General features: G+C 44.7%; 1 protein-coding gene across 1 annotated transcript; it reads right to left on the bottom strand.

The window, feature by feature from the left end:
• Positions 1-226: 226 nt before the first annotated feature.
• Positions 227-73,193, bottom strand: PELI2 (pellino E3 ubiquitin protein ligase family member 2). Its single transcript, XM_083736782.1, has 6 exons — positions 72,644-73,193; positions 43,163-43,292; positions 14,533-14,634; positions 10,242-10,439; positions 8,584-8,772; positions 227-6,277 (listed from the first exon to the last, which is right to left on the bottom strand). The coding sequence occupies exons 1-6, from the start codon at positions 72,718-72,720 to the stop codon at positions 5,711-5,713; spliced, it is 1,263 nt and encodes a 420-aa protein (XP_083592908.1). The 5' UTR covers positions 72,721-73,193; the 3' UTR covers positions 227-5,710.
• Positions 73,194-144,179: the final 70,986 nt, after the last annotated feature.

Here is a 144,179-nt window from a genome sequence, read left to right on the forward strand (position 1 = left end):
TTCAAATATCGTTCCCAGCATTTTAAATGAATTAGGGTCCACTAAAGAGGTCTGTCCATCCATGATCTAGTAAGAGGGAGTTCTCACTTGCTCTTTCACTCTCACACAAATATTTATTCAACTGGTCACACAATGTGGCGCTGCCTTTAAGCATTATTCACAAAGCAAACACTGAATTCCTCTGACAGCTCTGAAGAGTGAAAAAGAATCAAAAGGAGTCAGGTGGTAATACTCGAATACCTTTTATTCCCCCCCCTCCTGTAAAATGGCTTGTACTTCCAAAACGTACAACAGTTAAATTGTGTTAATATCCATTCACATTGATGTATATAAAAGGCCAGCTTTCACAAACATAACTCAGAACGTTCAACAGCTGGTAACACTTTTGAAGTAAACATTGCCATTACCCCCATTCCCAGTGGGCTCATGGGAATGAGATGCAGTTCTGAAATTTGGGCTTGGGTTTTTGTTTTGTTTTTAAGAAATGTATTTAGAGCATAGCAAAAATATACTTTTACTTGTTGGATCATGCTACAATTTTATCCAGGTGCCGAGTTCACAAGGAGAATGTCAAAAAGTCATGTGTGCCTTGAAATGCGTTTGCAGAGGGCTTGCTGCTGAAATCTCGCTCAGATACATGGCAAACTACCATAGGAGTCTCAGGAAAATCCATAGCTCACTGGCAAAGGCATGGGCTTTGCAGGCAAACAGACTCAGATTCCGTCCCTGGCACCATTGTTGAAAGAACCTTGAAGATCAGGCTGGGCAGGGGGCATCAGAGGGGAGAGCCACTGCTTGTTCAAAACAGTACTCAGCAGGTATCTGGAAACGTACGTCAGAGCCTGTGTGCTATGGTCTGAAACAAGACTGAAATGGTATTGCCATTGTTGGGGAAGAGATGTGGCAAAATAAAATAAAATAAATGCTTTTCACGACTTCTGGGAGACCATCTCACCCCTCAGTCACCTCCTGTTTATGGCTCAGAGCAGATCAAGTACTTTGATCGCTTTTCTTTCTCTGAAATAGGCTTTTCTGACAAAGTTAAACACCACCACCATTCCGGTCAAGAAACAGCACAGGTTGGCTAGGTTAAAATCCCAAATCACTCAGATTCCACAACTACCCACTGCCCTGCTTTGCTCTTCCTTCCAGATTGCCCTTCAAACAATTATCACGTGCATTTTCGGTGCCAGCAAGATCAACAGCTTTCAAAAACTAGAAAGTGCTCTAAACAACACAAAGTCTTGGGGTAAATTAAATACCAGTTAATTTATCGCGGCATAAGCTTTCATGGGCTCATCAAGCCTGACAAAGTGTGTTTGAGTCTCTGAAAGCTGATGCCGCAATAAATTTGATATTCTTTAATGTGCCCCAAGACTCCTTGCTTGCTTTGCTGCAAAGCAACCACCTCTCTCAAAACAATGAATGCTCTTTTTCCCCCCCCAAGCAAGCTTCTCAGTGAAGCCAAGGAGAAATTTGCATAATTGACTTGGGATCGATAGGAATTTTTGTTTTTTGTTTTGCTTATTTTAAAGGGAAATGGTTTGCTGATCTCTGCAGGGGAAAGTTACACCTCAAGAACAATTTAGGACTGTTCACTAAATTTTTAAGGGACCAAAGTTGCTGCTGGGCTCAAATTATTTTCCAGAGTCGTTTGGATCATGGGGTTGATATGACTGGTTAAGGCACGCCCATTTAAAATCAAATTTGGGGCAAAAAGGAGCACAGCGGCTAGAGGAGTAAGTTATTATGGATTTTCTAAATTAGGCTATTCTCTAAAAACAGGTGTACCAAAAAGGGTTATCCAGAACTGGAGAGCCAACTTCCATGGAACATGTAGGCATCATAAATCAATCTTAGGCAGTTCAAAATGAACTTCCTCTCTACAGACATTAACTGTTCCTGTACTTTCTACCTAGAAATAGTGAGAAAGACATACAAGCATCAGCAGGGAAAGACGTTTAGAGCCAGAAGGTGGAGTTTAGCCAAAGCTTGTTTGGAAACAGCTAAACCAGAACAGTTCAGTGGGGAAAAAAGTTCTTATTGTTTTGATGCTTTCAGAGACAGATGCACACAACATAGGTAAAACTATCGTTTACTAAACCAATCAATGTCTTACAACATGGAGGTATGAAAGCTTTCAATGGCAAAAAATTGTGAAGTCTACCTATGCCCTACACGCCAGCCATATCACTCACTCGTGTTAGCCGCAATGAGACTTCGTTCAACAAAATCTGGATTGATTCAGAAAGAACTCAACTCCTCTGACTTCAGTCTTTCTCGTGCTAATCAGCATTGGAGCATGGGTCCGGATTCAATGTGCTCTCAAACACTGACAATCATGGCAGCACAACAGCGATCTTGTACACTAGTTTTGCCATTCACGGTAAAGTCTGGGATAATCTAAACTTCAACTAGGAAGTATAGGAACTGCGAGAAGAGCAAAAAGCAATGCAATTTGGACAACTCTTTGGATATACAGAACACCAGAAAACTTTATGGAAATGAGCATGCCAGAATAGTCAGTGCTTCAGAGCTACTGAACACAGCCTGAGCATTATGGAAACCTGGGAAATCTTCCAACTGTTCCAACATCATTCTCTTTCTCACAAAAATGCAATGAAAACAGGGGTGAATCCAACACTTTTGACATTAATGTTACAGTAAATCAGTTCCTCTTGTTTCTCGAAGCACCCACTAGATGCACCTGTCACCGTGCGGAACCTAGGTCACAAAAAAGGATTCAGAATCACAGGTTGGACTGTCCAATGGATCCTTCTTCAAAGAGTCTGGAAAAGCTTCAATGTAATCCACAACTGAAGTGGGAACAATCTCTAGGTATACATTCACACATGGAAGGAAACCTAATTGTGGGAATATTCTACACCTGAGCAGGGCCTGAGTCATCGCTACTGTGTTTGTCTGCCCTTGGAGTTGGCAAGCAAGGCAGATTTCAAAACTCTGATTTTATGATATTTTGCCAGTCGGCAAAAGGCCTCTTGATAACAGAGCCTGGAGAGCAGCAGACAGAAGAAAGGAGGGGTCTGAGGCACCTATAATAAAAGATCAGGATGGGGTTACAAACCGTGACACAAAAACAGGGTTATCGTCAGAATTTGAGCTACACATTTGTCTTGAGGAATATCAAAGGTGAGGAGCACTCATTTTAAAAAGGCACTAGGACAAAGTGTTTATAAAACAATTGGCCCTATTTCCCAACCTACTGAGTGGGGCAGGCAAGCTACGGAGTATGGCATTTGACAGAAAATGCAGCAGAGTGAGTGAAACCTTTCCAAACAAAAGAAATTGGTGCATCAACTTAAAATGCTGAACTTTTTTATACAGCAAAATTGTATTAAACAGCAGCAGATAAAAACAACATGCCCCATCACCCAGTGGGCAATGAACATCTGAAAATGTTTAAAAGGTTAACTATAAAACAATATTACATCCAAAATATGAACAGGCCAGTTCAAGTATATACACAATATATTAAAATCATATAAATTATATATTTATACAAAGGGCACACACATAGCAAGGGGTTGCTGTGAATTTAACAAAATGGAGAGCCAAACTGCAAGAATCACTTCAGACGTGCAATTAATTTTTCCCTGTGGGTTCTTTTTTCATGTCAACATTGAAGAACTAATACCTCTGATACCACAAGTACGGTGGTGGGGGGGGGGGATGGAGAAGCATAAAAATACCCCAAGCAGATGAAAATGCGAATATGGTAAGGGCATTATAGTACATGAAATCCCAGTCAGTTCACAATGAGCACTGAGTTGCCTCCTTTACCACAACTCCACCCACCCACTTCAAACCAGGAATTTCAAACCACATAGGGGATGAATTAATTCTGGGTATTTAATAGTAACATTTGGTGTTTCTCTGAATCTCAAAATAGAGAAAAGGGGGATGGGGAGGACAGATGGCAAACTGAAAAGATAATAACCTGTGTTAAACTACTGCAGGATGTTTGCACATTGGACAGCATCATAGAAGGAAGCTCAGCAAAACAGCTTATTTTTAATTACTGATTTCAAAATAGCTACCAAATATTTAACCATCTGTAGGAGGATTCTTGGTGACTCGCATGTTTAAGACTCAAAGAGTGTCCCAAACCAGCCATCACATCTTGGCCAGCGTGTCTTACGTTTTGCAAGAGAGCAGACCGAAACCTTCTTGCTGATGTAGCAAAGCAGCCACTTAAATAACTAGATTTATAACAAGTCAGTTTGCTCAAAGGGGCCAAGACATGCAAGGGGAAAACGCTATCAAGTGGCAATAAAGCCAAAAAGGCAGAATTAGAAACGGACAGAAAACTGTGAACATGGCGAATGTAACTGCATATATGTAAAAAGTAACACAAATTGCATCAGATGCAAAGCTGAAAAGGGGTGATATCATATTGTGCCTTACCATCCCTGGGTTTTCATGAAAGCTGTTTTCATGTTATCACAAATCCCTGTGTTCCCACATTGGTGAAGGAGCCAGTTTTCATTGGCTTCAACCCCTGGTGCTGCAGCAACACCAGAAAATGATGGAGCCATGTAGGCAAGGCCAGCCTTGGTGGGAAGGGCATGCACAACACGGCACAGCCATATAACAAAGTCATTCAAACACACAGTTAAGGGCACAGGATGAAGTCATGGGAAAGTGGCTCTTGCAACACTATGACAACATATGAAGGGGCCCAAGGTTGGTCACAAATTAGCTTAATGTTGGTGCGAAATCTATGAAACACATGGCAGGATGGTAGTACAGTGGCTGTCAGAGAGTTGTGCTGCCTCAGGAAAGTCAGAAGAAAACTAATCTTTTTGTACATAAAAAAAGTGACCTAACACATCTGTTGGACCAGATAACCCGTATCTTAAATCTTCCCACATTATGTTTCACGCGTAATGCTGAATACAGGAAGAACATGCAAGGGTAACTTCTGTGTCAAAAAGACATTAATATGCGAAGTGACAGCGATCTCCAAATTTCAAGTAATTTTGAGTATTTTTTCTTTCTTTTTGGACAGCTGCATTACACCACACTGCAGAATTCCATAATATTTTTGTGCTATTGTTTATGAAGCCAACCTTTCGTGTTCACGGCTTGTTTAATGCATGTATCTAGTGAACATTCACCCAGGTTTGCTCACACATTCAGTACATCCTCTTTGAGAATGAACTATTCAAGTTAATTATATTGCAAATTAAAAAGACAGAGAGAGAGAGAGAGAGAGAGAGAGAGAGAGAGAGAGAGAGAAGGACAGACAAATTACATTCTGTATGCTCCTTTTAGCTTGAAAAAATATGTGTCTTAAAGGCTTGTCAAAGTTTAGAAGAAAAGCATTTCTGTTAAAAAATCCAAGATTAAAAAATCATTAAGACATTGGTATCTTTTTTTTCTGCTTCTGATCAAGGGTACTAAGAAAAAAATATTACAAATATACTACAATTTTACCAAGAAGATGTCATCATGAACATGCTTCTGTTGAGCATGCAATGCCACTGATATCTGTTTGGTTCCAGGTATCAGTGTATCACCACACTCCACATTACTCCCAGCTGGTTTCTCCCCCCCCCAACCCCGAAAAGCCCTCATTAATAACAATCCTATAAAAAGGTAAAATCTAGAGTTAGTGGCAAATTCTTTATCTTCACAGTAAATTGTTAACCATGTGAGCTTTATCGTGGTCATCTGTAAAATGGTGTCGTCAGTCAATTGGACCCTGAAAAATAAGTTTGACACAGTTCTGATCTCCGGACAGCTGGGTAGCGCAGAAAGGGCAGGCAGCATGGAACGCATGAGTACCATGTGGCAGTGGGATCTGGGACCAGTATTTGGCAGATTTCTCCGAGCACACATGCCCACAAGGGGTGAAAGCATACGTTGGAGGACCAGCATCAACATAAAAGCCTGCCTCGCACCCGAGCCAGAGAGGCACATAGGGACCAACGGTTCTGCACATAGGACACTCACGCTCGTTAGCTTCTGTGTCGCTACGGTGCCCCCAGTTGTGATAGCCATGGACGTGGCCACAGCTGAGGTAAGCCCAGGGCTGTTTCTCTTCCACCACTTCCTTGCGGTTGATGCTGGGAAACGCCAGCGTGTTCAGCCCCACGGGGCACTGGGGTCTCGCTGCATTGATCTCTTGCCGTAGAGCCTCTATGTGTTTCTGAGTCGGTGTATGAAATAAACCATCTGCTGTTCTCCACAGGAGTGTGGCTCCACACAGATCAATGAGAGAACCATCTTGCAGGACGTTGGTTTCATTTTCTACCTAAAAGGGCAGACGGAGATGGAGAACGGTTTGGCAGCTAATTCATTCTGAAGCGAAGTGACCCCACCCCACGCAATGCATTTTCCACACACACCCCTTTTCTGTCAGCCTCTTGTACATCCAATGTAGCGTTCAAGTTCCTTCTGTTCTCCTACATGGATTTTATGTAGAAATGTTGATGCAATAGCCCCTCCTCTACATCAAGCTGCTACAGATTAAACAAAAAAGCAAATCCAAATTCCTTTCTGTCCTGGTATCTCCATTTCCTCCTCAACTGTTGTTGTCTTGCTTACCGCTAAATTAGGCAAAAGTAATGGAACTTACAATGCAGATGTCACTCAATGTGTCATGTAAACTGATGTAACTGCATAAACAAGAGTAATATCTTTTGACAGATCCTGCAGGATAGCCATGATACTATGTTGTTGTGGCAAGGGTCTTGTGGCCTCTTATTAGTCTAAAAACATTCACTGTAACAAAGCCCACTTTGTCAGAGGCATGACATGGCAAGTTGGCAAGAGTATAGTGGTACCTCAGGTTAAGAATTTAATTTGTTCTGGAGGTCTGTTCTTAACCTGAAACTGTTCTTAACCTGAAGTACCACTTTAGCTAATGGGGCCTCCTGCTGCTGCCGCGCCACTGCCATGCGATTTCTGTTCTCATCCTGAAGCAAAGTTCTTAACCCGAGGTACTATTTCTGGGTTAGCAGAGTCTGTAACCTGAAGCGTCTGTAACCTGAAGCATCTGTAACCTGAGGTATCACTATATATGCATGCACAGTGAGTCTGGCCACAATTGCACACAACTGTGGCCAAAAAGTGCAAGAGATCATCAACAGGCATGTCTTCACACATTCAGAAGAAGAAGAGGAGTTTGGATTTGATATCCCGCTTTATCACTACCCGAAGGAGTCTCAAAGTGGCTAACATTCTCCTTTCCCTTCCTTCCCCACAACAAACACTCTGTGAGGTGAGTGAGGCTGAGAGACTTCAGAGAAGTGTGACTGGCCCAAGGTCACCCAGCAGCTGCATGTGGAGGAGCGGGGAAGCGAAACTGGTTCACCAGATTACGAGTCCACCGCTCTTAACCACTACACCACACTGGCTCAGCTTATTAGGAGACGAGGCCAGAATTACTTCAAGATTGCCACACGCATTGTGTTCAAAACTAAAACTCTTCTGAAACTTTTGTTCTTTTGGCACACAATTCATCAGCAACAAGTTTGGATTTAAATGAAGCAGAAAGGTCATACTGCAGACTCTCACAGTCATGGTCAGAACCATCCATCACAGAAACTGCAGGCTGAGAAGAATGCAAAGCAGCATTTTCTGCCTAGCATTCAGGAGACATTCCATTTTTGGAGCAAGATGGATTTTTCCCTCCCTTATAAGGCCAGAGGATAGGACAAAACATTAAGCCACCATTCAAGTTAACCAGCGACATACCACAAGGCAACCACTGTGAGCCCAGTAAGGGACAATTCCCAGTGGTATGGAAAGACTTGGCTACCATCATGCACACTTTGGTAACATCAAGATGAGATTACTACAACATGCTCTATTGGGGCTGCCACTGAGGCTACAAGTAGTGCAAAACATCAAGAGTGAGGGCACCCAACAGAATTATTACCCCAACTTCAGTGGCTTATTAGCTAAGGTAAAGGTAAAGGTACCCCTGCCCGTATGGGCCAGTCATGACCGACTCTGGGGTTGCGCGCCCATCTCGCTTAAGAGGCCAGGGGCCAGCGCTGTCCGGAGACACTTCCGGGTCACGTGGCCAGTGTGACAAAGCTGCTCTGGCGAGCCAGCACCTGCGCAGCACACGGAAACGCCGTTTACCTTCCCGTTATAAAGCTTATTAGCTACTTTTACGCTTTATTGAAAATGGCAGCATTGAGCTTTAGGCCTAGGATCAGTATATTTTTACTGTAGTTTTACAGTTTGTTAGAAGCTGGCCAGAGTGGCTGGAGCAACCCAGATGGGCAACATATAAATAATAATTATTCAATTATTATATCTTAAGGGCTGTTATCTCAATAATTAACTGTGCTACCACACTTTCAAGGATTGCCAGCCAGGTCTTCCCGGCCCATTTCTCCTGGTGCTAAGACCCTTTTATTTAGGAGATCTTTAGGACTAGAGGATTAGAGTTTTGTTTACTGTAATGTTTCTGTTGCTTTATTCCTTATACTATCTAGGTTGCATTTTTAATTATGGTTTCTTTTCATATGGAAGCCAATTTGAGTAATATGGAGAAATATGCCTAGAAAGTTTTGAAATAAAGCTATCATGAACTTCCCAACTTACTAGTTTGCCTCTTTGCTGAGCAGATCTTGTTTCACGCAGAGTATACACATCACCACAAACTGAAATTTCCCGCCAGACTCCCGGTTTTGATTCTTCAGTGAACCCTCCTTTTGGATGCATGACTAGAACGCCATTGGTTGTTAATCCATCCATGTGCCCATCGGGATTTTTCCATTTTGCTGCTTTTTCCTATACAGAAGGCCACAGGAAGAAATAAAAGATAAATAAATTACTCAGCCTTTCAAAACTTGTAACGGTATTCAAGATTGCAACCACAAGTAAGCTTCCCAAAGAAAAATAGCTATAATAAAGGAAGGGTTGCTTCGAATTCTAAACTCAACATTTAGCACAGAACAGCAAAGTAAACATCTGCACACAATTACAACTATTACTAATAGTTTGGCTAATAAAACAGCTTGCCTCTATATCAGAAGGGACAGAAAGAAAATCACATTAGTGTTTAAACTCCTAAACAGCCTAGCCCCAACTATCTGAAAAACTGCCTCCTTCCCTACCCTCAATCTGTCTTCCATGTTCCAAGCCATGGATCTCTTCACAAGTGTACACATCATTTACATATATTGCTACTCTTCCTCCCTTCCTGTTTGATCTATTCCATTTGAGCAGGTTGTACCTTTCAATTTCTACATTCCATTCATGAGTCTCACCCCAACAGCCTATATTTGCCATCCTATATTAAGAGCTCAAGTTCTTCTTGCTTGTTTCTCATACTCTGTGCATTTGTGTAGAGACAACTGAAACCATGAAACACACTGCTGCTGCCTCTATAACACTCAATAAGGAGTCACCTGCCACCACCACCACATGACTCCTCCTTCCCTGGGAATTGTTCTGTATGCTGTACCTTCTGCTGCCACCTTGATGTTTCTGAGGTCTGCAACCACTGTTCTTGCTTCTCTGGCCAAGAATCAGTGTCTGAGGTGAGAGCATAGAATCAACTTTGTAGCTCCAGAGACACAGCATGGCTCCTGATAGTCCTACTTTTTGTGTCATGTTGCTCCAGAGTATTGTCTCCTGAATTGGGCAATCTTCCTCCTCCCTAGGGGTACTCTGCCTACATCTCTGTTCCAGAACAGTCCACTCTAGTCTAGCAAGAATGTCCTCATGTTACCCGGTGGCTTGAAGTGTGGACAGGTGGGCCTCAAGTTACTGGACCTCCTCTTTCAGCGTGGTAACCAAGCTTACAGATAGCAGTTCCAATACCTCTCAAGCATATGGAAGGATGGGCCTTTCTGCAATTCCACTAGCATCCCATCACCTCCTCTATCGTCAATTTTGCCCAACTGGGCACTTGATTCCACATTGCAATGTGGGTGAGATTAATCCATCCTACTTCCAGATTTACTATGGTAACATTAGCTCATGATGCAGCACATAGTCTTGCATGGAGAAGATCCCAAATTGATATTCTGGAATATCCAGTTAAAAAGATCAAGTAGCAAGTGATAGGAAAGATTTTGGACTGAGACACTGCAGAGCTGCTGCCACCCAAGAGTAGACTATGCTGGGCTAGATGGAAAATAATCTGACAGTTTCCTATGTACTATGTGTTAATATTAAGAAAAAATAATCTGCAGTTGAATGCCAGCAAACAGAGGCATGACAGAGAGGCTTGCAGAGAAGCTACATGTACTTACCCCAAGGAATATGTTTTTAGAAGAGTCAAATCCTGCTGCAAAGATTCTGGCTGTGTATGGTGTGTTCCTATCACAGACAATGCGGCATGCAAACCTGGAGATGGTGCTTTGGGTGATCTGAGTTTCATCACCATTTTGACTGCCAGAAATTGTATCTGTTACAACAAAATCTATGGGGCTCTCTGTCGATCTGCCAACCTGAAGACATTGAAAACATATTTTAGAGAAATACCTTAGATGATATGGTTACATTATACATTACGTGTAGAAAGGTTGTTTGCTAAAACACAATAAACTGACTGACTCTTTGGAGAACTATGCAATGTGAGAGCATGTGAAACCTTAAATAAGAAAAATCTATGGGTAACTTGTACATCTAGGTAGATTCAAGTATTATCCAGAAATCAATAAACGTAAGTAGGCATCTTGCTCTCATTCTAAAACTGTTTTAGTTACATGGGGTACCTTCAAAATTTGAATGACTTGTAATAAAAGCAAGCCCCTCAGAAGATCCCCCTGCTCCCCACAAAAATGTACAAAAGCTTTTGTCTGTTTTTAGATTTAAAAGATCCACTCTACAAACCAATGTTAAGTAATCCTGAATTACTTTTTAGACACCCTAGTATACAAATTTAACACAATGGCTTCAATTAATGAGTTCCATTAGCAGAAGGCCTTCTCAGTGGGACTTTCTCCCTCCTCTCCTCGCATGGTTCCCACCAAAATAGTTCCTGGTCTTTTGGGGGGAGAACGCCCAGAACAGCATGGTGCATTGGTGGATGGTGGCGGGGGGGGGGGTCACTCTATTTGACAAGCTGAAATTGCTTGCCATGGTAGAACAATCCCTTAGCACAAGAATGAATTTCTCCTAACGTCTCTTAAAAGGTAAAGGTAAAGGACCCCTGACAGTTAAGTCCAGTCGCGAACGACTCTGGCGCTCATCTCACTTTACTGGCCGAGGGAGCCAACGTTTGTCCACAGACAGTTTTTCTGGTTTGTGTGGCCAGCATGACTAAGCCGCTTCTGGCGAAACCAGAGCAGCGCACGGAAACGCCATTTACCTTCCCACTGGAGCGGTACCTATTTATCTACTTGCACTTTGATGTGCTTTCGAACTGCTAGGTTAGCAGGAGCTGGGACCAAGCAACGGGAGCTCACCCCGTCGCAGGGATTTGAACCACTGACCTTCTGATTGGTAAGCCCTAGGCTCAGTGGTTTAGACCACAGCGCCTTTCACTAAATGCTAAGGAGGAAATCATTTCACCCAGAGAGGGAGCTATATTGCAGCATGCATACGTGTTCATGGCTCCACCTTTCTATTAAATATTTTAGGAGCACAGAATGTAAGAAGGTGACTTCTACTGAGTCAGAACATTGCTCAATCTTGCTCAGTACTGTCTACACTAACTGGAAGTTGGTCTCCAGGGTTTCGGGCTGGAGTCCCTTCCAGCCCTGGAGTTACTAGGAATTGAATTTGGGACCTTCTACACAAAGGGCAGATGCTCTATCGCTGAGCTATAATCCTCACCAAATTTTCTGCTTCATTGGTATTACTTGACTACTTTTGGCATCAAGATGTCAACGGCTGCACTTGAATGTTTCACTTATTAAAAGAAGAGGTATTAGTGGTGTGTTATGGCATAAAAACTATTACAGATTGCTCAGCTGCAGAAACACTGTGATGGGTGAAAATGAACGTGGCAAGCCCTGAATTTCTGTTACCGCTTTAACTGCAGTAAAAGTAATATATATTTGTCTTGCTCTTGAAGAGACTAATGTTGCTTCTTGGAGCTATGCCATAAACCAGAATTAGGAACTTCCTAGACAACAGCAAGGAAATCAACAGATTTTAAGTTGGGTCTCTGTGCATCTAAGAATTGGAAAGAAACATGCGGCAAATTAAATATCATATTAAATATCTGAATCGCTTGGATTCTTTCTTCCAAAAAAGAGAATTCTATTTAAAGCTGTCTTCTAATGTCTGAAATTGACTACCAAGGTACAGGGTTGTGCTGTTTTGCTGTATCATTTGAGTTTATGAAACATTCTAACTGCAAAATTCTGCCGGATTTATTATTTGCTAGAAATATTTGCTGTGGAAGACAGGGTAGCGAAGATAAGCCTTCTTGCTTTATTCTACTAAAATGCTAATCAAGCACCTCTGTAGAAAAGATGAAAATATAGTACAGGTGACTTTCAATTTACACTGGGATTATGGTCCAGAAATAGCGCATAAAGCCAAAATCGTGTATTGTCAAAACACATCGGGTTCAATGGTGGGTGGGATTGCCAAAGTTTTTATTCCCGGGTGCCTGTCCCTTTCCACCCTCTTTTTCTTTTAAAAAAATGCTTGCGGGATTCGGGGGGAAACTGGCTGGCGGCTGTGAGAACAGGGTAGGACTATATGGGCCACTGGCAGATCCAGCAAGATCTACTTATGTTCTTAGTTCAACAGTTAAGGAATTACCAGCCCCTCTATGTCTAAAGGCCAACTGTAATAGTCCAACATTTGTAAGATAAATCGCCTAGAAAGCTTCACATATTGTCTGCTATTCGAACTAGCATAACACAACCACTTCACTCCTTGAAGATATTAGATAACTTTGGTTCAAGTGGGGTAATCAAAGCAAGACCACAGGGTGATCGAGTAAAGGGAGCCAATGTGGAATATTGTATATGGTGAGTCTTTTAAAAAATGCCCCGTGGAACATGTGTACTCTGTATCCACAGGGCCTCTTTTAAAGGACTCACCCTGTATTTCTCCCTGCCCCAAAACAAATCGAACCCAGCTGAAAATCCTACAGTTTATGAATCAATGAACTGTCAGCTCATTTTAGACATATTTATCCCAAACATGAGCCTTGCATTTTCAGTACAAATTGGCATTCTCAGAAAGCCCAGATATGTATAAAGGTAAAGGTAAAGGACCCCAGACAGTTAAGTCCAGTCGCGAACGACTCTGGGGTGGTGGCGCTCATCTTGCTTTACTGGCCGAGGGAGCCGATGTTTGTCCAGTTAGTTTTTCATGTGGCCAGCATGACTAAGCTGCTTCTGGCGAAACCAGAGCAGTGCACGGAAACACCGTTTACCTTTCCGCTGGAACGGTACCTATTTATCTACTTGCACTGGTGTGCTTTCAAACTGTTAGGTTGGCAGGAGCTGGGACCAAGCAACGGGAGCTCACCCCATCGCGGGGATTCGAACCGCCAACCTTCTGATCGGCAAACCCTAGGCTCTGTGGTTTACACCACAGTACCACCCACGTCCCCTTAGATATGTATAGGATCGCATATTACTAATAAATAAATTAATAAAATTTGTATACTGCCCTTTATCCATAGATAGATCTCAGGATGAGTCACAGCATAGAAATACAATATTGTGTGGCATAAGATAGTACTGTATACATCATGACTGTGAATGGACCAAGGAGACCTAATCCCCTAACACTAGTGAATCTAAAGAGAAATGGACCCACATGGTTGAAGAATAGGACAACACTGGGAGCTCCATGTAATATACTGAGTTTTCCAAAAGACAGGCAGGTTTTTATATTAACAAACAATTTTCTAGTACGCACTGTGCTTTGAAAGCACAAGAGATCTCTCATCGCTGTGAAGCACATACGGATGTGGCAGAAAGTATTTTAACTGAAACAATGCGTTTAAGTAATGGCTTTGTTTGTGCTCCTGGAAGAAAACCAAGAACCTATTTTTGAGCATCTGTAACTCAGTATATTTACTGCTGAATGAATATGTCATTGGAAAGACCTAGAGAGCATCACTAAATGAAAATATAAATAATGCAGCCACCACCAGTTCCCACTGGGAGTGCTTTCAAAAGAGCAAGAGTGGGACACAGTCCAGGCTCAAGATTATTATTGAAAGGCCTGTAGAATGCCTTTACACTTTTGCCAATAACAAAAGCCAGTAGTGAATTTTGAAAGGATGACACACTGAGCAAAAAAAGAGCTGTGACAGTTCAGAGTAAGATAGTGGGAAGGCTTTTCAGTGTCAGAAAAACAAGTATGCAAGTAGTTAGTGTGCAGTCACATATGACAACAAAGCACATACTTTGCTGCATGTACGTGTACCAAAGCTTCCCAGTGTGCACTTCTAAAACCAATGTGCAACCTGCAGGTAAGGCCCTTCCTTCAGAGAGAGCAACATCTGAGAATAAACCCTGTACTCCAGGACACCATTTCTGTAAGCCATTTCAGGACATCGTCACACAGGAAATACGCTATAAAAGCCCACAAGCAGCTGTTTTTAGGTCATGCAAATGCACTTACCTGAAACATATCTGTATCTTTGTCGTGTGTATATTCCACTACCACCGTCTGGCTTCTTGACAACGTGTAGGATATACTGTGCTGCCCTTTACAACTGATGGCCTGTGGAATAAGACAGTTCCTGCTTTATTTAAGTAACGTCTGAGTCAGGGAAAAGCACATCACTTCAACATTTGTAAATGCTGTTACAGCCATTACCGAGTTTCTCCCTATCCTGGCTAATTCAATTTGTTTATGCGGTTTGCAGCAAGTGTGGCTCAGCCGCAACTCTGGATCACAACAAAGAGCATTGCTAAGGGAGTTCCCATGCAAGGTGCGACCCTCCCCCCCCCCACGAGCAAAGCTCTTGTTTATGAACAGAAAATTACGAAGATCTGTCCTTTAAAAAACAAACCAAGATAGAATCAAGACAAATGAATCTTGAATGCAACCATGCAAGTTTTACTTTTCACACTTTCTCTCTTTTAGGCACACAATTTTTTCAAATGACCCACTTCCATAATCAAAAAAGAAAAACAGCCTGTTTTCTTTCCCATGTCTACCAAATCTAACCCAGATGCCTCGAAGGAGCAGTGACGTTCAAAGACAGGTACTGTATCTTTTCCAGGCCTATTCTGCTTCTAGAGAGTCCTTAACTAGAGATATCAGGGACCAAACCAAAAAGCATCCATGTACTGAGCGACAGGTGAAATCAGATTTGTAAAATTTGCCAAAGACTGGTCAGATATTTTAAAAGCATTTTTAGAACAAAAAGGTATTTTCATCAACTTGCTTGATAGCTGAGCTAATCACAAATGAAATTAACTTTTAAAAAAATTATAAACAAATAACTTGGGATAGCAGTCAGCTATGTTTTATTCAGAGTAAACTTATTGAAATCAATGTTCATTAAGTTCAATTGGTCTACTATGAGTAAAACTTAACTGACTACCACCCATAGCTTTTAACTATGTTCTGGGAGGAATTCAATGTGATTGTTCAGCCAGGGGAGGCATTATGGCTTACCAGACAGAACTATTTCACCTTTTTCCTCCCGCATGCTGTTGCAGGGATTTTTCCAACTTCCCCACACCCACAGTGGGAGGGGGGAGCCCCATTGCACAAGAGGAAATCTTCTCATAGGACTTTCACTGATGGAACCCATTAGTTGAATCCCACCCTTTTCTCCTTTGGCTTTTATCCAGAAATACCAGGGTCATGAAATTAAAGCAACAGTGCCTATGAAAAGCAGAAATGATTTTTGAAAGCAATTTTACTAAGGCAGCTTCTCTGAAGCACAGTTAAATAAAAAGCAGTCAGGTGGCATTCACTGACCAGTCTCTGACACTGAGCTAAGGACCCTCCCATAATAAAGGGGAAAGATGAAGCCACAGTGGTGACAGATATGCTTCAAAAGCTGGAACTTTCCATAAAAGAGAATAGAGTCTGGCAGCCAGTTCACTAGAGATAAATGACCCTAAATTCTGTTCTGTCTCTGCCTGTTTAGATATTTGATTAGAAGTGGAAGAAAGTTGAAAGAATATCAGCCAACACTCAGGGCTTCTCAGCTACTGGATGATAAAGGCCATTTCACTGATTTTTATTTGTTTGGGTGCACACCTAAGATGCATTAAGCATACATCTAACAATGTCAAGTACAACTGCAAAAAACCCCAAATAGTTAAGAGAAACAGACACTTCATACAAAGCACAACAGTCAGAAAACCACAACGGTCTTCTTGTTGAGCACGTACATTGTGACAAACCAATTCTGTTGCTGAGTAATATTCTAAATGGCCCCAAGTGGCTACGCAAACAACGAAAGGATTGTTTAGGACTGGAGTTCACACAAGGAACTGTGAAATATTCAAAGACATAGGAGCCAACTCCTAGGCTCTGAGGTCTCTTCAGCCCCCCACCCCCATATTTGAGGTGGACGGGGCCCCCCCAAAGTTAATGGACACTGCCATTCAATTGGTATATGTTTGCTGCATCTTCTGATGGGTTTTGCAGGGCAGGGCTTACCTGCCCCCCCCCCATATTTTATTCAAGTTGGTATCCTTGCTCAATGAAAAGTCTTAACGTAACATTCTGAGATGCTCCAAGATAGTACCAGAAGCTCCTCTTTCAGGGGTTTCAGAATGTTACTGAATTTGTGTGTGGTACTGAGTAAAAAATGCATCAAAAGTAAAGAACGGTGAGTACATCTGAACCTGCCTTAGCTTTAAGTTCAATTTTATTTTTATTTTTTTTAAGGGGTTCTCTCCTCCCTAAGACTGTGCCCTTTTGATTTCTGCTGCAGTAATAAATTGGGAACAATAAAGGGTTACCATCTGTACAGGTCAGAAACAGACTTCACTTTGATGAAGGCTTTACAGATGACTTGGCTTGATAAAGGGTGCAAGGGACTGGGAGACTAGTTAAAAGACCTTTGTGTCTACAGAAGCTACTAGCCCACATGGAAGGGCAAACTGCAACGAGACACCTGCTTATAATTAGAAAAGGGGTCAATGCAGCTTTACCAGGCATAGTAGCCTGATTTACATATTCAAGGACTCAAGTGGCTTGTTAGGAGTGAATGGCCAAAGTGCCGTAACAAACTCTGGATCCTAGGCTGAACACGCTTAAGAATAAGGGCAGCACAGTAGAAAACGAGCAACCCAGTGCTATACACAACTGGAAAACAAAATAAGACGCTAAGTGAGAGTCTGGCACAAAATGCTGCTTCGGTGAAAAAAATCCATTTTTATTTTTCTAATGCTCCCATCCCATTTAAACTGAGAATTTGGAATCATTAATATGAATGACAATTGTTCAAGCAAATTTGACTCCTTTTCCTCTAGGGAACTAATTGGGGCAGGATATTCCTAATAAGTTATTTTTAGCTCTGCTGCCTAGGGTAGCAGAGTGGAATTCTGTCCTCATTAGCTTGTGAAAGGCCATGGCAGACTTCCACACAAATCCAACTGGTGCAGGAGCTGACATTTAAGACCTGGTGAAAACTTCTCATTTATTCTAAATATCCTCTAGCACATCGCTAATGTTCAAACTCCACTTCTTAAATGAATATTTGGTTCTTGTTAAAATAACCACTTGCAGATTTACTTTTGTTATTTTCCTAAACCCTTTATATGTCCGTTGGTTCTCTAGACCAGGGGTCTGCAACCCGCGGCTCTGGAGCCGCATGTGGCTCTTTTACACCTTTGCCGCGGCTCCGGGGCGGATACTAGCGAGGGGAGGAGGCACATTGTGCTCCCCGACACTCCCCACTGTGGCGGGCGCTGTACTGGCTGTGACGTTGCATGGGGGCGGTGCGTGCGTTAGTTATGCACCGTCCCGACGTCACCTTCCCGCCCGCCCGCTGTCAGATCGCGGCTCCAGAGATATATTTGCTTTAAATGTCGCAATGGTTTTGCGGCTCCCAGTTTTTTTTCTTCGGAAACGGTTCCAAGTGGCTCTTTTTGTCTTAAAGGTTGCAGACCCCTGCTCTAGACCAACTGTATAGATTTATTGTTAACTATTACTAACAGATGTTGTTCAGCCAGTCATTTTGCTTAACAGATAAGAAAGCTGTGGTATTTGGAATCATTAAAACTGAATTATGAGCAGACCTGTAGAACAACTTGAACAAAAAATTGTTGATTTTTGTAACAAAATACAGGACTAATGTAATTAAGAGTATATGGTACCCCATCATGCAGAAAGAAAACTGCTCAATGTTCAACCAAAAAAAGCCAATTAAGTTCACCAAGAATTTTGATACATTATGCATTTATGGCTACAAGATTCCTAGTTATCAAAAATCAAGGTCTATGCCATTTTTCTTAGGACTTGTCTTCACTGAGGAGCCACTTCGACCAATGGGGTGGGCACATGCCTGTGTTAGAAACTGGGAATAGAAATGGCTCCTGGAACCTAGGTTATGGAAGCAAAAACAGAATAGCTAGTTACCATTCCCCACCCCCAACCCCGTTCAGCAGCACTTTCTATTTATTCTTTCGAAATGCATGAACTAATTCACTATTCACATCAGTGACACATGGTTAATATCATATTTTCAATAGCAATTCTTAATTGGACACCACAGACATAAAAGGGGCTCAGCCCCTGCAATGGCAGCCAAAACCCTAAGTCATGAGAATAATGAATATTTTCAAATGCCAGCATATGTGTGTGTAGGACGCGTTATGTAAAGTATTGTGCTGGATTTAAACTTAGTTTAAACAGTACTACTTTTATAACAACAGCAGCCCTTTCACCCTAGCCTTAGTCATGCACATGCAGCTTTAGTCACTGAGGTCCCCAATCCATGCACGTTTTACTTGGGAGTCTCCAGTGCCACTGCAGAAGCCTTCCCACTGTTATTGGAGAGGTCCCAGCATCAGCAAGATGCTGCTCCTTTAATCTGGTGGTAGCAGGTGGGGTGCATAGCTGTCAACTTACAGATTTAAAAATAAGGGACCAGCAGCCTCGAAAATAAGGGATCAGCAGCCAAAATAAGGGATTTTAGTCAACCAGCAGCCAAACGAAGCCTCAAGCGGTGGTTCCCACAGCGCAGCAACCCGGCAAAGGGGATGCAGCAAGGAAAACCACCGTCACCTCTCCGCTGGGAAGCGCTGAGCAAAGGTGAGTCCCCAGGCAACACGGCCGATTTGATCGGCACAAGGCATGCAAGCTCCACCCGCCAGTCGTTCTTAGACTCCTTATTGGGTGAGCAACGCAGCCAAGCAACACAGTTGGAGCCTCCCTCCTCCCTGGCCGGCAGGGAGGGAGGGAGAGGAGCTGCTTCCTTTGAAACCCGGGAAATTTAAGGGACATCATCAATAAGGGACAGCAGCGGGACATGGAGCTGGGATAAGGGAGTTTCCCGCCAAATAAGGGATGCTTGACAGCTATGGTGGGGTGCCCATGAGGTGCCACTCCATTGGGGTTCCACCACCTAAGTGTGCAGTGTGCCTTATGGTTGGGCTGGCCCTGGCATTATCAAGTCTAGTCCCCTTGCTAAACAGCAGTCATTGGAAATGGGAGGGCGGTGAAATGGACAGACGAGGGATGTCACCATCTATCTTTGGACTGCCACCACTTTATATGTAGAGAAGACTGCTACTTTGTTAAACACACACCAGATGAAAATTAATTGGCCAGAATTACTGCTTCTATGTTGTAAGACAACAGTAAATCTGGGAAGTGAAATTGATCTGTATTGCCAATAAAGCCATTAAGTGTAATTTTCTGGTAACCTTTAGCAAAAGAGAACATTGCCATGGAAACCTCATGAGCTTTGAGTGCCGAGAAGGAAGCCCATCTGAAGCAGAATATTAGAAACCATTTTTAAAAGAATTCCTACATGCTTTTAACCACACACCTGGCCATCTTCAGTGTTTTTTCTTGCAAGATAAGGTCTTTTAAAAAATAACTCAGCTAAGCATGTGCATTTTGGAAGCGCTTAAAACACTTTGAATCCCACTGAGAATTTAATGCTGCAGAACATAAAGGTGAAAAATATTTTTAAAAGTAGGACTAAGTCAAAACTACTCATTATTTTAAAAAAACATTTTGGCAGTGCCTTCACCCCCACCCCACAAAATCTCCCTCCCTTGAGAGTTTTTCTGCACTTCTGGTGAAAATGTCCATATACAGTACATTTAAATTGCTCTCACCTGCTCACAACAACACAGCCAAATTTGTTTAGTTATGTGGTGTCTATGAATTTGTGGTTGAAAATGGGAGAGAGCACATTCATTGCAGTGATATTCATATTAATTCTAAATTGCATTTTTATTTTCAATTGAGAAAAAAAGAGTTTGAGAGCACACTTTAGGGTGTGCTCAATTTCTACATATAGGAAGTTTTATTTTTATGTACAATTTTCCACCCAGTCTGAACTGTACTTGTCCCCAACCTCCCAACATTGCTGAGGTACACCATGCAGTTATTCTGAACAGGTAAAGTGGCTATCCCCTTTGGAATGGCTGCACAGAAAACTTCAAAGGAACTAATTTATAAAATTTATACTTTACTTGCACATAAATGTCTGACTTAAATCCAGAGAAGATTGATCAATTATTCCAATAACAATTGCTCCCCAACCAATTCATTGCACCATCGGGCAGAGACAAATAGTGAAAAATGAATTGCAGTCACCACAAGGTACATAGCAAATGTTGTCTGTTGAGTCCTCTCACCACAACACATGGTTTCGTGCAAAACTGAGAGAGTCAATTTTGGATAGGTGTCAAAGCCAGTTGAACCAGCATAGTGCAACTATCAATATTCGCTTCCTTTAACTCACTGAAAAAGACTCTCATAGCTGGTAATAATCAAGACCAAACATGTCAGATTAGATTTCATATTATTGAGCCCAAATAGCTATAATGCCAAATCCTTCATTAGAACTATGAATATACATACATTCCACTGTAAACTGGGATCAGAGCAGGAAAAATAAAGTGATGGTTTGTAAGTTCTGTAATACTGCTTTCAAGAAGTTCAGAGTTTGAGTGGGTAAACAGCAGGCACTCTCACTGGTATAGCACGCTAATGAGATAAGACCCATCAAACAACTCCATTATTTTCGGACACTACAAACTCAATCTGACGCAAATCTATTTTGTATTGACAGCCAAAGATACTCTCGATAGGCACTCTGAGACCTTTAAACAGCTTCCCAATCTCTCTCGTGAGAAATGAGCAGAGACAAGAATTTAACCCTTGCCAAAATGCTATCGATTACGCACACAACTGGCATCCCTTAATGCTATGCAATAGCAAAACACAAACGGGGGGGGGGGGGAGAGACAGCTGGTTGAAGGCTGCTTTTTCATGAAAAGAAGAAGAAAAACAATGGGGAAAGATATCTTCCTTTTGATTGCCAAGCACTGCAATTTAGCACAAAACAGCCATAAACTATATTACTATCAGGGGCTTGAAACAGCAGCCGCAGGGACCTATCACAGGTATTAAGATCCAGCTCCTACCCCTGCTTCCAGGAAACATCACTCTGTATCTCAACAGGGTCATTCATTCACAGAGGCAGCTTGAGTGTTCTCATACTGTATATGCCAGCCCTCCCCAATCTGGTGCCCTTCAGATGTCTGGAATACATCATCCCATCAAGAAGGCTGCTATACAACCCACTGAACATCTTGAGCTCAGTGTTTCCTTTCTCAAATATTTATGACTATCTGTCAGCCAACCAGAACATTTACTTTCTGTCCCACGGAAAATAGCGCCATAGGGAACATCCACACCACACATTTAACACACAGTTTCCATCAAAGAATCCTGAAAAATTTAGTTTACCCCTCACAGAGCTACAATTTCCAGCACCCTAAACAACCTTCAATTCTCAAGATTCTTTGGGGAAAACCAAGCGATTTAAATGTATGGTGAGGATGTGACCTATATCCCCAGTAGCACCTAGTTCTTTCTTTTGGAAAGCCTTGTGTACTTATATCTTCAACTCTTGTTCACGAGATTCAAATGTAATTATAGAGGGTCAAACAGAAGTCCATTAATTTTGCAGATGTTCTCAACTCTCTCTTCAGATGACATGTGAGCACAAGTTTTGAATTACCACCTTAGGTTGTGTAATCATGCTTTAATGGTGAAAGTAATTAATTTCTATGTGGTTTTGTCTAGGAAGTATCTAAAATACAAATAGGAAAACATTTAAATCAGCAGTCTTCCAGTCTTTCAGACTCGGGATCCCCCCCCCCCCCATCATGACCTACTCTGGTCCTTCTCCCCCATCCTACTTGTCCTCGTATTAAGCAATATAAACAAAAAGGAGAATGGCACTGGGGTGTCAATTCTCTGCCACAGTTCTACCAGCTGAAGACCAATTAAGTGGTCTTGATAGAAAATTAGTCCACCCTGCTTCCTATAGCTTTACGTATTTGCTCTCAGGCACAAACATCCAAAATGCAACAGAAACTCTAGCACTCAACTAGGCTGTCTGCTAATACATTAGTACAGTGGTACCTCAGGTTAAGTACTTAATTCGTTCCGGAGGTCTGTTCTTAACCTGAAACTGTTCTTAACCTGAAGCACCACTTTAGCTAATGGAGCCTCCTGCTGCCTGCTGTTCTTAACCTGAAGCACTATTTCTGGGTTAGCTGAGTGTGTAACCTGAAGCATATGTAACCCGAGGTACCACTGTAAAGAGCTCAGAAGGGGAAACCTTTCCTTAAATTCACTCTGCAGCAGGTCTTGGGCAGCCTCATCATCTTTTTTAAAGGAAAACAAAAACAACAACCAAAACCCTCAAAATTATGTCATCTTATAACATAAAGTTAGCACTACTAACATCTCTCTATAGTCCTTGCTTTGGGTAACCCAACACACTCCTAACATTTTTGGGGCTATGCATAATAATGTAAGCCTTACTCTTTGCCCTTGGTACAATTCACCATTATCTGTTACTAAATGATTTTGGCTGTGCCTGCGCAATACAACCAAAACTTATTTAATATTATTGTACTAAATAATTTTATAAACAGAACAATTTAGCCATAATGATATAGAGTTAAAATCTTTATGGCGTACAGATAAAAGGTCTTCTAAGTTGAAGTAAAACGACGTAGTATGAAAAGACATGCTGGTGTGGGACAAACAAATGCCTTTGAAAAAGTCTCTAAATGTCACTGATGCTGAAAGAAAGCCCTCGGTTCTGCTGCTCAAAAATAGACCGAAAACTCATTTGTGCTTATGTCAAAGTGACTTGCCCATAAATCATCATGCTCGGAATAGGTTTTCAAAGCCACTTAATGTTCTTGAAGTTAAGTCTTACGTTGTGCTATCCCCAGGCTTTGTTAACTCTGCAATATCGGCTGATATAATATACCTATTTTGAAATGTCTGGTTACATTGAACAACAAGTAAAGTAATGCATAATGAACATTAAATATACTGCCTAGCCATAATTCACCACTGAAGTGCCTGTTCATGAGATTTCAAAGACATTTGGTTGGCCACTTTTAGGAAACAGAATGTTGAGCAAGGTAGACCTTGAACAGATGCAGCAAGGAAATTCTTGAGTTCTGAGCGAAAATGTCATTCTGCTGGCACAACTGGATGTAGTCTTCCTCTTATCTACCCTGCGTGCACCCAAAGTCTCAGGAGAGCCTACCCCCAATCCTCTGGAGTAAATTTTGAAGGTGTACAAGGGAATGAAAGAAAGGAGAGAAGTCTTGTTGCACAAGTAGATGTCTGTCACTTGAGTGAAACAGCAGAACAGGATACAACTCCTACTACTCTAGGGTTGCGCGCTCATCTCGCTTTATTGGCGGAGGGAGCCGGTGTACAGCTTCCGGGTCATGTGGCCAGCATGACTAAGCCGCTTCTGGCAAACCAGAGCAGCGCATGGAAACACCGTTTACCTTCCCACTGGAGTGGTACCTACTGATCTACTTGCACTTTGATGTGCTTTCAAACTGCTAGGTTGGCAGGAGCTGGGACCAAGCAACAGGAGCTCACCCCATTGTGGGGATTCAAACCTTCTGATCGGCAAGCCCTAGGCTCTGTGGTTTAACCCACAGCGCTAAGGGGTAAATTTGTCTTTCATGGATAATAGCCATTTTATATACCTACAGTTAATTAATTTCCCCAATCCTTTTTAAAAACCAAGTGAGTTGGCAGGCACTCAGAAACTTTTTGTCCGCTCTACGTCTTTTGAGAGGAAACATTTCCTCCAGCATAATGTCACAGCTTCTTTCAAACATAGGATAACCATCTTATTCTTCTGAAAACAGTTAAAGCCCAACATCAATAAAGCAAGACAAATTCCAATTGTTAACAAAGGGGACATTCATGAGGTTTAGCTAGTGTGCACATCTATAAAATCTGAGGCACAGTACATCTGAAATCTTGAGAACAAGGGTAGTTTCTGACAAATTTGAAAGAAAATACATTCAACCTATATGTAACTTTTCTTACAACATATAGTCTTCCCCCATAATTTGGACTTCCTTGATTTGTCAGTCTGAGATAACAGAAGTAAACACTGTTACTATGAACGTGACAAAAATTGTAGAGGTGTCGAAGACATAGGTAAGAAACCTATGCAGTTGGCAACCAAAACAAGCAGGATTAATTAACAGTGCTTCAGAGCTGTTTCAACACTCCAGTCAAGTACATGGACTAAAAGAGCTGGTACTACTAGGCAAGTAATTTGCCCAGTATATACCAATGAATGAGTATTAGAATGAATCAGTAGAAGAGCTGTCTGGCTGTTTTGTGGGGATTTCGTAGGATTATGCATTAAATATGATATCTCAATTCTAGTTAAGAATTTGATCTCAACCACAGTAAGCAAATTCTCAAGAAAAATTACTATGGCTGAAGCTTCCAGAACTTTGCAGCAGCTGTTTACACTATTACCCATGTCACTGAGTTAATTATGCTCTCATTACAATATAGCACAGCAAGATGTCTCTTGAATATAGCATCTACACAGGTGCTTAGCCTTGCTCATGAGTAAGCCATAAGTATTTTATTTACCTTTGTGTAACCACACAAAAAATCAGAGCCATGTTCAAAAAGAAAAACTGAATTTCTCATCTCAAAGTTATAGAGATATCTGGAAACAGCCTGTTTATAAAGGGAGTACAAGGCAAACCCAGTTTAATAGAAGCATCTCAGATATCCTTTAACACTAATAATTTCCAAGTTTTAATTCTCACTAGGTAGCTTAATACACATGTTCTTCTACACACATAACTCCAGATTGCCTTTAGTTCATAATAACAGATAATGGATGCCCTGTGCTTCTAAAATAACTGTTCATTTAGCACAAGTTGTACTTAATCTTGTTTCAATGAAGCTATTTGTACAACACCAAAACTGCATCCTGTGAGTTGTTTATCTGAACTGATGGTGGCCAGAAGAGATATATTGGGAGTTGTGGCAGGAAACTCAATGAAAATGCCAACCCAGTGCGCAGCAGCTGTGATAAAAGGCAAACTCCATGTCACGGATCACACTTGGAATACTGTGTACTGTTTGGGTCATCACAGCTTGAGGAGGTTATTACTGAGTCCACAAAGGGCAACAAAACAAAGGGCTGAAGCATTTCTCATATTAAGAACATTTGGAGCTTTTTCATTTATGGAAAAGGTGAGTGGAGGTGGGGGACAGGATAGAGGTGTATTCAACTATGCATAGGGAGGGGGGTGTGGATAGAGAAAATTTCCTCGCTCTTACATAATACTAGAACCAGGGGTCATCCAATGAAACCGAATGCTGGAAGACTCACAACAGACAAAAGAAGGTACTTCTTCACACACGACTTGGATGGCTTTTAAAGGTAATTGGACAATGACACAGAAGGCTATCAACAGCTGCTAACTTTGATGACTATATACTTCATCTGGTATCAGAGACAGCATGCCTCCAAATACCAGCTGCTAGGAATCACTAGTGGGAGGGAGTTTTTGTACTCAGGTCCTGTTTATGGATTTTCCATACACATCTGGTTGGCCACCACAAGAACAGAATGAAGAACTAAGTGTGCCTTCAGTTCGATCTAGCAAGGCATTTCTTATTCTCATAGCTCACTACCACCATTTGCTAAACATGTCTGATGAGTGTATTCTATGGACGTCCAACTCCCCAAAGACTGCAATCTACTCCTGGGGGAAAAAACTGGCAGTGAACTACTCATGGGGGGGGGGTGGAGTTCAGAGTTGTTGAGCTTTTTTAGGGGGGGCAGGTCAAAGTTGTTGAACTATTTTTAAAAAGTGAATATGCAGAATTTAAAAAAAAACAACAACGACACTCATCCGGAAATCAACCTGCCGATCGCGGTCGACCTGTTAGACACCCCTGGTGTATTCCAATAACTGTTTGTAGGCTGGTTCTTTATGGCTGAAGTCTCCCCTTTTTAAAATAGAAAAGAAGGACATACGTAAATCATCAACAAGAAGAAAACGAAATGTAAACATGATTATTTGCCACTTCACAAGCAGGTTGCCAACTGCAACCCACACATACTGTGCTTTCCAGGAGGTTTTCTGAAGGTTAGGAGAGGAGGCAGCGGCACTGGCATGACTTTGCATAACAAAGCCCTTCAGGAGAAAGAGACAAATTAAAGCATTAAGAGCTTCTTCATTTATTTTCTACCAGTATATAGCCAACTGGGTCTTTGCCTGAAATAAGCTTTACACAGCACACACTGATTCCTGTCAGTTTACTGAGATGAGCAGAGAAAAGAAGGTGCAAAAAGGTCTATGTCCAAGACGGGAGATCATGCCTCCACCCTCTCCTGACCTAGAAAAGGTGTATCAGTGTCAGCAGACATGCAAACTGATCTGAGGATGGAAAGAGGCACAAATACTGCACATCTAGAGAAGAGGAGAAGCTGGCCAAAATCATTGCTCCACAGCCAGAGAGATTCCTCCACTTGCTCACTCAGCTAATTTTCAAACAGTCCCATCAATTCACTGAAGTATTGTGGCTCCTCAGTCTCTGAGGAACACCAAATGTTCCAGAAGTAGTTCAAGGATGACCAAGAAACAGAAGGGCCACACAACCTTCCCTTGACCTCTTCCTCTCCACCTCCACCAGATTATTCTCCTTTTTACTGTCTAGCTATCCCCCCTCCCCTCAATTTATTCCCTTATGACCACCCCACGCATTCTTTCTAAAGGGGCAGTGTTCTTTGTTTGGATCCTGTCTCTCTGCAGGAAACCATTCTGCTCTCTCCTCCTTCCTTCATCCCTATGTTCAAATGCAATGGCCCCTTCTTTTCTTGTCTCCCCAAATTTTGTAGGATAATTCCCCTTTTCTTTCAAATCTAAACCTCCCCCACCCCGTCCCTTTTATGATGGCAGCCTATTTCCCCCCTTTTGGATTTTCCTGCACCCTAAAAACTTGGCCAGCTTTGTGAGTGGAGAGATTCTTGATAAGCTGCTGCTTCTGTAATCAAATTTAAAATAACTGTTTAGTGGTGTCAAGAATAGCTAAGCTACAAGAGTGCTTATTTTTTATTCTAGTTATCTGGTACCAGCATTCAGAACCTGGTAGTTTTCTTCATGAACCGAGCCCCAAAGATGTTTTATATCTCTAGTGTATAGAGTAAAAATAGAAGAAAAAAACCAACCCCAGATCAAAAAGCAATTCAGTAAAAGATAGTTACAGCCTAGGCTGAAGACATTTTATAGTACAGTAAGACTGCAAATGTAAATAATGGTTTGGATTCTTCCCTTTGTTCACCGCCTGCCCCCCCAACCCCAAAGAGTGGATTTATTTTATTTGTAGCAATGTGTATCAGTAAAGGGAGCTCTCTGCCATTTATCATACAGATGACTTATCTGGCTGGAAGCTAGAATTAGAAGAAAAATATGACAGAAAAAAATGATAGTTTTGAGCAATGGCAGCTATAAAGCACAGCATGCATCCTACACTCTTCTCCTTAAGTGAAGCAACATCAAAATCTAAATAATCTCAGCAAAGATAGCAGACTGGGAGGTCGGATGCTTCAATATAGTCACCTGAATTAAGTTTTTATATAGACCTTCAGCCTACTAGTTCTTTCAAAAATATTCTACTTACACATATTGATACCCTATACCGAGTCAAGCTAGCCTATCATTGTCCTGTTAGCTCAGTACTGCTGACACTGACTAGCAGCTATGTCTCCAGAGTCTCAGGTAGTAGATAACTGTTGATGCCAGACTGAACCGGGGAATTTGTGAAGTAACATCATGAGCCAGTGTTAAGAAACTCTGATATATACAGTTAGTTAATTGACAAATGGCACCTTAAACCTAGGTTGCGGTTGCCACAACGGTATGTCTAGGTGCCAGTTCCACCTCACTCGGGCTTATCAACATCATCATCAACATCTGCATTTCTATACCTTGGTACCTCGGGTTAAGAACTTAATTCGTTCTGGAGGTCTGTTCTTAACCTGAAGCTAATGGGGCCTCCTGCTGCCGCTGCGCCCCAGGAGCTTGATTTCTGTTCTCATCCTAAAGCAAAGTTCTTAACCCGAGATAATATTTCTGGGTTAGCGGAGTCTGTAACCTGAAGCGTCTGTAACCCAAGGTACCACTGTACTGCTTTGGATTTTAAAGCAGTTGACAACACATTAAAACATCAAATAAAACAATCCAGAAGAAAACAAATTCAAGCTTCCAGGAAAAGATTTCCAATTCTTCTTGAAGTGACATTTTGCTTTCCCCCATACTTGTTCACCTGCTAGGAAGCCAGTGGGTTAGACTCAAGAGTGTCAGATTAGGAACTGGGAGATCAGGGTTCAAATCCCCCCTCGGTCAACTGGGTGACCTTAGAGTCACTAGCAGTCTCCTAACCTACCTCACAGGGTCGTTAGAGGGATTAACTGAGAGGCAGGGGTGAACCATGTGCTCCTTGAAGAAAACGGTGGGAGATAAATGCAATAAATAAGCTCTTCTGCTTGATGGAGACATCAGTCGCTTGGTATCCAGAGGTCTCCACATGGTCACAAATGGACCTGCGCCTGGTGCCCGGCTAATTTTTAACACTGCCCTGAGCTGGCAAATTAATAACAGCAGGGCGAGGGGAACCAAATCCAGAAGACATTCACCCAGGAGTTCTTAAAGAATTAAAGAAGAGGAAGAAATTGCTGGTCTTCTAATAAAATAAGCTCTATATCCAAGGACTGGCCAGTGGCTAAATTAACACTGACTTTTAAAAGGGATCAAGGAAACTGGTGGAAACATTATTAAAGATAGAATAAGTCTTGCTAGAGCAGAACCAGCATGGATTCTGCAAGGGTTATTCCAGTCTCACTAACCTATCTGCCCAAGGCCAAAGTTCTTATGATGCCATCTCAGTTTCATATATGAAGAGGCCAACTCAAGAGTGCCATAAATCTGGCACCAAGCAATTCCAAACTATGATCCAGTTGCACAAACACTAGTTCTGTGGGGTGCTTTGGTTCTTCTATAACAGACTTCCTCAACCTCGGCCCTCCAGATGTTTTGAAACTACAATTCCCATCATCCGATTGGTTCCCAAACTACCGAGGTACCACTGTATTCTGTTGTTGTTGTTTAGTCATGTCCGACGCTTCGTGACCCCCTGGACCAGAGCATGCCAGGCACTCCTGTCTTCCACTGCCTCCTGCAGTTTGGTCAAATTCATGCTGGTAGCTTCGAGAACACTATCCAACCATCTTGTCCTCTGTCATCCCCTTCTCCTTGTGCCCTCCATCTTTCCCAACATCAGGGTCTTTTCCAGGGAGTCTTCTCTTCTCATGAGGTGGCCAAAGTATTGGAGCCTCAGCTTCACAATCTGTCCTTCCAGTGAGCACTCAGGGCTGATTTCCTTCAGAATGGATAGGTTTGATCTTCTTGCAAGCCATGGGACTCTCAAGAGTCTCCTCCAGCACCAGAATTCAAAAGCATCAATTCTTCGGTGATCAGCCTTCTTTACGGTCCAGCTCTCACTTCCATACATCACTACTGGGAAAACCAAAGCTTTTACTATATGGACCTTTGTTGGCACTGCTGTATTCTAGGAGACCTCAAACAATTAAAATGTCTAGTTCTGTTCAATTAACCAGAAAGTGGTTTTTAATGCAATGGTGCAAGCTGTTGCCTGGGCCTTCCTGGCTTCTAGTTCCTATCATATTCTGCTCAGAACTTTCCACTGTTGACTCCCAATCAACCCAATCCTCCATGAGAAACCATTGGTGTTACATGTTACATGCCTTTTTACTCAAGCTATTTTCTCATGCTTAGTTGTGATCTTTTAGAGAAAGAGACAGCCTTCTGGTTTCTGTTAACCAAAGGGGTACAAGAAGCCAGAAAGAAATAATAAATAAAATTATTAAGCGCCCAAGTATTATTCCCTCTCTACATCCAGAAATCTGCATGACCACAAGAAGGCTGCAGACCATGGAATGTGAAATCCATTGGAGAGCGGCCATTTGCCTTTCACAATGCCAACAGAGTTGAAATCAAAGCCCATTTCAAATGTTCATTATTATATTTCTTTATAAATCACTTCCCATGAAGCATCTCAAAGAGATTTCACAATATAGCATAAAACAATTTTGCCTATAATAATTAATACGGGGGGCAGCATTATAGCAGGTTCCATCACTCCACATACATGTGTTCAGAGTAAGGTCAAAGAATACCCTATGCATACAAGTATAATTACACAGAATATTTTCTGCACAGTTAGAAACCCTCTTTGAGAACAATCGTATGTGTGTGGGTTTTACAAAAAATATATATATATAAAATACGTAGAGATTAGAAGCAGAACTTGCCACTTAGATACAGCACACCCACATAGTGCAATAACTGCATACACTATGGATATCGGGAAAGGATAAACACACATGTATTTTAGCTCACATGACTGCAGAGGAAACTTCCATGACGAGCAGTTTTTACTCATACCTGGAGATGACCCACCAACTGATAATCCCACTTTTCTTCACTTGACACAAACTATAGGTTCTGGTCCAGAGAAAGAGAGTTTCAAGCACAGACTGTTTTAGATATATTTTTATTACATTATTTATTTATTTATATATATTATTACTATTATTATTATTATTAGATCAACATGTTAAAGTTGCAGAAGTCCACCTACAAACACTGCAGCATTTTTCTCAGCAAAGAGAAATTTGGATCTTTCTCTATAACTTCTAGTCCCGAGGTGTGGGGTGGGAATCTCCGTTCTGATCATAAAGGGGGAGTAAAGAAGAAGTCACCCTTTCTTGTATACTGGCTTATTAGAAAGAATCCTGCTCCTTAAGGCCTGTAATTCTTTGAGGACAAAATGAGTGGCTACCTACTATGTACTAAGGAAACATCTAGTTTGGCTCTTAACCTCTCCAAGTTCAAGAGCTGTTTAATACACATGTAAGAGGCCAAAGATTATGACATTTTACCAACAGGTTAGCTTTCAATCAGGAAAGTTCAGGAAGATGAAGAAACTGAGAATATAGATGACCTCCAAACACACTTTGATCAAGTGAAGCACAGTGAAGAAGGGGGGAGGGGTCAGAAAAGCCTTAAGTGTCATTTCCAGCTGTTTTATTTAAGACAAGAGGAAGGCCAATAGTGCCTCACTATAGAATGCCTAAATGGAAATACATAATAAAAAACTGCACATATAAAAACTTCAAGGCACTGTGAATGCTAAGAGAAGGGAAACAATTACATGAGAATGGTGTTGAATGTAATTTTCATCGAGACATCTCAGTAATGAGTTCCACCACTGACTTCCAACTGGATGATAAATGCACCCTTTGTAGGATAAGGCAAGGCCTGAGAATCCAAAAATGTGGTTGGAATTTCAAGTACAGTGGGACCTTGGTTCTTGAACTTAATCCGTTCCCGGAGTCCTTTCGACTCCCGGAACTGTTCAAAAACCAAGGCACAGCTTCTGATTGGTTGCAGGAGCTTCCTGCACTCAATCAGAAACCACATTGGACGTTAGGCTTCCGAAAAACGTTCGCAAACCGGAACACTTACTTCCAAGTTTGCAGCAATCAGGAGCTGATTGTTTGACAACTAAGTCGTTTGGGAACCAAGGTACCACTGTATCCACCACCACCTCTGCGAGCAACCCAAGAACGTGGATCTAAAGCCTGTTTCTCCTGAGCTGAGAAGCCCCATGCAAAATCCACCTGAGAACTGAAACACACCAGCACTGGCCCGTATCTGGCAGAACAGCAATGCGGGAAAAGCTACTGAGAACACCTTTTTAAAAAAGGTAAAGAGACCCCTGACCATTAGGTCCAGTTGTGGCCGACTCTGGGGTTGTGGCACTCATCTCGCTTTATTGGCCGAGGGAGCCGGCGTACAGCTTCTGGGTCATGTGGCCAGCATGACTAAGCCACTTCTGGCAAACCAGAGCAATGCACGGAAACACCTTTTACCTTCCTGCCAGAGTGGTACCTATTTATCTACTTGCACTTTGACGTGCTTTCGAACTGCTAGGTGGGCAGGAGCAGGGACCGAGCAACAGGAGCTCACCCCGTCACGGGGATTCGAACCACTGACCTTCTGATCAGCAAGCCCTAGGCTCTGTGGTTTAACCCACAGTGCCACCCGCGTCCCAAGAACACCTTTACCTGGTATTTTACTGGTTTTAATATTAAGAAGCATGCTTCATGTACTGTTCGAATAAATGTGCAGCTGTTACTTAATTATTGCAAGAAAAAAGGACATTCTCCCTGAAGGATGATGTTCCTATGGCAGCAGTATCACATTTGGCCAGCATTTAAACACAACAATATCTTGTCACTGGGAAAAAATGCAATCTTCACCAGCAAATAATGGGAAATACGGAGCAAAGTGTATTTTAAGGACTTTGGAAGCTAAACATTGCCCTCCTCACACTGCCTCTCAAGAGGGACACTTGAAAAAAATCTGTTTTTCTTCTCTCCCACGCCCCTTCAATTTATCTACTCATTTTTAGTTTCTTTCATAAACAGGAAGGAAATATAACCAGAAAAATTGGTACTGAAAGGTCCCGATTTCAGTTTAACTTAATTAAGCAATGCCAAAGATTATTTGTTTTGATTTTGGCTCATTAATAGTTTTCCTACAGGAGCACTCTGTAAATGAAAAGGGGATGGAGGGCCCTGGTTCCAACCCCGATCAAACAGACTAGCCTACTAGTGTCAGGTGTGAGCCAGCAATAAATCACATAAAGTAAGTGAAATTAATTCTCTATTAGAAGAAACAGGCTCTGCTCAGGAGTGCCAGGCCTAATGAGAACAGCAAGTCTTCTTTGGTAGCTCTTGCTCCTAGGAGGCAGTTGTGGAGACAGGAGGTCCCCGCCTTCCCACAGCAGCCTAAGTCTCCTCCTCTCCTGGAACTTTCCCAAGCCACCTGAGACTATGCCAGTGTGCCTGCCTTTGCTCCTATCACTTCATACCTCTCCTGGTCTTGGGAGACTAGGGGGAGGGGAGCTTAGAAGGCAAGACACCTCTGCTTCTTCACCAGTCTGACTCATCTCTGCCTCTTGGCCTCCCTCCTCTCCTGCTTTAGCTTCTGCGTCCAATTCTGGACTTCTCTCTGCCAGATTCTCCTTGCTCATTAAACCTTATTACCTCTTCGGCTTCTGACATCTCCTCTTCCCAAGTCTTCTCCCTCTGATCACTCATCATTGTCCCACCACCAATCCCCAGGCTCTAAGCCTTCTTCCCTTGGGAGTTCACCAGCTGGTGCCTCCCATCGTTCCTTTGTGTCCTGTCCATGGCAACTCGTAATTTCTACTGCCACACATGCTGCTCCTTCCACATCACTCTTTGGGAAGATCTTCCTAGAGTTTGATGTTGCTAATTGCAATCAATACCTCCAAAATGTACAACCTGTGTGCTTTTACTCACGGAGGCCACAGCCTCTACAAATTTGTTCTTCAGGATTTGGAAAAGAGTGAAGACTGAAAGAGCTCCTGCATACTTACAGTAAGAGCCAATTTTGATGGCTGTTTCTTTCTTCCCCCACCCAACCTTGTGCACATAACCTCTCCTTTCTATTCTTAAGGACTTGAGTGATAACAGTTTATGGAAGGGGCCATGGGCCAGTAGTAGAGCACCTGCTCTGTGTGAAGTCCCACCTCTGCCTAAGAATATGGAAAGGTGCTGCCAGTCAGAGTAGGCAATACAAGAAAAGGCTAGGAGGACAAATAGGCTGACCTGGTATTAGGAATGTAAATCTATTTCCAGTCCATGTTACTTTTGCATGTGTTCCTCAATATTCCCATTTTCATACTAACTGTGTGTGGGTTTTTTAAATCCACATGAACATTTGCATTGTATTTGAATACTAATCTTAAAATGTATTTTTCTCACAACATACATGTCTAAACATATTCTCTCTCCATTTATTCATTTTAAGTGTATTTGATACTTTTTAAAAAGCCAAGAATTCCTTTGAAACATTCAGGAAGTGAAAAAGCTGGTAAATAACTAAGTTCCAATGTGTACTTTAGTCCAGGCGCAGATCAGGTCAATTTGTCTCAGAATTCACAAAACTTAACTGTTCAAGCACCCCTATCTGATATAAAGCAATTTCCTATGAGAGTTCTTGATGTTCGCTTTTATACTTGGAAACGTTCGTCATTTTGATAGATGGGCCACATACAATTTACCTGTGCACAAAGACACATGCAGACATACCACACTCCATGGAATCATGGAATGTCCAGTTACCTGGGAGCGAAGCAGATTTTGTTTTCACCAAAGGGACATCACTAAATGAAACACAAGTGAATCACAACTAAGTGGGCAACCATGAAAACCTGTTGGGGTGGGGACTAAACAGCTTCCTGCCCCTATTAACCCAGTCAATCAGATTTAGGCTGCCCCATGTTGCCTTCAGTTTCTTGGTCATGCTAGAGTACAGTAAGATATTGGAAACCAGCAGAAATAACTTACTTAGCCCTCTAAATACAGATCAAAGGAAACTATTGTGATGCCCCAAGCGGCTCACATAAGTAAGAAACCGACGGCAGCTTGTCATCTCAACCCAAGAAAAACACTGCTGACAGTGATTGATGATATGATAGAAGAGTGAAAAGTCAGAGAGATCTATCTTGCACCTTACTGCCTTGGTGTCTCTCTTTGCCTCAGCCACATCTGTTTTCTGAAATGTATATTCAACACAAAATTGTGAGCTCATTTCTAATGGCTAGGGCTTGTTTTCTCCTTTTTAAAAGTTCAAGGCCTCCTGCTGGTCTAGCTGCTATTAAGTAAAGCCTATTTTCTTCTGATTTCATGGTCTGACACGACAGACACCCTCCACCCCCCATTTACATGTATTTCAATAACTGCAGATATTCCTGGATGACACTGATTATCTAAATCCACTACAATCTGGGTTCAGACCCAGCTTCAGAACTTACTCAGCCTTGGTCGCCCTGATGGATTACCTTTATCGTGAGAGGGGCAGAGGGAGTGCAACCCTGTTACTTCCACTCAATCTCTCAGTGGATTTTGATACCATGGTCTCTCTCCTCATGGACTCAGTAGGATGGGTATCAGAGGCACAGTATTATGGTGGTTCTGTTCATATCTTCAGGGCTGTATCCAGATAGGAGGACTGGGTGAGTGCTCCTCGGTCCCCTCTGGTGTTCCTCAGAGAACTATCCTCCTCTCAGTGCTATTTAACATCTATATGAAGACACTGGGAGAAGTCATTAGGAGTTTTGGAGCAAGATGTCACCAGTACACTGATGGCACGCATCTCCACTTCTCCATAACAACTGAATCAGGAGAAGGTGTGAAAGCTCTGGATCAGTGTATGAATGCAGTAATGGGCCAGATGAGGGCCAATAAACTGTGCTTAAATCCTGGGAAGATGAAGCCTCTTTGAGTGGCTAGCTCCCATGTTTAGAAGACAGGCAAGTTGCCTGTTCTGAATGGGGTTGCACTTCCTCTGAAGGAGCAAGCACCACCTTTGTCTGGTTCACCAGCTATGGCCATTCCTGGACAGGGATAGCTTGACCACTGTAGCCTTTGTCTTGGTAACCTTTAGGCTGGATCACTGCAATGTTCTCCATATGGGGCTGTCCTTGTGTCTGGTTCTGAAGCTCCAGCGGGTGCAGAATGCAAAAACTGGTGGAAGCATATAGCCCCACCATATCTACACTCTCATGAGTACGGAAAGCAGAACAAATGCAATAATTCAAAATATAAATCCGACAGGTTCTTTCTATCTAGATTTTGTTTATATTCCGTGCTTCCTCAAAACTTAAAAACGTAGCACATACAGTGTTCTGAGGCAGTCTCCCATCCAGACTTTGACTAGACTCAGACCTGTTTAGCTTCATATCAAGACGGCCGCATTACGTGCTTTTAGAATGAGTCCTACCCGTCTGGAAGGAAGATCCCATTTTCAGTTAGGTCAATTTCAATATCTGAGCCAACACATCACATTTCATGCTTTGTAAGTTCAACTATCCACAAGACATTATCAAAACAGCCCTTGCTGTTTACATTCCTAAACATTCACCACAGTTGATGGGTGACATGATCGAAAAGATAATACAGGGTAAAACATGGTCAAAGGCCTGGAAACGATGCCTTATGAGGAACGGCTAAGGGAGCTGGGCATGTTTAGCCTGGAGAAGAGGAGGTTAAGGGGTGATATGATAGCCATGTTCAAATATATAAAAGGATGTCACATAGAGGAGGGAGAAAGGTTGTTTTCTGCTGCTCCAGAGAAGCGGACACGGAGCAATGGATCCAAACTACAAGAAAGAAGATTCCACCTAAACATTAGGAAAAACTTCCTGACAGTAAGAGCTGTTTGACAGTGGAATTTGCTGCCAAGGAGTGTGGTGGAGTCTCCTTCTTTGGAGGTCTTTAAGCAGAGGCTTGACAACCATATGTCAGGAGTGCTCTGATGGTGTTTCCTGCTTGGCAGGGGGTTGGACTCGATGGCCCTTGTGGTCTCTTCCAACTCTATGATTCTAGGAGTGCACATGAGCCTTTATCTTTCACTCACCGCTGTGCACTAACCTAAGCACTGGGTTACACTACACTGACTTCTGACAAGCAACTACCAACACCAGGTAACAATATATGTTTACTCCAAATCCAGGCATGTGTTTTTGCGCACAGATGCACACACACACACACACACACACACACACACACATTTTAGAACCTACAAAGAAAAGTGCAGACTTATTTGCTTCTGTGCATCTACCACATGCATGGAGAACTGCACCGGCCAGCACCACTCCCAACAGTCCCTAATGTCTGCACATTGAACAGAATGACAAAAAGGATAGAAATTTGATAATTAATTAATACAGAACACTGTGTATGTAGGTTCTGCTTTCTGATGTTCAACTGGAAGAGAGTTCCACAAAACTGGGTCCACAGTACTGAATGCATGGCTACTTGTAGTTACAAGCTGTGCATCTGAGTCCTGGGGGAGCACTAACAGTGACTCCCCCAGATACCTCTATACTGGAGCAGAGATATAAGTTATCAGGTGGTCCCTGAGGTATCCTGAACCCAAGTTGCTAGGGCCTTGTAAATTAATACAAGAACCATCTTGACCAGTTGCATATGAGCAGCTGGTGCAAGATTTTGAGTGCCTGGGTTATGTGCTGGTGATAGTCTGTCTTCATCAACAGTTCAGCTGCAACAATTTGCACCAGCTAGAGCCTCTGGATCAAGCCCAAGGGTAGCACCACACAGAGCACATTGCAATAATCAGGTCTTGCGGTTTCAGGTCATTAAGGACAGAATAAACAGAAAAATGCAATTTTTGTTTTGGCAAACAACTCAAAAATACATGCCGGACATTAAGAAAGAAACATGACACAGAGGCCAGAATGCATTAATATTCTGTAAAGTGAGAATTGCATTTAGTCTCTTGCAGATGCTAAAGGTCAATGCTGAAAGAGCTAGAGCAGAACCGAAAGTTTTAATGTTAGCCTGGAAATTATTTCTAAGAACAAAGCATGTTTCTTGTTCTTTTGTATTTGAGTTTGGAAATCATATGACTATGGAACATGCAAAAATAATTCCTGGCCCTCTTGATTTAGTTTCAGGCTCCATAAGCTCCAAGAAAAGCTATCTGAAAAAAATCTTTCAATTTATTTTATTATTTATTTTTTTAAATTCAAATCTGCTTTTGCACTTTGGAAACAGCAATAGCTGTAACCCATTTCATCACTGTTCTCTGGGCAGACATCCAGAAACCATACCTTACACAGCGATTTAAAAAGCACAAAAGCTCTTTCATAAGGGTTCAAAGAAAGTGCAAGAGAATTATGTTGAACCTGGCATCAATTTCCACTGAAATGCAAAATAATAAAGGATTTTAATTACCATATCTCACTTAACTTTTATTGTCTTTGTACTCACAAAAGCCAGTATTCTGCATATTAAATTCAAGGTGCATGATATGTAATCAGGATGAAGCTGTTTTTAGGTAACAAGGTGCCTCTGGCACTCTCAACAGGCTTTTGGCAAAGTGATTAGCTATTGTGAAATCCAGATGTTAGAAAATATGGTATTGGATGCAATTTCCCCTTTCTGTTACCCTCATGAAAACTGAGAGTGCAAACAAGCAAGGCTTGTGCACAGAAATGTTAATTTTCCTCTGATCTTAATTCCTCATTTTGACAATACACATGTACAAAAGAGTAGAATTTGTTGTATCTGATTCCCAAGAGAATAACCCTACAACATGGAACTGTGGATATGAAAAAAAAATCACCCCAAGTAGTTATACATGAAGAATGCTGTGTTCTCAGAGAGCTGTGCACTCCACCTAAAAGCGTGCAGCAAAGAACTCAAGTAATAAATAGTAGTGCAGCAGCAGCATCTATCCAAATCACCTGATAACATCAGAAACATTTAACGTATTGGTCTGAATATAAGCCGCAACCGAATATAAGCCGCACCTTTAAAATTGAGGGGGGGGGAGACAATACCAAAATATAAGCACTCACACCCGTTCCGTTTTACCGTATGACTGTTTCAGCAGCGATGTCGTAAAAGCCAATTTTTGTAAGGTCACGAATTTAAGCCGCACTTTAGCTTTTCACAGTAGGAATTGGGGGGGGGGGGGAGAGTATATGACTATGCCAGCACAGAACTTCTTTATATACAACTCCCATTTCCTGAGAAATTACTGGATCCTCAAATGTGCTCTTCAGGAGTCAAGTTGTAGTCGGTGCCTGTTCACTATTAATACTCTACCTGCTCTACCCCCCCCCCCAAAAAAAATACACCCACTCACTCTGAACAGTACTTGCACTTGAAACTGGAAATCCACAATAAGCTTATTGCCATTTGCTTCATATGTACACATCCCAAAGGATTTCTAGTTCTCTTAACCAGTTCTTTAATTTTTTTGTGGTATTTGTGGTACTTTCCATTCTTTCTCCTTTGGTTCCTCCACTCCCTTTCCGGGTCTGTTCAGACAATATTCCATTACTTGAACTCCTAAGCAGACTGCAAGATGGTCTTGGACTTACATAATAATAATAATTTATTATTTATTATTTATACCCCGCCCATCTGGCTGGGTTTCCCCAGCCACTCTGGGCAGCTTCCAACAAAACACTAAAATACAATAACCTCTTAAATATTAAAAGCTTCCCTAAACAGGGCTGCCTTCAGATGTCTTCTAAAAGTTTGATAGTTATTTTTCTCTTTGACATAATAATAATTTATGATTATTATGCATCAATCTAGCAAATTCTGTTAACAGAATGTCAGAAAGAACCCAGAGTCCAATGAGGATGAGATTTCCTGGTGTAATTGTCCCTATATAAGCATGGGGAAGCTAGGAAGTGAAAGGTGTAGAGTCGTCCAGGGGTGTGGGGAGAAGAGAACCAACTGGATTTCAAACAGGCACCACATTTTGGGCTCTCATTCATGCACAATGGATTTTCTCCTTCCTTGCTGTCCTTCTGCCAGCAGGAGAAGACTTTCTTGTTCCAACACTGTTTGGGGAAGAGACTGCTTTTCATGAAAAGGCTGGTTCCATGCTGTTTTTATTGTAATTATTTGTATGAGATATAGATAGATGATAGATATAGATAATTCTATTAATGTTTAATTGTTTTTAAATTATTCTCCTTCTGCATGTTTTTAGCTGTAAGTTGCTCTGAGTCAGGGAAAACGGCAGAGTATTATTATTATTAATAATAATAATAATAATAATAATAATAATAATAGCCTTTTATCTGTGAGAGTAGGTTTTCTGGTGCATTCGCCTTATATCAGAACTGCTAAAAAATATATCATTTCCCATAACATCACAAAGATTTATTCTTTATAAAGAACATTCCATCAATTCTGGAAATCTATATATTCTTCTATCTGAATTCACAAATGTACATACAGTGTAAGGGACGCAGGTGGCGCTGTGGGTTAAAGCCTCAGCGCCTAGGACTTGCCGATCGAAAGGTTGGCGGTTCGAATCCCTGCGGCGGGGTGCGCTCCCGCTGCTCGGTCCCAGCGCCTGCCAACCTAGCAGTTCGAAAGCACCTCCGGGTGCAAGTAGATAAATAGGGACCGCTTACCAGCGGGAAGGTAAACGGCGTTTCCGTGTGTGGCTCTGGCTCGCCAGAGCAGCGATGTCACGCTGGCCACGTGACCCGGAAGTGTCTCCGGACAGCGCTGGCCCCTGGCCTCTTGAGTGAGATGGGCGCACAACCCCAGAGTCTGTCAAGACTGGCCCGTACGGGCAGGGGTACCTTTACCTTTACCTTTACCTTTACCTTTACATACAGTTTACATATCACAGATTTCAGACCATCAACATTCTCTTTCTTTCCAGGATGCAGATATTGGTTCCTCTACAGAGTGAATATCATACAGAACCACTGTGTGTGTTCCATAAATAGTTTGCTATTATTTGGCTGTTTGGAGGTCTTGTTTTATTGAAAAGCAAACTAAATTAACATCTTACATTAGGAATGGCCAGGTTCAGCAAGTACGCATGGGGAAAGAGGAGGTATGCTTTAGATTCAAGCTGCTCGGCCATATTGTGAATTTCCTCACACCAGTCAGCTATAATGCAGTCTGCACTAGGGGAAACCCAGAAACTCTCCAGTCTTTCCTCAACTGTGACATCATTACGGAAGTATTGGCAACATCCCATGGAGAAAGATTCTGCTCATGGCATCATCCATGCCTTAACAAAATTACCAGATAAGGTTTCTGAAGATGAAGGCGAACATTACAAAGTTCCTTTTTGTTAAGCAAGTAGGTATTAAGAAAAGCAGGATATGAATGCAAGAATAAACCAACAACAACAGTTAGTCATCTGTTAAACCCCTACAGCAGAGGAACTGAGGATTCCCCTATTTCAGCTCATCCTTTCAACAGAAGAGCAGTGTCTTTCAGGGACTGCAGAATACCATGCCAGATCATGTTTAGACAGCTATTTTTTTTCTTGAGCCTTTCAGTTTTAATCTAAACTCCTCCCAATGGCATTACACAGACAGACAGCAGGACTCTAAACTCCTCTGCACATTCTAAGAAGGAGTCCACCTTTCCTGTCTGCTCTTAGTAAGATGAGAAATAAAAAATACTTGCAAACATGTTTAGATCCAGCATTTGAGAAAAACATTCGAAATTTATGAAGTACAGCTGGCTGTTGCATGGACTCGTAACATTCCAATAGCTATTATTAAATGTGCCATCACGGTATAAGAGTGAATAGATTAATTTGAGTACTCAGTTTCACATCCATATTGTTCCTTAATTTAGACTATCTTTATGTGTCCTTAAATCTGTGGTGATCCTCTCTTAATGCAATATAGTTGCCTAGCAGATGGATTGAGAGTATTTCAGATTTGGGGATACTATAATCAAATTCTGTGTGTCTGGGCAACAAGGTATGTTGGATTTTTCCAGTCCACTATCCACTGTCATTCAGACACAACCAAACACAATCAGCTTTTCAAGTCCCTGTCCACATGGCTTTTGCCTTGGGTATCAGAGACTTGGGCAGGATTTTAAAGAGAAAACATAAAACTCAACTACACTGATGAACTCGTCTTGCAAAAAGATATATCAGAAAGAAAAAAAAGCTATTCCTTAGTTTACAGTAGTGATATATTAGCTAAGTAGCGCATGACAGGGAAGAGAAATATAAACTGTATAACTAAGTAAGTTCTATATCTTGTCAAACAAAAAAATTAACCATGAATTGAGTTTTCAGAAAGAGGAGTGGGGTCTGGCTTTGGTTAACGATTTGCTATGAGAGAATGCAGAACACTATTCTTGATGGAACCGAAAAATTCTTCTCAATGAACAAATGTATTCCAACTGCAAAAGATGATACATATGTAGAAAGGCAAGCAAATGGCAAGGCAGAAAAACATAGGAGGGGGGAATACACCTAACCAGCCCCATCAGCGGAAGGCCTGTACAAGGACTTCTGCTTATTCAACAGGGCTCCCTTCTCCATAAAGAGAGAGAGAGAGAGAGAGAGAGAGAGAGAGGGAGAGAGAGATCTCCAAAAAGCATGCAGTGGGAGGAGAAGGGAATCATTCCATGGCAGACGAAAGTGATTGACTATATGGAATTGGCTGAGATGACTGGCAGAATCCGGGACCAAGGGGAAGAGTCGGTGGAAGAAGATTGGAAAAAATTTAAAGTATATCTTCAAAAATATTGTAAAATTAAGGAATGTTAAGAAGATGTTGGAAAAAGAAAGTTAGGTGGTTTTGGTAGAAATGATATAATGGATTAAGTAAAATGAGTTGATGAAATTGACGAAAGAGAGGACGTTAAAATTTAATATATTAAATTAAATTACTTAAATGAAAATTAGGTTGGAAGGATGTACTGAAACAATGATTTGAACTAGAATACCAAATTGGGAGGTGTGAGGAGGTCAAGGAAAGAAGTAAAGAAAAAAAGTCATATAAAGGTTTAATATTGTGGGGTTTTTTTAAGAGAATGTATCTTTATTCTTTCTTGTTTATCTGTTGTTGTATTTTTTTTCTTCTTTGTATTTGGTATTGTTCTTGCTTTTTTTTGTAACTTTTAAAATCTGGAATAAATATTATATTAAAAGAGAGAGAGAGAGAGAGAAGGGAATCATTCCATTGGGCAAACTGCAGTGCTCTCAAATGATTGGAAGATTGAATTCCACCCCTAATCACCAATACTCTGCAAGATCAGCATCCTTTTGCAAATTCAGAGACTTACCTTAGATGCTTGAGGTGTCGAAATCACATGAACTGTGCTGGGTTTGACGCCGTTTGCTTTGGGTCTCTTATAGAGAGCAAACCTGCTTTTCCTACGCCCCCTATCACCATTAGGGAGGGAGCCATTGTACCTAGGAAGACAAATGCAAAAGTTATTTGAGAGACTGTTTTATGTGTAGTGGAAAAGGAAGCTGAAAATCATAAAGAGGGCAGTGAGAGATGCATGGTCTAAGTCAGGCTTCCTCAACCTCGGCCCTCCAGATGTTTTAAGACTACAAGTCCCATCATCCCTGACCACTGGTCCTGCTAGATGGGGATCATGGGAGTTGTAGGCCAAAAACATCTGGAGGACCAAGGCTGAGGAAGCCTGGTCTAAGTAATAGATTCCTAAAGTGTGGACTGTGGACCATCAGTGGTATGCATGCAAACTTCATTCAGATGGCTCATGGTATGTTTGTGGGTTTGTGGCTAGGTGATGAGAGATGACATATCCAGAGTATTAACTATTTATACAGATTCTAAATTGTATTTTTGTTGCTCCTTTTATTGTATTACAATCTGAATTCTATAAATTTGAAATGGTAGTACATGAGAAATAAAACAAGTAATAAAAATGCAATTAAAAATTATACAGGATCCAGCAAAGTGCATTACATTTGCTACAGCAGGCAGAAAAATCATTACGTGGTCCACCAAAAGCCTCAGCAATGTTCAATGGCCCATGAAGAACAAGCCTGGGAACTGCTGGTCTGCTTCTATGGAAATGGAAGTACTCCTTCCATTTTCAAGCAATTTGTTAAGCTGGCTGGCATTCATGATCATACAGACTACTGTTCACTAAGCTTGTTGCTATTCTAAGTACAAGATTTGGCTTAATTCAAGTACTGTGTCTAGTTAAAACAGAGCAGAAGTTGCAGGAGACAGCTAATGCTTGCCAACAAAAGGCTTCAAAATTGTCCAGCCAGCCATACCGATATGAAAGCTCATGACATGCTGATTTAGCCATACCTGTTTAGCTAATCGAAAGCTCATCATGGAATAATGTTTCCAAAATCTCCCACAGGCACTCATCTGTCTGACACCAGCTCAGATATAGCCCAAGAGTAACCCAATTTCCAGGGAAATATGACTTGGCTGCTTTGTGCTGAGAACACGCTATAAATTACTTAGAACCAACACTTTGCAGTGGAGTTTTTAAAACCACACATTCCCTTAGTTCTCGAATAGCATTCAGTTTTTATTATGGATTTTAAGCACAGGAGCTGCTTTCAATAAGCACAAAACCTTGTTCTTCTTCTTATAATTATAATTATTATTTGAATTTATATACCGCCCTATACCCGGAGGTCTCAGGGCAGTTCACAGAACAAAATCAAAATATAAAACCACAAAATATATAATCTAAATAAAAACAACCCAGTAACCCCAATAAGATCATTTCCATTAGTGGCAGCTGCATTCAAGTCCCCTGTAACAACAAAGTGTAACCTTAGCTATGTAATGATAGAATCCTAGCATTCAGTCCCGAAAGGAGTAAGTACCAGTGGAAATTCTACATTCATATTTATACACACACCATATCCCAGTAGCAAAACACAAATTGAGCCACTCATTGGAATAAATGGGGCTGCTGAAGCTGGCACATATTACCCACATGGAAACCATCCTGCCCATCAACAGTCTGCTAGTTTAGCCCTGTCTATTATTATATTCGCACAATTTCATCACTCTTTACTATAGGAAGAGTGTAGACAATTATGTCGCTTTCACTCCCCTTCACTCATCCTACAACACAGTTCTTACAAAAAAACAAAAACCCTGTCAAAACACAATGATGCTAAATGTAAACACTATTTATGAATTAGCCCTTGCTGTGTCATATTAAAATAAAAAGTAACCCCAAATTTATCCTCAAGTCATCGCCTTGCACACAAACGAACTGTGTTTACACACAGTAAGATGTTCAATGCTTCTCCTTTTCGTCTTTCACTTTGCAGCAGTTATTCAGGGAATGTAGATAAAAAGCTCCACTGCATCAGGCAGAAAAATTATTAAGAGAAACAAGATGATGCATTTAGCACTTAAAAGACCTTCACAGTATTCCCATAAAAGAAGCAAGTTAAACTGAATGGAGTGCTGAAGAACACAACCTAAGAACGTAAGACGAGCCTGTTAGATCAGGCCAATGACACATCTACAAGCAGGACAAAAGCACTCTGCCGACTTGTGATTCCCAGCAACTGGTATTAAGAGGCATGCTGCCTCTGACCATGAGAGTAAAGATAAAGGGTAAAGGGACCCCTGACCATTAGGTCCAGTCGTGACCGACTCTGGAGTTGTGGCGCTCATCTTGCTTTATTGGCCGAGGGAGCCGGCATACAGCTTCCGGGTCATGTGGCCAGCATGACTAAGCCACTTCTGGTGAACCAGAGCAGCGCACGGAAATGCCGTTTACCTTCCCGCCAGAGTGGTACCTATTTATCTACTTGCACTTTGACGTGCTTTTGAACTGCTAGGTTGGCAGGAGCAGGGACCGAGCAACGGGAGCTCACCCCGTCGCAGGGATTTGAACCACCGACCTTCTGATTGGCTAGTCCTAGGCTCTGTGGTTTAACCCACAGCGCCACCCAAGTCCCTGACCATGAGGGTACAACACTGCTAAAATGGCTAGTAGTTACTGAAAGCCTTGTGCGCTGTGATTTTGTCTAAACCTCTTTTAAAGTCACCCGGGCTGGTAGTCATTAAGGCCTCCTGTGGGAGGGAGTTCCGTTGTCCATAGTTCATGTGCTGCATGAAGAAGTACCGTATTTTTTCGTGTATAAGACTAGGTTCCCCCCCTAAAAAGAATGTCAAAAATTGGGGGGGGGGTGTCTTATAGTCCGGGCCACCTCCCCCCATTTTCTTAAATCTGAGTCCCCCAAAATAGGGGGTGTCTTATACATGGGGGCGTCTTATACATGGAAAAATACGGTACTTCATTTTATCTATCTTGAATCCTCCAACATTCGAACAACTGATTCACAGCCATATTTCATTGCTGCAAATTCCCACTTTATCCATTTCTTAGTGTGTGTGTGTATCCTGCTTTATCATAAAAGTCAAAGTGGCTAACAAAGCATTTGTTTTTAATCATCAGATAGACCAAGAGACACACAGTGGAAGAATGTAAAATAAATAGTTCTTCAAAGAGGAACTCTTTCCCCACCAAAGGCGTAGTAACTGTAGCCAACTGGACGATGACCAAAGGGTGACTAATACTAAAACATGGACAAGTACAGAGAAATGTAAGTGGAAATATACAAAGAAAGAATGAAAATGTTGTCCCTTGAGGTAATTATCAGACAGAAGTTTCCTACAAGGATTCTGCAGTGACAGTCAAAACAAAATTGGATGGTGGGCCGATGGGGGCACATAGCCCAGGCTGAGAATGTTCCCAAATAAGGAACTACGTAGGCACAGAATCAATATGTATGACCACACCAAAACCATGAGGTACAACAGAGAATAACCCATACCACAGAGCAGCAAAACAGATTTGACACTAATACCTTCTTAAATAGCCATGGTTCTGACTGTGACGTTCAGACTTAAGGCTAGACTGCTTTTTCAATGTGGATGTGCTCTTTCCCAAGAGATTCTTCCCACACCGCTCTGGTAATATGTGGATGGGGTCAACTGAATCATCACTTCCCATTCAAATATTGATGGACTGGGAGAAGACAATATTCAGGGTAGAAGAGAACTATAGGACTGGTCCTAGTCATGTATATCCAAGATATACAAGTCACCACAGAAGCATGAGAAAAAAGGCAACAAGATATGGGCTCAAACGATGAAAGTTTTCCACTTGCTTTCCACATACAGTGGTACCCCAGGTTAAGTACTTAATTCGTTCCAGAAGTCTGTTCTTAACCTGAAACTGTTGTTAACCTGAAGCACCACTTTAGCCAATGGGGCCTCCTGCTGCCGCTGCACCGCCAGAGTACGATTTCTATTCTTATCCTGAAGCAAAGTTCTTAACCTGAAGCACTACTTGAGCCAATGGGGCCTCCTGCTGCCGCCGTGCCGCGGGAGCACAATTTCTGTTCTTAACCTGAAACTGTTCTTAACCTGAAGCACCACTTTAGCCAGTGGGGCCTCCTGCTGCCGCTGCGCCGCCAGAGTACGATTTCTATTCTTATCCTGAAGCGAAGTTCTTAACCTGAAGCAGTATTTCTGGGTTAGTGGAGTCCGTAACCTGAAGCGTATGTAACCTGAGGTACCACTGCACTTTGATGTTGGCCTAGCTCTGATCCCCTAAAACAATAGAGGACTCAGAATTATACTTAGGCAAAGCAAGTTCCATCTCCTTGGCCCCAATTCGCTTGCCTCAGAAGGAAGGAAGGACTGCTTACATTATCAGCTGAGTGATATCCTGCAACTTAAGACAATCTATATATAAAAGATTGGTTGTTCTAACTTTTCTGCAGAACGGGTATAGCAAAAAGGTAGGCTTAAAATGTTAGTTATGGGATCTTTTGTGTATTTCACTTACATCTGTATTTACCTACAGTGTGGGGCTGAATTCAGAGTTTACAGAATGTTGTCCTAATAAGTAAGTGGAATGTTCACAAGCTTCAGTTTTGGGTTGAGTTGAAATATCAGATTGACTTCTCTTTTTTTGCAAGCTGAAACCTGCCTGCATATTTTGCAGGGGCTGCTGGTTTGTTGTTGTGGGGTTTTGTTTTTTTTGTAGACTTCCCGTCTATAACTACTTTAATCAAAAATTATTCAAATGATTTCATATGATTTTTCACAACTCAAGGCATTATCTAACTACTTGATGCCTGGAGTTGTTGTTTCATACCTTTCTGGTTTTGAATGTGAAATGTCGTCAGCAATGGCATTACTTGCAAAGTGGTTTTTGATAGCTCAGTTAAGTGATATTTTATTTAGAATACTAATCTGCTTTGCAGCCTCGAGAGGCACTCTCATAGCAGTTTACGAAATGTTCTCAAAGTAAAATCATGCTAAAATCTAGCACAGTGGAGATGGGAAAACTGCGACCCTCTGGATGTTGTTAGACCAAGCGACATCGTATCCAGCCTAATGGTCAGGGCTAATGGAATAAAAGTTCAGCAACATCTGGAGGGCCACAGGTTCCTCCATTTTGTAGTGTAGTAACAGAAATTACAAGGTTTCCCTATAGGATTAAGATTATTCATGCAGCATTTCCTGCCATCATTGTCCTTTCCTGGTCATACATGTATGATTCTGCCTACAGATTCCAATCAGCGAAATAATGATTGGGAAAAGGAGGTTTTTCACCTGTATGTGATGTTCTTTAAAGTGTCATCTGTGCAGTCACATAGATAGGGATGCTGATCATATGCTGACTGTCATTTGCAACCTACCTAGCACTCAGGCTTCTTCCCTCAAGAGGAAATTTTTCCTCTTCAAGGGGTAGGAAAAACATATTTCTGCTGCATTCCTTCATGACGACCACAGGAATACCCCTTGTAAACATGGGAGGTGCTAGCAACAGAGATGGAGAGTGGGTTTGTGAGTACAACAAAGACTCCTCAGAGGACATCTGTTAAAGACAAGCAAACTGCATTTTCTTCATCAACATCTTTCTGAGAGGCAACATAATACAGGATGGCAACCCTGCAGCGGAAGCCTTAAACAGGAGTTTGGCTCTATTGCTGAGTTTGGCTCTATCACTGACTATACCTGCTGCTTTCATGTCCAAAGTGTAGCATTTTACAAGGGGTGGCAGGATGGATCAGGTAGCTTAGTTGCATAGTTGTGGAATAAATATGCCATTGCAAGTAAGGGAAAAGAGAGGAAGCCCTGCCTCTAAATAACCTTTGACAATACAGTGGTACCTCTGGTTGCGAATGGGATCCGTTCCGGAGGCCCGTTCGCAACATGAAACGCCCGCAACCTGAAGCGCCATATCTGCGCAGGTGCACGGTATGATTTGGTGCTTGTGCGCATGCACGAAGTGTGGTTTAGCGCTACTGCGCATGCGCGAGCAGCAAAACTCGGAAGTAAGCCTTTTCGGTACTTCCAGGTCGCCGCGGGACGCAACCTGAAAAACGTAACATGAAGCAAACGTAACATGAGGTATGACTGTATATGAGAGATTCTCCTAATACCAGAGGTAATATTTCTGGGTTAGCGGAGTCTGTAACCTGAAGCGTATGTAACCTGAAGCGTATGTAACCCGAGGTACCACTGTACCAGACTTTTAAAAGACATCTGAAGGCAGCCCTGTTTAGGGAAGCTTTTAATGTTTAACATACTATTGTATTTTAATATTTTGTTGGAAACCGCCCAGCGTGGCTGGGGAAACCCAGCCAGATGGGCAGGGTATAAATTATTATTATTATTATTATTATTATTATTATTATTATACAATAGAATCAAGAGCTCATTACCAACTTCTGGCTGGTGCATAAACTATAACCATTACTGGGCAGCGACAGACTTCTCATGGTCATTCATATATTGGTATCCTCATGATCAGAGAACTGTAATGATCTGTATGTGGCAGTACCCTTGCACCTGGTTTAGGAGCTGCAGCAAGTCGAAAATGCAGCTGCTAGAGAAACATAGTTTTACACATTTTACACTGGTGTTGAAAGACAGGCACTGGCTGCATATTAGCTAACAAGTTCAAGGTTTTGTGACTGACAGGATACTCAGGAGCACAAGAAGCTAACTTATAGTAAGTTAGACCACTGGGTATATCTAGCTTAGTATTGTCTACACTGACCAGCAGCAGCTCTCCAGGGTTTCAGGCAGAGGCTGTCTCCCAGTTCTACCTGGAGATGCTGGGCAATGAACCAGGGGCCTTCTGCAGGCAAAGCAGATGTTCTGCCAATGAGCTGTGTCTAAGAAATAAATTCGTTTCAGAAATTAACACAGCAGGGTTCTAAAAGCATTTCCATAGTCTGAAGAGGGACTATGAATGCACACATCTCTAAGATAAGGCAGATAAATACTGTAGGAAAACACCCTTCTCCGTCACTCTATGCACTGTAGAGAAAAAGAGCAGGGAAGAGGGGATTTAAAACCATTTAACTGAACTACTTTGGCAAGGAAGCTGTAATCTGAAGAGCTGGTGCTTCCCATCGTGGTTAATTATAAAAGGAAAAGAGACTGTGCAAAAGGCAACTGATAACTGTGGTAAACAATGGAGGCTATTTGTGGAATAAAAAGTAAAAGTCTTGACCACTCCACATCAAGGAACTCCAGAGTCTCAGCAACATCCTTCATAAGCATTCACATTTTAAAAACAAAATGATCTGGAACACAGGCTTTGGAGTCAAGGCAGTGCATCACTGGCCCATGCAACTGCAGGCATACACACAAGTGTGGGAAACAGATCTCCAATAAAACTCAAGCTCCCTTCACCCCCCCTTCACACGTGGGTGCTGCTCACCCGGTGGCCTGAACTGTGCCATTGCATTTTTCAGCATTTATAGTGGAAGTACATTGTTGTTGTTGTTTAGTCGTTTAGTCGTGCCCGACTCTTCGTGACCCCCTGGACCAGAGCACGCCAGGCACGCCTGTCTTCCACTGCCTCCCGCAGTTTGGTCAAACTCATGCTGGTAGCTTCGAGAACACTGTCCAACCATTTCATCCCCTGTCGTCCCCTTCTCCTTGTGCCCTCCATCTTTCCCAACATCAGGGTCTTTTCCAGGGAGTCTTCTCTTCTCATGAGGGGGCCATAGTATTTGAGCCTCAGCTTCAGGTTCTGTCCTTCCAGTGATCACTCAGGGTTGATTTCCTTCAGAATGGAGAGGTTTGATCTTCTTGCAGTCCATGGGACTCTCAAGAGTCTCCTCCAGCACCATAATTCAAAAGCATCAATTCTTCAGCGATCAGCCTTCTTTATGGTCCAGCTCTCACTTCCATACATCACTACTGGGAAAACCATAGCTTTTACTATATGGACCTTTGTTGGCAAGGTGATGTCTCTACTTTTTAAGATGCTGTCTAGGTTTGTCAGTGGAAGTACATACAGAAGACCTAAGTACAAGAAGCTGTCCTAGTATCTTCACAGAACTCTGAACTTCACTCACTTCTGCATAGTGACAGCACTGCCCTGTCACTATTTCATCACTTAACTCAGAAAGTGCACCCAGTCCAGACAGGGCAACTGGCACGTGCATCAGATTCTTCCCATGAAAATCAAGCAGCCACCAGAAAGAACCATGCTCACAAATGGTAACATTCTATGTTTAATTCAAACCCTGGTGTTATGGACTGGGTGGGGGGGAATGGGAGGGTTTGAGTATAATAAGCAAACAAATTCTCAGCAGCTTTTAATACCATTGACCATGATATTATTCAGCCTGCTCTAGTTGGGGTCACATGCCCTATGACAGAGAGGGTCTGTAGTTTAGGGTTCCTCCTGGATCCATAATAATAATAATAATAATAATAATAATAATAATAATAATAATTTATTTATACCCTGCCCATCTGGCTGGGTTTCCCCAGCCACTCTGGGCGGCTTCCAACAAAAGATTAAAATACATGAATCCACTGCTTTTACCTGAGGCACAGATAGCCTGGGGGACACAAAATACATTCCATCAGTTTAGGCTGATGACCCAACTACAACACTATCTGGGTAAGGATTTCTGACAGCAGTAATCTGTGTTATGGTAACGTAATGACTGGATTACTGCAGGGTGCTTTACGTGAGGCTGCCTTTGAAGACTGTCCAGAAACTGCAGCTAGTACAGAATGCAACCCCCCAACTGCCAAGTCTCTAGGCAAGCCAAATATAGCACTGACCCTGCCACAGCTGCACTGGATGCATGCCTATTTTCAAGTCCAGTCCAAAGTGATGGTTTTGACCTATAAAACCTTGTAAAGCTCAGTATTCCAAAATGCATCTCCTGATATGAACCTACAAAGGCCCTTTAGTCTTCAGCCGAGGGAAGTGTGGAAGATGGCAAAAGAGAGAGAGGGCCTTTTCAGTTGTAGCTCCCCTCTTGTGCACCATAATTAACATCCTTCAGGTATCAGGTAAAATACAGTGGTACCTTGTGTTATGTACTTAATCCATTCTGAAACTGCTCGTAACATGAGGCGTGCTTTCTCTAATGGCGCCTCCCTCTGCTGCCGCGCCGCCGGAGTGCAACTTCCGCTAGCATCCCGGGGCAAAGGTCGTAACAAGGGGCATCTATATGGTATTGTATTGTTCTTTTTCGTTGTTTTACATTCCTCTAATTGTGCAAGTTCCCTGGAAAAGTCCCTGATGTTGGGAAAGATGGAGGGCACAAGAAGGGGACGACAGAGGACGAGATGGTTGGATAGTGTTTTCGAAGCTACCAGCATGAGTTTGGCCAATCTGCGGGAGGCAGTGGAAGACAGAAGTGCCTGTCGTGCTCTGGTCCATGGGGTCACGAAGAGTCGGACACGACTAAATGACTAAACAACAACAACAATTGTGCAAGTGACTTGGAGAGTCTGTATGCAGTAAGCGACTTCTAAATTGAATAAATAAACTACTTTGTAAACTGCTTTGAGGGTTGTTGTTGTTTACAATCAAGCAGTGCATAACTTCTGTGAAATAAATAAATGCCAACAACGGCAAACAACAACTTAGTAAATAGAAGGCAGCTCCATTCAGAGGAATTATTGAACCAACAAGCAAGCTAATGTCCTGCCTTAATTTGGAATCATTACACAATGGTGGTCCCTTTGATGAGGATGATCACCATTCCTACTAAACCACGACTGCCCATGATGGTGTTTATCTAGTTTATGCTGTTTTTAATAATAATTTTAATAATAATAATAACAATAACAAAAAGATAGGAGAGGGGTTGGAACTTGAACCCACCTTTCCTAGTTGCTGAGGCACAATTCAAGCTGTGGTTTTAACTTGAAGGCCTAAGAAACTTGAAGCCTGAACAGTCAGTCATCTGTTCCTTCATCATTATCTCTGCTTAGGGAAATCCAACACCACAAGGGCGGGCGAGCAAGTTGGTAAACATCAGAGTCCAGGCATGTGAAGGTTACAGGTATAAACCGTGGAAAAAGACGCCCGGCTTCTAGTGTCTTGTCACCCGCAGGTCTCTTTGCTCCGAGTCAGACACAGATCTTTCACTGCCTCATATTACGTTTTCCCATAGCTTCAAATACGGGGTATCATTCACTAGACTATACTGAGTCTTCAGAAGGTAAGATGAGAAACAGTCCTGATTATAATCTCTCACTTTATGAGTGCAACATACAAATGGTGCATACCAAAAAAAGGAGCACTCAAGGCTCCCTGCCCCAACTCTAAGCTGTTCCCCCCCCCAATGCTTAGTTGAACTTCAACCTTAGCCTGATTGGTACCTTCTGGGCAATACAGTATCTCTAGGTATGCATTTAACTGCCAGGAATGTTTACATCATGATTTGCATTTGCACTTCCTCCTCCACCACCAATATTTACTGTGTTTACATCTTAGAGAGATTGGGAAACAATGAAAAGATCTCCATAATAAAAGCATGTGGAAATAAAAAGGCTGCATGAAGTGTCTTTAAACTCAGTGCCTGCTCCCAAGGAAGCCATTGGTTTCCCTATCTGACTGCTCTGCTGTAGCCACGAACTAATCTTGAGCACTCAGGAGGCTACATTTTAGGCAACTCGTTGAAAACAAAAACCTTGAAGCCTGACAGTATGATATGGTTGGAAACACCAGCCCACCTTGCTCAGTTTTATCTGATGCCATTCTCAAGCTAACGGTTTCCATTAATTACAATATTATATCTCAGTCGGGAAGTAAAGGTAACATGCACAGCTGAACCCTTATTAGCAGGAACTGTAGATTAGGGAAGGATAGGTTTCCCACCCTGTTTTATTTCTAAGTATTAATTCTAATTAATGCAGTATTAATTGTAAGAGCAATTAAGTAAATGAAGTATTTGTGCAACTGTAAATAGAAGCAGCAACTTCATTTTGCATACCAGATGGAATATACACAACAGATAATCACCAATCACTGATGCTATATAACCAACATGCAGGTACATATTTCCTTAACTCAAGAGAATGAAGATAAATACTCTGCTTTACCCAAGACCAAGGCTGTCCCTTAGAGTTAAATGAGTGGCATCAGTGGCCATGGCTGGTGTCCCCGCTGCCTCCCACATAGCAAGCAATAATCACAACCTCTTCCCTTCCAAAGCAAGCCAGAGGGAGGTGGCAAAGGCTGCATATGTGACAGGTATGCAACAACCCCTACCTACTCTAGCCGCCGACTCCTTGGGAACTTCACCTGAGGAATATTTTTAATTTCAGCACAATTTTAGCTTTGTTTTAAATGCAATTTAATTGTGCACATTGCTTAGAGAGCTCTTCAATTAAGCGTTTTATAAAACTTTCTCCATAAATAATTTCCTAGGTTGTTTAAGTTTTTGAATTTTTAAAAAGGACCGACATGTCCATTATTCACAAATACTATCAGTCACAGGAGCTACATCAGAAGTATCCTACATAAGAAACAACTGCAAGGATTTAGAATGTGAATGATTTTGTCGTTGCAGAAAAGGTATGTGAACAATTCCTCAGAACTGCAAAACCATTTTAGTTCAAGTTCTTGGTCAAGAAAAAACAATAGCCCGAATGCACTGAGATTTATTCAAATATAAGTTGACTGGCGAGCTGGGTTCTCAAGGATATTCCTGTACTAATCACAGGATTCTTATTCTGATGGAGGGATAAAAATAAAGTTCCATACAGACAAACCTGCAAAAAGAAGCGGGGGGGGGGGGGGTCCTGTCTGCTCCAAGGTTATCTCTCCTTCCTATCACTGCCCCTTTTCAATAATATAATATAATATAATATAATATAATATAATATAATATAATATAATATAATATAATACTGATTGCTGCTACTGCTTCACAACTCTTCTCGTGCTGCAGAGAGGGCTGTCTACTTTGTCTCCCACTGTGAACAAAGCATTTTTATCCAGTCAAATTTTAGGGGGAGCTTTATTCATTTAAATCAGCATTTTGAAATCTCAAGGACGGGATGAGGAAATGTGAGAGGGAATAGATGGCTTCCTAACTGCTTATTGTGATGGCCAATCTGCACTGTGCAGTCTCTTCAGCCCCAAACAGGAAGAACAGTTTCCCACTCCAGCTATATCTGACAAAAAACTGTAGGTCAGTCCAAAATGCAGGAAGTGTTTCCACAGCAAGCTCGCCATTGAAAGAATATCTGGGTGTATCCTGAAGGACATATAATACATAATGAAACACAACTTTTAAAAAGTAGAAGAAAGTTTTTAAAATTAGAAAATTAAGTGTAAGTTACCGTATTTTTTGCTCTATAAGACTCACTTTTTCCTTCCTAAAAAGTAAGGGGAAATGTGTGTGCATCTTATGGAGCGAGTGCAGGCTGTGCAGCTATCCCAGAAGCCAGAACAGCAAGAGGGATCATTGCTTTCACTGCGCAGCGATCCCTCTTGCTGTTCTGGCTTCTGGGATTCAGAATATTTTTGTCTTGTTTTCTCCTCCAAAAGCTAGGTGCGTCTTATGGTCTGGTGCATCTTATAGAGCAGGGGTCTGCAACCTTTAAGACAAAAAGAGCCACTTGGACCCAAGGAAAAAAACTGGGAGCCGCAAAACCATTGCAACATTTAAAACAGTGGGGAGTGTCAGGGCACACAATGCGCCTCTTCCCCTCGCTAGTATCTGCCCCGGAGCCAAGGCAAAGGTGTAAAAGAGCCACATGCGGCTCCGGAGCCGCGGGTTGCAGACCCCTGTTATAGAGCGAAAATACAGTAATTTACATATTCAGAAGGTTCCAGGAAGGTACTTTCAGGAGTGCAGAAAGAGGACAATCTTCTTGAGTAAAAAGTAATTTAGTTTAATGAGCAAAAGCTATTACTTGTTGTAAATAAAATACAGTCACACTTGGGGGGGGGGGGGTATTCAGGATGGAAAAACTGAATATTCCAGTAACACACCAGAGCTAAAATAGCTTCAGAAAAGTTGGGTGATTCTTTACTATGGTAAACAATATTTCAAGTTCAACTGGGCGCTATTAACGCGAGCTACCCATGTTGGTTCTTTGCATTAAAAATGAAAACCATACAATGTGTCCAATGGAAAGATAAATCATCTAGGTTTTTCATCTAGCATAGAGAAGAGAGGACAAACACGTCTGCGAAGCTCTCCACTCCAAGTCACTTAAAACAGGCAGTCTCAGAACACCTTGCTCATTTCCCCAGGAAATGAACAACTCACCCACCCAACACAACTCTCTTAAGGCCACCTGCCACTTCTCAACACAGACTTGCAAAACATTTGATGTTTTCTAAAGGGCACCCATGACAACATGTGAAGGTAGGTTCAACAAGTCCTAGGCCTAGCTAGATGGCATTTAGGATGCCTTAATCTGCCTCACTACATCTCCTCTCCTGATAAGCCTTTTGTAAACCAGACTAAGTTCCAAACTATTCTATCACTGGGAATCACAGTCCAGGTTCTGACCCATAATTTTTGTTGCAGAGGGGAGCTCGGTTTATGCATGCAGAAGGTCCTAGGTTCAAACCTCAATATCACCAATTAAAAAGCATCAGTTAACAAACCATCTAATCCAATAGAAGGTAGTTTCCTATGGCACTGACCACAATATTATCAAGCTCTATGTGACACACCTGGAATTTTGCCACTGTCATCTCCTAGCCATCTGTAGTTGCTCCATATCTATTACATGATCAACCATTTCTACCTTCCCCAACTCTAGACCGACGCACTGATTTCCTCAGCCAATCTCCACAAAGGCACTTCATGTATTTACCCCTCACTAGGCCAATGAACTCCACCCCATCTGTTTCAGTAGCTCAGAAAGGCACATGAAAGAGCAAGTAGCAAGCATTCTGAGCACCAGGAAGCCTCAATAGCCATAGCCAGACGCAAGGTGCTAAAGACAGTCAACCTGAAATCAGCCTGCAATCCATGTTCTGCCCACCCACATTTTGAATGAGTTGTTCCTCAATGTAAGCAGTTTTCCTCCCACAAGCCTTTCTGGGGCTTTGAAAAACAAGCACGATTACATATTCATTGTGTTTAATGAACAAGCCTGGAGGCCCTTTTTCTTCTGTATTCAAGAACAAGGTTCCTTCAACTGCCTTTCCGCCACCTCCCTCTTAGCAGTACTGTAAAACTGGTGCACTTTCTGGTGCTACAAGCACCACATCATCTGTGTAATCCCAAAAGGCCTCCACAAATTTGATCACCGAGAGCAATAGCCTCTGGCCAGGATGCCGAGCAAATTCCTTGCCCTCAATTCCCCATGAAATGAAGAGAATATGGGCAGGGGAATCTCATGCCACACTGAGCATGCAGAAAATGCAGAAGATTATGTCAGCTCAAAACTTCAGCATATTGTGAAAGGTGGGCAAGGGATCTCCCCAGCTTTGGAAAAGCAGAAGCGGCAAAACAGAAATAATAGATTGCCAAGAATATCCAAGAGAGTTTGTGGTTGCCAGCTCCCTATGCTTTTAAAAGACAAAAATTCAGCTGGTGAAACTTTTTCCATATTGTATCTCCAGAAATCTTCAGCTGTTGTATTTCGCCTTTTCAAAAAGAATAGAAGTCTGTCTGGAATAGAAGCTTCTCATCCCTATTTAGGGTGCTTTCAAGTTGCTTTCAACAATACGGCTCTCATTCCTGAGGGTATCCGAAAAGATGACTGTGCACCGCAGAAGCATTAATGGACTAGGACACAGCCATTCTTTGCTCCAAGAAATATTGCATCACACACTCTTACAGATTAGAAAGCAGTGATAACTTTTCTTATGAGAGGGCTTGCAAAAAAAATAAATCCCCTTTGAACTTTGAGAAGAAAAAAATCCACAGCTACTGGGTTCAAAAAATTTCCATCACATGATATGCTTCTTAGACTTAACAGTAATCTCTTAGACCAACTATGCCCAAAGGTTTACTAAGTCCACAAACACAATTTTGCCTTTGTTTTGGGCTTTGCTGGTAGTTTCAAACTCTGCCCTTGGAAATAAACCCTCTCTCACCCTCTGTATGGCATGTGACAAAAAAAAGATGCAACACATGTTCCATGTTTCTGTGTAAGCACAAAATGGTGACTACAGAACTGGTAGAAATGTAAAGTATTTAATATCTCAGCTTTCTTTTTTAAGAAGTATTTTAGCCCTTATGATTACAAATATATGTTTAAAACTTGTGCAGGCAAAATGACTATGACCGCAAAAAACAACAACACACCTATGAAAACACCACTATTAAAGAGACACACAAAAATAAGAGACCCTGAAAATAAATATAATGCAAAGCAAAACTAGGCCCCTAAAACCTCCATCTATATGTTACACGAAAGATCCAGAATTTGATCTAGCAACTTCTTTTTAGTGAAATGCAGTAATGGGGTTGCCAATTTGATTAGACATAGTGCTGGGTGAAAGGTGTTCAATACTTCCCCTTCCTAACATAGTTTTCAGAGTCAAAGGTCACACACCTCAGCTAATGTTCTGCCCAGAGGCCCAAGGACAAGCATCCACATAGCCACTCTCTGTGAAGAAGGACACCTGACACCACACAGATCCCTATATTTGAGACCTCATTTCATTAGTTTTTAAACTGGTGAGAAACAGCAGGAGCCCCCTCAAAGCAAGGAGAGAGAGAGACTCCTGCTGTTTCTTAATGTCAACCAAACACAACAAGTGCCTAGTAAGCTAAGCCAACATTTGTGGACATCTTTAAAAAGATAACAGTATTTACCCCCCCCCCCCAAAGCAAATGACAGCATGCGGATGATTTTGATTGGGGTCAAAAAATGAGCAGAAAGGGGTGGAAAAGCCCTCTTCCAGCACCCTAGTTCTTACCAAACATGGGTTTTTTTATTTTAAAAACAAGCATCAGATAATCAGCATGGTTGTTTTGTGTATTATTCTTTATTTCTTATTTAGTTTTTATCTTACTGAAAAAGGAATCGGTCTCAAGTACTCTGAAAGGGTTCAGGACAACCCAGTCAGATGGGTGGCATAAATAATAAAACACTGGCCCAGGGCTTGCATGGCTTCTCTCAGTTCAGATATTCCAGAGAAATAGAGCTCAGTATCATCAGCACTCTAGTGACACATCTCCCTGAATCTCATAATGGCCACTCCCACCAATTTCATGTAGATTGGCACCACCATAAAACCATGGCTAGGCTATGTTCAGGTGAAGAATAAATGGAAGTAGGGTGTAGCAAAAAAAGGCCACCCACTGAAGCATTAATACACACAACAAACACCCTAAACAAACAAAGAAACAGAACATGTTAATGGGCTTTCACACTAGCAGCTTCTGAAGATGTAAAAAAACCCATTATGCTTGGCTGTTAAATAAAGTATGGGCTGGCATTTAGATGATTATGAGATCCTTTGGACAGTGGAAAAACTTCCAAGCACCAGAAGCACTCAATTCCACAATAAACTCATGTCTGGAAGTTTCCTAAGCAAGCAGGTCTTTCCCTGCCTTCCTGCTAAAGCAGAAAGCTGGGCAGGGCTGCCACCTCAGCCTTGCCAGAAGACAAAGCCAACCATGGGAGCTACTGCTGGAGGGTTAGAGAAGGCGAGAGTCCTGCCAAATGATCGAGACACCTGCTGTATTTCCAGCAGCTGCACGCTGGGACTTGGCACCACTGTATCAATCTGTACACCTGCCTTTAAAAGTTCTTTCCCACTAAAAAGGGCCCATAATCCTTAAGGCGGAGGAAAGACAGAGGAAATGTAGAGGCATGCAGGCAGGCAGACAGACAGACACAGTCCTAGGTTTTCCTCTCAGAAGCAAAAAAGAAAAAAGATGACACCAAAACAGAAAAAAATAGAAAAAACAACTAAGGTACACTGAATATTATTTATTTAGCCCATATGCATGGCTTTAATCACCTTCCCCTACAGAATCTAGAGTTCACACCCTGAGGATTGAAATATTCTAAGCCAGAGGTGCGAGAATCTGACCTGTCCCACCCAACACGGGTCATTTTGACAGGCCGCCCACCTGTCAATCATGTAGTGTCACAATCTATTAGGTGACGCCAGAATACATATTTTTTTCAGATGCAGGCACAGCTCAAACCACACCTTTGCATAACATGCTTGAATTTGAGCTGGTGATAAAAAGGAATATTTGTGCTTACAGCAAGCCCCACTGTGGGAAGCGATCAGCTTCCCTATGGAGTTCCTGAGCAGGACTCCTGTAGCACAGCAAATCCCTCCAGAGCTTACTGCAAGTCTCACTGGCACTGACAGCAATCTTCACTTGCCAAGGAACAATCAAGAGCACATTCTGAGAGTCCCAATTGTTATCTTGCAATCATCCCCAAACCCGGCATTACATGTGACAGGCATGGAGCAGGCAGCGAGGTTTGGAGACAACAATTCCTCTTCAGTTCTTTGTGAATTAGGAGGACATAAGGCCCCCATCCACAGGGACACTGGGGCAGGGCATATGCACCCCCTACACAATTTGAGTCCTCATTTTTCTCTTGACACGAGAAGAGAGCTAAAGATATTGGGCATTATTATATATCAGTAGACATGAAATGTCCTGAAGTGATCCTGGAAAACCTACTAAGTTATATTAGCAACATACCAACTCAGTAATTTTTAGGTCTGCTGAAAAACTTTCCTCTTACAGTACATTTTGGAAGCCTCAAATCCTTTCAGAACTTGAAACTCAGGTTATGCTCTTTTTGGCTTGAGGCAGAGCAGGGAGAAAGTGTGACATTCTACTCCAGTTATTGCATTAGTAATTCAATACAGACAACAGGCCAGAAACCTAATGTGGTTACGGCTCATGAGTTCCCAAACCTAGGGGAAAATAGGTAGCAGAGAACAGAAGACCCACTCTATCTTGTCTCACTCTATCCACCTTGCACATCTTTCCCATCCCTCTCACATGTACACACCCCGCCATAGGAAACCACATACACAATGGCAGAAGGGAAGATAAAGGGGGTTGGGGGTAGAGGAAAGGCCTGCCTACCTGCAAGGAAGGAATGTCAACTTTTTTCTAAATTAAGCTGAATTAAGATGAAAGCTAACAAAACTTTTTTTTCCTCTTAAGGGGCTCACTATGGCAAGGTAAGTGAAGAAAAACCAACTACATGGTTTTAAAAACAGCTGAGAAACTTTCCACTATGTATATGAATTGCAAAATTTATACTCATAGTTTGCTGTTATCAAAAGTCACTAGTTGACTAGCATTATCAGAAAGGTTTACAGTGCATATTTTACTACCATATTTAATTTTACTTAAGCAGCAGCTAAGTTTGACTTTTCTTGGTAAGTGACTACAATTTGTTTATTTAACAAAATTTGTATACTGCTTAACTGTAATGAAAACCTCTAAGCAGTTTACATAGAACATAAAACGTGCATTAGAAATGTCAGGAAAACCAATGTTAAAAGCAAGTAATAAAAAGCATAATGATTAAGATATAGTGCTAAAAGTATAACCTAAAATTACAGATTAAAACACACATCAGTTCCACACATCTGGAGTACAATGAGGCGTATACTAAATGCACAAATCAGGTAGAACAACTACTCATATGCAATGCTGCCCAAGGCAGCTACTACAGTAGTAATGTCTAACTCAGTTACTGCATAAACCAAGAGAGCAGTAGAAATGTATTATGTAGTTCTATCAGAGATAAGGCAGAGAAATCATTCAGGTCCTTTGAGCATCTCAACAAGTTAGGAAAGAGCTCACCAATATGCCTTGAAGGTATATGCCTTGGAGGTATATACTTATCTGTGTGGTGTAGTATATAATACAGTTGTACCTTGGTTCTCAAACAGAATGCATTCCGGGAGTTCGCCAGATGTTCGGCTTCTGAAAATCGTTCAAAAACCGGAACACTCACTTCCGGGTTTCGATCGTTCAGGAGCCAATTTGTTTGGGAGCCAAGGCATTGAGATCCAAGGCACAACTGTATCCCCATTTGTACTGAAGAATAATGGAAAACTCACTTTGAAGTTTGAAGCCAAGAACAAACCCTGGCTACAGCTTGTCATTACTTTGATGCAACCCAGAGTATGGAACACATACAATGCTAAGAACAAACCATGGCTTAGTGAAGCAGCAGGAGGACTGAGGGAGGAGTAAAGTGGCTGTGACTTTCTTACTGTTCACTTGCTCCTTCATAGAATCATAGAGTTGGAAGAGACCACAAGGGCCAATGAGTCCAACCCCCTGCCATGCTAAATCATAGTTTAGCTTAGCATTGTGTGCAACCAGGCCATTGCTATATGTAATAAAATTAAACTTAAAGAGGAGAAGTCCACAAATATCTAACTGTAACAGATTTGCAAGGAACTTTTCAACGGGCTGGGCCGACTGCAAATTTCAGTGAAGCCTCCGGGACTCCTCCTATCCAAAATACAGCCTCAGGGCTACAACTTGTAGAAGACTGTTCAAGCCAAGTGTGTGTGAAAACAATGCTGTCATTTTCTGCCCAGAGGCAATGTTCAGTTTAAATCCATTCTCAGATCTCTTCAAAAATTCTAAATCACAGTTCAAGAGGAGTGAACTGCTAGAATAATGTTTAAATTTAAAAGGCTCTGTTTCATTTAATATTTATTTTCCCTAGTGCAGCCAGATCAGGGTAAAAGTCTGGCAATTTAAGTTCAGATAAGCTACAGCAAGGGAAGTAAGGGCAAAGACACGTGCAGAACAATCCTATGTTCTTCTGTGGTGCAATGGGTCAGTGTGTCTGGCTCTTAACCAGAAGATTGGTGGTTCAAGCCCACCCAGGGATGGCTGTGGGCAGGATTCCTGCACTGCAGGGTTTTGGACTAGATGATCCTCGGGTCCCTTCTAGCTCTACAATTCTATGGTTCTATGTATGTTTACTCTGAAGTACGGTAAATTCTGTTTTTGAAATAAAATTAATTTTCCAGGTAAGTTTACAAAGGTATAGTCTGCATTTAGCCAGGAGCAAGTCCTAGTGAGTTCAATGTAATCCTCTACATGTCCACTGAGAAGAAAATCTGGGATCATGCCCAGAATGATTCTTACTGATTACCATTAAAAAAAAAAATCAAATCTGTGGTATTGCATTATGGACCCCCCTTTTCCCTTCTAGGACACAGGACTGGTAAAAAGGGCAAGTCATTGACAGATTCATATATGGGCCCAAGAAAGAAAATAAGAACCAGACCATGCTTGGGAAAAAACCTAAATCATTTTTGTCTGCTCAGGGTCAGTTCTCACTTTTTTAAAAAAAGATAAATTCTTACAAGGCGCATTATGATCTAAAAGCAATTTATTGTGTCATGCCAGAAGTATAATACACACATACATTTATTACATCTGTCTCTGAGCAAAAAGAAACCTTGTGAGCAAAAAGTCCTGCCATACACATAGATTCTTTTCTTGGAATCAGCTGGAGGTCTTGCAATTCCCATCTATCTTCAGACTGATTGATGTACATGTACCCTATTTCTTAAACTAAATAACTTGAGAAGCAAATCCTGAGCAGGGAGAAGAGGAGCTCTTTCAAAACATCCAAGTAGACTGAATATTTTGTCACTGCAGATGGGGGAGGGGGACAGGAAGTGCGGTTAGTCAGCATATCTGAAGTATCTGCATTCTTTACTAAGACCTTAAGTGTAAAGGTCTTGGAAGCCACAACCAAATAGTACTTTCCTGCAGCATACCAGCTTTCTGGTTTTGGCATACAAACTATAGGGGGTATTTTTAGGAGGGGGAGGGCACAGGTGGTAGATAAAACCAAAGAGGAGACTGATTCAATGGCCTCTGTTCTCTTTCCAGATCAATTAATCAGACTCGCAGAAGCAAAGAGGATGTCTCAATGTTGGGGGAGGGGGGTGAAAAGAGAGAACAGTTAGCTATTACTATAAGGAAGGACATTACCAGCATATACGCTCACCAAAAAATAGCACTCCCACTGACCATCGTACTGTCAAGTCAACCAGTCAAGGTTTCATCACATGGCTGCCTTGTATGAATACATGCAAATGTACTGAATAGGTAACAACACTGCACAAATAAAATAAGAACACCTGTGTTTTTAATGAGTTTCATCAAAGATGCAAGTAGTACGATAAATGCTAGGGAGAAAACAATGGACCAAACAAAGAAATAAACTAAAAACGAAACACAGACAACTCAGTTGGATAATACACGTGTTTGACCTGCAGGAAAACAGAGCTTTGCCTCTGTTAGTGACCTATCCAGTCAGTAAAAATGCACCGTGTAACAGTTCAATAAAACACTAATTTCTATCAACACCTACTGCTCCCAAGCATCTTCATGAACGTACTCACACAAACCCAATCCATCAATACAGACTTATTCATTTATATTCATTCACTATATAGATTTTCGTTTCCTTCGGAAAACTTCATACAGAACAGAAAAGAAACCATAAATAGCAAAAGTAGACCACGATCCACTAGAAATAAGAATTCCAAAATCCAGAGCTGGGCAAAGCTTTTATGGGTCTACCTTCATATGTTATAGCGTCTCAGCTCCAGGCTGAGAAGAATAATTAAGAATATTTCTTACCCCTGAAGACCTATTTATTTATTTATTTGCATCTTTGTTACATTTGTATCCTGCCTATCAACCAAAAGGTGTTCAAGGTAGTTAAAACATCAGCAATAACAAGAACACAAGTTAAAGAACAATTTCAACACAGCAGTCCAGAAGGAAGTGAGCAAATGGAAAACAAAAGGTTAGGTGTTAGCAGCAACATAGAATTATCTTTCGGCATCCTGACTGGTGCTGGTGTTAGGGATTGGGTCCAGGTATGGCAAGCATGACTGGCAGACTGTGCAGTAATGTGCAGTGGCACTGGACTCTAGTGGGCATGTTGTAGTTCTTGCATTATGATGTTTAACTTTGTAATTTTAGGCGGAGGAGTGGGCAAGATGGTCTGGCTGAGCACAGGATACCAAATAGCTGGTACCTCTGGTTACGCACGCTTCTGTTTACACACGCTTTGGGTTATGAGCTCCACTAACCCGGAAGTAGTTGCTCCTGGTGGAAGTCGCACACCGGAGGCGCACTTTCACTAATGGCACCTCAGGATAAGAACCGTTTCAACTTAAGAACGGACCTCCGGAACGAATTAAGTTCATAACCAGAGGTACCACTGTACTAATGTAACCAGGGGCACAACAATTCCCATTTTAGCTGGACTGTAGCTCTAGAAGGCAGATTCTAAATCCCTTGAAATACATGTGCGCTGCATCGCAGTATTACACCTGAGGAACAAAGTCAATCCTAAGGAGCAGCTTTTCAAGTGCCCATTTAATATACTGTATCTTGCATAAAAATTGATTCTTTGAAGAGGACAGGATGCAGAGGGCTAGGGCAGTTTGAAAGTGTGTTTGTCACCTACTGTAAATATTTCAGTACAGTGGTGCCTCGCAAGACGAAATTAATTCGTTCCGCGAGTTTATTCGTCTTGCGAAGCACGGACTTTGGAAAAGCTTCAAAAATCACCAAAGCCTTCAAAAACCTCAAAAAAGGCTACCACACCGCGTGCTATGAGTTGCTCCTCAAAGTGAATGCACGGTTTTAAGAAAAAGGAAAGAAACTCTCAAGACAAAGGAAACAAACTTGCAAGACGTTTTCGTCTTGTGAAGAAAGCCCATAGGGAAATCCGTCTTGCGAAGCAACTCAAAAAACGAAAAACCCTTTCGTTTTGCGAGGCATTCGTCTTGCGAGGTACCACTGTATCCTCAAAGTATAAGAACTCTTTCAGAGCAATAGACCACCAGCAGTAGCTTTAGCTCTCCCCCTCCCTTTTTCTTTTTCTAAAAGCAAAGCAGCTAAAGATATGCAGTCTATTTTAAACATTTATATATACTATAGAGGCAAACTATTGGTTGCCACTTACTTATTTTACTGCCTTTACATACTGCCTTTCTGCTGAGGAACCCAAGGTGGTTTACAATTAAAACGTTAAACAAACAAATGGTACAAAACATTTTGAGGCTGACTTCAGGAGCTGATGTCCAGGTCTGAGCTTCTTTTCTGCCTTCCCTTATGGCAGAGAAACCTGGGCTTCCATGCTTCTGTTACTTATACAGTGGTACCTCGGATTACATACGCTTCAAGTTACATACGCTTCAGGTTACAGGCGCTGCTACCCCAGAAATAGTGCTTCAGGTTAAGAACTTTGCTTCAGGATGAGAACAGAAATTGTGCAGCAGCGGCACGGCAACAGCGGGAGGCCCCATTAGCTAAAGTGGTGCTTCAGGTTAAGAACAGTTTCAGGTTAAGAACGGACCTCCGGAATGAATTAAGTACGTAATCAGAGGTACCACTGTACATCCTACTGACTTTAAACCAGTGATTACTATATGAGGACAGAGATTGTTTTGCATCAGCAACATCATGCCAGAAGTAAAAGTAAGCATGCACACTCAAACAGCATGCTTAAACTCACCACCCATTTTGATTCTTGCATCCTGTGCTTTTCCATCCTTCTCAAGGATAAGCAAGGGGAAATAGATCCACATTTAAAGGCAAACCTACCTAATTCACACATTCTGAAACCATACAGAAACTGAAACAGTCATCCTTTGAAATTTCCACTCCTTCGCCAAATCTCGCAATGCAGTTCTCCAACCAAATAATGCATACAAAAATATAGTGAGGTAAAGTGTGCATAAAAATGCATATAATTATTTTAATAATAAATTTTTAAAATGGCACTGTATTGGGAGGGCAATTGCTTTGCAAACATGTGTATATTATGACAAATTTCCATTAAAAAGCTGGTGAAATTTCATGCCTTTGTTTTTTAAGCAAACTGATGTGAACATGGTGTGTATAACTGAACTTAAGATTGGGGAAATGAGAAACAGATTCAGCCATCCTTAATACTAAAATAAAGTATTCAACTGACACTGTGTGCTTTGTCGGAAGCATTTTAAAAGTCTTAGTACCTTGCAAAAGACTTTTGAGTAACCTTAACAGTTATGGAACAAAAAAATTCCTCCTGTGGTTAAGAAACAGGAAACACAGAGTAGGAAAAAAATCAACAGTTCAGTGCTATGCCTAGGGATTGATACTGGTGCCTATGCCTATTCACCCAAAGTTATATACTGGTATGTTTTAGAAATGTGCATGAACACACATACATGGATGAAGACTTGCTGACTAGCTAAGTCTCTTGCACTTCCTAGGTTTCATATCTGAGGCAGGCTGCTCTGCTTCCCAATTAGTGGACCAATGTATTATATATATTATCAGGAATAGGCAACTCTGCTGGATATTCTTACAAATCACAAAGATGGTCCTTCTCAACTAGTTGTTTTACTGGTCTGGCTTAATTTACAGGAGCATGCATTTTCTTCATCACAGTATCAGCCACATAAAAGTATACTGTACAAGAAAGCCTTTCCCACACATTTACTACCAAATTACTTATATTTACAAAGAATCAAGCTAGGCTACTGGGGAAAGGTCATTAAAATGCATTTAAAGCAGCAATAACATGCTATTTTTGGCAAGTGTGCACAGTTCTTCCAGCACAATTAATTTTTCCCAAGTTTACATTTGTACAGAGAACTATCCCTATACAGACATGTCTGAATGTGAAGCGGTCACTGAAGGGTAGAGATAACTCAATCAGACAGAAGGTCCGAAATTATTTCCTTTAGTATTACTACTCACTCACTTCAGTCTTCTTATATTTTTAAAGTTACATCCAGCACAACCCGTCTTTGCTATTTAAGGGAAATTAGCTAGTTTTATTTGTTTCTTTTTTGAATTATGGTGCTGGAGGAGACTCTTGACAGTCCCATGGACTGCAAGAAGATCAAACCTCTCCATTCTGAAGGAAATCAGCCCTGAGTGCTCACTGGAAGGACAGATTGTGAAGCTGAGGCTCCAGTACTTTGGCCACTTCATGAGAAGAGAAGACTCCCTGGAGAAGACCCTGATGTTGGGAAAGATGGAGGGCACAAGGAGAAGGGGGCGACAGAGGACGAGATGGTTGGATAGTGTTTTCGAGGTTACCAGCATGAGTCTGACCAAACTCCAGGAGGCAGTGGAGGACAGGAGTGCCTGGCGTTCTCTGGTCCATGGGGTCACGAAGAGTCCGACACGACTAAACAACAACAAACATTTGTTTCTTTGCTTGTTTGTTTATTATTAAACAGATCACTTTACTATATCTACAGTTCAGCAATTGTCACAACAAGATGCACTGTTATGATTACATTAACACCTCTAAACCACAACCCATTCAAGTTATTTCTAATCCTCCAAGGATGTGATTATCTCATTCAAAACCTTGTTACCTGGAGTTCTTCATTTTAAGGCACTGGTAATAGCATAAGATTACACAAAGATTACTTATTCTGTATTTTTTTAAAAGAATGCTGAACAGATGTTCAAGCTGTTCTGTGATTATTTCCTACTAATGATCCAATTCTGGGGGAAAAATAGCAAAATGCTATTTGTAGCACTGTACTGAATGATTAAGCATCTTGAAAAAAGAAGAGAGGAAGATGTTTTGAGTAAAACAACAACTTAAAATCTCCTCTTCTTTTTCCAAAATAGACTACTATAAATTGGTTCAGGCTCAAGCAGAAAACCTCACCCTCAATCTGCTCAACTGATTTTTATTGTCCAGATATTCTAGCCCTAATGGCACTTTGTGTTTCAAAACGTGGTTTGCGACAATCCAGCCAGGAGAGGATTAGATGTATCACTGGCATAGCTGAAGAACTATTTCAGTAAAAAGCATAAATCTTCTTTAATATCAGTGTTATTAATATTGGTGGCTGGTACTTTTATAAAATAATTAAAATTGTGTATCAGTTACGTAGATATAGTTTAAAATATCAAATGCTTCACAACACACAGCTGGGGGAGGTGGGCTTTCTGGGGGGGGGGGGCACACAACACAAACCCCTAAATCTAACACTGAGGACTACTGAGAAAGGGGACACACATTGCCTTTATTATTTCACAATGCAGTAAAATACAGCTACAGGATACATTTGTTCATAGAAAGCAATCAGTGACAATATCCCTTAACAAATGTTTTGAAACTAAACCAAAGTTCAAATTGCAACCAAAGTGTCCTGCACCTCTGTACTTTCAATTACTATTAAAAACCACAACAGCTAATTCCATTCCATTCCAGCTGTGACCAAGCAAGCAGCTGCAGCACAAAATGAATCTGTCCTACCTAATTAAATTAAAAATTTGGCATTAAATGGGAGTTCCAGAAATGACACAACCTGAACAGCACAGCTGAGGTTCCCCCTCTGCTTTCAGCATGCCACCACTCCAAGTAAACCACTCTCTGCTGTTAGCAACTTAACATGGATTTTTCCACCTGAAACTGCTGAGATAAACAGCTTTGCCACATCGCAAGCCTTTCAAGTATTTGAAGTCGTGTTACATTTTCACAGCGATTGCTAAAATAAACCATTCCTTAGTAACCAGATTTTGACAGATTCCTTGTGCTGCCAAACACAGAATAGTGTTAAGAAACTCACACTGCAGGCTACAAAGGTTTACCAAGAACAGAAGGCTAAAGTAAGAGCAGTTTTCTGCTGCTGGCTTTGTTTCAAGCCCACTGATCCCGTATCCTTTCGGATATGTCCAAAAACAGCTAATGCTTACTGGAGTGTACTCCAGAGCCTTATTTCCTAGGCGGGGTGGGTTTTCCATGCAGAGGACTATGTCTCACAGAGTGTTTCATGCTTTGTTTATTCGATCAAACAAGTTCACTTGCCCGCTGTACATCATATGCATGCTCAGCTATCGAGATTAAACACACTTGCAGGGCTCGCTGGGGCTCAGCGAACATGGGCTTAGATGCCTTACGTTCAGCATCAGTTTCTGTGGCACTCAGCAGCGAGGCTCCAAGCTAGAACAGCAGGGCTGAAGCATAACACCAAGCGGATTACACAAATAACCCCCTCCCCATGAACTGGCAGTGAAGGAGGAGTGTTGTCCATCTCTTATATATCCCTCCTCCCCCCCCCATCTGCCATCCACTATGCATCAGCAACACCACATAGCATCTGGGGAAACAAAACAATGTCTATCACAGTAAATAATACACTGCCAGGAGTCAGGAAGTGGATGGCACGAAGCCTTTAATTACAAAGAGCATCATAAAGGCAGGGAGTAGCCATCTGCAGACTAGGATCTGTGCAGAGATGGATAATCTCCTTTTGCACATTCCTCTGTATGTGATGAACTTAGAAAAAGAGAGTCTGTCACCACCTCTGCTGCTGTCATATTGCATACTTGGGAACGTTGCAAGTTTTCTTTGAGATCCGTCCAAGCTGGAAGCAGCTCCTGTATCTTACGACACTGATAGCTTTCTCCCTTGCCCTGAAACAGTGGCATGCCTGAGAGGGCTAAGCACACAGCCCTCAGCTCTACTGCTCCCATGTAACAAGCCAAGCTATTATGCCTGGCAATCCTGCAGGCTCAGCCAAGATAGGAGGGGGAATTCAGTCCTAGATACATATTAGGCCAGAGGCAAACACAAGCTCCAAGGGAACTGACTAAGCTGTGGGTCAAGGATTAACCAAAGCACATGTCCTCCTGACAAGCTGTGACTAACGTCTGCAGAAAGCAAGCCCCCCCCCCCAATTGTAGGGCCACACCACCAGTCCCTAACCCCAACACACACACAAAAGCCATGCTTATTGGCCAAAGTTTAAGAAGTCCGTTGAATCCCCTCCTCAATTCACCCTGGGGGTGTTTTCTTCCTGAACAGTGCACCCTCCCACATCCTTACATCCCAGGAGAAAATGAGGAGCAGGCAGCTGGAGGATCAGCCCCCCTGTTAATGAATGGGGGCTCCTCTTCTAAAGCCAAACATGAACGAATCAACTTTAGGATCTGTCTCTATCTGTTAACTTCAAGCACAAAGCATACAGGGCCCCAGGCGTGCTAGCACCTGCCTGCCCCTCCCTCTGCACCCTTTCCACCCCTCCCACATGCAAACTACTCCTACCCCTCAAGCACACTCACTAATCCTCCTGCCTCCCCCCTCTGCTTACTTCTCACACAGACTAGACCCCCCCCCCCTTTAGCTTCTTTCCCTTTGCAGGGGGTCTTCCTCCAGCCACCAAACTCCTCTTTACCTCCTCCCTGCCAGCTGACACACAAGACTCCTCTCCCCACAACGAACACACACACACACACACACACACACTCTCCTGGCAGATGTCTTTCCACCCCACCAACAGCCCCCAGAGGCTTTCCTGCTTCCAAAAATTAATGGGGGGGGGGGAGAAAGATGTAATTTTCCAAGGGAAAGCAACCTCACCCCCACCCTCACCCCAAGAGCTAAACACAATCTTTTCCAACCATCCTTTCCCAAGATCCATTTGTATCTCAAAGCAAACAAACAGTCGTAGTAACAGATCTATTACTACTATTTTATGCCATAGATGGGTGGGAAAGAACACAGGAGATTAACACATATCCTCCCTTGCACGCCCCATGACTTTAGGTGTCTCTCTCATGGGGCACGTCTGGGTCTCACTCCAGAGTCCCTTCCTAGGGGGAACCCTTCTTCTCTTCCCTCCCCCCCCCCGCACGTTCCTCACCTCCACCCCTCCCTTAATTGGGGAGAAAGGGATCCCCAATAAGACCCCCCCTCACCCGCCTAATATATTACTGACTTCTCTACACAAATGCACAAGGGTCCTGGCACCCCTGGTGGGCACTCTCTCTGAACAATCCCCCCCCCAAAAAAAAACACTGTGGGGGTGCCAGCAGCCCTTGCCCAACAGACCGCCCCCCCAGTTTTCTCCACGACAAACAAGACCCCCCCCCAAGTATCTCTCCACTTTATCAACACACCCAGGCCAACTCCAAGGGCTCCCCCCCCCAAAAAAAAAAACAGGGTCAGGAAGGCACCAAGGGACACCCCACTCCCAGCACCATGTCTCTCCCCCCCCCCCGTTTCTCAACACACCCTTCAAAAAAGAGGGGAGAGACCCCAATCTCTGAACAAAACCCCACCAACACAACAGAACACCACACTTTCACACGTTGTGAATTCACAAGAGGGGGATCCCTCAACAAGGCCGATCAATCACAACAGGAACCCCCATAGTAAATAAGTCACCCACCCCTCAAAAAAGACCCTCGAATTTAACCCCCCGTTTCTATCATACACACACACACACACACACACAATGGGGGTCCCCCCCCACAAACAAGCCTCTCTCTTAAAAAAAACACCACACAACACCACCAGGCAGGATTCCTCAGGAAACACGCACACACACACGTGAATGCGCGTTCACACGACACACACACACAATAGAGGGGGGCCCCACAAACAAACAAGGGTCCGCACACACACACACCCATCGCAACGGCACCACCGGCGGGATTCCTCGCGAAACACGCGCACACACGTGAACGCGCGTCCACACGAGACACACACAGACACAGAGGTGCGCGCGCGCGCGTCGACTCACCCGAGCACCACGAGCTCCCCATATTTGACGGGCTCCTTGTTGGGCGCGCAGTGCTCCTCCTGGCTGGGAGAAAACATGGGGCCGCCGCCGCCGCCTCCGCTATAATCCCATGCGGGGCAACAACAACAACCACAACAACCACAACAACAAAACCTGACGGGGGGCGGGTAAAACGAAGAATAATAATTTATTCTTGTTATTTATCTATATAAAAAAGAAGTCCGTCCGGCGTCTCTTTCTTCCCCTCCGCTTCTCGGCCCTCTCTCTTTCTCTCTTTCTTCCCTCAGTCAGTCGCTCGGTCGGTCGAAATCGTCCCCCGTTTCCCCCACTCTTCGCGCGCCCGCCCGCCGCGGACTCCTCGCTCTTCCCTCCTCAGCGAGCGCCCAGCGACAACAGCCCCCAAGTGCCAGAGGGGGAGGTCGGGAGAGACCAAGTCAGTAAGCGCCGCCTCCGAAGAGGGGGATGGGGAGGAGGCGTGGAATGGCCCCGCCCCCTCGGCTCTCCTTCGACATCCCCCCTCCGTCCCCGGCACAAAAGCCGCGATGGTATCGTCCGCTCTGTTATGTAAACAGAGGAGTAAAGGGGAAGGGAGGGGGAGGCGCTTAAAGGGCCCGCCGCCTCTTAAAGGCAATGCCGCCTTTCATAAACCATAGGGATAGGGTTGGGAGTGGGCGAGGAGGAGGAGCGCCCCCTATGGGCGACGTTGGAAACTGCGTGAAATTATTATTATTATTATTATTATTATTATTATTATTATTATTATTATCATCATCATCATCATCATCATCTATATTATCTATTATTAACTATCCTCCACCTGACGCAAGGCGGTTTGTAGGCAAGAATAGGGACAGCTAAAAACACAGCTGTGGAAATAGCCATCAAAACATAATTAGAAATTTATAGAATTAAAACTAGATACAGATATATATCTATATATGCAGGTGGCGCTGTGGGTTAAACCTCATAGCAAAGGACTTGCCGATCAGAAGGTCGGCGGTTCGAATCCCCGCAACGGGGTGAGCTCCTGTTGCTCGGTCCCAGCTCCTGCCAACCTAGCAGTTCAAAAGCACATCAAAGTGCAAGTAGATAAATAGGTACTGCTCTGGCGGGAAGGTAAACGACGACGTTTCCGTGCGCTGCTCTGTTTCACCAGAAGCGGCTTGGTTATGCTGGCCACATGACCCGAAGCTGTATGCCCTCGGCCAATAAAGCGAGATGAGCACCGCAACCCCAGAGTCGGTCACGACTGGACCTAATGGTCAGGGCCACCTTCAGTTGTCTTTTAAAAGTAAAATAGCTGTTTACACATTCTCCCATTGACTCTGGTTTGGAAAGCAGTGTCCACATTTAATTTTATTTGTTTTATTTTTTAAATTTATATACCAACCTTTATCCAAGGAGCACATGGCCAATTTCCAACTCTGTGATTCTGTGTTTCTCCCCAAACCAGCTTGGCTCCAAACTGAGAAAAGGAACAACCTAGCTGTGTTTTTTAAGTTGGTAATGTGTACACAGAAGAAAAGTTTTGGGCACCTGTTTAGAATAGCAGTAGTGTTTGGCTATCAGCATAAACCCCACCACCAGAGACTGCTTTCTGACCTACAGCGGATACAGGATTTAAGCAAACTTTCCTCCACCGCCACCACTCTTCTGTTCAGGATGTCAGCCGCCAAGCCTGTTTTTCAATAGAGTATACAGAAAAATCAAGGGAAAGAAATATCCAGCTGCGTGTAACCTGGAGTCTGCCCTAAGAAGGGCATCAAAGGCAGAGAAGAAGTGCCGGTTTAAATCCAGTGTGGCTTGTTTGGGGGATCAAGAAGTTCGGTGTGCAGCTGAGGTAAGTGACTTTTCTTCTCTAGGCTTTAATTTATCAGCTATTGGAAACGACAGTTTTAAATTCTCTGGTCTCAACCGCTTCCATTCTGTTTCATCTTCTGAGACGAAAATAAATTGTCTTAACTGCTGGATTCTTTGTTCTTCAGGGAGTTTTATTTATTTTTTTAGAAAAACACACACACTTTTTAAATGAACAATTTAAAGTGAAAATGTTTAAAGTCCATGTTCCCTCTTTGGAGTCATTTATATGCTGTTTTATCTTTCCAGCCTTAACAAGTATCCTGAGCTTTACAGCTCTTTCTCTTTAGGGAGCTGAGCAGGGTTATTATATCATTCTTTTCTCTCTTTTTTATGTAAAGGAACATTTTTCTCCATCCTTCTCTCTCATTTTTTGGTTTAGACTTGTGGATAAAAGCAGTTGATCAAATTATTAATGTCTGTTGGGCTACGTGACAGACAAGTAGATATCCCAAGCCGAGTTTATTTTCCTGCCTTGAGCGTCTGGGATGGGAACATTTGGCTTGTATGACTTATTTATGGGATACCTGATCCCTGGTTAGCTTTCAAATCAGGGTGGTTACATTCAGCCCTTGCTCCCTGCTACACTTAGGAATCATAGAATTGTAAAGTTGGATGGAACCCAAGAGTGATCTAGTCCAACCACCTGCAATGCAGGAATTGCAACTAAAGCATCCATGACAGATGTCCATCCAACCTCTGCTTCAGAACCTCCAAGGATGGAGAGTCCACTGTTAGAATATTCCATTCCACCTTAAGAATAGATGTGTGGATTGTTGTATGTCACATGTCTGTTTACACTCCAGTACTGCTTGCTGGGAACGTCTGTTTTGTGTATGTTGTTGTTGTTGTTTAGTCGTTTAGTCGTGTCCGACTCTTCGTGACCCCATGGACCAGAGAACGCCAGGCACCTCTGTCCTCCACTGCCTCCCGCAGTTTGGCAAACTCATGCTGGTAACCTCAAAAACACTATCCAACCATCTCGTCCTCTGTCACCCCCTTCTCCTTGTGCCCTCCATCTTTCCCAACATCAGGGTCTTCTCCAGGGAGTCTTCTCTTCTGATAAGGTGGCCAAAGTGCTGGAGCCTCAGCTTCACAATCTGTCCTTCCAGTGAGCACTCAGGGTTGATTTCCTTCAGTATGGAGAGGTTTGATCTTCTTGCAGTCCATGGGACTCTCAAGAGTCTCCTCCAGCACCATAATTCAAAAGCATCAATTCTTTGGCGATCAGCCTTCTTTATGGTCCAGCTCTCACTTCCATACATCACTACTGGGAAAACCATAGCTTTAACTATACGAACCTTTGTTGGCAAGGTGATGTCTCTACTTCTCAAGATGCTGTCTAGGCCTGTCATCGCCTTTCTCCCAAGGAGCAGGTGTCTTTTAATTTCGTGACTGCTGTCACCATCTGCAGTGATCATTGAGCCCAAGAAAGTAAAATCTCTCACTGCCTCCATTTCTTCTCCTTCTGTTTGCCAGGAGGTGATGGGACCAGTGGCCATGATCTTCGTTTTTTTGATGTTGAGCTTCAGACCATACCGTTTTGTGTATAGCTATTGCTTATGCTTGTTGTCTTTTTCCATGGGGTTTTCTTGGCGGGGATACTGGAGTGGCTTGCTGGTTCCTGCTCCAGGTGGATCACGTTTGGTCAAAACTCTCCACTATGACCTGTCCATCTTGGGTGACCCTGCACGGCATAGCTCTCTGAGTTATTCAAGCCCCTTCGCCATGGCAATCCAGTGATCCATGAAGGAGAAGGGGAAGAAATGGAGACAGTGAAAGATTTTACTTTCTTGGGCTCCATGATCACTGCGGGTGGTGACAGCAGCCACGAAATTAAAAGACACCTGCTTCTTGGGAGAAAAGCAATGACAAACCGAGACAACATCTTAAAAAGCAGAGACATCACCTTGCCAACAAAGGTCTGTATAGTTCAAGCTATGGTTTTCCCAGTAGTGATGTATGGAAGTGAGAGCTGGACCATCAAGGAGGCTGATCGCCGAAGAATTGATGCTTTTGAATTATGGTGCTGGAGGAGACTCTTGAGAGTCCCATGGACTGCAAGAAGATCAAACCTCTCCATTCTGAAGGAAATCAGCCCTGAGTGCTCACTGGAAGGACAGATTGTGAAGCTGAGGCTCCAAGACTTTGGCCACCTCATGAGAAGAGAAGACTCCCTGGAAAAGACCCTGATGTTGGGAAAGATTGACGGCACAGCTGGGGCAGATGAAGGCATCTGGTGCTGCTGCTGCTGCTGCACCATGGCGTTTCTTCTCTGTGTGCTCCTCCCAGCGGTAATCCTTCCTCTGGTCACTCCTGTGGATGCACAACCTGTCTGTCTCCAGGCTCTGCTGTCGTCTGCAAGGGATTCCCACAGGGCAGGGTTGGCTTTGCCAGCCTTCATACGTCACGTTCGCAGACACCTTTGTTTGAATAAATGCACAGTTCATGGTTACTATTCTGAATATTCTCTCCCTTTCTAATTTTTCCACTTGATTTTGGTCCTCCACATTTCCACATCAGTTTGCTGCAACAAGAAGTCCTTGTGAAAATTCCCCATCGTTTCAGTGCAAATTCCTCCTAATACAGCACACATTTGTATGCAATTTCCACTAATGTACACATTTTTGCAGCACAGCTTCCCCCTAATATAATGCATTTTGCTGTATTGTTTTCACTAATAGATGCACACTTAACCCTGATGCATAAGCATGTATGTACATATTACTTGGCTGGAGGGGAGGGGTTTTAGCTCCTTCTGGGATAGTTTGTCCACCTTTCATAGAATCGTAGAATTTTAGTCCCCACCCTGCACTCAGCTCTCACCTGTGGCTCCTAGAAGATGCCAGCATGCCACAGCGGCCACACCCTGGGAAATGGCTTTGACTGGCCAGCAAAACCAGGTGAGGGTAGCCGATGGCTTTCAAACCCTCTGTGAGTTATGGACTTTCAGGCTGGTGCAAAGGCTTCAGGAACCCGAAGGACTAGCCTGCTTGACTGAGGGGTTTTCGCTTTCCTTGACTGAAATGATCTCCAGCTATTCATTTCCCTGGTGCAGACCTGCCCCTGTCATTTCCAGAGATAAGGAAATGTGGGGGAAAGCAGCTAATCTTAAAAACACTGAGGGTTTTTCTGGCGTCTTCCGAGGGAGAAGGGAGAAAGATGAGATTTTATTAAAAACCAGGAGCTGAATTATTACAGATTTATCTTCTTTATTAGGCCTGGTTAGCGTTGAAGAAAGCTGTGCCTGTAACTCGCTGTCAGAGAAAGCAAACACGTTTTGGCAAGCAACGTGAGAAATCAAAGCAGCCGGCTGGCCTTCATTGAGCATCCCCACATTTTACTCCAAACGCAAACACCTCTTCTGCCTCCTCTAAATCAGTCTCACTTTCCATGTCCCACAGGCTGTCCCTAGAGCAAGAAGTGGGGAACCTCAGCCCCCAGGGGCTCCTACACGGCCCTCCACGTGCCTCAGCCTGGCCCCCAGGACACTATACAGCCCATGCCCCCTCTTCCAAGGTCACACTCTTCACCAGCCCCACTTTGCACCCTCTTGTCTGGGTGGGGTGTGTAGACTAGGCAAAAGTGGGCGGAGAAACATTGCATCGCAGGGGGTTGGACTAGATGACCTTGGGGTTCCTTGCAACTACAATTCTATGATTCTGTGATATGTGGCTATAATAATAATAACAACAACAACAACAACAACAACAACAACAATAACAATAATAATAATAAATTTTATTTATACCCCGCCCTCCCTCAGGGCGGCTGACACCCGATATAAAAACAATTGATTGAAATACAACTTAAAAACAAGATTAAAATACATTAAAATGCAGCCTCATTTCAGTAGAAACTCAAATCAAAAACTTTTTGGGGGATGAAAACGTCAAATCTTCACCAAGGCCAACTATCCAGACTAGTCCTACATGGGCCAGAAAAAAGCCAGGGAAGTCCGCAAATAGGAGTTCCATCACAGAAGGAGAAGGGAAAAAGGAAAGAGGGGAGGGGATCAAGTTGATTCCAAGCCAAAGGCAAAGCGGAACAACTCTGTCTTACAGGCCCTGCGGAAAGAAATCACATCCTGCAGGGCCCTGGTTTCATGAGACAGAGCGTTCCATCAGGCCGGGGCCAGTGTTGAGAAGGCCCTGCCTCTGGTTGAGGCTAATCTGACTTCCTTAGGGCCCGGAACCTCTACGGTGTTGCTATTTATGGACCTTAAGGTCCTCCATGGGACATACTGGGAGAGGTGGTCCCGTAGGTATGAGGGTCCTAGGCCTTGAGGGGCATTAATACAGAAGCAGGAGCCTTAGCTCAGGGGCAGAAAGAATGCTTGCCATGCAGGTTACAGGTTCAATCCCTAGTATCCCCAGATAGCGCTGGGAAAGATTCCTGCCTTAACCTCCCAAGAGCTACTGCTGGCCTGTGTCAACTGTGCTGAGCTGGATGGCATACCCTCCAACTGGGATGCACGAAAAACCAGGACCCGCGTCTTCCGTGGCAGGGCTCCCATGTGAGCCACGTGACCCATGCAAGATCGCGGCCCCAAAAAACATACTTTTGGATGGCTGGGCTCTCTGACGCGAGCACAGCACCCAAAACCACACATTTTGAAGATAATCTTTATTGATTTTATGATTACATACTATACATATACACATTACTTTACATTTACTCCTAAGAGTTGACTTCCCTCCTTCCTTCTTCTGCCTTTTTCTGTCTCTAAGTTTTTCGCATTGTCTTTATCGATTTTGTATATTGTTGTTCTTCTTTCAACTTTATCCATACAGTGTCTATATACAAATAAACCTTTCTGTATATACACTTCTTGTTGTTTTTCTATATTCATTTACAGATACAATTAGTTACCTTGATTGTATTTTACATTTTAATTCATATTGTCGTTAACATCCAATAAAGTTTCTTTTGATTTCCCATTATGAGGTTTATTTCCATTCTACTGATTTCACCTTATCCTATGTATAACATAAATTTTTCCCATTCTTTTTGAAACGTTTTATCACCCTGTTGTCGAATTTTCCCCATCAATTTGGCTATTTCCGCATATTCCATGACCTTGTGCTGCCACTCATCTACTGTTGGCAATTGTTGTTGTTTCCCACACCGGAGCCGTTTTGGGGCACCTCGTGAGATCGTAGCTCCAGAAGAAGCACCTTTTCAGGATGAGGTCACAGCGCCCCAAATGGTCACCGTGCTCTCGTGTGGAGAAACGGGGTGACCCGATTTTACCAAGACAGTTGAGGTGTATGAGATGCACCAATTGTCTGATTTGGTATTAGGCAACTTCCTATGTTCCTACAGTCCATGGACTTGTTCCAGCCAGCCAGCCAGAAACACCAAAGGAGAGTGGAGAACAAGGTTGATGAGGGCAAGTCCTGAGGTCCAGAGAGGGAGAGACCTGGATACCTTGATCCACAGTGTGGTGTAGTGGTTAGGAGTGGTGGACTCGTAATCTGGTGAACCGGGTTCGCGTCTCTGCTCCTCCACATGCAGCTGCTGGGTGACCTTGGGCCAGTCACACTTCTCTGAAGTCTCTCAGCCCCACTCACCTCACAGAGTGTTTGTTGTGGGGGAGGAAGGGAAAGGAGAATGTTAGCCGCTTTGAGACTCCTTAGGGGAGTGATAAAGCGGGATATCAAATCCAAACTCTTCTAATTCTTCTTCTTCTGCAGTCAAGTATTCTCGGTCTCCATTGTAGCTCCATCCTCCCATGTTGGCTGTTGGGCTCTCCTGGGCAGGAAGAGCTATAAACAGCTTCCTGTGTGGATGGGGACTCTTCCTGGGCAGCAACAGTTGTCCTCCCTTTGGTGCGTTTCTGCTCTTTGGTGCTATTACTTGGCCCTAGCTTCACTCTAGTAGCTGCCTATGGCTCAGCCCTAACACCCGGGGCGAGCCCTGCTACACACACAAATTTACACTTGCTACGCTTGCTGCAACTATCCTGATTTACTGGACAGAAATCTTCTTCTGCAGTACGTGCTGCTGCTAAATCATTGTCCCAATTTTATTCATATTCTGCTTTTGTGGGCACTTGCAGATGACCTACTTACTGAGCCTTCGTCCTGATTTGCTTGCACAAGACTTACACAGGGGTTAGACTATGCCTGGTGTTTAATTGAGCATTTGCCCTTATTTGTTTGAGGGGCAGTTATACGACTATGGGGATTCATCTTGAGTTGCTCATGGGGTTGTTGATGATTCATTCATCCCGTACTCTCCAGTGCGTTTTCCCCATCACTTTCCTAACCACAAAAAGTCCATTGCATTTTAAGTGGATTTGTTGCATTGGGGCAGCAGAGCACTTTAATTCATGTTGTTTGAGCAAATAAAATTTCTGATACTGTGCTGGTCCCAAGGGTTAACCATGCGGCGAGGTCCGAGTCCAGTCTGAGGTCGAGCGTGCGGTATGGAGGCTGTCCGTCAAGGCTGAAGCTGGGTCCAAGGCAGGGAGTCAGGTGAGGTCAGGAACTCTGGCAGACGATGAGGACAGGGTGCAGGCAGGAACAGGCTACCAACAATGTTGCTTCCGCAACCTGGGACTGGGGCTGGCTGGCTTTTATCTGCCCCGAGGCATAGGCCCACAGGGGACTTGCCTCTCCTGGCCTGGAGGCGAGCACTCCTCCTGCGGGAACTTAGTTCCCTCCACCTCTCTGCCCTGAGCCTCTGCAGCTCAGGAGAGGCTGGAGGGTCACCGGACCCAGAGGCAACCTCAGCTTCCCTTGACGGGGCTGAGAGTGGAGCACCTGCAGGCAATGGGTTCTCCATCCCCTCAGGAGCCAGAGCAGACTCAGCTGGTGCCTGCACCTGAGGATCCAGCACAGGTGAAGACCCTTCAGGCTCAGGCCCCAGCCCCGGCTCAGCTGGTTCTGGAGGCAGGGACTCCTGTGCAGGCTGGGATTCCTCAGGTTCAGCCTCCGAGTTCGAATCCCAGGCCATCACAGACACATTCAGGTGAACTGAATGACTGGAGAGTCCTTCTTTAAATTGGGTGGATTGCTGGAGTTTCCATCCTCAGGATTTCAATTCTCTTCTTCTCCCTTGATTTTCTAGAGATGGAATCTAGTTTTTGGGTGCCTCCCATACTAAGGAACCAAGTAGCCATTTAACACATTCCAGCTGGGGAGATTCCCTTAGAACTGCTAAAACCGGTAACATATTTTAGGACAATCCCAGTTTTCTGGTGTACATTATTGAACGAAATAACACTCTTTAATTTAAATCAGATATCCAGATGTGCTGTTGCTATGGGGGGGTTGATACAATTGAATGAGGGTGTCCCTGTTTTCCAGCTGTGAAATATTAGAGAGTATGCGAGTAATCACAAAGGGACATGTCTGGTCGAGTCAGAACAGTGACATTGATGTGGTGGCCTCAGAACCAAGGTTATTGCAAAGGGGCGTCTTTTTGTTGTTGCTGTTCTTGGAAACTCGTGTTGCAAAATACAAGCCTGTTGTTAGAAGCCAACACATCTGGAAACCACCCTTTTGGATCAGAGCTGGCTTGGCTAAAAAAAGAAGAGTTAAAGGCTTGTATTCTTCTCATTACTTGCAGAATCTACCTCAGAGATAACCCCAGGAGCCCAGGCATCCAGCACTGGGTTAATGTGGTTTTTTGTTTTCGAAAAGCTTTTGTCTGTTGTTTTGACAGTGACTTATGTGGAACTGTCTCTGCTACGGAGCTGGGGCAGCGAAGAGGGTGAGGCGGAATAATAGCCTCTTCATCTTTAAATTACATTTTCTCTACTTCAGAGCAGAGGGGCGGGGGGGGGGTGAGGGAGGAGAAGGCAGAGAGACAAGAGGCAGCCTCGCATCCAGAAAATAGAAATAAGCAATGGAAGGAGCGGCTGGAGAGGCACCAGACATTTGTTTGTTTTAGGGATAATGTTAAGGATAACCAAGTACAGTATTGCATTAATTCGATTGATTATTGATCGATCTTAACAGTTTACATATCACTTAAGGTTGACACTGAAGTGATCAGGCAGCGATATAAGGAGCCATGCTTGTACATTAAGGTACCCTGGACCCAAGTTGTTAGGGGCCCTGTAAATTAATACACTTTGAACTTGGCCCAGTAACAGACGGGCATCCTATGCAAGCTCTTAAGCCCATAAGTTGCTGGAGCAGAGGTACTTTGCCCCCACCAACAGTCTAGCTGCAGCATTTTACACCAGCTGGTGCTTCTGGACCTGGTCCAAGGGCATTAATAATATGAATAATCAAGTGCTTTTTTAAAAAAACGAGCTAGTCTACAAAGAGAACAGAACAAGGCCTTGTCTACAGCCTTATAATCTAGGGCACGAATGGGTAGATGTCAGACTTGTGGGCTATGTTTGGGGGGAGGGTGGTCTATAACACCAAGGTCCATCAAGAAAACAGTAGATGGGGGGGGGGCAGCGGCAAATACGCAGGAACAGAGGTTTTCTGAGCACATGCACAATCCAGGGAATTTTTTTCCATTGCAATCAAACCTTGGTTCCTGAACGGCTCCGTTTTCGAACGTTTTGGCTCCCGAATGCCGAAAACCCGGAAGTAAATGCCAAACATCTGACGCAGCTTCCGCTTGAGTGCAGGAAGCTCTTGCAACCACTCAGAAGCTGTGCCTCGGTTGTCAAACATTTCGGAAGTCGAATGAGCTTTTGGAAAAGATTATGTTCGACAACCAAGGTTTGACTGTACCAGAACTGAGTGCTTGCCCCTTTTGCAAAAATAAATAAATAAATAAATAAATAAATAAATAAATCCACTCTTGATTTCTTCTAGAACTTCCTTTATTTCAGCAGCCCGACTTAGAAGGAGATGGAAACTCCAAAAGGCATTTTGTTGTTGCCATTGCTGAATAAACGGAGAGTGTCTGAGAGCTACCCAATCTGCAGGAATGGAAAAGAGAGCATTAAGAGTTTGTGTGGAATTACATTCCAAGCTGCGCTTTGATCTTGCTCTGATTCAGCCTTTGCAAGGCAAAGGGGCAGGCTGACTTCTTTGTTTGCATACCTGTGGTCCACCAGAGCGCTGTAAATTTGCAAAATAGGAGTGCGTGCTCAGGACCTCTTAATGGCTGAAGCACAAGTGCTTGGACGCATCAGGCCAAGGCAAAGTTCATCTCGCCCAGCAAGAATTGCAACAGCTGGAAAACACAAAGTGGACAACTAGAAATTGGCTAGGGGTCCACCCACCACCCAACCATGACCTCCCTTCTATCTAGCCCTTGTTCCAGAGTTTGCTGTAAGCAGAGCCAAGTGAAGGCTTAACAGGCCAGTTCTCTGAATGGCATCTGTGCACTACAATGAACCCTGACAATGCTGAATTTAGGGCGGTATGGGCAGTTCTCCTGCACAGGGCACCAAAGTGAAGGGGTGTATCATGATACCTACATTTATACAGGTACTTACTGAGAAGATCCATAAAAAGCAACTGTACTGTTATGTACTGAGTTGAATAGGATCCAAAATGCAGCAGTCTGATTGGTCCTAGAACAATAGGATCCAAAATGCAGCAGTCTGATTGTTCCTAGAACAATAGGATTCAGAATGCAGCAGTCTGATTGGTGCTAGAACAATAGGATTCAGAATGCAGCAGTCTGATTGGTCCACAGGAGCCACCCAATCCAGCTCCAGGTGGAAGTGAATCCACAACCTGATTGGCCTACAGGAGAATCCCGGAATTAACCAATCATGTGGGGCCCATTGTGTAAATAATGTATATAATGCAGATATTGTGGGGGAACTTCCATTCCTCCTCACCACTATGAGCTGAAGAGAGCCAATATGGTGTAGTGGTTAAGAGCGGTAGTCTCGTAATATGGGGAACCGGGTTCGTGTCTCTACTCCTCCACATGCAGCTGCTGGGTGACCTTGGGCCAGTCACACTTCTTTGAAGTCTCTCAGCCCCACTCACCCCACAGAGTGTTTGTTGTGGGGGAGGAAGGGAAAGGAGAATGTTAGCCGCTTTGAGACTCCTTAAAGGGAGTGAAAGGCAGGATATCAAATCCAAACTCTTCTTCTTCTTCTTCTTCTTCTTCTTCTTCTTCTTCTTCTTCTTCTTCATAAAGAGCATGAAATCCACTCTCGACTCCAAGTATATTTCATGTACCAAATGGAATTATGAGATATCTGCATTTGCCAAATTTTGTCCTTGCTCAGAGCTCCATATTACCAGCCTGCCCCCGATCCCAGATTCTCGAACAACAGGCAGTGATGGTCACTAACGTGGATGGCTTTAAAACAGAGGCAAATTCATGGAGGAGAGGGCTATTAAAGGCTTCTAGCCATGATGGCTATACTCTGCCAGCGGTGAAATTTGGGGCTTGCAAATTTCAGCATCAACACTAAAATTCGGTGCCCCCTTTCCCAAGCAGTCTCTTCTTATGGTCTTAACGCACAGGCAGACATAGGGAGCTGCCTTATTCAGAGTCAGGCCAATGGCCCATCTAGCTCAGCATTGCCTAGAACAGCACTTCTCAAACTTATTTTGCCCTGCAGACCACTTAAGAATTGCTGATAGCTTTTGGTGGACCGTTTAATGAATTTTCCTTCCTGTTGTGGAAACAGTTAGATTTGCTATGCTAGCGGCTGCATGATGTGAAATTCTGTTTCTATAGCTTCTTTTATTTCTCATGTTGTGTTGCAAGAAATAAAAGAAGCAACAGAACACTTAATGTGGACATTAGAACGTAAGACGAGAGTCAGTTACATCATGGGAACTGCAGGAGAGAAACTGTGAGCAACAGAAGAGTGTTTCTAGGACTCAGGTAAAACTGTGACGCTCCCTAGTTATTTTTGCTATCGCATGCTGCCTGTTGTTTAAGTAATCTTTTGTTTCTAGCATTGAAAAGTGGGGTTTGTGTTCTTACATTTACTATTGTTTTGCTGAAGGACAGATCGTGAAGCTGAGGCTCCAAGACTTTGCCCACCTCATGAGAAGAGAAGACTCCCTGGAAAAGACCCTGATGTTGGGAAAGATGGAGGGCACAAGGAGAAGGGGACGACAGAGGACGAGATGGTGGGACAGTGTTCTCGAAGCTACCAGCATGAGTTTGACCAAACTGCGGGAGGCAGTGGAAGACAGGAGGGCCTGGTGTGCTCTGGTCCAGTAGGTCACGAAGAGTCGGACACGACTAAATGACTAAACAACAACAATTGTTTTGCTATGTTATTATGAAATTGTGACTATATTCTTGCTTTGCTATGTGATTATGAAATTGTGGTGGATGTCAGACTCTGTGGATGTCAGGTCTGCTTGAGGTGAAAACTCTCTCGTTCCTCTGGCTAGTCAGGCAGGTTGGAAACAGAAAGTCCCAATCTGTGTCTCTCATGCGTTGTGGGTCAACTTGTCCTCCCAGCGTGGCCTCCCGCAAGGAGGAACATTAACCATGATTTCCAGCAGTTGCAGAAAATTCCTCCTTGTAACTGAAGCAACAAATGCAGCAGTTGCTTAGGAGTGTTCTCACAGCTGCAGTCAATTATCGGCAAGAACTTTAAATATCTCGTGGTTTGTGCTTTTGGGATTACTCATGCCGACTTCCTAAAGTGGTGAAGGAGGCTTTTTGTTGAAGTTTTCCTCCGTACTGACATTTACAAATAGCTCTGGCAAAAGTGCCTCTCTTTTTCCGCCCCGCCTCCCCCTTTTTCTGTTTTGCCATTGGCATCGTTGCAGTGGTTACAAAAAAATGGAAAAATAAAAATCTGGCTTCTTGTTTTGACAGAGCAAAGAAGGGCTATGTTTAGGGTTCCCATCTCATGACCCAGCCACCGTCCATGTGCTCATCGATACTGATGCTCATCATTGCTGGTGAGAAAGCCTCTGATGGTGATTGGCTGAGCTGCCCTTATGTCACAGAGTGACAGGGCAGCTGCCATTGGCCGAACTGCTTCAATGCTGTGAAGGGAAGGGCCAAAGGTCAATGGCAGGGGTCGAGAAGGGAAATGGAGAGAGAACAGGCAGAGTGAAGAGATCCCTTGGCCTGGAGGTGGAGAGTTGCATCATTATTTAAAGATTGTAAGCTCTTCGGGGCAGGGGTCTATCATCTTGAACTCCATAATCCATTGTAATAGCACTATGTAAGTGAAAGCCTGCAGGCGTGCCATCCAAACCTATTTCAAAATGGCCCATCAACTAGCACTAAGGCTGCGTTCAACAGGTAGTCCTAGAGAGGTCATTTAGGATGGTGTCCGTTCCTCCTGAGCAAAATTCGTGGCTTCTTCCCATACAAAGATTCAACCGGAGCACAGGGAACCTGCTTTTGGGACCTGCTTTCTAGTTTGTCCTCCTGTCTTGATTGATCTTTGACCCAGTCAATGGAGGATGGTCCCCTAGAGTGCAAAGGGCATTGTCCCACAAGCTTCAACCCGCCCTCACCTACTTGCCTTCTTCCAAATGGTCCAGGGAGTGGCATTGCCTGTCAGTCTCCTCCTCCTCCTCCAACACAACGTTGCTTTCTGAAACTTAGCAGGAATCAGGGTGGTTCAAAACTGAGGTGCTCCAGGGAGCTCCCTCGGGGTGCTGGGCTCTCAGCCCAATAACCTCTTACCAAAACACTTACCCAAGAGAGTGAGACTCAAGGAGCAGCATGGTCTTGACGAGCCAAGGACATGCACAAGGAATTAATCCAGCTCTGCAAACCTAAGGTTAGGAAACAGCCCAGGGACAATTATTGCAGGGAGCTCACCAGTAAGGGGGAAACGGGGGAAAAGGAGCCAGAGACATGTATGCCCCACAGAGGACCTTAAGGTCCATAAATAGCAACACCCTAGAGGTCCCGGGCCCTAAGGAAGTTAGATTGGCTTCAACCAGAGCCAGGGCCTTTTCAACACTGGCCCCGGCCTGGTGAAACGCTCTGCCTCATAAGACCAGGGCCCTGCAGGATGTGATTTCTTTCTGCAGGGCCTGTAAGACAGAGTTGTTCCGCCTGGCCTTTGGCTTGGAATCAACTTGATCCTCTCCCCCTCTTTCCTTCTTCCTTTCTCTTTCTGTGATGGAACTCCTACTTGGGGACTTCCCTGGCTTTTTTCTGGCCCACGTAGGACCAGTCTGGATGGTTGGCCTTGGTGAAGATTTGACATTTTCATCCCCCAAAAAGTTTTTGATTTGCGTTTCCACTGAAATGAGGCTGTATTTTAATGCTGTGATGTTGTATTTTAATCTTGTTTTTAAGTTGTATTTCAATCAATTGTTTTTATATTGGGTGTTAGCCACCCTGAGCCCGGTCTTGGCTGGGGAGGGCGGGGTATAAATAAAATCATCATCATTATTATTTTGTTTCTATCAGCTAGAAGGCTCAACAGGGAGACCTTACATACTAGTTCACACCCTAACCCAGCCGATGGTAGTCAAGGAGTTTCAGGGACTTCTTTACTCATGAGTAGACCCCATACTCACAAGCCACACAATTACTCTGGGTCTGTAGATGCACACTGTCACTGCTCTTTGGCCTGGAGCTTTTGATGCTGGCTTGGGTGGCTGCTCTTCCTCATCTGACAAGGACAGCGAACTTTGGGCTGCATGAACCAGATCTTACATTGGAAGCTGCCAAGTCAGAGCCATTGGTCCATCTATCTCAGTAGTGTCTCCACTGGCTGGCAGTAGCACTCCCGGGTTTCAGGCAGGAGACTCTGTCATCTGCCTACCTGGGTTTGAACCTGAGACCTTCTGCCGCTGAGCCAGCCAATCAGCACTCTGCATAGCCAGACTCCTTCTGCAGATTGGAAGAACCTGCTTTTCCCAAGCAGGATGCAAGGCGGTGGTTTGCACATCTGTCCGGAAAAGGGCGAGGAGGGATTCCTGGTGTTCTCGCACTCTCAATCTACATGCAAGTTCAAAGCCTTCAGTTGGCAGTGCTCCTAATTTGCCTTGGCCGAGCCTTGAATTTAAAAACCAGAAGCACCCAGCGAGAGCCCCGCAGTGTCAGAATTTCCTCCCCTGCTCCTCGATCGAGCTGCTGAGTTTGGCCAAAAGCACACCTTTCTGCAAGTGAATTAAATCTTGATTTGAAGAATGCAAGCCACGGCGAAGTCCGAGTCTCCTTGGGTGGACTCTTTCCGGTGATTAATTACTCGCACAGGGACGCAAGCTTTCCTTTCTTTCTCATTTGAATTTAACCTGTTGCATTCACTTCCTTTGCTGGGAGAGACGAGAAAGACGCAAACTGTCCTATAGCGGTGATAGGCACCCAGATCTGAACCCTGTTTAGGGATAAACCACAAAAAACAACCCCACAGATTCCACTGAATGTGTTTTGCCCTGTGCATCAGACAGAATTTGCCGCTAACGAAGACATTTTTCATTGTGCGTTCATGATTGTTTTTGCCTATCATGGTTATCAGGGCAGTAATACGTGATCCTGTTTTCAGTAGGGATAGCACCTGCAAAGGTTTTTGGGGCAGAAAGATTGCTTCGTCTCCAATCAGGGCTTATCCTATAACTTCCTGCCCAAATACAGTAATTTTTATACCACAAATGTTCCGGATTAATAATAATAATAATAATAATAATAAATTTTATTTATATCCCGCCCTCCCCAGCCAAAGCCAGGCTCAGAGCGGCTAACATCAAATGTATAAACACATTAACATAAAATCAGGCAATCAATTAAAATACATCCTCAAATCAGATCAGGATCAGAATAGCTTCTGTCCTGACGTTGTTGCCTCCCCAGATGTCAATAATGGAATAACACCAGGGGAAGCACTGCCAGTGTGCTGTGGTGGTTAGAGTGTCAGGCTAGGATCTAGGAGGTAAAGGTAAAAGGTAAAGGTACCCCTGCCCATACGGGCCAGTCTTGACAGACTCTGGGGTTGTGCGCCCATCTCACTCAAGAGGCCAGGGGCCAGCGCTGTCCGGAGACACTTCCGGGTCACGTGGCCAGCGTGACAAAGCTGCATCTGGCGAGCCAGAGCCGCACACGGAAACGCCGTTTACCTTCCCGCTGGTAAGCGGTCCCTATTTATCTACTTGCACCCGGAGGTGCTTTCGAACTGCTAGGTTGGCAGGCGCTGGGACCGAGCAGCGGGAGCGCACCCCGCCGCAGGGATTCGAACCGCCGACCTTTCGATCGGCAAGTCCTAGGCGCTGAGGCTTTAACCCACAGCGCCACCTGCGTCCCAGGATCTAGGAGACCAGATCTCAAATCCCTGAAGCTCACTGGGTATCACAGAGTGTGCTGGTGAGTAGTCACTCAATTCACAGTTGACGTTAACTCTTTATGAGCAAAGACTTGGCTGAGCGTCAGGCATAATTAGCAACAGCAGCTCATTCTCGGTAGTCTTGCTGCATGAAATCAGTTGCCGAGACTGGAAGTTCCTTCGTCCTCAGAGCTGTCTAAGTCCCCGAGCAATCAGAGACTGCGTCTGTGTGCAGTCTGTAACTGCTCTGCCCATTTCAGCCCTCTTCTGATTCTGGTAGACCGGGGGAAGGAGAGCTTGTCTCACCAGGAGGGGGAGATCTCTTTGCTTCTTCACCAGCCCAACTCATCTCTGCCTCCTGGCCTCCCTCCTCCCCTGCTTCAGCTTCTGCCTCTGATTTTGGACTTTCTGCCACTGATTCTCCCTGCTCCCTAAGCCCTGTTACTCCTTCCAATGCCTCCTCCTCCCAGTCTTTAGGGAAGTTTTTGATGTGTGACAATGTACTGTATTTTTTGCTCTATAAGACTCACTTTTTCCCTCTTAAAAAAGTAAGGGGGAATGTGTGTGCGTCTTATGGAGCGAATGCAGGCTGCACAGCTATCCCAGAAGCCAGAACAGCAAGAGGGATTGCTGCTTTCACTGCACAGCGATCTCTCTTGCTGTTCTGGCTTCTGAGATTCAGAATATTTTTTTTCTTGTTTTCCTCCTCCAAAAACTAGGTGCATCAGGTGTTTTTAATCTTCATTGGAAGCCGCCCAGAGTGGCTGGGGAGACCCAGCCAGATGGCCTGGATACAAATAAATTATTATTATTATTATTATTAGTAGTAGTAGTAGTAGTAGTAGTAGTAGTATCATCATCATCATCATCCCTCTGACCACTCAACCTTGTCCCACCACCACTCCCTGGGTGCTGCGCCTTCTTTTCTTCTCTTAGGAATTCCCCAGCTGGTTCCTCTCACCATTCCTCTTTGTCCAACCAGTCCATGACACTGGGTGACTTTGCACCATTGACTGTCTCTCAGCCTAGCCTACCTCACAGGGTTGTTGTGAGGATAAAATGGGTAGAGAGAGAACCGTGGATATGCTACCTTGAGCTCCTCAGAGGGAAATGGTGGGATGCAAATGCAATGAAGAAATGATAACAAAGCCCAATGCCGTGCGCACAGTCCAGCATAAATCCACTACAAAGGCATAAATTACATATTGCGGAATGCAACCACCCAAAAACACCCCACCCTTCTGAAGGAGCCTGAAGGCGATGCACTTCTCACTAGCTGCACTGAACATGCTACAGTGACTTCCGTCCTGTTCCCCTTCAATCCGCAGTTGTGATCCAAAAGCCCTTGCAGCTCTCCCTTCCCGGGCCTCTGGCTAACACTCACTGCTTATAAATCCTGAAATGTTAAAAATGTGCAGCCAATCAATCATTTTCGGAATTCCAGTCCACCGAGAGAAGACTGAGAGCAACCAAAGCAACCCGCCACTTTTACCACGGGGAACAAGTCCCCAATTATGCAAAGGTCACTGCCTACAGATGGAACTGGAGGAGGTTTTTATTTTTCCTCCCCTTTATCATATCTGCATTTTAATTTTTATTTTTGGCTGGCCTCCCTGTGTGTTCTCCTACCCAAAATACAGAATGTGTATACGTAATGGGAGGGATTTGCCTTATGAGGTACAGTTGATGGAATTGGGGATGCTTAGCATAGGAGCCAATTTCTGGGGGTCGAGTTCCCTTTGCCGCTACCCCCCAATAAATAATATTTGAGGGGGCTGCCCCCCCAAACTGATGGGCATTGCAACTCAAATGGCATGTGTGCACCGCATCCTGGGATTCAGGGTAGGACTTACTTGGGCCCCCCAATATTTTATTCAAGTTGGCACCCCGATGTTTAGTCTGGAGATCTGGAGATGATATAGGTTTGAGTCCTCCCCTCCAGAGCAGGAGAAAACAAGCTTGCTTCCTCTTCCATGTGACAGCTCTTGAGATATTTGAAGATGGCTTTCATATCTCCTCTTAGTCTCCTCTTTTCCAGGCTAAACATCCCCAGCTCCCTCAAGTGTTCTTCGTACGGCTTGGTTTCCAGACCCTTGATCATCTTGGTTGCCCCTCTAGCTTGTCAACATCCTTCTTAAATTGTGGCACTCAGAACTGGACACAGTATTCCAGGTGTGGCCAGACCAAGGCAGAATGGAGTGGGGCTATTACTTCCCTTGATATGGATAATATTCTTCTAGCAAATGCTAGAATAAAGGTAAAGGGACCCCTGACCATTAGGTCCAGTCGTGACCAACTCTGGGGTTGCGGCGCTCATCTCGCTTTATTGACCGAGGGAGCTGACATACAGCTTCCGGGTCATGTGGCCAGCATGACAAAGCCGCTTCTGGCGAACCAGAGCAGCGCACGGAAACGCCGTTTACCTTCCCGCTGGAGCGGTACCTATTTATCTACTTGCACTTTGGTGTGCTTTTGAACTGCTAGGTTGGCAGGAGCAGGGACCGAGCAACGGGAGCTCACCCCATTGCGGGGATTCGAACCGCCGACCTTCTGATCGGCAAGTCCTAGGCTCTGTGGTTTAGACCACATGTCCCTAATGCTAGAATAGCATTAGCCTTTTTTGCTGCTGAGTCACACTGTGGACTCATGTTCAGCTTGTGGTCCACCAAGACCCCTAGATCCTTTTCACATGTACTGCTAGTAAACCAAGTGTCCCCTGGCTTATATTTGTGCTCCTGTTTCTTCCTGTGCAGGAAGATGTGGGGACATGAATTGTTCCACATCTACCAAAGGGTTGACTCGAGCCTGCCACTTTAGGCAGACGTCCCGAGTTCTGTGCTGCCCCCAAAGTTTGCAGCATCTCCAGCCAGCCTGCAGCATCTTCCTTCGCAGCCTTATCTGCAGCGTCAGATAAGCACATCTGCCGGATCCAATAAGCATCGCCACTTCCTAGCAGCAGCAGCCACCGGTCTCCAGCCTGCTTGCTCCCCCATTGTTTGTGCTGATGGACGGATCAATAGGCACTTGGTGGTGCCAAAGGGGGTGGGTTGCCTTTTGGGCTTCCCCCACCCCCGTGCCCTTCGCCCACAGAGCATGGCTGGCACCGTCAGGCTGCAGAGACAAAGCCTCTCCTTTTCCCTCTCTCTCCTTCTGCTTCTTGAAATGCACCACTGTTAACAAGGAACACTTTGAGCACAGAGGTGGGAAGCACAAAAGCGATGGCTGTGCTGGACTCAGAGACGATGAACCCAGATTTGTTCCAGCCTTGCCACCCCCTTTCCTTGCCCCACACTGCATGAATTTGGTTCTACACTGACCGTTTCTACCTTGGTTGCCTTCTAGCATGGGATCGTCTTTTTAATAAATAAAAAAATAACCAACATTATTTGTCTAACACCCCAATCTATGAGTAATAATAATAATAATAATAATAATAATATTTTATTTATATCCCACCCTCCCCAGCCAAAGCCAGGCTCAGAGTGGCTAACAACAGTAAAATAATACAACATTCTAAAATCATTTCAGTATAAAATCAGTTCAAATCAAATTAATGGCAACCATTGGGCCAGAGCTCCGCGAAGACTGCCGAAGGAGGGAGTCAGGCTGCGCCCTGGCCAAAGGCCTGGTGGAACAGCTCTGTCTTGCAGGCCCTGTGGAAAGATGTCAAGTCCTGCAGGGCCCTGGTCTCTTCTGACAGTGTTCCACCAGATTAGGTCCACAGCCGAAAAAGCCCAGGCTCTGGTTGAGGCCAGCCTAAACTCCCTGTGGCCTGGGATCTCCAAGATGTTTTTGTTTGAAGACCGTAAGGTCCTCCGTGGGACATACCAGGAGAGGCAGTCCCATAGGTACAAGGGTCCTAGGCCGTATAGGGCTTTAAAGGTCAAAACCAGCACCTTAAACCTGATCCTGTACACCACCGGGAGCCAGTACAGCTGGTAAAGCACTGCATGAATGTGATCCCGTCGCAAGGACCCTGTAAGGAGTCTCGCTGTGGCATTCTGCACCCGCTGGAGTTTCTAGGTCAGTCTCAAGGGCATCCCCACGTAGAGTGAGTTACAATAATCCAGTCTGGGAGACTCTGGGCGTTCCAAGTCCTTCTCCAGGGTCTGGGTTTCTTTGGATGAAGGTCAGCAGAAACTGTGATTTCTTTAGAATATATCAGGGGCAGACTTTGGTCTTTCAAATTTCAGCAGTGCCCTGTGCAAGGCCAAAATTCAAGAGCGGTGGGAGGCACCATCCGGGGACCCCAAGGGCGCAGCCACCGGGGTGCCTCCAAGATTGAAGGGGCCCAGCACACACATGTGATATAAAACATGTGACGCGTGATATCACACGTGTTTCCCGGTGCAACCTTCTGCTAGCTGTGGGTAGTCCCAGTGGGGCCCGTTGCAGCCGTGGGAAAGCCCAGTGGGACCCACTGCAGCCCGAGAAATATTGAAAGGGCCTGGCCCCCTCTTTGAAAACTGTTTGGGGACCCTCGGCCCCCCTAGATGGTGTCCCTGCCCCAAGGGAACTCCCAGAGGAAGAAGGTTCAGAGCCAGGGGACTAGGGGTGGGACACTGAGAATGGGCCAGAGGTAGAAGACTGGCAGGAAAGTCTGGGTGGTGGGCCCGGCCTGCTCCCGCCTCAGGGCTTCACCCCCAAATTTTCTTATATGTCTACAGACCAGGCCTGTGCCACCATCTTGAAAGTCCTCCAGCGATAGATCTGTGGCTTTGCACATGGAAAACCAGCACGCAGAACGGAAGGAAACCACCAACATACTCAATCTTCACATTCCATCCTGAAACCAGGAGGGCGGCCATGAAAATAAATGGCTCTAATCCCCCCGGGTGTGTGGTTTTTGTTTTTTTTTAGTTCATCCCAGGAATCTTTTTTCTCTTGCCCTGTCGTCAAAGCCCATGTGGTTTCCCTTGACATCTGAGCGGCTGCGAGGCAGCCAGGCATGATGGCCAAGAGAAGAAAGATTACTCGGTGCAACCTCCAGGGAGACCTCCTGGCCAGGGCTAATAGCGGATGCCGCAGCCCGGCCTAAACTCCAGCTAACTGCTCTTGGAACAGTTGTGATTTATCTATGGGCTGCAGCAGTGCTATTTTGGGGGGGGGTGTGCCGAAACTCCCTGCCTCAGTCGCCAACTGGGAAGCTGCTGCCGCTGCCATCTTGGAACCAAAATCGCGTGGTGAGATGCCAGACTACACCATCTTGTAAGGAGCTGTGCCTCTTATTCAAAGGGAGAACGATGTGTTCCACCTTGAGCTCCTTGGAGAAAAAGGTGGGGGATATAAATGCAATTAATAAGTTGTTTATATACCAATCTTCTTCTTTGGCGATCACTCGTAGCCGAGTAAGATTGTCTTCCAAAGACACGGTTTTAACAATGAGTCCGTAAGTGACTGTTGAGGCCAATTCTAGATCCACACGTCCTTCCACAGTGGGGACATTGGTTCCCGGGCAGGAGTTGATCATGGTGTGGATTTGCCAAGCATGCCTTCCTCTTAGCACGTTTCTCCCTTGCATCCTGAGTTCAAGCGTCTTCAAAGCCCATGACACCTTTGGTCAAGGCTGTTCTCCAACTGGAGTGCTTTTTTTAAATATACAGTGGTACCTCGGGTTACAGACTCTTCAGGTTACAGACGCTTCAGGTTACAGATGCTTCAGGTTACACACTCTGCTAACCCAGAAATAGTACCTCGGTTTAAGAACTTTACTTCAGGATGAGAACAGAAATTGCACGGCAGTGGTGCGGCAGCAGCAGGAGGCCCCATTAGCTAAAGTGGTGCTTCAGGTTAAGAACAGTTTCAGGTTAAGAACGGACCTCCGGAACGAATTAAGTACTTAACCCGAGGTAAAGTAAAGGTAAAGGTAAAGGTACCCCTGCCCGTACGGGCCAGTCTTGCCAGACTCTGGGGTTGTGCGCCCATCTTACTTAAGAGGCCAGGGGCCAGCGCTGTCCAGAGACACTTCCGGGTCACGTGGCCAGCGTGACATCGCTGCTCTGGCGAGCCAGAACTGCACACGGAAACACCGTTTACCTTCCCGCTGGTAAGCGGTCCCTATTTATCTACTTGCACCCGGAGGTGCTTTCGAACTGCTAGGTTGGCAGGCGCTGGGACTGAGCAGCGGGAGCGCACCCCACCGCAGGGATTCGAACCGCCGACCTTTCGATCGGCAAGTCCTAGGCGCTGAGGCTTTAACCCACAGCGCCACCTGCGTCCCTTTTTAACCCGAGGTACCACTGTATATATACCAATAGTCACACCTAGAACTTGGCCCCATAGGAAATCAGCAGCCAGTACAGACCTCTGAGCAAAGGTGTTACCTGCTGACAAGCAATATGATTAAGCAGTATATAAACCTTGTTGAAGGAATTAATAAAGAAATAAAAGCTGCACAGGAGTTCCTGGTTGTGGGAGGCTTCCAACCCCATTCAACTGAATGTAGTTAAAGTCCTCCTTTGGACTTTCCTAATCAGAAGGCAAACCCCAGGAGATGGGCCGGGAGTCACAGACCCTTGCAGCCCCCCACACAGTTCACCTGACCCCCAAATATGGCTTTTATTTCCTAAAATGCTTCTGTTGTTTATTTTTTTTGCCACAAGTGGATTTAAGGCCAAGGCATTCCTGGCTGCCAAGGAAACTCTAGAGGAACTCTGTCATGAACTATTACTAGGGAGCTTCGCACTGCTGCTTCCCAGCAAACCACCAAAGCCACAAAGTTGTGTTTAATTTGCTACCGGAGGGTTGAAGGAGGCATCGCTGCTCCATTATTGCCGAAGTGAGATTTCTGCACCATGTCTTGGAAACCAGCCATTGCTCAGCTCCAGGAGGAGGGAAGAGGGGACGAGATATCAAGTTCTCTGCAACAGAGGTCACAGGCATTGCTAAAGACAGCAAAGAAGGAATTGAAATGAAGGTGTGTGCACACACCCCCTGCAGAAACGGAACTTCTCATTTCCCTGGAAATGATGTCTGGGTTCACAGGAATGAAATTTGCGGACTCTTCAGTCACTGTTTAACGAGCATCCGTCCCAATCTGTTTGTAGGGAGGCTAGACAACATAGTGTCGAGCTCATGTTATCACTTCCCAGTGCAAGTTCCTGTCACTTTCCTTACTGCAAAAAGTTTGGGGTTTCTTGGAAGAGAGCATGGACTCTGCCTTAATTGCGCATTCTGAATTTTCAAGTGTGCAATCGAATTCCACCTGAAAATAGCAACAAAGTGGTTCCGACTTTCTCCATATTCTGCAAGCGTCTCATAGATCAGTTGGTAGTGTGTGAGACTCTTAATCTCATGGTCGATGTTGGTCAAAAGATTCCTGCATTGCAAGAGGTTGGATTAGATCACTCTTGTGATCCCTTCCAGCTCTACATTCTACGATTCTGTTTCATAATAATAATAATAATAATAATAATAATAATAATAATAATAATTTATTATTTATACCCCGCCCATCTGGCTGAGTTTCCCCAGCCACTCTGGGCGGCTCCCAATCAGTGTTAAAAACAGTACAGCATTACATATTAAAAACTTCCCTGAACAGGGCTGCCTTAAGATGTCTTCTGAATGTCAGGTAATTCTTTATCTCTTTGACATCTGATGGGAGGGCGTTCCACAGGGCGGGCGCCACTACCGAGAAGGCCCTCTGTCTGGTTCCCTGTAGCCTCACTTCTCGCAATGAGGGAACCGCCAGAAGGCCCTCGGCGCTGGATCTCAGTGTCCGGGCTGAACGATGGGGGTGGAGACGCTCCTTCAGATATACTGGACCGAGGCCGTTTAGGGCTTTAAAGGTCAGCACCACCACTTTGAATCGTGCTCAGAAACGTACTGGGAGCCAGTGCAGATCTCTCAGAACCGGTGTTATGTGGTCCCGGCGGCCACTCCCAGTCACCAGTCTAGCTGCCGCATTCTGGATTAATTGCAGTTTCCGGGTCACCTTCAAAGGTAGCCCCACGTAGAGCGTGTTGCAGTAGTCCAACGTGAGATAACCAGAGCATGCACCACTCTGGCAAGACAGTCCGCGGGGAGGTAGGGTCTTAGCCTGCGTACCAGGTGGAGCTGGTAGACAGCTGCCCTGGACACAGAGTTAACCTGTGCCTCCATGGACAGCTGTGAGTCCAAAATGACTCCCAGGCTGCGCACCTGGTCCTTCAGGGGCACAGTTACCCCATTCAGGACCAGGGAATCCTCCACACCTGCCTGCCTCCTTTCCCCCAAAAACAGTACTTCTGTCTTGTCAGGATTCAACCTCAATCTGTTAGCCGCCATCCAACCTCCAACCGCCTCCAGGCACTCACACAGGACCTTCACCGCCTTCACTGGTTCTGATTTAAAGGAGAGGTAGAGCTGGGTGTCATCTGCATACTGATGAACACCCAGTCCAAACCCCCTGATGATCTCTCCCAGCGGCTTCATATAGATATTAAAAAGCATGGGGGAGAGGACAGAACCCTGAGGCACCCCACAAGTGAGAGCCCAGGGGTCTGAACACTCACCCCCCACCACCACTTTCTGGACTCGGCCCAGGAGGAAGGAGCGGAACCACTGTATGACAGTGCCCCCAGCTCCCAGCCCCTCTAGACGGTCCAGAAGGATGTTATGGTCGATGGTGTCAAAGGCCGCTGAGAGATCCAGCAGAACTAGGAAACAGCTCTCACCTTTGTCCCTAGCCCGCCGGAGATCATCAACCAGCGCGACCAGACTTCTTCCTGGCAACTTGGTGTCCCTTTTCTGCTTTTGCCGGGGAATTTGAGGTGCCTTCTTTAAAAATTGAGAGTCTTGCAGTGAATTTAAGTAAAGGAAAGCATTATTATTATTATTATTATTATTATTATTAAAATTAAAAATAATATTGTATACTACCCTGTAACTACAGCTTTCAGGGCATTTCACAACACAACATAAAAACACAATATACATAATAAAAACAAGAACGACCCAATAATCTCCCCCCCCAACACATTTTAAAAGGGAATAGGATATCAATCAGCCAAAGACCTGGTTAGAGATATGTAAAAATACATAAAGAAAGCAAAAGAAAGCAGAGGGAAATATCAACAATATGACAATACAATGTAATTAAGGTTACAAAACTATGTAGTAGATATGTAAATAGATGAGCTTCTCATTTCCCTCTAGTATACATCAGTTCACATGTCACTATTGTTTCAGTAAATACGTTCCAAATATCATTATATCCGTCCATGCGCAATCTTCGTCTGAAAGATGCGCTTGAGACCTTGCTCAACCCCCTCCCCCACCCATTCTTCCTAGAATTAAAATCTCTGAGCCAAAGGGGGTAGATGCATCTCATATCCAGGGTGAAGAACATAAGAAGAGCGCTGCTGAGACACCACCCTGTTCCCACAGAGGCCAACTAGATGTCTCCAAGAAGCCCCCAAGAAGGGCAAGATAGATAAAACTTTATTTGCATTAGCCAATGGTCATAGCAACAGGCTGATTCAGGACTTTAAATTGTTCTCTTATATCAAACTTCCAAGAAGGGCAATAGTCAGTCAGTCAGTCGGTTTTATTGCACATAGCCAAAGGCTGCCACAATGTACACAGAATCATTCAACAATTAAAAGAAAAAATACTGAATTGATACAAAAAACCTAAAACATTTATATTAACAAGACATTACCTACTCTAAACAGAGCTGTAAAAGTGACTTAATATACAAATTGAGACATTAAACAATAAAATTTATAAGCTAAAATTATCATATGGCCACTAATATATTAAAAAATAATGTTAATTAATACAATGTGCAATTATATTCGGAGTTTGGTGAGAAAGATAAAATATAGCTTAATGTAGATAGGGTGAAATAAATTCATCTCCTTTACAGTTGGTGGCTATCCTGGCTATATAATTTGTTCTAATTTTCCTAGCGGCAGTTGCAAAGAGTGCTACATACTTTATCTGTGTCTGCGAGGGGATATAAAATCATGTCAGAGGGGTTCTGGCCAGGGGACCTTGTCATAGGTACTAAAAATCTTTCTCTTGCTTTATTATATAAGAAGAAGGGCAATAAGGCCAGAGACTTCTCCCACTGTTAGTCCCCAACATTCAATGGTCTACTTCCTCTCAGCCTGGAGCTTCCATACAGCCATTGCGACAAACAGCCATGGATAGTTTTATCTCATCCAGCCTTCCTCAAACTTGAATCCTCCCAATGTTGTTGGACTACAACTCCCGTCATCCTTAGCTACCACTTCCAGTGGTCAGGGATGATGGGAGTTGTAGCCCAACAACATCCTGGAACCCAAGTTTGAGGAAGGCCGGTCTGATTGTTTATTTATTTGATATTTATGCCATTTAAGCAATACAAAGTGTGGCATGAAGATCTAAACAGCAGACTGAATCCGAAGTAGCAAGTCGTGACTTGTTCCATCAGCGTAAGGATTTCTGTTTGTGTGACAGAACTTTCCCACCCTCTTCTCTCCCCCACATTCCCCCAAAATCTGTTGTAAGGGTTCTCCCAGCCTTCTGGAGCAGATTTGGGGAGGGCGGGTGGCGTATGTCAGGGGAGAATAGGAAGGAGTTCAGTAGCACAAGTGGAAATCCTTGCATTGATGGGACGTGTTTGCTGGATACCACCCAGCAGAAGGAGAGGGAGAAAACTTTCAAAGTTCATAAAATACAAAGATATGCATTTGCAATGCAGTTACTTAATACAGTGGTACCTCGGGTTAAGTACTTAATTCGTTCTGGAGGTCCGTTCTTAACCTGAAACTGTTCTTAACCTGAAGCACTACTTTAGCTAATGGGGCCTCCTGCTGCCGCCGCGCCGCCAGAGCACGATTTCTGTTCTCATCCTGAAGCAAAGTTCTTAACCTGAAGCACTATTTCTGGGTTAGCAGAGTCTGTAACCTGAAGCGTATGTAACCTGAAGCGTATGTAACCCGAGGTACCACTGTATAAGGTGGGTAATCTAACTGGTTGACTACTTCCTGATTCTTCTTTTTAAAAACTCACACTATTGTTTACCCAGAACAGTTAACATTATTTACCGTCATGGGTACATGTTTTTATTCCCTGTCCTGGGACTTCCAGCTCTCTTTTTACAGATTGCATTACCAGATTCTTCTGGCCGATAACTTCTCTAAACTTCGCTCCTTAATTAATTTAGCAACATTTAGACGTTTTTACTTCTTTCTTGCGAGTTCTATTTTACTAGGTTTTCGGTTATTTCCCCATGACTTAGCATCTAATATTCCAGCCTGCCTTGCAATATATATAACACTTGGTTTGAATGGCATCTTCTTGCATAACCTTCTGCATAGTTTAGTGAGTGCAGAAGATGGTCCAGTAGAATCTGGTGTCCAAAGATTTCATTACACATAGTAATAACCACCTGCCCAAAGACTTTCACTTTATTGGTGATGGACTACATGGAACTGGCGGAAATGACTGGCAGAATCCGAGACCAGGGAGAAGAGCCGGTGGAAGAAGATTGGAAGAAATTTAAAATTTATTTACAGAAACATTGTAAAATTAAGGAATGTTAGAAGGATGTTGGAATGAAGTTATGTGGTTTTAGCAGAAATGTTATAAAAGATTAAGAAAAAATAGATTGTTAATTGGTGAGAATGTAAAGTTACATTATATTAAGATAAATTATTAGGATAAAAACAAAGATGGAAATGATTTGCTGAAATAGCTAATTGAACTAGAATACAAAAAAGGGAGGTGTGAGGAGGTCAAGGAAACAAGCAAATGAAAGATAAGTTATGGAAAGATTGATTTGTTTTTTCCCCTCTTAATTGTTTTTATTTTTCTGTATTTTTGCTCTTTTTTTCCTTTCTTTTTTTCAATTTTGTAATCTTTCAAAACCTTAATAAATATTATTATAAAAAAAGACTTTCACTTTATTGCATCTCCAGCAAAGGTGGATCTGCTCCACGGTGCCAACACTTACTGCCACCTCTTCTTCCAACTTTAAAAGACTTCTAAAGAGTCCAGTGACACTGATGTGTCATTTTAAAACAGTTTTCTTTATAACTGCTCGAAACCAGAAACGTAGAACCTCTGTTAAATAAAAAGCTCCAAATTTGTGCCGTTATATTGCAATATTCTTCGCCATCCCCTATCACATATTGCCTTGCGGATTTTTTATTTTTACATCAGATAACATTTTACATAACCTTGAGAACATTTTTGGTTCGTTCTCTGTTAACAGTTTCCCAAATTCAACTTGTTCTCTATGTTATCATTTGCCTTTGGTCTAATCTATTTAAACAGGCCTTTTATTTGTATAACCTTGAGGGGGGAGGAATGACATTGCACTTTCTGCATTACTTTTTCATAGGCTTGAACTTGTGCCCAATCTTGATAAATCTCCAATCATTTCTTCTCCAGATCACAAATGTGCCCAATTTTCCTGGATTAAATTTCCAACCATCCATTCCTGATGCGATTGGTAATATTTGTTGTTGTTTAGTCATTTAGTCGTGTCCGACTCTTCGTGATCCCATGGACCAGAGCACACCAGGCACTCCTGTCTTCCACTGCCTCCCGCAGTTTGGTCAGACTCATGTTGGTCTCTTCGAGAACACTGTCCCACCATCTCGTCCTCTGTCATCCCCTTCTCCATCTTTCCCAACATCAGGGTCTTTTCCAGGGAGTCTTCTCTTCTCATGAGGTGGCCAAAGTCTTGGAGTCTCAGCTTCAGGATCTGTCCTTCCAGTGAGCACTCAGGACTGATTTCTTTCAGAATGGAGAGGTTTGATTGATTGGTAATATACGTGGAGCTAACTTAGATTTATAGATCTGTTGCACACCCTTTTGGGCAGGGAGGTGCATGGAAGGAGGGGAGAGAAACCCTGTTGTGAATTCATTGTGTGGGCTTTGTTTTATTGCACCCCATTAATCAATGAATCTGACCATTACAACACTCAGTATGCATTCAGATAAATTACAGTTCTTGGGGGAGAGAGACTTTCAAATAACAGCAGTGCTTCTGAAGGCCTCTTTTTAAAATAGTGTGTTCTGGGAGAGACATTCAATTCCATATTGCTTTTAAAAGCAAACCTACCTAATTCACACATTCTGAAACAATATGCACAGCCATCCTTAGAAATCTGCAGTTCTCCAATTTTTTTTCAGTGCAGTTCCCCAGCCAAGTGATGTGTAAAAGGAAAAAAAGTGTCGGCTGGGATAAAGTCTGCAGAAAAAGCATAACTAAATTGAAAATGGGATGCAAAAATGTGGTCCCTTCAGGGAAATTGCTTTGCAAAAATGTGTCTATTAGGCAAACTCATACAAAAATAATAAGGAGAAATTTGCACTGGAATGCTGACGAATTTGCATGAAGACTTTTTTTAAAAAAATGCGAACTGCTGTGGAAATGTGAAGAGCGGGATTTAAGGATGGGAGAAAGGAGAAACGGTAGAAATACTGAAATTTACAGATCAGCTCATCCCTAAGGACAACCTCTAGTTAAATGCTTGCAAAGTGTATTCTCTGATTAATCTGGGCAAAGTAACAATTGGAGGTGTCGCGACGGGAGCATCCTGCCTCCACTCCAGGCAAGTTGAAAAACCTCAAAGCTTTCCGTTCCCTTCTAAATGGATAGCAAAGGTCATTCCCCCTTGGTTTGATAAATGACACAGTCGTCTCGGCATTTGTCTTCCACCTGCCAGCGGTGTGTTTCCACTCAAGTTCCTGTTAATGAGTCACCCCCTCCTACCCCATAAACAAAGCGCTCTGGAGAAAAGCTCGCTTGGTATCTCCCAGAGATGCTCACTTGACACGCACACCAGGAAGAGAGAAGGCAAAGCGGAGCTCCCAGTCTTGGCTCAGCAAGGTGCCAGCAGCAATGAGGTTCAGGTGCATTACGAAGTTGGCAGCAAAAACAAATCCCAGCCTAATAGCACCACCACAACAACCTCCATGCCCAATCCCTGCCAAGAAAAGCGTCCCAGCACCTATAATGACAAGGTCCCCTGGCCAGAACCCCCCTGACATGATTTTATATCTCAGATAAGTATGTGACCTGGCATGCAGCACTCTTTGCAACTGCCGCTAGGAAAATTAGAGGAAATTATATAGCCGAGATAGCCCCCAACTGTAAAGGAGATGAATTTATTTGACCCTATCTACATCAAGCTATATTCTGTCTTTGTGACCAAACTCCAAATATAATTGCACATTGTATTAATTAACATTATTTTTTAATATATTAGTGGCCATGTTGCAATTTTAGCCTATAAATTTTATTGTTTAATGTCTTAACCTGTATATTAAGGTACTTTTATAGCTCTGTTTAGAGTAGGTAATGTTTTGATAATATAAATGTTTTAAGTTTTTTGTATTAACCCAGCATATTTTCTTTTAATTGTTGAATGATTCTGTGTACATTGTGGCAGCCTTTGGCTACGTGCAATAAAACTGGCTGACTGACTGACTGAGTCCCAGCTAAAGAGTCCTCTCCATTTGGATGAGCAACAGTTTATGTGGGTTTTTGCAACTGCAAAGTGCACATCGATAAACAATCCAAGGACAAGTTGCATCCTTTTTGTGTGCTTGAGAGAGAAATATACGGTATGTCTGTAGCACAACTCAAGGCACACTGGCTTACCTGGGAGCCAGCTGCATTGCACTGCATGCAAGTTGTACAATCTAGGCACGGGTAAAAACTCACTGGCTGGGGCTGGAGAACCCAGGCAGAAGGGTGGGTTATAAATTATTATTATTATTATTATTATTATTATTATTATTATTATTATTATCGGGGTTTGTTGTGCTGGTTTTCTTGGTGACAACAGAGACACACAGAGCTGGGCCTAGTCATGATGGTTATACTCTGCCTCCACATTCAAATTACAGATAGGTAGCCGTGTTGGTCTGCCATAGTCAAAACAAAAAGGAATTTTTTTATTATTATTTTTTGTTTCCACGTTCAAAGGCACCAGGCTTCTGAACAGAGGTGGCTTTGGGGGAGCGCAATCAGTTTGGTCTTGGGAGAAAAGCAATGACAAACCTAGACAGCATCTTAAAAAGCAGAGACATCACCTTGCCAACAAAGGTCCGTATAGTTAAAACTATGGTTTTCCCAGCAGTGATGTATGGAAGTGAGAGCTGGACCATAAAGAAGGCTGATCGCCGAAGAATGGATGCTTTTGAATTCTGGTGCTGGAGGAGACTCTTGAGAGTCCCATGGACTGCAAGAAGATCAAACCTCTCCATTCTGAAGGAAATCAGCCCTGAGTGCTCACTGGAAGGACAGATCCTGAAGCTGAGGCTCCAAGACTTTGGCCACCTCATGAGAAGAGAAGACTCCCTGGAAAAGACCCTGATGTTGGGAAAGATGGAGGGCACAAGGAGAAGGGGCCGACAGAGGACGAGATGGTTGGACAGTTTTCTCGAAGCTACCAGCATGAGTTTGACCAAACTGCAGGAGGCAGTGGAAGACAGGAGTGCCTGGCGTGCTCTGCTCCATGGGGTCACGAAGAGTCGGACACGACTAAAGGACTAAACAACACCAATGTGTTTGGTTACACTGGGTGCAGAGCCTTGGGGCGCTGCAAAGGGTGCCCCTGTAGAATGGAAGGTGAGAGGCAGGGCTGCTGTATTTTGGTATCACACAGGGAGCTGCTGAAATCCCCAAGGTCCACTACTGTTCTGAACACCAGGGTTTGCAGTACCGAAGTGAGCTTCCCAGAGCGCAAGCAAGCCTGGGCAGTGTGTCTGGAGGTCCTGAGCTGCCCAGACGACAAGACCACCTTCTCGGTCTTGCTGATGTGGACCAAAGAAAGCAGAGCAATGTGTTTGGCACCAGCTTGGCTGCAGGAGTTGCCAGAAGGAGACGCACAAGGCGCCATCCAACCATCTTAGTGTGGGAATGTTCTGGGGTGCAGGAGAGAATATATTGACTAATTATATCCTTATCCAACTTGTGCTAACAAGTTCCCAAAATATCAGCAGAGTTTATAGACATTCCCCTTTATGTTCGCAACAGTGACGTCTGCACAGGTTCGCTAGAACCTCTATAATAATTACTCTGGTAATTTCCCCTTTTGTTCCCTCTTAAAATACAAGACACGACACAGTCTTCATAAAAGTATAAAAGAGTTTACTCACGTTCTGTTCACAATATGATCCCAGAAGGCAGACAGCTTAAAAAGGTGACATACATTCAGAATCTATCTTGTAGCTAGATAGTCCTTATCTCCTCTCTTGGCTGGGAGCCAAGAGAGCATCCTTAGATGTTTCCTCATGGAAGGAAGATGGCAGAGAGAGGATATGGCTGCCTGCCCTGTGCTTTTATCATTTACCTGCACAGGTGAGGCCACACCCACCTCTGGTCACATGTGGAGGAAGTCCATCCCAGGAAGTTTACCTGCTTGCTGGACTGACATCCCTCCCCATGTTCTAACATGTGCATTCTAGGAATGTTGTCACTGACTGCTCCTGTGTTTACATCCCACACTTAGGGACTTCATTCTGGATTTGTGTAGGGTTTACTGTTTAGCCTTTTCTTCTCCCAAATATGTCCTGCAATGCAGCAGGTACAAACGGATTGCTCCTCAGGGCTTCTTCTGAACACCAGTTGCTGGGGGTCAGAAGTGAGGAGGCACCTGCTTGGCCACTGTGAGGACAGGGTGCTGAGCTAGATGGACCACTGGCCTGATCCAGAAGGGCTGTTCTCATGTGCTTATGTAGGTCCTTCTGCATGCTAGACAGATGCTCTACCAGCCTATGGCCCTTACTCAGACATGCAGGGGATTTGATCTGCGATCTTCTGCATGCAAAACCGATACTCTCTCACAGAGCTACAGCAATTCCCCTGCGGCTGTTTGGCTCTTATAGACCGTTGATAGACCCACCCACCATGCATTTGTCTGAGCCCACTTTCAACCCATTTTTTAACCCATCACATCACCACATGGCAGTGAATTACGCAAGCCATCCATTCTGTGAAGGGTTTTCCTTGGTTATCTGAGATCTACTGCCAGTCAACTTTATTGAGTGACCCTGAACTGTAGAATTTACAGGACAGGGAGGGGGGGCACCTATCCTGCTGCTTTCTCTATGCCATATATGATTTTGTCAATCTGTGTAAAACCTTCATGTGATTGTTTTCATGTGCCTTTGGGTATTTTTTTTAAAAAGTGATGTACATGCAGCCATTGTGAAACTTCCACCTCTGCACCATTTATTTCGGTGGTCATAGAATCATAGAATTGCAGAGCCAGTGTTTGTCCACAGACAGATTTCCGGGTCATGTGGCCAGCAGGACTAAACTGCTTCTGGCGCAACGGGACACTGTGATGGAAACCAGAGTGCACGGAAACGCCGTTTACCTTCCCACTGGAGCGGTACCTATTTATCTACTTGCACTGGTGTGCTTACGAACTGCTAGGTAGGCAGGAGCTGGGACAGAGCAATGGGAGCTCATTCAATCACGGGGATTCGAATCACTGACCTTCTGATTGGCAAGCCCAAGGGGCTCAGTGGTTTACACCACAGTGCCACCCACGTCCCTTAGAATCATAGAAGTTTAGAGTTGGAAGGGGCTGCGAGGGTCATCTAGTCCAACCGCCCTGCAATGCAGGAATCTCACCTAAAGCATCCCTGACAGATGGCCATCCAACCTCTGCTTAGAAACCTCCAAAGAAGGGGAGTTCAACACCTCTTGAGGGAGTTTGCTCCACTGATGTTTAGTTGGAATCTCCTTTCTTGTAATTTGAAGCCATTGGTTCGGGTTCATGGCTATATTCTGTTTCTAAACATGCTGCTGCTGTCTGCCCTGGGGATGTGGCGGGCATGTATATTTCATGCGCTTGCTCAAGAGCGTGGCTGAACTCCCAGCTCCCATCACCTCTACCATTGGCCATGCTTTCTAGGGCAGATGGGAGTTACAGTTCAGCAACATCTGCAGGGATCAGTAGTCACCCTTTCCTTTGCCATCTCATAAAGACTCCATCCTGAACAGTGGCGTAGCTGCAAAGATAGTGCAGGATAGTGCGCACCCCGGCAGTGGCGTAGCGTGGGTTGTCAGCACCCGGGGCAAGGCAAGTAATTTGCGCCCCCTAACCCGTGGATTTGCGCCCCCTAACCCTAACCCCCAGATGTTGCGCCCGGTGCGACCGCCCCCCTGCACCCCCCACGCTACGCCTCTGCTTCCTAGCCAGTCCTGCCTCAATGTGAACTCGCAACCCCTAGAGACCAGTGGCGTAGCGTGGGTTGTCAGCACCCGGGGCAAGGCAAGTAATTTGCGCCCCCTAACCCGTGGATTTGCGCCCCCTAACCCTAACCCCCAGATGTTGCGCCCGGTGCGACCGCCCCCCTGCACCCCCCACGCTACGCCTCTGCTTCCTAGCCAGTCCTGCCTCAATGTGAACTCGCAACCCCTAGAGACCAGTGGCGTAGCGTGGGTTGTCAGCACCCGGGGCAAGGCAAGTAATTTGCGCCCCCTAACCCGTGGATTTGCACCCCCTAACCCTAACCCCCAGATGTTGCGCCCGGTGCGGCCGGCCCCCCCTGCACCCCCCACGCTACGCCACTGATCCTGAAGGTATAGGGCCAAGAAGCCATGAGACTGGACTACCTGTCTTGGCCACAGCAAATACAGAACACTTCAGTTTCCTTCTGTTTTAACAGGAATGGGGACCCTGTGATCCTACAGATGTGGTTGGACTCCAATGCCCATCAGCCCCAGCCAATGGTAAGAGAACATAGGAGCTGGAGAGTCATAGGTTCCCCGTTCCTGTACAGCCATACCTTGGTTCTCAAAAACCTTGTGACTCGAACGTTTTGGCTCCCGAATGCCGCAAACCTGGAAGTGATTGGTCCGGTTGGCGGCCTTTTTTTGGGGGAAGCCGGGCATCCAACGCGGCTTCTGATTGAGTGCAGGAAGCTCCTACAGCCAATCGGAAGCTGTGCCTTGGTTTTTGAACATTTTCGGAAGTCGAACGGACCTCCGGAACAGATTCTGTTTGAGAACCAAGGTACAACTGTATTAGAGTGGCTGGGGAAACCCAGCTGGGAGGACGGGGGGGGGCATAATTATTATTATTATGAGTCGTAGTAACGTGGCATCACCTTTCCCAGGGATTCATCAGCATTTAAGTGCAAATTTCTCCCAATATGCACAGGTCGGTATACAATTTTGCAAAGTATACACATTTTTACAAAGCAATTTTGCCTAAGGGGAGACACATGTGTGTTATTTCCCCAGATAACCACGTTTTTTAAAATGCACTCTTTACCCTAGCATATGCACTGCTATACATGTTATTTGCTGGAGAAGTGAACTGCAAAATCCAAAGAATTTCAAGGGATGGCTACATTTCGACTTGTTTCTTGTTTCGCCAAATGAGGATGAGATTGGTTCACATTCCTCCCCTTGCTCTGCTTGCAAGAATTTACCTCTGCAATGTGGAGTTGGTCTGGCACAGCAAGCCACAAACCCATATCAGGTTCCTCTTAAAAACATTACATCTATCTGTGACCGCAGAGGGTTAAATACAAAGCCCACTTGGCTCCCCTCTGACATGTCGGTGTGATAGCGAAGGTGGGATAGCAAAGCCCTTCTTCCAAGAGGGACTTTCTCCAGCAGTAGACAAAGCGCAACCTTTTCAGGGGTCCCTCTGTGCTGATAAAGCTCCTTTAACTCCAGAGCCCAGGATCTGCATGTGCAGAGGGGGCAGGGGGGCGGGGGGGGGGAGAGCACAAGGGCATATTTTGTCCTCGCCAGCAGGGACAAGAATGGGTCATGTCTCTTGCCCATGCCCTGGCATATCACATTGCCGCCTGCTGTCTCCCACAACCAAACTCCATTAGCAAGGAAAGGGGAGACTGTGAGCAGCTTCTGTGGCTGTTGTTGCATGCCCCTTGCATGCGAAGACAGGCTCTGGCAGAAGAGACCCAAGAGGGGGTCCAAAAGTCAAGAAGGTGGTTTCTGCATGTGCTGTAGAGGGAAGCAAGGGGCAGATGGGGCTCGTCCACTTGGGATGGTGGCCCATCTAGGAGAAACCCCATATTTTATTCTTTTGCTAGTTACGCTGTTTCAAATGTGCCTTTTATATTTGACTTCACTTAGTAATGCCTTCTTCTGAAATGTTTAGGATAATTTTTTTTGTTAATGTTGCTCTGCTAAATGTGCATTCTGCAGTTGACCTCTGTACTGTTTTGTTTTGTTTTTAAATGTTTAGGATAGTGCCTCCCTCAGTTTGGTCAAACTCATGTTGGTAGCTTCGAGAACACTGTCCCACCATCTCGTCCTCCGTCGTCCCCTTCTCCTTGTGCCCTCCATCTTTTCCCACATCAGGGTCTTTTCCAGGGAGTCTTCTCTTCTCATGAGGTGGCCAAAGTCTTGGAGCCTCAGCTTCAGGATCTGTCCTTCCAGTGAGCACTCAGGGCTGATTTCCTTCAGAATGGATAGGTTTGATCTTCTTGCAGTCCATGGGATTCTCAAGAGTCTCCCCCAGCACCATAATTCAAAAGCATCAATTCTTAGGTGATCATTTTAGTTTCCTGTTACTTACATTTGAATGAATGTTAATTGTCTTTAAATATATACTTTATATTTTACTTTCTTCAGTAATGTTTTATTCTGGATTGTTCTATTTGATTTTTTAATGTAGGTTGCAAACTGCTTTGAGACCCCCCCCCCCAATAATAATATGATAATCATAATAACATTGCCATTTGAACCAATAGAACACTAAGGAGACAAAGTTAGCTGGTGAAATATACTCGGAGTCCTGTAGTGATTTCATGCTCTTTATTGCAGCTTGTAAAACAGTGGTTTAATTGCCCCCCCCCAAAAAAAAACCTCAGGCTTTTATATACATTATTTACACGATGAGTCCCGTCCGATTGGCTGATTCTGCTTCCCTCCTGGAGCCTGATTGGTCTTTTCCTGCAGGCCAATCAGTTGTTGCATTCTAGGATCCTACCAGCCTAATAGGCTGATTAACTTCCTCCTGGAGCCTGATTGGTCTTCTTCTGCAAGCCAATCAGTTGTTGCATTCTAGGATCCTACTTGCCTATTGTTCTAGGATCCAAGCTTAGTACATAACACTGCCTAGATGGCCCTTCGTCCATCTAGCTTAGTATTGTTTGCACTGACCGGCAGCAGCTCTATGGGGATGGGGGGGGGGGCTGAATGCAAATCGCCACTGAGCTATGCCCCCACACCAATGGGATCTTGGGTATTAATATTATAGAATAGAATAGACAGCTGTCCCATACAGGGATCCAACCTGCAACCTTGGCGTTATCAGACCATGCTCTACCTAACTGAGCTATCTTCAAAAAGAGCACTTAATAAAGAGCTGTAGGCTACCGCCCTCAGTTCTCCAGTACTGTTCATCACTAGAGAGCAGCCGCCAAACTGACCACTACTTCACAGGGATCCCGAAAGCCCTTTTGCGCTCTTTGAGGCTCATTTTTTTTTTTTGTGGGTCATGGATTGCCAGGTCCATGTGGATGATTAGCCGGCAACTGAAATTGTGCTGGTGCTCTCTAGCCCACAGATGAGCTGAGATTATACGAGGGGGGGCGGGGAGGGGCACCTCGTAATCAGATGTGGTGAAGAGGTGTGTGAGACGACTCAGCACTAATTCTTAGCTAGCGACGCAGCATTAATTTGAAACCTATTAACATACAAATAAGGATTTATAGGCATCTTAATGGGGCTGAATACATTACTGGGATTTGGGCAACGTGGGCTGACTTTTGCTGGAACGCAATTTTTAGCTAGGTTTCCCCATCCCCCACGCCAGTTTAAACATCCACATTCGAATATTTATTAAGATTTTCAATAATAATACAATGAAAAAGAAAAAGAAAAAATACCAAAAATACAAAAATAAAAATAATTAAAAACACACAGAGTTTCCATTACTTATTTTCCTTTAACTTATTTCCCGGACCTCCTCATACCTCCCTTTTTTGTATTCCAATTCAGATTGTTAGTTCAGCAAATCCTTACCATTAAATTTTTACCTATTTCTAAACCTTTTTTTCATATTCTCTTAAGCATTACACCTGGAAGCCACTTAATTTCTGTCCAACATCATTCTAACATTCATTAATTTTACAATATTTCTGTAAATAGTCTTTAAATTTCTTCCAATCTTCTTCCGCTGACTCTTCTCCCTGGTCTCGGATTCTGCCAGTCATTTCCGCCAATCCCATATAGTCCATCACCTTCATCTGCCATTCTTCCAGAATGGGTAGGTCTTGTGTCTTCCAGTACTTTGCAATAAGTATTCTTGCTGCTGTTGTGGCATACATAAAGAAAGTTCTATCCTTCTTTGGTTCTATCCATCTTAATAAATATTCTATAAAAAAATAAAATAAACATCCACATTCGATGCCACCACCTTTGAAAAGAAACTCTCCCATTTCCCTTGAAATTTAAACAGAAAATCTGCTTTCGCAAGGAATGCAACCAGATGGATTTGATGTGGATTGTGGCGGCTCCATTATCTCTCAAGGGATTCTGTAGAACTGCCCACCAGCCAAAGTGAAGAACCATCCTCAGCCAATGGGAGATTTTGGATCTGGTTTGAGAGTACCAGTCTGTCAGGTGGAGTATGTGCTTTATCTGACTGCAGCCCTTGCCTCTTTGGTGCCTCCTTTGGTGAAAAACCCTGATATATCCTGTAACTGGAACCCTAACCCCTAGAATCATAGAATCATAGAGTTGGAAGAGACCACAAGGGCCATCGAGTCCAACCCCCTGCCAAGCAGGAACACCATCAGAGCACTCCTGACATATGGTTGCCAAGCCTCTGCTTAAAGACCTCCAAAGAAGGAGACTCCACCACACTCCTTGGCAGCAAATTCCACTGTCAAACAGCTTTTACTGTCAGGAAGTTCTTCCTAATGTTTAGGTGGAATCTTCTTTCTTGTAGTTTGGATCCATTGCTCCGTGTCCGCTTCTCTGGAGCAGCAGAAAACAACCTTTCTCTCTCCTCTATGTGACATCCTTTTATATATTTGAACATGGCTATCATATCACCCCTTAACCTCCTCTTCTCCAGGCTAAACATGCCCAGCTCCCTTAGCCATTTCTCATAAGGCATCGTTTCCAGGCCCTGACAGCATCCTCTGCGGCACAAAAGCCACCCTCCTTCTAAATCACATTTGGAGAGCAGGTATATGTTTTCCAGTACTTTGTCCTGGGGTTTAAACTGAATTAATCCTGCAATTGTATTCCAGTCTGGAGTAGATTGCATTTCAGTGCCTTCCTTTTTCAAACATCCCAGCATGGAGTTGGTCTCCCTCTCCCTCCCTCTCTCTCTCTCTCTCTCCCCTCCCTCTTTCCCTTTGCATCACGTTGATTAAAAATACACTCCAAGCCGCTGGTAAATAACTGGGTTATTTGGGACATCTCTGTTTATCTTTGCTTTTAAATAGGCTGCATTGACATCAAGCGCATGGACGGCGCTGCAGCCTCCTCGGCTAAAATTACAGCTTGCCAACTCCACAGAGCGGAGGCCCGCGGAAGTCTCCGGAACAGGCCCTCCACCGTGTCTAACATCTAATTAGTGACTTTGGGCCTGTTCCAAAAGGGCTGCAGGGCCAGAACATTTTTGGAGAGGACAGACGCAACAACGTCCTTTCCAAATCCAGAAGAGATCCGTAAAGGAAGAGGCTTCTAAAGGGTCTGCAGTTTGATAGTGTTTGGCTTTCCTTCTCAAAGTGTATAGAAAAGGAGAAGAATCTGATTGACTGACTCCCCTCCCTCTCCCATTCTGGAACACAAAGAATACAGATGGAGAAATGCAGTACTGCAGAACAGGGATGCATACCCTCCAACATTTCTCTGTTGAAAATAAGGACATCCTATTCAATGATGATGATATTTGTACCCCATCTATCTGACTGGGTTTCCCCAGTCACTCTGGGCAGCTTCCAACATATATAAAAACATAATAAAACTTTAAGCATTCAGCAAACTTCCCTATACAAGGCTGCCTTCAGGTGTCTTCTACAAGTTACCGTATTTTTCGCTCTATAGGACGCACTTTTTCCCTTCCAAAAATGAAGGGGAAATGTGTGCATGTCCTATGGAGTGACTGCAGGCTTTCACTGAAGCCTGGAGAGCGAGAGGGGTCTGTGCGCACCGACCCCTCTCGCTCTCCAGGCTTCAGGAAGCTATCCCCAAGTCTTCGGAGCGCGGCGGGAGTGCCCGGTGGGAGTTCCTGCCCGGTGGGAGTTCCCGCCGGGCTCCCAAGGCTTGTGGATAGCAGCCTGCATCTCAAAGCTCGGGGAGCGCTGCACGGCGCTCCCCGGGCTTCGGGCAGCTCTCCACAAGCCTTGGGAGCCCGGCGGTAACTCCCACCGGGCTCAGAAGGCTTGTGGATAGCAGCAAGCTCCGGGAGCGAAGGCTAAAGAGGAAGCCAAGACAGCCAGCGGGATGGATCCCGCTGGCTGTCTTGGCTTCTTTGCTCTTTGGGGTTGGGGGGGGAAGTAAAATTTTATTTTCTTTATTTCCCCCCAAAAAAACTAGGTGCGCCCTATGGGCCGGTGCGCCCTATAGAGTGAAAAATACAGTATATTGTTACTCATTTCCTTGGCTCTGTTGTCACATAACTCCATCCCCTCCAAGATTTATCTGATGAAATTAGGGACGTCCTAAGGAAAAGTGGGACATCCCAGGATCAGATCAGAAAGAGGGACGGCTTCTGTAAATCTGGGAATGTCCCTGGAAAATGGGGACACTTGGAGGGTCTGTATTAGGATTGCCCTGATGGTTTCTTGCGCTCCCTTACAATGCTGGCTTGCGTGGACTCTGGCGGGGCTCTCCCTTGGCTGTCAGCACCCTAGTCTGAGCCGTCTTTCCCATACGGTGTAGTGGTGCGTTGCGCCAGGGCGCCAGCCTCTAAGGGGTGCCCCAGTGAGTGGGGGAGCTGTGCGGCTTTGCCGGCGGCCTCCCCTTTCCCTGCATGCCCGCCAGCTGCTCCCCGTCAAACATATGGCTGGCGGGCGCGCAGCTTGCCTGGCAAGCCTCCGCAGGAGGAGGGCAATCCCTGCAGAGGCTTAGGATGGAAGCTGCGCCCCGCCAACCATATGACGGGTGAGCAACTTCTCTCCCAAGCCTCTGCAGGTATTGCTCTCCCACGGCAGCATGGGGGAGAGTTGTGCGCACACACACCCAATGGCGGACAGTGTGCAGCTTCGCGCACACACTATCCGTGGCAATTTGGTGGCGCTGAGTGGATATTTGCACCCAGGTGCCACATCTGCTAAAGACGGCCCTGACCCTAGCATCTCTTGGGAGAAGCACCCCTGGGCTGCAATGCTGAGCCACACAAGGGAGGCTACCTTTGACCTGGGCACAGAGCGTAAGTGAGCGAGCAGCAAAGCGTTATCAGAACAGGTTTGCAGGGCCTGGAGCCGCCTTGAAGGAAAACAGGCGATGCTACGTGACACCCAAGAGCAGCGAGGGTGAGTCGTGCTTGTTGCTGAGTCACCAGCAACTCCAGATTCTTTTAAATGCCAATGTTGAGATTGCATTCCCCAAACAGGAAACCGCCTGGGAAAATGAGGAGGGGGTAGAGAAAAGAACTTGCCTGCTGCCACATCTCTGAAACCGGACCTGTTTATTTTGCAGCCCTCTCTCTCCCCCTCCCTAGGCAGTTCTGAACAGAACAGCGTCCCTTTGTATTGCTACCTAGAAATGTAATCACCTGTTTATGTCTACATCCTTTCCTGAAACGGCATCAAAATACTGCTGGTGGAAACAGCCTTTAAATAGCCCCCCATCTGCCCGAATCGGGGAGGTGTTTGGTTTTCTGACTTTGCTCCCCCCACACACACACACTTAGTGGCAGCTTCTCCTTAAGTTGTTTTGTGTTTAGAGCAGGGTATTTTAAAAGCGGAGCATGCTGTTCCCATCAGTGAATTAGATCTTTCTTTGAAGCTCCTGAAATCACTGCTTCTTCCCATCACCAACCTGTACGCTAAAGGACTCGCAGAGCAAAATCTGGACTGTAACCAACGAGGCTGGAAGGACCTCAGAGCTGGTCTGGGACCACCTGGTTGAAATCCATGCTTTGTAAGACTATAGCAAGAGCCCTGCTGGATCAGGCCAAAGGCCCAACCAGTCTGGCACCTCACAGTGGGAAGCCAGGGGCCCATGGAAAGCCCTTAAGTAGAATCAGAGCACAACAACACTCTCAGAGTGCGACAGTGGAGGGAGAACACAGGCCTTGCTAGCTAATGGCCACTGGTCGTCTTATCATCCATGAACTTGTCCGGTCCTTTTAAAGCCTTTTCTAATGTAGAAATTAACAAGTAGGGGATGTACTTCAGTGGTGTAGTGGGAAGTTTTGAAGTGCAGGAACTCATACCTCAACAGAATTCTAGTGGCTAGATCAGTGTTTCCCAAACTTGGGTCCCCAGCTGGTTTTGTACTACAACTCCCATCATCCCTAGCTAGCAGGACCAGTGGTCAAGGCTGATGGGAATTGAAGTCCAAAAACAGCAGGAGACCAAAGTTTGGGAAACACTGGTCTAGATCAAGGGAAGTAATGGACCCACTCTACAGTGGTACCTCGGGTTACAGATGCTTCAGGTTACAGACTCCGCTAACCCAGAAATAGTACCTCGGGTTAAGAACTTTGCCTCAGGATGAGAACAGAAATCGCGCAGTGGCAGTGTGGCGGTGGCAGGAGGCCACATTAGCTAAAGTGGTACCTCAGGGTAAGAACAGTTTCAGGTTAAGAACAGACCTCCAGAACGAATTAAATTCTTAACCCGAGGCACCACTGTATTTTGCTTTGGTCAGACCACACCTGGAATACTGTGTCCAGTTCTGGGCACCACAATTTAAGAGGGATATTGACAATCTGGAATGTGTGCAGAGGAAGGAGACCAAGATGATCAAGGGGCTGGAAGCGAAGCCTTATTCTGAACAGTTGAAGGAGCTGGATATAGCCTGGAAAAGAGGAGACCGAGAGGAGATATGATAGCCATCTTCAAATATTTCAAGAGCTGTCATATGGAAGATGCAGTGAGCTTGCTTTCTCCTGCTCCAGAGGGTAGGACCTGAACCAATGGAGTCAAGTTACAGGAAAGTGTGCTGGACCTGGGGGTAACCCTTGAAATGCAATCCAGGACCGGTCCAGAATCCAGAGGTTCCACTAGGAGTCAGTCTGACAGGGCCAAGGCAGACTACGAGGCAGGAAACCAGGCAGGTACAGGATCTCAGGCAGGATCTGGCATATAGCAATGTTGCTCCTGCAACCTGGGACAGGGTCTCTCAGCCTTTTATCTTTGTCGGGGTAACGGCCGGTCCTGATCCTCCGACAACTCACCTCCCTGTTTTGCCCAAAGGCGAGCACTCCTCCTGCGAGTACTCAGGTCCCTCCTTCTCTCAGACCTCAGTCTCTGCAGCTCAGGAGATGTCGGTGGGTTACTAGACCCAGAGGCCGCCTCAGCCTCCCCTGACCCAGCTGGTAGTGGAGCAGCTGTAAGTGGTGGCCCAGCTGAAGACAACGAGGTCATCCCTGCATCTGGAGCCAGGGCAGGCTCAGGCCCCTGATTCGGCCCAGCTGGTGCTTGTTGCAGGGGAACCTGTGCAGACTGGGACTCTTCAGGATCAAGCCCCGGACTTGCTTCAGATGATGCCTGATGCAAAGGATCTGGTGTAGACTGAGACTCCTCTGGTTCTGAGTCCGAGCCCGAGGCCCAGGCCATCACAGGTAGGACATGAACCAATGGAGTCAAGTTACGGGAAAGGAGATTCCAACTAAACATCAGGAATAACTTTGAACTGTTCAACAGAGGAGCAGACTTCCTTGGAAAGTGGTGGACGCTCCTACCTTGGAGGTTTTTAAGCAGAGATTGGATGGCCCTCTGTCACAGATGTTGGAGCCGGAACAGATGAAGGCATCCAGTTGTATTGCTCCCGATGCACCATGGCGTTCCTTCTCTCTGTGCTCCTCCCAGCGGTCCTTCCTCCTCTGCTCACTGCTACGAATGCACAACTTGACTGTCCATCTCCAGACACTGCAGTCGTCTGCAAGGCATTCCCACCCAGCAGGCTGGATGTTGCCAGGCTTCATTTTTTTTTTTTAAAAAAAAAAATATTTATTAAGGTTTTAAAGATTACAAAAGGATTACCATATTAAACAAAAACAAAACAATACATCACAATAAAGAAAAAAGAAAAAAAGAAAGAAAAAGAAAAAGTGAAAAGAATAATCAGAAAAATAAAATCCATTAAAAAAAACAAAACACATCGAATCTTCCCATAACTTATCTTTCATTTGCTTGTTTCATTGACCTCCTCACACCTCCCTTTTTTGTATTCTAGTTCAGTTAACTATTTCAGCAAATCCTTTCCATCTTTTCCAATTTTTGTCCTGCAATTTATCTTAATATAATGTAACTTTACTTTCCCTACTTTCACCAATTAACAGTCTGTTTTTTTCCTAAACCTTTAAAACATTTCTGCTAAAACCACATAACTTCATTCCAACAACCTTCTAGCATTCATTAATTTTACAATGTTTCTGTAGATAGTCTTTAAATTTCTTCCAATCTTCCTCCACCGACTCTTCTCCCTGGTCTCGGATTCTGCCAGTCATTTCTGCCAGTTCCATGTAGTCCATCACCTTCATCTGCCATTCTTCCTAGGTGGGTAGATCTTGTGTCTTCCAATACTTTGCAATAAGTATTCTTGCTGCTGTTGTAGCATGCATAAAGAATGTTCTGTCCTTCTTTGGCACCAATTGGCCGACCATGCCCAGGAGAAAGGCCTCTGGTTTCTTCAGGAAGGTACACTTAAGTACCTTTTTCTTTTCATTATAGATCATCTCCCAGAAGGTCTTAATCCTTGGGCAAGTCCACCAAAGGTGAAAGAATGTATCTTCAGTCTCTTTACATTTCCAACATTTATTATCGGGATGTTGCCAGCCTTCATGTCCCGTTTGCAGACACCTTAACACACCCTATTATTATATTATAATCCATCCAATAAATACTCTGAGCAATGGCAAAAGCCTGTTTCAGCACCAGGCCTTTTTCAAGTCCATGTAAAAATAGTGCCTTAATTCCTCAGGAGATGAGAAGTGCCTCTTTCTGCCAGATTCCTGCTTGAGCAATTACCAAAGACGAACCCTCCCTCTCGTTTAGTGATGAGCATAATTCCTGGAGTTTGGAGGCTTGACCTGCCTGTTGGGAGAAATGTGCCAAATCTGAAAGAGACTGTGGACATCTTGAGAGTATGGGGTCAAAAAACACAGGTGATATCCTCACATTCATTCAGCCCTACATTGTGCCATTGTAATACACAGTTTATCGTATTTATTGGAAAGGGGGGGACACCAAAGTGCTTATTTGCTTCCTGTGCTGTTTGGGAGAAAAGGGACATAGCTCAATCGCAGAGCATCTGCTTTGAGTGAAGAAGGTTCCAGCTTCAATCTCTGGTGTCCCCAGATAAGGCTGGGAGGGACACCCTGCCCCAAATCCTGGAGGGCTGCTGGAAGTCAGGATATAAGCAATACTGAGCTCTATGGGCCTGTGGTCTGACCCAACACCAAACAGCTTCCTCTGATTCTGCAAACGATGTTTCTGACTCTGACAGCAGCCGCTGCCTTCCGTTTGATCCAGATGAAAAGCAAAAGCGAAGTTTTGATCCGTTTTTGTGGATGCTTCCTTAAGGGGATAACGCAACAAAGTTGTTTGCTTCTGTCGAACAACTGAAACAGAGAAGGAAACTGTGTTCCCCACACACAGATGGGAAAACATATCTTTGTCCTGAAAGCAAAGCTCAGCAGAGCAGAAACAGTTCTGGGTTTGTGTTCAAACACCCACACACATCTTATTGGGATTCAATGGCAGAATGAATGCATAGACCACGCATTGGGGGGTGTTATATGGAGGGGGGTAGAATCCAGTCAGATTCTACCTGAACTATTATGAATTTGTGCTTGGGAGATTGTAGGAGGTTCACGTTTTTATGGCGGAGAATTTTTATTTATTAAGAGTGGTATTCATTTCATTGCATTTATATACCACCATGATCACATACCTACGGGACTGCCTCTCCTAGTATGCCCCACGGAGGACCTTAAGGTCCACAAATGACAACATTTTTGAGGTCCCAAGTCACAAGGTTGGTCTCAACTAGGGCCAGGGCCTTTTCAGTACTGCCCCAACTTGGTGGAATGCTCTGTCACAAGAGACTAGGGCCCTGCGGGACTTGACGTCTTTCCGCAGGGCCTGCAAGACAGAGCTGTTCTGCCTGACCTTTGGTTTGGGCACAGTCTGACCATTATGTTTCCCTCCCCTTATGGTTTTGACTTTTAAAATGAGGCTGCATTTTAAATTTAACCTGTATTTTAAATTGTCTTTTTCTTTTCCTTTTTCTTCTTTCTTTTTTCTTATTATGTTTTTACTGAAATTTTATTGGTGTTAGCCGCCCTGAGCCCAGCTCTGGCTAGGAAGGGTGGGGTATAAATAAATTTATCATCATCATCATCATCTTGCAAGGATTTCAAGGTGGTGCTCATGGTCTTCCTCCTCCCCATTTCCTCCTCACAACAACCCTGTGAGGTAGGTTAAGCTGAGAGATAGTGACTGCCTCCAAGGTCACCCAGTAAGCTTAAATTTCTTGTGCTAATGCAAGGATTAGATTCGGCACAGCCAGATTTTTCCCCTTCTCTTCTCCTTGCACACATCCCATGCCATCCTCAAATATACCCAGAACAGATTGGGGGGGGGGGTAGGGGAAATGTGTTCCATTGCACTAGCAGGAATCTGTGCAATGTGAAATGTTCACCTTTGCACTACGTCGAATGCAATGATTTTACCTTCACCACAACCCTGTGAGGTAGACTAGGCTGAAACAGCGTGATGGCTCAGAGGCTATCCAGTGATGGCTGAGCACGGATTTAAACCTGTACCATCCCATTCTATATCCATCACAACACGCTGACGCTTGAAATCATTGTCCAAGGTGCTTGCGCCCTTTCTCTCTCTTTTGTCCCACTATAATATCTGAGCAACAGATTAATCAGAAATGAGATGAGAAGAAGTGGCATAGACAGAAGTCTGGATCAAGGAGCAAGGGCAAAGGGGTGCACCAGGTAGCTGGGGGGGGCAGCAAAATTGCAACCTCCCCTGATGACCACACGGCGTGGCAGAGAGGGGAAAGATCCACTGCAGCTGCAGCACACAGATAGTGACTCCTGAATTTTATGATTACTCACCACTTCTAATTAGCAAAACCTGAGCAGAACATAAGGAGTCATCTCCAGCCCGGTTGAGTTATATAAATCAGAACCTCTCTCCTACGTGTTGGAGAGGCTCTAAGGAAAAAGGCACCTTATATCATTTGCAGTGGACTTTTCCTACTGGTCATTCCTATTTATGTGCATAAGACAATTTGTCCAGCAACCCTTAGCTCCCCACCCTCTGCTTGCTCTCATATCCATCTTTAGGGAAAGGGCTTGTTGTTGTCGTTGTTGTTTAGTCCGACTCTTCGTGACCCCATGGACCAGAGCACGCCAGGCTCTCCAGTCTTCCACTGCCTCCTGCAATTTGGTCAAACTCATGTTCGGAGCTTTGAGAACACTGTCCAACCATCTCGTCTTCTATCGTACCTTTCTCCTTGTGCCCTCCATCTTTCCCAACATCAGGGTCTTTTCCAGGGAGTCTTCTCTTCTCATGAGGTGGCCAAAGTCTTGGAGCCTCAGCTTCAGGATCTGTCCTTCCAGTGAGCACTCAGGGCTGATTTCCTTCAGAATGGAGAGGTTGGATCTTCTTGCGGTCCATGGGACTCTAAGAGTCTTGTCCAGCACCATAATTCAAAAGCATCAATTCTTCTGCGATCAGCCTTCTTTATGGTCCAGCTCTCACTTCCATATATCACTACTGTGAAAACCATAGCTTTAACAGGGAAAGGGTTATGTGGTCGTTATGGTGAGGAGTGGAAGGGACCCCAAGGTATCATCTAATCCAACCCCCCTGCAAGGCAGGAATCTCAGCTAAAGCATTCCTGGCAGATGGCCATCCAACTTCTGCTTGAAAACCTCCAAGGAAGAGGAGTCCACGGTCTCCCGAGGGAGATGTAGCACCCTGTCCTCACAGGGCAGTTGATCCAACTTCATGGCTTCATGCTACTCATGATGGCGAGCTGGAACCCACACATTTGGGGGTCACGTACCTCTCTGAATGCCAGCCGCTGAGGAACAACAGCAAAAGAGGGGGCTCTTGCCTTCATGCCCTGCCTGTGGCGTTTCGTGGGCATCTGATGGGCTACTGCGGGAAGCAGCTTGCTGGACCAAATGGGCTTTTTTGATGTGCTTCTCCCTTCTCCCTACCTTGTCTTAGTCTGTGCTGCCAAGCAATCTTCTCCCAAGCTGGGCTCTCCACTTTTTCAAAGTGCTGCCAACTCTTAGGAGTCATCAGAAACAAACAACCTCTTGCTTCCAAAGGTAAACGACTGCTTTAATGAGCAAACAGCACTAAGTGTGTGCAATTGATGGCGAAGGTGTTGGCTCAGCAATTTGAAGGACGTAACCTTCTCCTGTTCTGTCACCCTTGAGGTGCCTCTGCCAAGCTGTCTGAGGAAAGATCTGGGTGGCAGTCACTGCCCTGTTCTCCCAGCCTGGGTTTCATCACCAGCTATGCACATCCTCCTTTCTGGCAGAGTATCACTTGGCCATCTTGTGCTCAGATAATGAAGGCCGGCCCTAACATTAGGCAAAGTGCCAACGTCACCAAAGGAAGCTGCTCTGGGGAGTCCAGAAAGGGCAGGGAATTGCTCATCAAGTTATTATCAAGATATTTTTTTACCTCCATGGAGCAGGAGAGATGCCTGTGGGAACGCCAACCTCAAGTGTCAAAATAATCTGGCAGGCTTTCTATCAAGGGTTTTGTTTTTCCACTCTTCAAGTCATAATACAGTCAAACCTTGGTTGTCGAACGCAATCCGTTCAGGAAGACCATTCAATTTCTGAAACATTCGACAACCAAAAACTGAAAGCAGAAGCCTCAATACAATAGAGAAACTCAAAACGGAAGCCATGTAGTACGTTTGACTTCCGAAAATCGTTCAAAAACCGGAACAGTTAATTTGGTGTTCAGGAGCCGAAACTTTCCAAAATGGAGGCGTTTGGGAACTGAGGTATAACTGGGGTCTCAGGGCTGTTCACAGAATAAAATCAAGATATAAAACCACAAAATACATAATAAAAATAAAAACAACAACCCTAATTTTATTATTTATACCCTGCCCATCTGGCTGGGTTTCCCTAGCCACTCTGAGCAACTTACAGCATATATCTTTACATATAATCTCCAGATTCCAAATTTTGTTATACATTTCTCTTATATACTGCATTCTAATAAATATTCCACCTTTCTATTTCATATTTTTCATTTTTCCATTCTTAAGTTCCGTTTCCCATATTTCAACAACCATTTGCATTCCAGTGCAAATACACACATATGTGTATGTATGCATTTAGGTGATTTCCCCTTATATAAATGCATTTCTGACTGTTATTTGGGGTGGGGGAGGGATGTGTGTTTTTGTAAACACTGCTTGGTTGGAGAGCTGCATCGCAAAATTCAGAGACCTGTGAATTTCTTAGGATGGCTATGTTTTCGGCCGACACATTGTTTTGAAAAGAGTTTTGTAGGTTGACCTTTAAATGCAAATCACATTACACTGTACTCCCCCATCCCTAGTGGGGGTGCACTTTCTTCTCTGCCTCAGACAACGTCTTGAGGTGGTTTTGTTTTCAGATGACAGTCCTTATGCATCATGCCTCTATTGATCCAAACCTTGGCAAGATATAGTTTCCACTCCAAAGGATTCTATCAATTTCTGCATGTTTTCCCCCCATGTCAAACCAAGTCCTCCCCTTTAAGTATCTGTGCAGAAATCTCCACCCAGCCGCTGAATCCCAGAGATTTTGGAAAGGATATATCGCTCATTGTTGCCCTTGTTTGAATCTTCAATAAGCAAACAGGAGCTTTGTTGATTCAGACATTACATATAAGCTCAGGCTAGTAAATAATTCAGGGCTCGCCTTTTTGTCGGCTCCTTCAGAAAAATCAATTGGGGGGTTTCTAAAAATATATAATCGTCGCAAGCTAATTGATCTACTAATGCCCATTGTTTGCTTTTCTACTTTCAACAAATGCACAGCAAATTGCTTGTGAAATGATGTTTGCCAAGGGAGTCCTGCGACAGAGTCAGACGGCTCTCTGCTCAATCATCCACTGAGAACGACATGGAACAAAATGGATTCAGGCCCAATTTAAAGGTGCAGACAAGGCTGTGGGGGCCACAGAAAAACCCATCAGCTCTTCGCCTCTGTGGGGCGGTGCTGGTGTGTAGAGGTTTAGTTTCCATGTAAGCACATTCAAATAGGAGAAGGAAAACTCTGATCCCAGATCTTCGCTGCCTTACTTCTGCTGTTCATTCATGTCAGGGACCGTGCTGAGAGGACTGCACTGAAGAGGAATGGTGGGAGCCCCCCCCCCCCGGCTCCTGCTCCTGAATCTTCCCAGGAGCAGGAGAATAGTATAGATTTGGAAGAGTGGTTTGCAGAGGGGCATAGTTCAGAAGGCAGAAGCTGGGGAATTCTAGATGGGGAACAGCTAGAAGAAGAAACAGTGGAAGAGAGAGGGTTAACAGATTCATAGTCTTTGGACAGCATTCCTCCAGTGCCCTCCCCAAGGTCGAGAAGAGCTCAGAAAGTCTCAGAACAGAAAGCACAGAGGGTTCAAGCTCAAGACGTAGGAGTGACGTAGAGTAATAGGGATGGAGGGGGTGTAAGCCTTAGTTGGGAGCACCGCCATTCCAAGTAGACGGGTTCTTAGTCTCTCACTGTGATTATTAAAGAATCTAACTGGTATGATGTTCCTTTCATTTGATCTCTTCTTATTTACTGCCACAGGGGAGGAAACCAATTCTCCGAAGTCTGAACCATGTGAACTGGAATACAAAAAAGGGAGGTGTGAGGAGGTCTGGGAAATAAGTAAAAAATCTAAGATATGAAAAGATTGATTTGTTTTTAACTGTTTTCTATTTATATTTCTCTGTATTTTGCATTTTTTTTCTATGTATTTTTGTACTTTTTGTATTTTTTCTTTTTCTTCTTCTTTATTCTGTAACTTTTTTTCTTTTTGTAAAACTTTAATAAATATCTTTTATAATAAAAAAAAATTCTCCGAAGTCTGACATTCATTAGAAAGGCTTTGGGAGTAAAATCCAAGGAAAAGTCTGTACCAGTTGCCTTGCAGGATATCTTTGGGAGAAGAAAAAACCAAGGAGTCAACCCTACACAAATCCATAGTGGAGTCTGTAAGACAATGGGATGGCGCCTTGTATGTCTCCTTCCGACAACTCCTGCAGCCAAGCTGGTGCCAAACATCTTGCTCTGCTTTCCTTTGGACCCCCATCAGGGAGGCTGAAAGGTGGGGGTCTTGTTGTCTGGGCAGCCCAGGACCTCCATACAGACTGCCCACGCTTGCAGCCTGGAGGGGTCACTTCTGTGCTACTAGCGCAGCAAAAACAACACAGCATGCAGCAGTTACGAGTTACTGGTTTCTGCAGCCACAGCAGGCGCTGTGATTCTCCAGCACTTTGGCTTCACCCCCAGAGGCACACTCCATTGTCCCTCGAGATAGACAGACACCGACAAGAGGATTCAAGTATTCCTGCAGCGGCACAGAACTTCTACTGGGCAGCCAGTTATGCATCACCCCCCCCCCAAAAAAAAAGAGAAAAGAAGGATACAGGGTGTGTAGAGGCGATTATTGCAGTTTAACTAGAAATGCAATACACAGCAGCCTGGTCAGGAGGAAAGTGTGCAGTCCATGTGTTCAATGATGGGCCAGCCTGAGATCCTGCATGTGTTGCGGGGCTTGAACTCCCATCAGCACCAGTCAGCATGCCCAATGATCAAGGATAATGGGAGTTGTAGTCCAGCTACATATGGAGTGGAGGATGCCATGGGTTCCCCATCCCTGCTGTACGTAGGTCCCAGTCAATAGCAATTCACAACAGAAAGTCATTAGCCACCAGTTGGAAATGCAGAAGAAAAGGGTTGGCCTGGAATCTCACCAGAGCCTCAGATAATGTCATGGGTTGGTTGAGTGCAGAGGAATCAGCTGAGGAACCCTCAAAGGAAGAAAGCTCAGAGCCCAGGGATTGGTGCCGGGATGACTAGAAGAAGAAGAAGAAGAAGAGTTTAGACTTGATACCCCGCCTTTCACTCCCCTTAAGGAGTCTCAAAGCGGCCAACAATCTCCTTTCCCTTCCTCCCCCACAACAAACACTGTGAGGTAAGTGAGGCTGAGAGACTTCAGAGAAGTGTGACTGGCCCAAGGTCACCCAGCAGCTGCAGGTGGAGGAGCGGGGAAGCGAACCCGGTTCACCAGATTACGAGTCTACCGCTCTTAACCACTACACCACACTGGCTCTCAGAGTGGTCAGAGAGAGCAGAGGGAGAAGACGAGGAGGAGGAGGTGTCGGAAGCTGAAGAGGTAAGAGGGCTTAGTGAGCTGGAAGAGTCTGTGGCAGAGAACAGTTCAGAAACAGAGGCAGAAGCTGAAGCAGGAGAGGAATAATAATTATTATTATTATTATTATTATTATTATTATTATTATTATTTATTTCTACCCCGCCCATCTGGCTGAGTTTCCCCAGCCACTCAGGGCAGCTTCCAATCAAGTGTTAAAAACAATACAGCATTAAATATTAAAAACGTCCCTAAACAGGGCTGCCTTCAGATGTCTTTTAAAGAGAAGATAGCTGCTTATTTCCTTCACATCTGAAGGGAGGGCGTTCCACAGGGCGGGCGCCACTACCGAGAAGGCCCTCTGTGTGCTTCCCTGTAACCTCACTTCTCTCAATGAGGGAACCGCCAGAAGGCCCTTGGCGCTGGATCTCAGTGTCCGGGCAAAACGATGGGGGTGGAGACGCTCCTTCAGGTATACAGGACCGAGGCCGTTTAGGGCTTTAAAGGTCAGCACCAACACTTTGAAATGTGCTCGGAAATATACTGGGAGCCAATGCAGCTCTTTCAGGACCGGTGTTATGTGGTCCCGGTGGCCGCTCCCAGTCACCAGTCTAGCTGCCGCATTCTGGATTAATTGTAGTTTCCAGGTCACCTTCAAAGGTAGCCCCATGTAGAGCGCATTGCAGTAGTCCAAGTGGGAGATAACTAGAGCATGCACCACTCTGGCAAGACAGTCCGCAGGCAGTAGGGTCTCAGCTTGCGTACCAGGAAGAAGGAAGGAGGCCAAGAGGCAGAGATGAGTCTGGTGAAGAAGCAAAGCTGTCTCCCCCTCCTGCTGTGACAAGCTCCCCTTATCTGCCAGAACTAGGAGAGGCATGAAAAGGGTGGAGGAAAGGTTGGTTTCACGCAGGCACAGTCTCCAGTTGCTTGGAAAAAGCCCTGGAGAGGAGGGAACTGTGTGGAGGGGAAAGGCACTTAGTTTTGGCAATTGATCCATGGGGTGAGACCTACCGGAGATCAGCTGCTGTGCTCATGAGGCCTGACACTGCTGCCAAGTCTGTGCAGATCATGTTCTTGCTAATAAAGAGTTAACTCCAGCTTGCACAGTGTGATTTACTGCTGGCTCGCTCCTGACCGGTAACAAACTTGACCTCATAGGTAGCTCTTGGCGGTGGAACACTGCCCCACCACCTTCACTCTGCCCTCAGCCAGTCCCCACTGACAGCCCCCTTGGTCCCAGTGTTGCCCTTGCAGAACTCAGCGGGGAGGAGGGGGGCAAAACCGGAACAAATTGGCTCTGCCTGTTATTTAACTCTCTGCCTTCTGCCCTTCAAGCCTTGATTGGCAACGGCCCTGGTGGGGCTGCTCGACTCACAGATAGACGATCTTGGATGGCTCTGCTAGCATTAATCCAGCAAAACCCTGCATGATGCTCTGTGATGTGCGCTCTGCAGAGTGCAGGAGCTGCGGTGCCAAAGACGTCTCGTAAATACCTGTTTAGCCTCGGTCTGTTAGTTCATTCTTACTAACTGGGGCATCTGCTTCACGCTCCACGACTCGCTGTCGCTTCTGCAAAGCTACCATATGCCTGCACAGATGAGGGCTGAGAGAGAGAGAGAGAGAGAGGGAAAACTCCCTCTTAACTCCGAGGAAGAGCACTTGGTAAATATTTAGAGACTGATTTACAGATCACTGGATGATGCTGACAAGAGGAGCGTGCGGAACAAGTGCCTCTCTCCCTGCTCCGTAGGAAGGGCCAGATGGTGCCCAAAAATGCAGATGGAAAGGAGAGTAGCTCAACTCCTATACGGTTCACTCAGATCTAACGCAGATTTAAGCATCACTCATTGAACTATGCACATGTCGGTCACATCCACACAATGCATTTCAAGCACGTTTTAAGCACACAGTTTCTCCCAGAGAATCCTGGGGTCTGTAGTTTACCCACCAGTTACATTTCCCAGCACCCTTAACAAACTACAGTCATGTGCTTTAAATGAACATTAAATCCATGTAACCACCGCCTGACCTATAATGGCCCACATTACTATTACCATTCCTGTTTAAATTTGTATACAGTGGTACCTCGGGTTACATACGCTTCAGGTTACATATGCTTCAGGTTACAGACTCCACTAACCCAGAAATAGTACCTCGGGTTAAGAACTTTGCTTCAGGATGAGAACAGAAATCGGGCTCCGGCGGCGCGGTGGCAGTGGGAAGCCCCATTAGCTAAAGTGGTGCTTCAGGTTAAGAACAGTTTCAGGTTAAGAACGGACCTCCGCAACGAATTAAGTACTTAACCTGAGGTACCACTGTACTGCCCTATACCTGTAGATCTCAGGGCAGTTCACAACTAACAACAACAACACCCCAACCATCTGGCTGGGTTGCCCCCGCCACTCTGGGTGGCTTCCAACACATAAAAATATTTTTTTAAAAAATCAAACATTAATAGTTACAATCAGACCCAATATAAAAAGTCACAATAAAACAAACAATTTATATCAAATAAAGCAATATTCAATAATCCATTAGAATCCTATAAAAAATCACAATATAAAAAACAGAGAGTACATAATAAAAGCAAAAGCAAAGACAACCCAGTAATCCCTGCTTCCACATTTTGAAAGGGCAGCGGGTGTCAATCAGCCAAAGGCCGGGTTGAAGAGGGGCCTTTTTGCCTTGCCTGCTGTTTCTGACAAGGAAATGCAAATGACTCTTTTGGCAAACCAGCAGCCTGGGATGGGATGGGGTGGGGAAGCCCAGACCTAGAGAGCAAATCTGATGCTGCAGTGGGGGCTGGGATAGCTCAATCGGTAGAGCGTGAGACTCTTAATCTCAAGGTCGTGGGTTCGAGCCCCAAGTTGGGCAAAAGATTCCTGCATTGCAGGGGGTTGGACTAGATGACCCTCGTGGTCCCTTCCAACGGTACAATTCATTGAGTTTACCTGTCCCTCTGTCTTCAGGCCCCACCCCTCACCGGCTCTGCTCCACCCCCTCCTCAAGTGCCTTGGATCAGCTGAACTGTGTCCTTCAACTAGGACAGTGGAAGATTGTGATTGTGGGGCGGGGTACATATGGGTTGTTGTTGTTGTTTTTAAAGTAATTTTTATTTTGCTTTAAACAAATTTAAACAAATACAGATAAATATAAACAACCAAAATTACAAAAGAAAAACCCTTCATAATAATAATAATGGGAAAGGCTAAAAGAACTACAAAAAATATCAAAGTACATGGCATAGAACATAAGCCATTACGGGAAAGAGAGAAGGAAAAGGAAAGGAGAAGGAAGGAAAAAAGGGGAGGAGAAGGAAGGGAAAAAGAAGAGGAGAAGGAAGGGAAAATGAGCCAAAACTTACGCTTCCGTCAAGGTCACAACAGATCATTATTCTTATCAAAGAATTGATCAAAAATCCAAAAAGTCATGAAATATTGCAAAAAATAAAGATATTGCAATCCCGTATCTCTAGCATATTAAATAAGGAAGTAATAATAATAATAATAATAATAATAATAATAATAATAATAATAATTTTTTATTTATACCCCGCCCTCCCCAGCCAAGGCCGGGCTCAGAGCGGCTTACAAGCAATAATAAAAACAAGATGAATGATTACAACTTAAAAACAAAAATAAAATACAACATTAAAATAATGGAACATTAAAATATTAAAATGTAGCCTCATCGCAGGAGGAGAAGGAAAAGAAAGGGGGAAAAAAGAGAGAGAGGGAGGGAATCAAATTGGCTCCAAGCCAAAGGCCAGGCGGAACAACTCTGTCTTACAGGCCCTGCGGAAAGAAATCAGATCCTGCAGGGCCCTGGTCTCATGAGGCAGAGCGTTCCACCAGGCCGGGGCCAGAGTTGAAAAGGCCCTGGCTCTGGTTGAAGCCAATCTAACTTCCTTAGGGCCTGGGACCACTAGGGTGTTGTTATTTATGGACCTTGAGGCTCTCCGTGGGGCATACCAGGAGAGGCGGTCCCGTAGGTACGAGGGGGTCAAAAGCAGCACCTTAAATCTGACCCTGTACTCCACCGGGAGCCAGTGCAGCTGGAAAAGCACTGGGTGAATATGCTCCCATGGCAGAGACCCTGTGAGGAGCCTCGCTGCAGCATTCTGTACCCGCTGGAGTTTCTGGGACAGCTTCAAGGGCAGCCCCGCATAGAGCAAATTACAGTAGTCAAGCCTGGAGATGACCGTCGAAAATAAAATTAAACAGGAAAAACAAAAGTATTTTGAGTCCGCCAATAAGCCTGGTAAGATGTTAGCATGGATGATAAAGGAAAAACTGATAAAGGTTGTGGGGTTTTTTACCACATCACTGATGCTACAAAGAGCTCAAAAAAGTACCAGATCTTTCAACTTCCTGCAAAATTCAGCATGAAGACCGAATGCCCTGCTATTATCACCACGGAACATTAGTGATTATCTATGAATCGCCAGCAAAGATGGGATTCTACCGTTATCATCGCATCCTGCGAGTGCGGCCCATTCATGACACATCTCCCTCCCTAGCACTCCATGAAAAGACGACGACTCTGTCATTAAGAAAACAACGCTGAGAAGAAGTGGGGAAGGCCACGCGGGAGAGCTCTTTCGAGTAAATTATGTTCCCTGTGAAAAGCAACAGCAGCTCTCCCTGTCAATCTAGCATTCATTCACAAATCCATTTGTTTGCTCAATCATTCCTTTATTCTGGTGCATGCGCACATGCACAGAGGCGCATGCACACACTGCCCCCATGGCAGACCCAAATGCCACTCCATGCTCTGCCAGGCTGCCCACTCTGCTTGGTATAAGATGATTACCGAGGGGCTCATGGGAAATTGCAGACAAACACAACTAGCAAGCATAGGGCTAGCTAGTGCATGAAGGGGTTAAGACAATAGAGCTGTGTTTCCTAGACTCAGTTAAGTCACACACCCTCCTCTCCCCTGTGAGGTAGGAAGTGAAGCACACGTTGGAACCTATCTTTTTGTGTTTTCTACTCAGGAGTATTCTGCCTGTGTTCTCCTTGCTGCTGTTTGGATAAATGCATGAATCTGACCTTTGGAACATTTTGTAAGTAAAGCATTTTAAACTTACTTAACGGTGCCTGGTTTGTTCATTGCAAGAGGGGTAAAAAACTGGGAGTGCTATATGCAACTAAACAGGATATGAAAAGGGTTTAATGGCCTAGGTTCCCACACTATACTGCTGCCTGACTTTGTGAGTTTAAACTCTGCTGCTGGGGGCTCTCTCTCGCTGGACAGTGTGCAAAGCCTCACATTTTGAATCTAGGCACTCAGTTGATTCCCATATCAGGGCTGGCACAATACATTTTGGCACCTGAGATGGACCCCAGAATCCCCCCTCCCTGCCAAAGAAGGGGTGAGGGAAGATCTATATCAGGAACGGGTGTGTGTGTGTGTGAAAGATTGACATTGGCATCTGCTACCTGGTAGATCCTGCCGCTTGAGGCGGGCACCATTCTTGGCCCCCGTGCTGGGCCACATGGCAAGTGATTGTGGACTCTGCACACATTCACACAAGTTTTCGGCAGCCTCTGCACAACTTCGCCCCCCTCAAAATGCTATCTCATATTCCACCATGCTCCCATTTAGTCAGGATTTACTGTTACTGGAAGGAGTTCAGCATCGTGCTATAGGGATCACAGCACGATGCGCTGCGTGAAAAATGTACCTTTGGTCCTTCCTGAATTATCTAACATTCGGCTTCATTGAATGGCCCTGGGTTCTAGCATGGTCAGAGAAGGAAGGGAAAACCTGTTTCACATTCTCCAAATTTCTTCCACATTTTCGGGGTACCTACAGAGATTCAAGGTGGCCAAGATCATCTGAGAGGGTCCTGGAGAAGCAAGAGACTGATATCTCTCTCTCTCTCTCTCTCTCTCTCTCTCTCTCTCTCTCTCTCTCTCTCTCATTTTATTTGTGCAAACATCTCCACCCCCTCCCTCCGGTTGCTTGTATGCCACAGTTTGTGGGAAGCTGATTTTTGTCTTCGCAAGGACTTTCTGACAAGGAATACTGTGCAGAGTCCCCCAGAGTCCTTCACTCGCCTTTCTTTCTTCTTTGATTGACAAGGCGCCGTGGGCTGGCTTTAAAAGGGCTGCCTTTCTTTATTGTGTGCTCCCCCCACGCCCTCATGTCCCGCCAACACTGTTTAGTTCCTGATGAGCCCGGGAAACGCATGGAAAGCCAAGAATCGCAGAGATTCTGTAGACGTTGTAAGGGACCCTAAGGGTCATCCAGTCCAACCCCCTGCAATGTTGTTTCCACAGGTCTGGAGAGAGGCAATTTGTGGTAATATCACAAACTTTATGGTCTGTTTTTAGTATACCTAAAATCCTTTGTTTATCAGTGGCCACACCACATTTTCTCCAAAAAATTTCTTTGCGCAGGTAAGTACTATAGAGTTATCTAAATTTTCAAAAATTGGGGGTCCCTGGCTTGGCTTTTGAAAAATAGGGGGTCCATAAAGGTAAAGGCAAAGGGACCCCTGACCATTAGGTCCAGTCGTGACTGACTCTGGGGTTGCGGCGCTCATCTCACTTTATTGGCCGAGGGAGCCGGCGTACAGCTTCCGGGTCATGTGGCCAGCATGACTAAGCCGCTTCTGGCGAACCAGAGCAGCGCACGGAAACGCCGTTTACCTTCCCGCCAGAGTGGTACCTATTTATCTACTTGCACTTTGAGGTGCTTTTGAACTGCTAGGTTGGCAGGAGCAGGGACTGAGCAACGGGAGCTCACCCCATCACGGGGATTCGAACTGCCGACCTTCTGATCGGCAAGTCCTAGGCTCTGTGGTTTAACCCACAGCGCCACCCGTGTCCCTTAGGGGGTCCTTAGTAATTAGCTAATTGGGAACCACTGATCTAGATGCATGTTAAGCTGGTAACATGCACACAGCCTAAGATTCATCTCCCAGTCCAGTTATCTGGACTGCATTGCAGGGGGTTGAAGTAGATGACAATTCTATGATTCTGAGATGCAGAATTGGGGTCATATTGATAACAGGATTTGGCCTGCTTAAGCTGAGCTTGCAAACGATTCCGCTTTAAGGTTTTCCAACTCAGCTAAATCAACAGCGAGGGTTATTTTCACTCTCCCCGGGCCATACCAATTGGCCCTGCCAGGAGAGAAGTTTAGCAGGCTAACAGTTCTGCCAGGAGCGTCCCTGCACCTTTGGAAGCAGTCGATGCAAAGATCACTCTTTCTGAAGCGGAAGCACGAGCGGTTGGGAGCAGGAGCCAGCCTGTGTGAGGTTGTGATGGACGAGAGAGACCTGGAGGGGAGATCACAGCAGAGCAGGAAGGCCAGCGGCAGAGACGAAAAAGTGTCTGTACTTGGCAAATGTCCTAGAAGATGAGGGACAAGGCGAGGTTTCCCCAACAGCTTGAGGGTCACCGTTCGGAGAGCTGAATTGCTCCTTTTGCGCACTTCCAAACAGGTTGAGGGTGTAACAGGAACGTCTTTAGCAGTGCAAATATCCACCCAGAGCTCCCAAATTACCATGGATAGTGGGGAGGCAAGTTGCGCACTGCCAACCATCAGGGGGGTGCAACTCTCCCCCATGCCACTACGGGAAAGGGATCCCTGCAGAGGCTTGGGAGCGAAGCTGCATGCCCGCCAGCCTTATGGTTGGCAGGGCACAGCTGGCAGGCATGCAGGGAAAGGGGAGGCCGCTGGCAAAGCCGCACAGCTCCCCCACTCGCTGGGGCACCCCTGAGAGGCCGGCGCCCTGGCGTGATGCACCACTAAGCCCTATGGGAAAGGCGGCTCTGAGGAGTAAAATGAAATGAAATGAATGGCATGTGCTCATCTAATGGAATAGCAAAGCCAAACCGGTGGGGGATAAATCAGTTTTGCCTGCTGTCATACAAACAGGCAGAGACGGTGCTCCGGCTTCACTCAACACTTCGTCGAACTATGGAACTCGCTTCCACAGGATGGAGCAATGGCCGCTGACCTATGTGGGTTTAGATGGGGATGAGACAAATTTATGGAGGACAACAGTGGCTTGTTCTCCTTCCACGGCTGGAGGCAGCAATGCTTCTGAATCCCAGTTGCTGGAATCCACAGGAGGGGAGAGCTGCTCTCATGTTTGAATCCTGCTTGTGAGTTTCCCACAGGCTTGTAGGATGCTGGGCTAGATGGGCCATTGGCCTGATCCAGCAAGCTGATACCGACATGTGTACAGGGGAGAATCTAGCTTTGGTGCCACTTGAAGCCACAGTCCTTCTGCAACCAAAGAACAGCTCATCGCACTCAGTCATTTAAGGGGTTCAAAACCTACCCATTTCAACAAGGATCACAAACCAACATTTTTCCAATGAAAATAGGGACATCCTGTATAATAATAATAATAATAATAATAATAATAATAATAATAATAATAATACCCCACCCATCTGTCTGGGCTGTCCCAGACACTCTGGGCAGCCTCCAACATAAATAAAAACACAATATAATGTTAAACTTTTAAAAAAAAACACTTCTCTATACAGGGCTGCCTTCGGATGTCTTCTAAAGGTTGTATAGTTACTTGTCTCCTTGGCTCAGGGGTTGCACAACTCCTTATCCTCTGATGAAAATAGGGATGTCTTAAGGGAAAGTGAGGGACACGGGTGGCGCTGTGGGTTAAACCACAGAGCCTAGGACTTGCCAATCAGAAGGTTGGCGGTTCGAATTCCCGCGATGGGGTGAGCTCCCGTTGCTCAGTCCGTGCTCCTTCCAACCTAGCAGTTCGAAAGCACGTCAAAGTGCAAGTAGATAAATAGGTACCGCTCCAGCAGGAAGGTAAACAGCGTTTCTGTGCGCTGCTCTGGTTTGCCAGAAGCGGCTTAGTCATGCTGGCCACATGACCCGGAAGCTGTATGCCGGCTCCCTCGGCCAATAAAGTGAGATGAGCGCCGCAATCCCAGAGTCGTCCATGACTGGAGCTAATGGTCAGGAGTCCCTTTACCTTTAAAGGGAAAGTGGGACATTCCAGGATCAATTCAGAAACAGGGACGCTTTCTGTAAATCCGGGACTGTCCCTGGAAAAGATGGACACTTGGAGTGTCTAGAACCATGGTTCCCAATGTGGGGCACATGCCCCACAGAGGGGCAATTTGATTTTTAAGGGGGGCAATTTGAGAATGAGTTAGACCGAGTTAATGGTCTTTTAGGCTTTCTCCACGTGAATAGGACTTCACTTTTTGAATAATAAGAATTATATGTCACTGGGGGGGGGGGTGCATCAGGATTTTAGAGATGCTTAGGTGGGGCATGGCCAAAAAAAAGGTTGGGAACCACTGGTCTAGAACCATCACAATAATGGTTCAGGTGTGCATTAAGCCTGTGTTGGTTGCATATTCCTTTGGAAGCCCCTTCTGTGCGTGTGACTCTCTCTTCCTGGATGGAGTCCCATGATTTGAAAAACTGAAAGTGGCCTTGCAGCCAGTTTTTCACATTCATCCAAAACTATTGAGACCTCTTGGAAGAAAAACAGAAAACACACACAGCGGGTGAAGAATGCAAGAAATATGCCCGTCTTGGCTTCCTGCGTTGTCTTTGACAGGAGCCTCAGAGAGACGGGTCAATTCCCTCAACGATGCTCAGCTTGAAAAACAGCCTTATCCCCCATTAGCACCTTGCCATAAAGAGGGAGGGGGAGTCAAGCATCACTGTGGCCGGTGGTGACCCTTCCAATTAATGCAGCTGGCGTTGTAACCATTAACACCACTATTAAATTATCGGAGATTTTGCAGAGAAGTAATTGGGACCGCCTCGGTCGCTTAGCTATTTCCTTTGATAATGAGCACCTCTCTCTTAATCCAATTAGCATGATATCATGAAGTGGCAGAGGAAAGGGGACATTACAGCCAGAAGAGGAGACACACACGTACCACACGACTCCCTCGGCAAACTCCCCCCCCCACCACCAAGTTTGTTTGCTTCTTTTGGTACCCACCCTTCGTAGAAGCAACTTTGGAAACGGAAGGTTGCACTTAAAAGTTCTTGGAGTTTTTGAACTTTGCAAGTAGAAATGATTTCTCAGCTTTTGTGTTTCAGCACAAAGTTCTCCGTGAACATGCTGTGTGCCCATGGGCAGTACCAGAAGGGGGGGCAGGGGGTAGGCATCCCCCCCCCCAAAAAAAGAAAGCTGCTACACAGTGTGCCATGGGTTAGGGGTGGCCACACTCTGACTGGGAATACACTCCTGTTTACTCTGCATCAGAAGTGGTGAACAATCTGATCCAGTTTGCATTTGAAGGTGAACCTACCTAGTTCGCTGTTTCTGAAACCATGCACAAACTGAAACTGCCATCCTTCACAATTTGCTCTTTTCCGAATTTTTGCCATAGGGGCTGGGAGAACAGGGTTCAAACCCGTGCTCAGCCATGAAACTCAACAGGTTGCCTTGAGTTGGTCCAGTTGCTGCCTCTCAACCTAAGCCTACCTCCCAGGGTTGTCGTGAAGATAAAATGCATGCCCCCATGAGTTCGTTGAACGAAAGGTGGAGTTTTATTTTATTTATTAAATTTATATACCACCCTTCATCCAAGGATCACAGGGCGATTTGCAATATAAAAGTGCACACAAATGTATACCGTAAAGGTAAAGGGACCCCTGACCATTAGGTCCAGTTGTGACCGACTCTGGGGTTGCAACGCACATCTCGCTTTATTGGCCGAGGGAGCCGGCATACAGCTTCCAGGTCATGTGGCCAGCAGGACTAAGCTGCTTCTGGCGAACCAGAGCAGCGCACGGAAACGCCGTTTACCTTCCCACCAGAGTGGTACCTATTTATTTACTTGCACTTTGATGTCCTTTCAAACTGCTAGGTTGGCAGGAGCTGGGACCGAGCAACAGGAGCTCACCCCGTTGCGGGGATTCGAACCGCCGAACTTCTGATTGGCAAGTCCTAGGCTCTGTGGTTTAACCCACAGTGCCACCCACGTCCCCTAATGTATACTATAAGTAAAGGTAAAGGGACCCCTGAACATTAGGTCCAGTTGTGACCGACTCTGGGGTTGCAACGCACATATTGCTTTACTGGCTGAGGGAGCCGGCGTACAGCTTCCGAGTCATGTGGCCAGCATGACTAAGCTGCTTCTGGCGAACCCGAGCAGCGCACAGAAACGCCGTTTACCTTCCCGCCAGAGTGGTACCTATTTATCTACTTGCACTTTGACGTGCTTTCAAACTGCTAGGTTGGCAGGAGCTGGGACCGAGCAATGGGAGCTCACCCCGTCGTGGGGATTCGAACCGCCAACCTTCCGATCAGCAAGTCCAAGGCTCTGTGGTTTAACCCACAGCGCCACCCACGTACCTAATATATACTATAGTAACAAACGTCCCCATATTATTATTTACATGTGATAAACAGACAGAGAGACGGGATGTAAATATGATAGGGTGGGAGGCAGGCAGATATTCTTTAGGTGTGGGTTTTACTCCCACTGCTGCAGAAAGTTCTACCTGTTGAACTTCCATTTCCCAAGCAGCTGCCAGAATGGAAAAGGTTGGTCTGCAGCGAAGTGGATGCAAAAAGCCCCCCCCCCCGAAAGAAGAGCACCCTGCCTGCCTCCCACCTCGAAGCTGGGAAAGCCATTAGTGTTAATGGTGGCATTTCTCATTGGACACGCCGCTGCGTTCGATGTGAAATGCGCGCGAGAGTTTTGGAAGGGTTTGTTTGCTCAAAGGCAAGGAGGGCCTGCTGTCATACCAGTTGGTTTGCTGGGTTGATTTCCCTGGCATGGGGGGGGGGGGGGAGAGAGAGAGAGAGAGAGAGAGAGAGAGAGAGAGAGAGAGAGAGAGAGAGAGAGAGAGAGAGTCTGCTGTTGTTTCCCTGCGGGTGTCTCCCGAGTAGGTAGGGGAATGCGGAGAATGCAGCCGAAATTAAGCACAACAAAGCAGCTCTTTGATTAGATTACAACAAACCCCATTGATCCCGATGTGCACAAGGAACTTGTTAAATAAGGTCAAGGGCTGCGGGAGGGAAACAGGGGTTGTGGAGGGGGGCTGGATCGTTCCCAAATAATGTGTTCAGTTGCCAGCCTTCCTGAGGGAAGGCCTGCGGCTCCGTGGTAGAGCATCTTGTTTTGCACACAGAAGGTCCCGGGTTCAAATCCTGACATCTCCAGGTAGAGGGGGGTTGAAATTTCGCCCTGCCTGAGAGCCGCCACTGTCAGCGTAGACCACCCTTTGCCAACCTGGTTGGGGCTGATGGCAGCTGTAGCACAACCAGATCTGGGGGGCACAAGGTTGGCAAAGGCTGGCATATGAGCCAGGGGGCCCAGTTGTCTGACTCTGCATAAGGCAGCTTCCTGTGTAAATCTATCGTGCATTTATAATTTTTTTAAATGCTTTTTATTGTATGGTTTTAAGTTTCCATTGTCGTAAACTGCTTTGAGATATTTTTATGGTGCTGCAGGATACAAATACGTTGAAACATTGGCATCTGTCTGCCTCTGGAGTAGACTGTGTCTTCACAACTCTACTTCTCCTTGCTCAAACTCAGCCCTTTAGTTAACTCCTGTCTAAATACTCTCCCAAGACACTAAGCCAGGGGTCAGCAAACTTTTTCAGCAGGGGCTGGTCCACTGTCCCTCAGACCTTGTGGGGGGGCTGGACTATATTTTTTGGGGAAAAAATGAACGAATTCCTATGCCCCACAAATAATCCAGAGATGCATTTTAAAGAAAAGGACACATTCTACTCATGTAAAAACACACTGATTCCTGGACCGTCCAAGGGCCAGATTTAGAAGGCGATTGGGCTGGATCCGGCCCCTGGGCCTTAGTTTGCCTACCCATGCACTAAACACTATCTTGTTATCTAAGCTCAGAGAATCCACTCCTTTCTCTGTCTGTAGATATTTTCTTTAGAGTGGATGTTTCTACCCAGAACCAATTCTCCAACTTTCTCCCTTAAATCACCTCTCACTCTCTCTCTTTCTCATCTTTTAAAAATAGTCTTCAAACAAGAGTGGGAAGAGCCTGTTCCCTTCATTTTCCCAATCCAAAGGGCACCTTCTTCCCTGTAACACATGCGGGTGGATGGAGTCGTGAAATTGACTGGACCCAGTCAAAGGAACTTCTGGTCTAGTCAATTTCACTTGCGCACAGAAAGCACACTCTTTTCCTTTTCTTCAAGACAGCTGCATGATTTTCATGGTGGGATGCCCATGAATTTGTGTCGTGGGAGGAGCAATGACAAAGCTCAACAGTGCCACCCCTACAGCCCTGAAAAACGAATTCCCATTCAGAAACCGAGTCGCTGAGTCAGGCCGTGTAGGTGAGGTGCCCAGCGAAAAGCATTGCTCACATTCCGCAGCCAAGGAACGTTGCGAGGAGCCAGAATGGCTCTGCCCACTCACCGCCAGCCTTAGCAACCATGAGCTCTGAGCACAGCAAACAAAAGAGTGTGACCTCTTCTCACATTGTTATCATTCCTGGTGCTTCATTAGAGGTGCTGGGGTTGAGGAGTGCCACACCTGTCTGACTCAGAAGCCCAGGTTACTCATCTCAGGTGTGGTGCGATGCTGCTATTTAGTGGCCAGGCAAAAAAAAAAAAGTGGGGGGAGCCTTTGCACATGCCAGAGGCACTGTTTTCCACTCATAGAATAATAGAGTTGTGGGGTTGGAAAGGGACCCAAATGGTCATTTAATCGAACCCCCTGCAACACACAAATCACAGCTAAAGTGATCTGCATCAAACCCCAAAATAAGAGGCAGTATAGCAGTGCCCTGAGAGAAATGGAAATAGGTACACCTAGGGTGTGTGGCCGGGTGGCGCTGTGGGTTAAACCACTGAGCCTCTTGGGCTTGCCAATCAGAAGGTCAGCGGTTTGAATCCCCGCAACGGGGTGAGCTCCTGTTGCTCGGTCCCTGCTCCTGCCAACCTAGCAGTTCGAAAGCACATCAAAGGGCAAGTACCATATTTTTTGCACCATAACACTCACTTTTTTCCTCCTAGAAAGTAAGGGGAAATGTCTGTGCGTGTTATGGAGGGAATGCCTACAGGTGGCGGGGGGGATCTGCTGCAGTCGTGAGCAGAGGATCCATGGTTCCCCTTCCTTCCCTCCTCCGTGGCTCGCTTTGAAACAGCAAAGCGGGAGAAGAGCCGCTGAGTGGGGAGGAGAGAGGGACAGAGAGCCTGCTTCTTTAATAGGAGCAAAGCGGGAGAGGAGAGGAGCCGCTTACACAAGTGTAAGCAGCTCCTGTCCGGTTGGTTCCTTTAAAACAAGCAGGCTCTCTGTCCCTCTCTCCTCCCCACTCAGCTCGCTACATAGCAGCAAAGTTTTTCAGCTCGCTAAGCCGGGGTTGAGCGGGGAGGAGGGAGAAAAGCAGAGCCTGCTTGCTTTAAAGGAGCAAAGCGGGAGAGGAGAGGAGCCTTCTCCCCTTATGCCCCTCTTCTGCATTATTAGCAGCATCCTTCTCCACACACCCCATGCGTGCTCCTTCTCCCCTTATGCCCCTCTTCTGCATTATTAGCAGCATCCTTCTCCACACACCCCACACGTGCTCCTTGTCCCTTGAGTGCTTTTCCTTCCCTCCCCACTTAAAACGTGGTTACAAAGCACGGATCCACATGGATCCTCAGGATTTTTGCACTGGGTCACCACAAATTCACCATCAGATCACATAGCATGTCCATGGCTACATCTTGCACCAAAAAAATCACGCACCCACTGTTGCCTGGGGCCGCAGTGGTGCAAAAGCATGGATCCACATGGATCCTCAGGATTTTTGCATTGGGCTACTCCAAACTCACTGTCAGATCACATGTCTGTGGCCATAGCATGAACCACAAAAATCATACATCCCCTGTTTCGTTTAGAATATTTTTTTTCTTGTTTTCCTCCTCTAAAAACTATGTGCGTGTTATGGTCGGGTGTGTGTTATAGAGCGAAAAATATGGTAGATAAATAGGTACCGCTCTGGCGGGAAGGTAAACGGCTTAGTTATGCTGGCCACGTGACCCAGAAGCTGTACGCTGGCTCCCTCAGCCAATAAAGCGAGATGAGCGCCGCAACCCCAGAGTCGGCCACAACTGGACCTAATGGTCAGGGGTCCCTTTACCTTTACCGCAGGTGCATGGCAGAGTTAAGATCAGTGGTGTAATGATGTGGAGTTGCAGTGGGTGGAGGGTGGAGAAATCAAAGATCTGTTGTTGTTATTTCTGCAGCAGGGATCCTGTTTCCAGAGTCCAGTGCTGCCCTTGGGCCTTCTGGCGGTTCCCTCACTACGAGAAGCTAAGTTACAAGGAACCAAGCAGAGGGCCTTCTCGGTAGTGGCACCCGCCCTGTGGAACACCCTCCCACCAGATGTCAAAGAGAACAACAACTACCAGACTTTTAAAAGACATCTGAAGGCAGCCCTGTTTAGGGAAGCTTTTAACGTTTGATGCATTACTGTAGTTTAATATTTTGTTGAAAGCTGTCCAGAGTGGCTGGGGAAGCCCAGCCAGATGGGCAGGGTATAAATAATAAATTGTTGTTGTTGTTGTTGTTGTTCTGATGGGGAGAGCTGTTCAGCAGTGGAAAGGTCTTCCTTAGGAGGTGGTGGACTCTCCTTCCTTGGAGGTTTATAAGCAGAGGTTGGATGGTTGTCTGTCATGGATGCTTGAGCTGAGATTCCTGCATTGCTGGGGGTTGGACTGGATGACCCCTGGGGGGTCCCTTCCAACTACAATTCTATGATTCTGCTTCCTTCCTTTCTCCCTCCCCTCCTTTCCCCCCCTCCTCCTGCAACTCTCACCCGCTGTCTCCATCTTTCTTCCTCCAAGCCCCACTGAGCTCTCCACCAACACTTCTAATAGCACCACCAGCTGAGGGGGCCACACAGGACTCCTGCAACAGCCCATGGCAGCGACTCCGCAAGGAGCCCAGAGGAGCCTCCATGCCCTGCACAACCACCCAGAACAGCGGAGGAGCAACCAAGGGAGCAAGCGGGCAGGATCCTTGCCACTCCGAGCCAGGGTGGAAAGGTGTGATATTTGCACCCTCTTGGGCATGTGCCCTTGGTGGGGGTCGGCCTAGCCAGCCCCTAAGTCCTCTCCTGCCTGCATGGGATGAACCCAGCTGTGTCGCCCACTAAGAAGGTCTTTTTGTCTTTTTCTTTTTTTGCAGCTCAATTGAACAATTGCCTCCTTTTCCTGTTTGTGTCTGAATATTTTCTTCATTGGTTGGCATCCCTCTGTCTCAGATGGAGGAGTGTGCCTTTGGGGTGAACAGCGCCTGCTGGGGCTACAGAGACCTATGCGAGAGAGACATGTTTTGTTGCAGCCGGGGCAGATGAAGGCATCTGGATGTGCTGTTGCAGACGCTCTATGGCGTTTCTATCTGGCAGGGCAAGGGAAGTGGCCTTTGCAAAGGGCGAAACAGCAGATAAATGCTTTTCCTCTTCTCTTCTTTCCTCCCCCTCCTCCCTTTTAGAACTCTCTTTTTCAGTTCCGAATTCTCAGGAGAGTCAAATGCTATCACAGAAATCCTGTCGCTCCTAATCTGTATCCTTCAAACACATTCATGAGCCGATTCCCAAAAGGAGTTGCACAAGCTTCAGAACGCACTCTTTGTGTGTGCGTGCGCACACTGATTTACACCACCGGAGAAGGACCTCTGGCCTCACACGCTTGCTCTAAACAAAGGGGCCGATTCTCTCTCTGCTGGGCCTCCTTCTCCATGCTGCCGCAGTGGAAGTTTGCTTTCTTACGGGCTTCAGATATTAAAAAGGGACATTGCCGTGTGTATCTTTTGCTTTGATGCACACAAATGTTCCTCTTTCAACAGCTCAGTTCCTCTGCCATTCGTTTCAAAGGGACTTTTTGTCTTTCCAAAGCCTCACAATAATCCTTCTGTCCGGTTTCCCACCAGGCTGGGGAGACAGGAGAGCTGACGAAGTGGACTGCTTTAGCAACAACAGCCCACCCATTCCTTCGGCGACCTAATCCCAGTGGAGCCTTCCGAACACAGCTTCCCACCGTGGCCTATGCTGCTGTTCAGTTCTGACCTGGCCATAAGGCATGCGTGCTTTGGGACAGGTGGCTTCTAGGCGGGACAACTGGAAGACACTTTACAAGGGGCAAGACTTGAAGAGCATTCAGAAACTGCAGTTGTCCCAACACAGAGGACGCGGGTGGCGCTGGACTTGCCGTTCAGAAGGTCAGACTTGCCGATCAGAAGTCCGATCAGACTTGCCACTGAGCCTAGGGCTTGCCGATCAGAAGGTTGGCGGTTCGAATCCCCACGATGGGGTGAGCTCCCATTGCTTGGTCCCTGCTCCTGCCAACCTAGCAGTTCGAAAGCACGTCAAAGTGCAAGTAGATAAATAGGTACCGCTCCGGCGGGAAGGAAAACGGCATTTCCATGCGCTGCTCTGGTTTCGCCAGAAGCGGCTTAGTCATGCTGGCCACATGACCTGGAAAAACTCTGCAGACAAACGTCGGCTTCCTCAACCAGTAAAAGCGAGATAAGTGCCTCAACCCCAGAATCGTTCGCGACTGGACTTAACTGTCAGAGGTCCTTTACCTTTTTTTATTCCATAATAACAGCAACAACAATTTCATTATTTATACACCGCCCATCTGACTGGGTTTCCTCAGCCACTCTAGGTGGCTTCCTACATATATGAAAACATAACAAAACATTAAACAGTAAAAAAAAAAACCCTCCCTTATACAGGGCTGCCTTCCGATGTCTTCTGAAGGTTGTATAGTGACTTATCTCCTTTGCTCGGTGGTCGCATAACTCCATACCCTCCAACATTTCTTCAGTAAAAATAGGAATGCCGAGATCAAATCAGAACTGAGACGGCTTCTGTAAATCCAGGACTGTTCCTGGAAAATAGGGGCACTTGGAGGGTCTGCGCTATCATCACCTTCTGGAGCAGATGGGTGAAGTGTCTGAGAGTGGGGTTTTTTAACTAAGGGAAGTAATGTACCACAGCAATCCTTAAATATTATTAATGCACAGATAAATGAGGTTTTTAATTAAATGGCACGCTCTGATACACTACCCAATAGATACAGTAATAGCTGCCTTTAATGCTCCAGACACATCTGATCTTTAATGACAGGATAATGACAATGATG

Source organism: Podarcis gaigeae (assembly GCF_964106915.1).
Source record: "Podarcis gaigeae genome assembly, chromosome: 1".
Lineage (NCBI taxonomy): Eukaryota > Metazoa > Chordata > Lepidosauria > Squamata > Lacertidae > Podarcis > Podarcis gaigeae.

Excerpts from the sequence above, each read along its gene's own strand:
- PELI2 (XM_083736782.1), bottom strand. The coding sequence starts at position 72,720 with ATGTTTTCTCCCAGCCAGGAGGAGCACTGCGCGCCCAACAAGGAGCCC. Across the intron at positions 43,293-72,643 it reads GGGGAGCTCGTGGTGCTCGG|GTACAATGGCTCCCTCCCTA; the intron begins GTGAGTCGACGC and ends TTGTCTTCCTAG. Across the intron at positions 6,278-8,583 it reads CTCAGCAAAGAGGCAAACTA|GTAGAAAATGAAACCAACGT; the intron begins GTAAGTTGGGAA and ends CTGCCCTTTTAG.